Source organism: Mya arenaria, chromosome 6 (assembly GCF_026914265.1).
Source record: "Mya arenaria isolate MELC-2E11 chromosome 6, ASM2691426v1".
NCBI lineage: Eukaryota > Metazoa > Mollusca > Bivalvia > Myida > Myidae > Mya > Mya arenaria.
This window is the reverse complement of record NC_069127.1, coordinates 63618712-63762890: the sequence shown is the minus strand read 5'-3', so window position 1 is coordinate 63762890 and position 144179 is coordinate 63618712. Positions and strand designations below refer to the sequence as shown.

The window sequence follows — 144179 nt, the reverse complement described above, 5'->3', positions numbered from 1 at the left end:
TTTCGCTCTATTGAAGATATCGAGGTTGTTCATATTACTTATTTTAAACTGTCGATATTTGGTACCAACACAAATAATCAACCAGTTAAATACAATGTGTATGTTACAACCAAAGATACCTAGAACAATTTTTTTTATTTTATTACATACTCTTTGAATTTCTTTTCAATGTGAAACAGTGAAAAATCAGCACACCGTGGTGAAATATCCATATCAGGCTACCGTCGCTGATCTTTTATTCCGTTTATATGATATTTAACATACGTTATTATTTTTAACGGTCTAGTTGTGTTCGTTTATATGTGTATATATATATTTATAACAATTATGAATACCATTGATATATGACGTTATTTCTAAAATGTTACGAAACGATGCTTTTCTTACGACCTATATCGCGTCTCGTTCGATGTATAATCGCCTACCGATTTAGAAAATACGTCCTGTCATTATACCTCTATGTATTACCGAATGCATCTTTAACATTCAAGGAAACGGAGTTATTCATAGCTTAAAAGAAAAAACCGTATTTTCCTTGGTCGATCATCCGAAAGTAGTAAGTAATTTCCTGATAGGCACTCGATTAATTGAACAGGATTTGCCTGTAACATAGCTAATGAACTTTTATGACGACACAAAATAACGATTTGACTCTGTGTAAATATGTAGCCGAAAATGTATCCGCAAAATCATCGGAGTCATTAACTTCCAAAGCAGTTGAAACATTTAAATTGAGTATGAGTTAATTGTTTCAGAAATACTGCTTTAGCCGTTCCTTTGGGGTTGTGTTAGCATTATTGCTTAAACCGTTGTTGCGGGTTTCGGCAGTGTTTCACTTTTGACCAGAGCTCATTTGCATTCGGCTTAAGCTGTTCCTGAGGGTTGCTAGCATTGTTGGACTTACTATGTTTGAATGTTAAATTACAGCTTTAAACGCTCATATGGTTTGTTAGTAGCGTTACTTCTGCACACGGGATCTTTGTGCATGACTTAATTGTTCATGAAAATGCTGTTCAATCAATTCCTAGCTGATGCTGATAATTATCAATTGAAATCTACCAAAAACTGACTTTTTATATCTTTTTCTAGAATGTGTTTGTTTAAAGTGAGAAAAAAAATTGTTGCTCTAGTTTTACACTTCCTGTGGAACATCGTGGACGACAAACATAAACCTCATATGAATCAAACATCACGCATAATTAAAGTGTTAAAATGTGTTTTTTAAAAAGGTTATACATTGGTAGCTAGTAATATGGTCTGGGAGTATATTCTAGAGCGTATTGTAAAAAATCCTGACACTGTTGTTGTCACACACTTCTCAAATTAGATAAGAGATACAAAAACGCATATGTATATTTATCGTAGTGTCTGGGAAAATGAACGCTTGAAAAAAATCCCCAGTGTTGTTATCGGCCAGCAGACAATACCGTCATAAGTCATAACTGTGTCTTTGTTTTCGGATGAACGACTAGTTTTGTTGTTCTACCATCTTATATATTCACATACACACTGCTTGTGTAAATACATGCATCTTCTACAAGACTAAGACCGTTCAAATGATATTGTTACCCGATGTGCATAGAAAGGTATATTTTGAGGAAACTGCATTTTAACAGTCCTTCTATATACCGTTTTACTAATGATTAAATAGAATCAGAAGCATTACACTATTAACAACAATGCACCGGAAACTATGTGTTTACGGTTAAAACAATGTAATCATGCACGTGGTTACACACGGTTTAAAGTAGCCTATTAGACACAAAACGAGACACACATCATCAATTCGATCGGCACCAAGTTTGATTGATCAGACAAATAATTACCTATAATCGAACGGAAGCCACTTATTGTCAGAAATTGCCCCGACAGATAACAGTTTAAATGGCATTAAAACACGTAAGAAATTTTATCTACAGACAGCTGCATTGCAAAAAAAACTCTTCTAGTAATATTTGTTTCAAAGAAAGATATGCCGGAGGCAATAATTGTTTGCAAATTATTGATTTTATTTTTATTTCTCTCAGAATCTTTGATACAAGATACAAGAATCTTAACTTAAATTCGGGAATATGTTAACAGGAAACATTAGCTCAATAATTTCATTTCCGACATAAATGACAAACAAACATAACATATCAAAATCATAACGATGAGCTTGTGACCTGGCAATAAAAGCATATAGGTTAAAATGAACAAATATTGGAACAAGTATTTACAAAAAGCCGTTCGTAATCATATTCATGCATACAATTACAAAAAGTAAGTTGGATTAGATCATTGAAAACAGTGATACCATCAACTATTTCCCCCGGCTGTACCACATGCACAAGGTTCCGCCAGATGACATACCAGTGTAAAATGATTATATATTTCAAGAGTATAGCTTAATGATGCTTTTTATTATTAAACTCTATGATAAATTTTTAAACCTTTTATTTGTTAAGGCACACTGTGTGTGATGCTCATAGTTTCTAACAATAACTGCATCGTATCTTTGTAAAGTTTGCATGACGTACTCTGAATTGTAATCCTTCGTCTACAGATAGAGATGGGATCCCAAATCATTAAAGTACTTTGGGTTTACCTATTACTTAATTATTATTTGTTTTATTATTAAGTTTCCTCAAGTTTATGTATACTTTGATAATATTTACCCTTTGCGGTTTTTCTTTATTCAGGAGTGTTGGGATAAGAGTGAGGTTGTGCAAGCAAACTGGTTTAAACCCCCAGTAAATTAATTTTACTGCCCGTTCCAAGGCGGTACCTAGCAATCCTTGATAAACACACCTAGTTTTTATATAATATATATGTACTGTGTTGTATGAGGAGTTTTGTGCTGTTGTTCCGCGTTTCTTGTTTGTGATTTTTTGTTTTTGTGTTCTATGTCTTTTGCGTTTACCCTGTGTCATTAAATGGGTTTTATGTTTAAACTTTTGGCTACTGAGCTTGTTTCTGTAGTTAATACAATAATTCAGTCTAGACATCTCCCTTGTTTTCAAGAGTTTATCAAAGTCATTGGTTTTGCATATTACTTATTATGTATTTGCGTTCTTTTGATAAACACATAGGATGTCCAACTAGTTTCTATATTTCGCCTAATGAACCATTCTGTCATTTGTTGTTTGTGTATCACCACTTGGTCGTATCCCTAAGATCGTTATTGTGCTAACAATGTTTTAACTTGTTTTCCAGAATACATTGTGATGAATTTCAGAAAAGAGCAAAATCCCTTGATCAACACATGCTTAGTATTTGTGGTGTGTCTTTATCATTTAGTGTTTGTTGGATTTTGATGTAAATGCTTTTCAACACGATTAAAGTTTTAAAGCTGCATTCTCACAAATTGAATGTTTTGACAACTTCTTATTTTTTGTTTGGAACGAGGTAATTTATGCGAAAATGCATGTAAACCAGTCATATAAGACTGCTGACAAAAAATTAGATCGCAGATTTTTATATTAAAGTTCAAAAAGTATGTTGTATGCATATTCCTTAATTTGTTGGTAACGATTTTAGCCAAAAACATTAATTTCCGAACGGAAATATGAAATCTGCAATCTGATCTTTAGTCAGAAGTCTTTAGTCACTGGTTTGCAGATATTTACACACAAATTTGCTCATTCCCAGACAAAAAATTAAAAAAAAGTTGTAAAAATGGTTATTCTGTGAGAGTGCAGCTTTCACTACCTGTTTCGTCATTGTAGCGTCAATTATAGTGTGACGGTGACGAGGTCATGTCATACCTCCCATGAAAGAACTGTCGGTTTCAGGTTTGAAGTATTTTTTGATGCCACTGCGTCGCAATGGCAACCGCAATTTTTCCATTTAGGGCTTTCAATCATATTAATGGCACACCCAAACGCCTTCAATTTTTGTTCAGAGCAGTCTGGCAGATCAAAATATGCTGTGTTGTCTTGAAAGAGTATACGCACTGAACTGGTGGTATTTTGTTATTGCCTCAAACGTAGATCGTGCAGAATGCGAGAGTGGTTTGGGCAGACGTACCACCGCCATCAGGCATGTTTTAAAACCTCGAGACACTAAATATTTTCAAACTTTCCAGACAGTGATAAATTGGCAACCCTATGAAGTCGAGTACATACATATTTTGATATAGAAAGGAAATAATACAGACAATCGAAATGTTTTGCACCGTTTGGCACCAGCCTTTTACTGTTTTTATATATGTCAGACAGTGTCAGACATCAGACGGATGTATATTATGGCCTGAATTTCGCTCCGGGAGACGACAATTTAAATGTCATTTCAATGGTTTCATTGGCAAATACTCTTTCAGTAATTTTGATTAAAAATGAAGACATCGGAAGGAATAATTCGTTGTTGATTATAGAGTATGATATTCTCGGCAAAGTGTGTTTTGACACGATGTATATAAGCTGAATAAATGTACCTAATGATAGTCTAGCACTGTGAGTCTACTGCGGTAATCATGTTTCGATAACGACTGAAAGCAAATTATATTTGCTGTATATTTGATCAAATTTATCTTTACGATTACATTCTAAAAATATATATAGTTTGGAAAAGTCTTTACGTTATTACATAATGGCACTTTTTAAAGAAAGACCCTATTTTCTCATTTCATAATCATTCCATTGCAGGTCAAGCCTACACTTCATACACGCAAATGCAAAATGATCTAGCCATAAACGCTTGAAAAACATCCTGACCGGAACGTACTAGTTATTGGCTTAACAATTGGAACGCTTTACAAAACTGTTATAGTTCAATCCTACAGACTAAAAACATAGATTTACAAAATGTGTGGGTTAACAAAAAAACAAAAAATAAAAGTAAGTAAGATGTCAATCATTTAACAATCTCAAATCTGCGGCGGTGTTCCAGTACACTAACAACGTCTTCTAAGGTACCGGATCCGTCCACAGGAAAGTAATTTGATTTTCCGCAATAATGTCATTGCAGACTATGCGTGGACTAGAAAGCACTTGGAGACAATATAATTGATCCAAAAACAAATGATTGGCATTCTGAATGGTTATGATAAGATGAACTTAAGGAAAAGCAAGAGTTATTTCAATTGAATAATGGTTTGCTTCCTGTATAGTAGGTTCTAGCTCTAATTTAGACTGAAGTTTCTCAGGAACCAAAACTTTTAGAATTTGAAGTAATCTCGGTTTGACTGAGACTATTCAATGACAGATAAGTGTGTTCATCACAACTACCTACCCAAGCACCGGCGAAGATGCTATAATCAAATATAAAGGAAATATAAAATGATACCGAAGGAACAGGAAAATTAATATCTAGATAAAATAGGCAAGAATGACGCAATACATGTATTTAAATGTATCAAATGTATATGAATCAAATGTTAATTGTTTAATTTACACTTCACCGATTGTTCAGATCTTCGTTAAAAGTTACAATGTCGTAAACATCATCGTCGTTAACATTCGAAAGCTTATTGTCCTGGAAGTTTTACGGATACACATTTGCTTTGAAGTATTAATCATACGATTCGAGATATCTGTTTTAGCTGTACTTGTTTTATTAAAAATATGAGCAAAATATATACCTTTTTACCTGTAAAAGTTTACAACGATGTCGTTAATCATGTTTGTAAAGTTCTGAACAATCGGCCTACTGTGTTCCAACAGCATGCAAAAGAATTAACCGACAACTGAACGACCTTTGAAAGAAAAGTGTTGATACATGCCAGAACACACTCAGTATTATTACAGACAATTTTATTTTCAACAGTTCTCAGATCGTTTAATATGAATACAATCTGACGGTGCCTTTCATGCAATAATCTTTATTCTAATATGTACTGCATACTATGTAAAACATTTTCACCCATAATAAACTTTTACCAGAAATGTTTACAAAGTATATCGTAAAAGACAAATTAAAAATGCTTTTGTAATTGACTTCTGAATATGTAGACAGGAATAGCTAATTACCAAATTGATAATTGTTTCAGAAATGTGCTTCAGGTATTGACAAGATACTTAATGTGCAGGTAAAAAATGAACATTGAAATAATGTTTATACATTCATTGAATACACTCTTGTCGCCTTTCTTATTATCATCTTACTTTCCATAAATACTCTCACTATACAACACACCTGACACCTGAAACATTTTCCTAAAGAGATTAAATAGCGTAGCTGTGTTTTCATAACTAGCAGTGCTAAATCACCTTAGATGTAAGCCGAAAACTCCCGTGTCACCGACCGTTTTCTGTACTGTGTTGTGACGTAACTTTGTCACGAATGGTGTCATTTAACCTAAATATCATGAATTGTTGTTGGTTTGTTCCTGTAGTTCCCATTATATGGTTGATACTTCAACAGTTTTGAGTTGCTGATAACTAAACATACCTGTCTGATTTAAATTAAGTGCGTGGTTGCATTTTATCTTTACCATATCTGTATTCGTTTTATCATCAATTTGTTTAAGATAATGATTCGTTAAAACTTTTCATTTCAGTCGTTTATATGCTTATTGCATCTTTTTAACGTTAGCTAAATATTGAACTGATCTTTGAAATAACTTCATCTTGCCAATTTCATGAAAACTACTCAACTGTGAATTGTGCACTAATATAATCGGTTGACAGCTACTAAGTAGCAATGATTATTCTCATTAATACATAAACTTAATTTGCCTCTTAACCAACATACTAAGTTAAGGCCCCATTTCAAACTACTTAATGAAAAAAAGATTTCTAGAAACTGTTGTGATCTAAAAGTGATCGAATTTAAATAAGATTTGAGACATCAGTTTGGTTAATTATTTTAACACCAAAATAAAAATATTTCATGTGAATATTTCCGAATGGAAATAGTTTGCAATCAGTCCGACATCTTCATCTAGCATAAAAAGTTGAATCAAAGGGTTATTTGATAAACGAGTTATTTGATAAACCAGCTATTTGATAAACGACAAGTATTTTTTTATATATAGTATGTATGCACTGTGCTGTTTGTGGAGTTTTGTGCTGTTCTTCCATGTTTCTTGTTTGTGACTGTATGTTCTATGTCTTTGGCGTTTACCCAGTGCCATTAAACCGGGTTTATGTTTAAACGTTTTGCTACTGAGCTTGTTTCTGTAGCTTTTCGAATAAATATTCAAATTAAACGTTGTTCATTCCCACCAGCCTTCAGTCCGAGTTATTAAACTACTACTGTACATATAATGCAAAAAGTATATAATATGCTTAATTGTAATAATGTTTACATTTCATGAACGTTTTGATTAGCGTGGTATAATCCAAACATGTGTAAATATTTATACATTTAGTCATCAATGTTTTGTATAACTCGATTTATAAACTCACCTTTTTAAATTCTTATGTATCGGGAGGAAATACAGATATATATATATATCTGCCATTATTTTCCGGTGAAGCTTTAGTCTTTTGATTAAAACAAAATGCGTGCATTTCATTTCTTTACACTAAGTTTGAAACTTTGTTTTCAGATTTGGAAGTTTTTACTTATTATTGACGTTTATTCTTGTGTTACCTGTTCCATCTTTTGACAGTCGACGTTTTGTTATCATTAATCCAGCTCTCGTAATATAGATAACAGACAGCATTACGAGTAATATGTATAGCAAGATGAACAAAAGAGTCTTTATTCACTTACAAGAGAACTTTGGGATGATTTTCAGATAAGCGCAAGTCTCCCATTGTGTTCTTGATATAACATGACTTGATTCGCGTGTAAGATATATAATAAAACTAATGAAATAAACAAAAACAGAATTCCATAAAATAGTTTATTGGCGCGTTACGAATATATCTTATCCCTGGAAATATTATATTAACAACACCGCCGAAATGTTTACAGTTTCGAGCTTCATCAAGAAGGTAAAAGTATTTAGTCCATAAAAATTAAAGAAATTTGCCAAAAATGTTCGCTTTAGTCATTCAGTTATATCACATATTGCTTTTTTTATAATACTGACATAAATCTTCCAGCGCAAAAATTCATGATAAAAATAAAAAAGACACACAAAATATACGTAAATGTGTTCGAAGCAAATTCGCAAAATATTTAAATATCCTCACATGTCCATTGATTTTTAACTTTTACGGGAGTTTCGGGTAAACATCACGGCCTATGTAACATAAATCGGACTGCCCTCCCCCCCAAAAAAAACACTTCTCAAATTATTTTTAAACTTAACAGGCCTAAGTGACTGATTTCTATTAGTCGAAATACATAATTAAATTTGATTTTGATAAATTAATAATGGCTTATTGTAAATATCATGAAAATAGTTCCTTACCAAAGTTAAGAAAACTCTTAAAGAAGTAAACATTACATAAATTACACCAACACATAGATTGTGAGCTTAGCTTGGTCTGTTATAAGGGACTTAGGAAGTTACAAGAAACTGGGTCCAGACGATTAAAGTTGCAAACAGATTTGAACAAACGAAACAAACTGAACTGCAAATATTGCATCCTGAACATATGTTTATTCTATCGAGAGGGATATTCAAGCGAATTTATAATGTGATAGTAAAATGATATAACTAATGAATAAAGAGATATTAATCATCTTGAATAATTTTTGTTAAATTTGATTCAATAGATTGATTTGATTGTTTGGAGCATTTTGACATAATAACATAATCATATTCTCTAAAGTCTTCCGTAATATTGCGAACGGGATTTCAGCAATCCTCTCATACACTATTATGATATATTGCCGATATTTTTATTTCACCAAAACAGAATGAAATGGATGTTTTTACGCTTAAAAAAATGCCACTGAAAAAAACAACAAAATATCAACTTTTTAAACGTTTCCATGTTTGGCCTTTCACACCCAAAATTTTGTTTTGGAAGACCCTTGAAGACCTTGAAGACAAATAATCTTATTTTGTCATATCACCATATTATACTACACTAAATATCGATATTTCGACCGTTGTTAGGATACATACAAAGTATTTCCATGATAGTTGTGTACCTTGTGACTTGTTAATTCAAGTCCACCCATTTTATAAATATTCAAATATGGCCCAGACAATTTCAGCATAATGTGTTTGTTCATGGAATGAGTACTTGCCGATACACAATACGATTTTAACACATTCAATGTTCACTCTGGTTTTGTACTCAAAGGGAAGAACAATAATTTGAAACACTATTTATCAGTACAGTAAAACTGCGATCGCTCGAGGTCGCCAGGGATCGAGACAAAACCTCGAGGGAACCGATGTTTCGAGCGACCCGATTTTCAATTTTCCAGTTTGATATGAAATATCTTTCAGTGTATTTTAAGTTTGAAGTCGTCAAACAGACTGTTTACTAAGACACCGATTCTTTCCTTTAATGGACGTGAGTGGGCGTGTTGGTGTCTTGGTATAAGTAATGGGTCCTTCATTAGATTTCTCAGGTGTTTGACAATTATTTTCTTTCATTTGGGTGTGACATTTTGAAAGTAAGGAACCCGATCTAGCTATCCCCCCAGTCATGGGTCATTCACTAGATTGCTCAGGTGTTCGACAATTTGTAAGTTCTTTCTCATTTGCCAAATTGCAAAGCAAAGTGACAAGAAGGAATTATTTTCAGAGATTCCGATGTTGGATCGATATGGTAGTGTTTTAATCATATTTTTATTACTCATTTAAATTTCTCACAATTAACTTCTCGTCATTAACTTGTCATAATTATCATCTCAAATGCCCATATCAACTAATATCGGTCATGCGTTAACAGTGATAAACGGTTTTTCACACCTTTTCAAACTGCCTTTTAACTGTCATTGCAATTTTTACAACTTGCGAAAATTTTAACACCTGGCAATTGTTTGTTTATTTTGGAACACGCGTTCGGGAAAAAGGGTGAAATTATGACCTCGAGGGAGCCATAAGGTTTTGTGCACGATTTGTGTGCTTGGGACCGAGGATATTGCTCGACTGCTCGACATTATTAGGTTTCGAGGCAGCGTGGGTATATTTTATATAAAAATAGAAGGAAAAAAGTTAGGGACCAAGCTCCGACCTCGAGGGAACGCCGGTTCTCGAGCGACCGATTGTTCGAGGGAACGCAGTTTCACTGTAGTTTGAAACATTATGATAGTTTTGCAATCATCTAAGTAAAGAAAAAAAATGGTAAATGTTAATTGTATATTTTTTCCCATCGCCTTATAATCATATTTCCTCTGGTAAACTATCGTTTGTTAATACATCCGAAATCATGTCTCTTATCTTTGCCTAACCTAAGCTTAACCCCGTAAACAATGGCTTTATCCAAATCTTTGGCCTGCATTCACAGTTTTTGTTATATTTTTCCTATCGATGTCTTGTATTATTATTCAACAGATTCTTAAATATAACAGAAGACAAGATAACGAGATTTTAACAAAATGAACTCATGGGCTTTAATCGCGTACAGTAAACGATTGTGATGAATTCAGATACGAGTAAGATTCCCATTTCGTGTTATATGCAATATCGCAACATATGAGAGATAGATGAGTAATAAGATGTAGTGAAAAGCATAGGTTGTTTCATCAAGTATTATTTATTGACGCGTTAATGAGGATATACTTATAGTTATCACTAGCAATGTTCGGCTTCGCGTCTAGGTCGATTTCTCAAAATTGTGTGATACTTTACCTAATAAATTGAAATACATAAACGAAGGTAAAACATTACAAAATTGCATTTTCCTCTATTAAAATCATAATGTTTGAATCATATGTGTTTTGTTACGAGTTTGCCATTTTGATAATTGCTTTTGGGCGGTAGTCATGTCGGACCCGGGAATTGACGTTAGAGTGGGCGTAACTGAGGGGAGCAATAATTCGACGTGCTCATTGCATAAAATATTTGCATGGGATTTTGGTTTACTGCCTTAGAGATTGAACAATGTGCAGTACGAATTGTGTATTTTATTACTTTTTTCTGTGATATTGACATGAAAAGAAAACCTGGAAGAGTTAAGAAGTGGGATGGGGGATCTTTGTGCTCCCCCATAAATCCGCTAGTGATAGTCCCTTTTACAAATATCGTGTGGCAGTTGAAAGGTTCAATGGAATACTACAACTATGATAGCTTAGTGGGTATTGTCAATTTTCTTGCAAAGAATGTACAATGACAAACACTGTTTACATCTCTGACATCTGACAACCGCTTGATTCCTCCGCAGATTAAGACGTTTTATCCAACGGACAAAAGAAAATACACGTGGGAATGTTTACTTTAAAATAAATTTATGAAAATGAAAAATAAATGGACAAACTAATATTCTGGCAATTCATACAATTTGATTCTCAGCTCAAAATACGTTTACAAAAACACCTGAACAAACCCAATGCATTTATTGTTTCAGGTTTGAAAGCCGATGTTGGCGGATGTGTGTGTACTTCTCCAAATATTCAAAACGACAAAATACCACTTCTCTTCTGAACTCTGAGCTGGATTGGTAAGATACATTTACTTCTACTGGAATTATTTTACTTTAAAATGTAATATTTTAAACACGTTTTTGATCAGTTGTAATTAAAGAAAAGGTAAACTTAAAGAAAACGGTGTAGACATAATATAATTTTTAATAAATTTTACCGTTCAACTCTTATCAAAGATCTTCATTATTATTTTTATTATGAGCTGAATGTTGTTAGCCAATTTCTTACATCAAACATTGCTTTCATCTCGACATTGAAAGTTATTTCAGCCATAAATAGACCGCATTTAAAAAACTATTATTTTGTTAGATTTTATTGGACCCACAATCGTTGTGGCAAAATAAATGCTGTAATTATGTATTGATACTCAATACATTAAAGCTGATTGCAAAGAATTCTAGATTTAATAGAGTTTTATGAAACACTACATAACAATTTATAGGATTTGATGTTATCAAATAATAGAATACGAAAGATCTCTTTGGTGTTATATAAACCTTGTTTTAGAATCTGTACTAAACATGAGCATTCGAATTATATTTTATTCATTCTCAAGTTTAATATCTAAAGAAATATTGCAAATTAATGTTCATGATAATAAATGTTCAAAGCACAGGTTACCGTTTTTAGATTGTCATGCTTAATCTTGCATCTGGTATATCATTCGCGAAATTGGAATTTCATACATGTCTTTTCTGAAACTGATTTAGTTAACCATATTTCCCACCATTTTTCTCTTTATTTATGTTTTGTAAGAATCAGTTATGATTCGCTTATCGTTGTTCATGTTCATTATGTCTTCTCTGTATTATGTATAATATAATATTACTAGAGAAAATTAGAGCAACACTAAAACAAAGCGTTTTTATTCATTTGTACCCTAATCCTAACCACATGTACACGGTAGTCACTAGAATAAGTTTTAGAATCTGTACTAAGGCGGTACCTAAAAATCCTTGATAAACATACCTAGTGTTTTTATATATAGTATGTATGCACTGTGCTGTTTGTGGAGTTTTGTGCTGTTCTTGCATGTTTGTGATTTTTTGTTTTTATGTTCTATGTCTTTGGCGTTTGCCCAGTGCCATTAAACCGGGTTTATGTTTAAAATGTTTAAACTTTTTGCTACTGAGCTTGTTTCTTTAGTTTTTCGCATAAATATTTACAATCCCATTTTGCTAACGTACAAGTACTCATCGTCAAAAACTAATATGCGTCATTCAATGCGATGTACCTAATCAGCTGTATGCATTTGTGAGCATTAGTAAAAGCACACGCTGAAATAATTTCAGCACAATCAGGTTTTGGTCAGATATGAATTCAATAAGAGTGGACAGTATAGAACTTTTGTTTAAATCAATATATTACAACCATCTAATGTATAGTTTCAATATCTAATAATAACAGGTTACGGTTTTAACATTTGATTGCATTTCTGGCCCTGGTAAAAGTTGAACAATGTGCCACAATATCTTCAGAACTGGACTTACTCATCTGTTTCAGTACCGCCAGTCCACCATATTTTAAAACTTAAATGACTATCGCAGGACATGTTGTGAGTTGCAGCCTTTGGTGTGATCCTATGCCATTTTGAATAGTACAACAATGAGCTATAGCAATTAAGAATCCCTTTGTGGTCTAGTGTGTACGCATTGTTGATATTGAAAAATGCCTAGCATAAATCCAATAACACTGGAAATAAGATTTTTCAAATGTAGAAGATACCTAAATATTGCTTCAAACTGGTTGTTTCTGTCAAGTTCAATGAGTTTCTTGGAACTAAAAAGGAAGTAAAAACCACAATGAAAGGCTGCATTTTTCGCCATAAGTAAAATTAATGATGTGACTGTTGTGTACAAGTGAAAATATGTATTCTTGATCATTATCATAGTCTAAAATAATTCTGAAATTAATCAAACTGTCTGTTGTCAAAAGCATGTTAAAGAGTCAAAAGTAAAAAAAAGCTAGTTTGAGCGTTTTTACGACGTATTACCAAATGCCAGGCGAATGCGTGTGTATTAATTTCATCAATCTTAATTTATTGCCTTGGAAACAAACTTGCATAACAAACACATTGTTATTGATATGAGCAGATTGGTCTCAAGAATTCAGCATTCTACACTAATCTCACATTAGACACTGGGGATATAAATCGAAACTATGTTTTACAAACCGTAATCAAATATCAATTGAGAAAACTACAATTTTTGTTCTACATTATTGGCTGACAAATTATATACAATTCAAATATCGTAGTGATGTAATACCAATGGTGATATTGTGATAGTTTACTAAGGTATTTTGTCTTTCTTGTTTTTGTTTGTTTTGGCACTAATCTGTGTGCATTCAAACAGGATATTGATTACCTTTAAGCCTAATTTTATGGCCTTTATCACTGAGCGTTTTAAAAAAGGATTTCTATAGCGTTTCAGGCTACATGCTTGGCCTTGACCCTTTAATAAAAGGATATTGATAACGTTTAAGGCTACGTTAAGAGGCCTTTATCCTTGTGCCTTTAATAGGGTACGGACTTCATTTAAAGATACGTTGCTTGTCCCTGTAAGTTCCATTGTTCTTTTATAACGCTCATGCAGGTCTTGATGCCTTTTGTTTTTCCAACAAACGATTAATATTTATGGTCAAATGGAATTGTTTCGAAACGCTATGCTCGTATTCATTTAATTGCCATGTTCCTGTATTGGAAACACACATTGTTGTTACGCAAAGTAACGTAATCTATTGGACCTTTGCATTTATTTTCATTTTGAGCGAGTATTATATTAAAAAACGAATAGCATCTTAAGTAAAATTACCATTTAAAGGAGAGCATGCCAGTGGAATTTGCGCTAACTTCGAAGATGCTTTTTCAGTCACTAAATAATTTAGTGTGCGGTCAAACGTTTGAGTAACGTGATTTTGAATATGTCGGTGTTGATAATGGCACTCTCCTTTTGTGTTAACAGTTGGTTTAGCTCGAATTTACAGGGAGTTATGAGTCAAAAGATGTTTTGTTTGTCATCATACAAGGTTTAAATTACATCAAAACTATGAGAAAAATTATTGTGTCATGTATGTTAGACAGTTGATGTACAATGAGTTCAGATTGAGATTGAATTTTGACTTGCGTATGCTTGTGCTATTGGAGAGGCAAGGACAGTGGACAGCTATAACGCTTAATAACACTTTCTGTTTTTCATTAATTCTGTTTGTTCGGTAAACTTATGAGATATATTAACCACACATCTCTGTTATGTTTCTAAGGTCAATGTTTAACGTGCGCGAGAGATCCGTTTTGTACGTTGTAAGTGGATGCTTTAGATAATTGTTATGTGCTGGAAACTTTCACTTACTTTAAACAGAAACAAACATATATCAAATAAAAGATAAATGATATTTCTGCACCGATATCATATCGCAGAATTATACAATAATGCGACTTTCGTTCAAGTGACATGACATAATTCGGAATTGAACGCTTTTTCTGACTGAATATGTTCCATTTTGTAATGTTATTGTTAACGACCTTAATTCTTCAATTGTAAAATGTATGTACTGTGTATTTTATTAGCGTTTTTTTCTTTTAAACAACATACACACAATTTAACAAAGTTCTTTATTTATTTGATATAACAAATTGAATTGCAAAAATATTCTGACTAATGTCTTCGCTGTAAATTTTTGAACTTTCGTCTATTCATGTTTAAATGATAGAGTTTGAAAATAAACATATTTCAATTGAGATTTTTATTATGAAGACACAAAACTTGTACAGTCTCGTGTAAGACTGAGTAAGGATTGCTCAAGTAAGAATTATGAATGCTACAGCAAGTACGCGTATGTGATGCATCTTAGCTTAAATATACTACTTCTTTCCTGTCATTTTGGAGAGCAACGATCTATCATGTAAAATTTTGTGTATCTTTCCGTCCCTTTGTTGTATTGTCTGTCTCGTATTTTCTGCCGGAGTCTGGATTACCATGGATGCTGTATATGTGGTGCATCTATCATTGTCTCATTTGTCGGGAGACATGTTTCCTTGTATCCTGTAACTTGATTCTTATTATAATTGAAATGTATCTGCAAGTATAGTATATGTATTTAGAAAATCGAAAAGGCATAGTAAAGGGGTGATAATTACCTTGTTTAATCTGCAAATTCAAGATGTGCTTATATGATTTTAAAATGTATCTTGTCCATATGGCGACGTTTCTTCACGGTTTTGTTATCAGATGTCAATAATTGCGTGCATTTTGCCCAGTGAATGGATACACTGGATTCTCATCCATGTACTGCTTAAAGGGACTCGTTTCACGTTTTAAAGGAACAGACATTAAAACAATGTCTTTTGAAATGTGAACAGAATGCTTGTTTAAATTATCATAATAGAGAGATGCAAATAAGAGCCTAACTGTTAATAAAATATCGAAATGTCATAAGAATTGCTCTGTTTTGCTCACTTATATTGAACTGCTATTTAGTGATAAAAGTAAGAAAAACGACTAAATTTTAACACAGTATAAACTATTTGCTGCAGAAATAAAATATATCATTATGTCGTATTAATGAAAATATAATTTCAGAAATAATCGTTTAACACAAAGATACGCAGAATTGAATTGATATTGTTACATTTCGGATGGCAAAGTACGGTAAAATTTGAGGAAATTCCATTTAAACAGAAATTCGATATACCGTTTTTACTAGCGATTAAAGACTATCAGAAGAAAAAAACTATTAACAGTTATGCAGTGGAAACGATAGGGATGTGTTTCACAGTAAAACAATACAACCTGGAGCGTTTTCAATGACATATCCCATCAGACAGAGTACGAGACACACATCACCGCTTTGTTTGGGACCAATTTTGATTGATAAGACAAATCAATACGCATAATCGAACGGAACCTACTTATTGTCATAATTTGCCCTGACAGATAACAGTTTAAATGGCATTAAAACACATATGAATTTTCATCTACAGACAGTTGCAATGTAAAATACCCTTCAAAGCAAAATACGCCGAAGGCAATAATTGTTTCCCAATGATTGAAAAAAAAAGATTACTCTCGGTAATTTAGCAAAGAGTGTATTGATTCGAAGTATATTAACGTAGCCCACGACCGTCTGACGCAGTACTCTTTATTAACTAACTCAACTTTAGTAAGGCAAACGTTTTCCAAACAATGCATTACAAAGTGTTTAATTCTTTCAAGATTTTTAAAATCCAGAATACTGATAAAATTGTGTTTTATTATATATACCACATACAAACATACTACATTTGCAGCGATATGTTTCTGGACAGTCACGCATTGTTTTAGTTTAAACAGTTATTCTTTATTTACACCATTCTTCACAATAAGTGTTTTTTTCTCGGTCAATAATAACTTCTTGCAAGTTAGGCATAAGCTTTTTGTTCTTAAAATTGATACTTATAAAATACGAATAATCATTTTTACAGCTTTGTACAAACAAAAACACCCACAATTTATTTTTAACATCCGAAATACGATCGCATATTGTTTAGGACATCTTGGCAATCACATGTCGAATTTGAAATACTGATTACTCTCATAGGTTAACGCAGATTTTGGTTTGTATCGACAATTTAGAACTAAATTAGCTCTGTTATGTTTTTCTAGACAGAAATAATCTAATTCAACGTATTCCTTTGCGTGAGGTTTAATTATGTTTTCAATCTTTGTACGTTAAATGTCAGCCGGCCTTGTTGTCAGTTTTAGTATCTCTGGATAAGTAAGGTTCGTTAGAAACAAATAAGAAAACATTAAATTATACAATAGTTCAGTCTAGACATTTTCCTTGTTTTCTAGAGTTGATCATAAGCATTGGTTTTGCGTATTACGTATTTGCGTTTTTAAAATAAATACAAAGAATAAACAACTAGTTTCTATACTTCGCCTAATGAACCATTCTGTCATTTGTTGTTTGCCTCTTACCACTTAGTTGTATCCTGCTTAGCGTTATTGTGCTAACAATGTATCAACTCGCTTACTAGAAAACATTGTGATGAATTTGATATATAGTCTGGGTTCCAATTAAGAAAAATGTGAAAAATAAGGAAATTTACTGCACCCCTCTGCTATAAGAGCAAAATCCTTTGTTTAACACAAGTTTAGTATTTCTGGTGTTGTGTATATCATTTAGTGTATGTTGGGCTCCGATCCCAAGGCTTTTCAACACGATCAAAGTTTGAACTATATATTGTTGTAAATAAGGTACTGCTGCTCTTAGTTTTACCCTCGTGTCCTTGTGTCCCCAACGACTGTTCAAATGTAGCTTGTGTATATTGTAGATTACTGTGAACATCAAATACGTAACGTTTTCGTACATAACTGTTTGCAAATATACTAAACGTCACCTGCCTGTCATTCAATCAAACAAAGTACGTTCACATTGAATTTTAACGGTAAACGAGGTCATGTCATACCTCCCAACATAGACCTGTTAGATTCAGATCTCAAGTATTGTTAGATGCAACTGCGCCGCAATGGCAACCGCAGTCGTTCAGTTTTGGGGCTTTCAATCATAATAATGGCATATCCAAACGTCTTCAACTTTTTCGTCAGAGCTGTCTGGAAGATAAAAAATTGCTGTTTTGTCTCGAAATATTATACGCACTTTACTCGCGGTATTTTGACATTTTCTCAAACGTAGATCGTGCAGAATGCGAGAGTGCATTTGGGCAGACGTACCACCGCCATCATGTATGTTTTAAAATCTCGAAACATTAAATCGCAGACACAAGTAAATTGGTAACCATACAAAGTAGAGTACAGAAATATATTTTAATTTGGAAAGGAAATAATAAAAACAATCAAAATGTTTCTGCACTGTTTGGCACCAGCCTTTAAGTGTTATTTTTATATCTCAGACAGTGTCGGACCGATATAAATTGCCTGAATTTCGCTCCGGCAGACGACAATTTAAATGTCCTTTCAACTGTTTAAATGTCAAATACTCTTCCAGTTATACTGAGTTAAAAAAGACACATCGGAAGGAATAATTTTTTGTTGATTATTAAACAAAAATATTTCTCTCGGCATAGAGTGATTTAACATGATGTATATCAGCTGAATAAATGAAGCCCTTGAAAGTCGGACACTGTGAGACTACTGCAGTAATCTCATCTCGATAGGTACTGAAAGCATGCCGATGTACATTTTATAGGTATATATGTGATAAAAAGATTTTTACGAGTGCACAATAAAATACATAGAGTTTGGAAAAATCTTTACCTTATTACATAAAAGTTCATCATTTTTAGGACAAACCCTATGTTCTCATTTCATGATAACACCATTGCAGGTCACTCAAATCCACAATTATCTAGCCATTCACAAATGAAAAACATCCTGAACTGAACGTACTAGTCATAGAAATGACACATGCTACGCTTTGCAAAAGTATTAAATTGCACTTAAATTTTACAGACTGAAAACATAGTTTAACAAATATTGTGGGTTAACAAGAAAACACAAAAAACTATTCATACGAAGAACATATAGAAAGTAAGATGTCAATCACTTAACAAATTCAGTTCTGCCATGTTCCAGTTCAATAACAATGCCTTATTATGTACTTTATCCTTATATTCTTCTTATAACTTTTTTATAATGAAAACAAAGGTCTTGATATGCTGTCATAGAAGTAATGATTTTAAGTGATGTTTACATGTTACGTTTTTACCATAATTAATGGTTAAACGCGACGAGGTCGCATATTAGTTTATGTTTTTGTAAAAGCATACTATAACCCTTTCAACCAGCTGATCTGATTATATTGTGTCCAAAATCTGCTATAAATTATGGTTAACTGTGGATTTGCGAAATTGAATGTACGGCAGATTCAAAACATATTGCGATCCATTTAGACACGATATAGTTTCCGTATCATAATAGCCGTTACTCTTCAATGTATTCTTAACATTTAGTTGTGGATATAATTGGCCTCCTTTTTAACATTAACAAACATCGTGCCAGCGCAGACTCAACAGGAGAGAGTTGCAGACAGATTAAGACCAGAGAAACAAACACAGATTTCAATTGAATAGATGATTTAATGATGTCAATTAAAATTGAAACTGTTCAGAAAGAATTTAAAATTTAGAACATTATAAGCACAATGATTGCATTCAGATACAGAGTTTTCAAAACAGGCGTTTCTTATGTTAATATAAGGAATATTTGAAATAAATGATCAAATATGTCCGATGTGATAAACCTGACGAAATGTAAAATCTTAGCTTTAACGATAGCAAGCAAGCATACGAGCATAAATGAATCTAATTTATTAGCATTTCCGCATTGTGAAAAGTATTTAACGGTTTCTGCTTGTATGTATCATTATTGTGAAATCGTCAGACTCTATCATTGACGATCGTACGAAATTGTATCGTATGATCAATACATCCAGTAACAGCTTTTGTGATCATTCGGAAGGCCAAAACGCATCCAATGATTGACAGGGACTGTACACGAACAGTAACGATACATTAATTGTAATTGGAGCTGTCACAGGAGTGACGCATATACACCCACACGCCTTGTGGACAAAGTAATTGCAAACTATTTTCATTCGGAAATAATCACATGAACATATTTATTTTTTGGTGTTAAACCAATTAACCAAACTCATGTCTCAAATCTTCTTTATTCACCACTTTTTTGGAATTTATTTGATACAGTAATTTGGAATGTAGCCATAACTTGCTCAACTGAAGTGTAACTTAAGTAAGTCCAGTGGTTCTGACACGAGTTATCGTCTGGACACTGTACAAAACTAACAGACAGACACAATTATAAGTTTTAAATGGGCCATAACTCCGCCAAAAATGAAGACCAGAGGCCATAACTCCGTCAAAAATGGTAGTTTGTATCAAAAGCCGACCCTATATGTTGCATCGTCGGATACCCTCGATACACACTACGCTATGTTTCGTTGTGTACCGTGGGCAATTTGGCTACGAAAATCTCGTAGTTATGAATAATTAATGAGGAAGTTTCATTGGTTCCGCAAAGTACCAGATGCTTTACAGTTGAAAAATATTATGGCGATTGCCGGAGTTAAACCGGGTCCACCTTGTAAGTACAATAATATCTGGCTGAAGTCAAGATCACACGGCCACGGAGACTACTGGGACAGAAATGTTATTAAACAATATTTGAGTGTTACATGTGAATTTATTGGAAGAAGAGTTGTCTCTCCTGCCTCATGCATATTCATTAAAACGAGATTTTGTCAGTCAATTGTCCCACGGTATGTATGAAGTATAACTGAAGAAAGGTTACGGACGATGAAATCATATGGTGGTAAATAAGTGTATTTAATTTTTCAAAACAGTCGACACCTTTATGAGTAATCATACGGTCAAAAGATCCGAACGGTCTCTGTTCAAGATTTATTTGAATTACATTTAGTACGTATGCTACTTTGAAGAAATAGTTATAATAACCACATAATAAATTCAAAAGGAAATAAATTACCAAATTTCATTTCGGTTCGTCTTATGACACTTAATATCATAGTGTTTTAACTGCATTCATAGCAAGTATGACTGTGTTGAGAGACTATGTTAGTGTAATATGCATATACAATTTAAGAAAATATATAGTTTTATGGCTGTAAACAGTGTCCAACAAGAAGTTAACTTGAACCTTAAAAAGCGTAAAAACATCGTAATCTCAACTAGTTCCACACGCATTGATAAGTCAGTCCGACATCTTCAACTAGCATAAAAAGGGAATTCAACGAGTTATTTAATTAAAGACAAGTATTCAAGTTAAACGTCCTATTCATTCCTACCAGTCTTCCAGTCCCATCCAAGTTATAAAACTACTACTGTACATATAATAGTCTACCCAATAAAGTTGCTGTGGATTCAATGCAGAATTATATAACGTGCTTAATTCTAATATTGTAAACATTTCATGACTTTTAGATTAACGTCGCATAATCCAATTATACGAATATATTTATAAATTTAACCATCAATGTTTCATATGTATCTATTGATAGACTCATCTTTTTTAAAATCTGTTATATTGGGTGAAAGATACAGATGTATGTCTGCCATTATTTTCCGGTTAAACGTTGGTCTTTTAATTAAAACCAAATGCGTGCATTTTATTCCTTACACTAAGTTTAATACTTTGTTATCAAATTTGAAATTCTTTACTTATTATGCTTGTGTTTCCTTTTTCGTCTTTTGACAGTCGATGTTTTCTTATCATTGATCATGCTCTCGTAATACTGATAACAGACAGCATTACGAGATGTATAGCAAGATGAACACACGGGTCTTTATTCGCTTTCAAGAGAACTTTGGGATGATTTTCAGATAAGCGCAAGTCTCCCATTGTGTTCTTGATACAACATAACATGATATAAGTGTAGGATATGTAATAAAACCATGCTATAAATAATACAGTATTTTATCAAATATTTTATTGACACGTTACGAAACACATTAATATCTTATCACACTGGAATTATTAGTTTTACAACTCCGCCGAATTCTTTGCTGTTTCGAGCTACATTAAGAAGGTAAATGTTTAGTCTATATAAATTAAAGAATGTTGCCAACTCCTGTTTGCTTAAGAGTGATACAGTTTTATCTAAGTGATATTTTCTTATCAGCACACATCGCATATTGTTATTTTTTAAAACAAAACAAATGGGCTTAATCTTAAAGGTAAACACAAAATCATAACCGAAACTTTCAATAAAATATCACAGAACTGGTGTAAAATGTTCCAAGCAAGTTTGAAAAAATGTTAATATATCCTCACCTTTCTGTTAATTGTTAACATTTACGGGAGTTTTTGGTACAAATAATGGCTTATGTAACATAAATCGTGCTGCCGAAGAAACAGTCGATAAAAGTTTCAAACAGATTTGAACAGACGAAACAAACACATTGTTCAATTATCTTGTTGATAATTGGACGGAAACTGTAAATATTCTAAAGGCATTGAACATCTTGAATATATATATAATCTATCGAGTAAGGATAATCAAGCGAATTAATGATGTGATACTTATATGATATAATTCATGAAAGTTGAATAATGACGTGTTAAATTACTTTCGATTCGATAGATTGATGAATAGATCGGAACATTGTACCAAATAGCATTATCATATTGACGTAAAACATTTCCGTAATATTTCAAACGAAATTTCAGCAAACAACATTATGATAAAAATCACAGATATTTTTATTTTATCAAAACATAATGCAACGGATGTATGGTTTACTCCTACGAATGATGCACCTTAGAAATAACGATATTTTAACTTTTGAAACGTTTACATGTTTGGCCTTTTACATCCAATGTTTTGGAAGGCCCTTTTAGAGGAATAATCAAATTTAATATCTTATATAGTCATATCACCTTTTTATACTACACAAGTATTGAAGTCCCGATCATTGTAAGGAAGAGTATATGATTTTTCTTGGTTTTGTACCTTGTGACTTGTTAATTCAAGTCCATCTATATTATAAAGTATTTTATTATATATGACCTAGCCAAATTCACTAAAATGTGCCTATTCACAAGGTGATTTAAATATACTCATTAATATTATAATTTTGTATTAAAAACAGGAAGAAAAATAATTTGAAAGTATATCTACGTAAATGTTAATTGTATATTATGTTTTCTCTCGCTTTATAATCTTTTTTTCTTTGTTATACTCTGGTGTTTAGATTCATCCAAATTCGTGCCTATTATCTTTGCGCTGAGCTGAACCGCGTAAACAATGGCTATATCCAAATCATTGGCCTGCATTCACTTCATTTGTTTTTGTCATATTTTGCCTATCGATGTTTTGTATCATTATTCAACATATTCTTAAGTATACAGAAGACAAGATAACCTCATGGGCTTTAATCGCGTGCAATAAACGATTGTGATGAATTCAGATACGAGTAAGATTCCCATTTCGTGATATATGCAATATTGCATCATATGAGAGATAGATGTGTAATAAAAAGTAGTGAAAAGGTAACGTGTTTCATCACTTATTATTTATTGACGCGTTACCAAGGATATACTAACAGTAATCAATAGCAAAGTTCGGCTTTTCGTCTTGGTCGATTTCTCGGAAATGTGGGTTACTTTACCTGATGTATTGATATATATTTACGAAAGTAGTACATAACAAAATTTCATTTTCCTCTATGAAAATCAGAATGTTAAATCATTGTGTTTTGTTACGAGTGTGCCATTTTGATTAATGTTTTGATCGGTAGTCAGGGGCGTATCCAGTAGATGTCGTAAGAGTGGGGGGGGGCAACTTACAGTAGCAACATTTTGACGTGCGCCCCTCCCTCAGAATCGAAATGTACATGACATAATCATTTGCATGGATTTTTGGGGTTACTCCCTAAGACAGTTGAACAATTTGCAGTTGAGAATGTTGCATTGTATTCCTTTTATTTTCCTATAAAGACATACAAAGAAAACTTGGACGATATTAGGGGTATGTGTGGGGGGGGGGGGGGCTAAAAAAACCCAAAACATATGGACCTTAAATACAAAGGAATGCTTTTATTGTTTTAGGTTTGAAAGCCGAGCTTGGCAGATGTGTAATTGTGCTTCATCAAATATTCACAAAAAATACCATTTTGTGGTAAGGTAAGAAATATTAATTTCTACTTAAATAAGTTCAATTTAAAATATAATATTATTGAACTCGTTTTTGATTAGTTTTAATTGAAGAAAAGGCATACGTAAAGAAAACAGTGTAGACATAACAGGATTTTTTAATCAACTTTACCGTTCAATTCTTATCAAAGATCTTCAGTTAGTCTACCGTTTTAACATGGACTGATGTTGTTAGCCAATTTTTTACATCAAACGTTGCTTTCATCTCTACATTGCAAATTTATCAGCCATAAATAGCTCGCATCTAAAAATTATTATGTTTGCTAGATTTTAATGGACTCACTAACGTTGTGGCAAGATAAATGCTGTAATTATGTAATGATACTCAACAATTAAAAGCTGATTGCAAATAATTATAGACTTAATGAAGCTTAATAAGGTATTATATTACAATTTATAGGATTTTATATTATCAACTAATAGAACACGAAAGAGCTCTTTGGTGTTATTAAATACTTGTTTTAGAATCTGTACTAAACATAAGCATTCGAACTTTTTTTTTCATTTCCAAGTTAAATATCTAAGATAATATTGCATATTAATTTTCATGATTATTAATGTTCAAAACACTGGTTACATGTTATTCAGCCATCTTTTATAATTCACATACACCTTGCTTGAGTAAGCACATGCATCTTCTACAAGACTAAGCCCGTTTACCAGTTCAAATGATATTGTTACATACCCGATGTGCATAGTACAGTCAATTTTGAGGAAACTACATTTAAACAGTCATTCGATAAACCGTTCTACTAGATGTTAAATAATACCAGAAACATTAAACTACTCAGTAATATAGTAGAACTTATAGGGATGTGTTTAACAATATAACAGTGAAACCGTTAGCGTGTTTTATGACACACGGATCAAAGCTCATCAGACACAAAACGAGACACACATCACCACTTCGTTTGGCACCAACTTTGATTGATAAGACGAATAATTACCTATAATCGAACGGAAGCCACTTATTGTCAGAAATTGCCCAGACAAATAACAGTTTAAATGGCATTAAAATACACATGGTTTTATATATACAGACAGCTGCAATGTAAAATACTCTTCTATTTATATTTGTCTCAAAGAAAGATACGCCGGAGGCAATTATTGTTTGCAAATTATTGAAAAATGATTACTCTCGAGAACTTTGCCAAGTGTGTATTGATGCAAAGTATATAAACGTCGCACACGACCGTCTGAAGCAGTGCTTATTATTTGATAACTCGCAACCTTAGTAAAGCAAACGTTTCTGTTTCCAAATGTGTTCAAATCTTTCACGATTATTAAAATCCAAAGTACTCAAGAAGTGATAATTGTATTTGATTATATATACCATATGAAACCCATATTACATTCGCATCGATAAGCTTCCGAACAGTCACGCATTGTTTTAGGTTAAAATGTTATGCTCTTATTTACACCATTCTTCAAAATGAGTTCTTTTCTCTTACAATAATTACTTCGTTGCAAGTCACGCGTGAAATTAATGGACATCTTGATACAAGAAAATCTATCAAATAGCAAATGTTTGACTTTCTAAGCGATGCTAGTAATAAAAAAAAACTAAGCAGTGCTTTATACCGTTCAACTATGAAAGACAGGTAAATACTTTGCTTTCCTAAATGATAATTGCTTAAGTCCCATTCTTGTAGCCATATTATTAATACGTTTACTACGTAATCTTCGTTCGATATCTGAAAATAGTTGCCGTGATTTTTCTTACGGTCTCATCGCTGAAGCTTAGTTTGAAAAAGTAAGTGTGTTATACTTAAAAGCATCGCGTAAAACTTAAATTAGAAATATGAAAACTAAAGAAGAACAATGTTATTTCAACATAACTTTTCGTCCTGTGTTTATGAACTATGCATGAATAATCATGTCTGAGCCCATGATTACAAGTAATCTCAAATCCGAGTAAAGACTTATATTAAAGTACAAATACTCATCTTTCTTCCGTTTGTTTTATAAAATTAGTGTTAATACTAGTACAATTTTAAAACGTAGAAAAGCAATCTCAACAACAATACTACAGTAGAAGGAAAACTATAATAAAAGGAAGATTTGCAGTGTATTCACTTGAGTCTGAACTCAGGCTTGAGACGTTTCGTAATAATGAATCATTGTTTCGCATAGCATGCGCTTTAAAAGTATCTTGTTTTAACCAACACATGGTATTTCCTAATGAATCAAACGCATAATTTAAAATCTGTTTATATCTTAAATTAATATGAACATCGAATGCGTTACGTTATCGTATACCACTGTTTGCAAATATACTTACTACAACTGCCTGTCAATCTGTTACACAAAGTACGTTCACATTGTAGTTTAACGGTTTACGAGGTCATGTCATAGCTCCCAACATAGACCAGTCAGGTTCAGGTTTGAAGCTACTGCGCCGCAATGGCAACCGCAGTTGTTCATTTTTGGGGCTTTCAATCATCTTAATGGCCCTCCAAAACGTCTTCAATTTTTGTTTTAGAGCAGTCTGGCAGATCAAAATATGCTGTTTTGTATCAAAATATTATACCCACTTTGCTGGCGGTCGTTTGACGTTTCCTCAAACATAAATCGTGCAGAATGCGAGAGTGGATTTGGTCAGACATACCACCGCCATCATGCATGTTTTAAAAACTCGAAACACTAAATCGTTTAAACATTTGCAGACAGTAGAAAATTGGCAACCTTACTAAGTACAAAAACATATTTTAATTTAGAAAGGAAATGATACAAACTATCAATAAGTTTCTGCACCGTTTGGCACCAGCAATTAACTGTTTTTGATGTCTCAGACAGAGTCGGATATCAGACGGATGTAAATTATGGCCTGAATTTTGCTCCGGCAGACGACAATTTAAATGTTGTTTTTTTCAACTGTTTCATTGTCAAATACTCTTCCAGTAATATTGATTAAAAATAAAGACATCGGAAGGATTTATACTTTGTTGATTATAGAGTATAATTTTTCTCGGCAAAGTGTGTTTTGACACGATGTATATAAGCTGAATAAATGTATCTCATGATAGTCTAACACTGTGAGTCTACTGCGGTAATCATGTTTTGATAACGACTGAAAGCAAATTATATTTGATGTATATGTAATAAAACATATCTTTACGATTGCACACTAAAATAACATAACGTTTGGATAATGCTTTACCTTATTACATAATAGCACCTTTTTAAGGACAAACCATATTTGCTCAAATCATTATTATTCCATTGCATGTCACGCGTAAGGTTGATACACCAATATACAAAATGTTGATACACCAATATACAAAATATCTAGCCATTAACAAATGACAAGCAGTTTGAACGGAACGTACTAGTCATGGAAATGACACTTGCAACGCTTTACACATTAATATAGTGCACTTATTTTTACAGATTGAAAACACAGTTTTACAAGAATTGTGGGCTGACAACAAAACACCAAAAAAACCCTATACAAATGCAGTAAATATAGACATTAAGATGTCAACCACTTATAAATCTAAGCGAGGCGGTGTTACTGTACACTAACAATGAATCAATGTCTTATAAGTGACTGTATCCGTCCACATGAAAGTAATTTGATTTTCCGCAATACTGTCATTGCAGATCATGCATGATCTAGAAAGCACTCCGATACAATATAATTTAACAAAAAGCAAATGATTGGCATTCTGAACGGTTCTGGATATAGAAACTCCGAGCAGTGTTAATTGGATAATGGTTAACATCCAGTATATAAGTTTGACATATATTTAAGATTCAAGTTTCTCAGGAAACGCAACCTGGATTTAAAGTTTGAAGGAGGTTTGACTGAGAATGTTCAATGACAGATATGTATGTTCACTACCACTATCTCCCCAAACACCGGCGAAAATGCTAGAATCAAAAAAAATTCAAGGTCATATGAAATGATACCGAAGGAACAGGAAAAAAAATAATATCCATTTAAAATAGGCGAGAATGACGCAATACAAGTACTTTAATGTATCAAATCTTTATTATCAAAATGTGTATTGTTCAATATACACTAGGTCGATTGTGCAGATCTTTGTTAAAAGTCGTAAACGTCATCGTTAACTTTTAAATGTTAATTGCTCTGGTAGTTGCACGGATAGACTGATACAGTATCCGCATACGATTTGACCTGTTTTAGCTGTATCTGTTTAATTAAAATATGAGCATATCATATATTTTTTCACCTTTTAAAGTCAGCCACGATGTTGTTAATCACGTTTGCTAACATTACCAAAGTTCTGAACAATCGGCACACTGTGTTTCAATATAAAAACAAATTTACGGGCAACTCTCTTTGAACAAAAACAACGTTGGTACAATCAAGAACACATTCAGTATAATTACAGACATATTTCAACAGTTCCTAGATAGTTTAATATGAATAAAATATGGCGGTGTTGTTATGCTTAGAATTTACATGCATTCATGTTTACTCTGAAATGTATTGCATAAAAGGTATGACATTTTCACCCACAGTAAGCTAAATAAAGTGCGTGTTTACATTTTATCTTTACCGTAGCTATTTTTGTTGCATCATTTATCCCATCGGAGAATGATTCGTTATAACATTTTTCATTCGGTCATATGCTTCGTGCATCTTTTTAACGATAACTAAATATTGCCATGTTCTTTGCAATAAATACATTTTCTTGCCAATTTCCTGAAAACTACTCAATTTGTGGATTTACATAGTCGTTTGACAGCTACTAAGTAGCTAATAATGCTTATTAATACATAAACCTAATGTACAGCGACAGCAACAGCTATTCAAAGCTGTTTATAATCCTTTTTTCTTAGAATGATTTTGTTTAGAAATGTTTTTTCACCATCATGAAGTATTTAGAAAAACAGTTGCAGGTGTGGAAAAGTGGTGAATTTATGCTTACACTTGAGGAACAATTAATATGTCTATTGATGCTTCCTGAAAAGTATTTGAAGAAAAGAGTTAGCATTCCATTTTGTGCAAGCCGTAATATTGTTATCAAATTATATAAAATTCATCCCTAATTTGTTTCTACAATTGGTCATCATTTGCAGCTCGACATTTTCATGAACTCATTCCAAAAGTTAAATGCGTGATTAAGAAGTACTAAAATGATCGCACTTAAGGAAAACAATTCTTATGTGAAATACTACAGAAACAAGCACAAAACTTCACAAACAGCACAGTGCAGACATACTATATATAATAAAACTAGGTATGCTTATCAAGGATTGTTAGGTACCGCCTTGGACGGTCAGTAAAATGTAAATTTACTGCGGGTTTAAACCAGTTTGTGTGCACAACCTCACTCTTATCCCCACAATCCCGAATAAAGTAAAAACGTAAATGGTAAATCTTATCAACGTATGCATTAACTTGAGGAAAGATAAACCCCGTTTAAGGGCACAGGGTAAACGTCAAATACATAGAACACATAAACAAACAATCACTAACCAGACACATGGAAAAACAGCACAAAACTTCACAAACAAATCGGTACATATATACTATTTTCAATACGACATTTCATCTTTTGAATGTATATGTAAAATAATGTGCGGGGTGTTTGATCGAATATCTTTGAATTACACTTTACTATGTTCATACATGCGTCTATGCCATTGTTGATGCTACTGAGTTCTTTAGACTATTGAATTCATATATCATTATATATTGTTATCGATATGTTATAGCTATTATTTTCTAATAACTTTATGATAATGAAAACAGGGTTAGGGTTACAACAGAATGAAAACAGACGTCTTAATATGCTATCATTGAAGTAATGCTTTCAAGTGATGTTTAAATGTTACATAATTAATTGTTTAATTCGCGTATTTATACTGAGCCTCATTTTTAACATTTACAAACATCGTGCCACCGCAGTCACAACCGGAGAGAAGTGAAGACAGATGACGACCAGAGAAACAAACACATCGTTGAATTGAATAGATGATTTAATAATGTCAGTAAAATTGAAACTGTTCTGAAATAATTTAAAATTAAGAACACGAAAACTGCACGATGATGGCATTCGGATATAGAGTTTTTTAAAAAGGCCTTTGTTATGTAATTAAAAGTAATATTTGAAATACATTTTCGAATATGTCCGATGGGATAAACCTGAATTTTTGCTAAATCTTAGCTTTAATGATAGCATGCAAGCATACGGGCATGAATGAATCAATTTTTTTTTATAAATTTGTATTTACGCATTGTGAAAGATATTTAAAGGATTCTGCTTGTGTGCATCATTATTGTGGGATCGTCGGACTCTCTCATTGACGATTTAAACATTCGTATCGTATAATCAATACATCCAGTAACAGCTTTTTTGATTATTCGGAAGGCCAAAACGCATCAAATGATTGACAGGGATTGTACACGAACAGTAACGATATATTAAATTGTAATTGGAGCTGTAACAGGAGTGACGAATACACCCACACGCCGTGTGGACAAAGGAATTGCAAACTATTTTCATTCGGAAATAATCACATGAACATATTTATATTTTTTTGGTGTTAAATCAATTAATTAAACTTATGTCTCAAAGTTTCTTTAAATCTGATCACTTTTTTAATCACCACTTTTTCTTGATTTTTTTTGATACAGTAACTTGCTCAAGCATACGTGAAGTGTAACTTAAGTAAATACAGTGGTTCTAACATGCGTTTTCGTCTGGACACTGTACGAAACTAACAGACAGACACAATTATAAGTTTGAAATGGGCCATAACTCCGTCAAAAATGGTTTGTAACAAAAGCAGACCCTATATGATACATCGTCGGATACCCCCGATACACACTACGCTTTGTTTCGTTGTGTACCGTGGGCAATTTGGCTACGCAAATCTCGTTATTATGAATAATTAATGAGGAAGTTTCATTGGTTCCGCAAAGTACCGAAATAGTTCTAATAACCACATAATAAATTCAAAAGGAAAGAAATTAAAAAAATTCATTTCGGTTCTTCTTATGACACTAAATATCATAGTGTTTTCACTGCATGCATAGCAAATATGACTGTGTTGAGAGACTATGTCAGTGTGATATGCATAGACATTTTAAGAAGATGTACAGTTTTATGGCTGTAAACAGTGTGGAAAAAGAAGTTGAACCTTTAAAAGCGTTGCACACGCATTGATAAGTCAGTCAGACATCTTCAACTACCATAATTAGGGAAATCAACGAGTTATTTAATAAAGGACAAGTATTCAAATTAAACGTCCTATTCATTCCTACCAGTCTTCCAGTCCCATCCAAGTTATAAAACTACTACTGTACATATAATAGTCCACCCACTAAAGTTGCGGTGGATTCAGTGCAAAATACTATAACGTGCTTAATTCTAATATTGTATACATTTGATGACTTTTAGATTAACGTCGCATAATCCAATTATACGAATATATTTATAAATTTAGCCATCAATGTTTCATATGTATCTATTGATAGACACATCTTTTTAAAATCTGCTATATTGGGTGAAAGATACAGATGTATATCTGCCATTATTTTCCGGTTAAACGTTGGTCTTTTAATTAAAACCAAATGCGTGCATTTTATTCCTTACACTAAGTTTAATACTTTGTTATCAAATTTGAAATTCTTTACTTATTATGCTTGTGTTTCCTTTTTCGTCTTTTGACAGTCGATGTTTTCTTATCATTGATCATGCTCTCGTAATACTGATAACAGACAGCATTATGAGATGTATAGCAAGATGAACACAAGGGTCTTTATTCGCTTTCAAGAGAACTTTGGGATGATTTTCAGATAAGCGCAAGTCTCCCACTGTGTTCTTCATACATCATAACATAATATAAGTGTTAGATATGTAACAAAACCATGCTATAAAAATTACAGTATTTTATCAAATATTTTATTGACACGTTACGAAACACATTAATATCTTATCACACTGGAATTATTAGTTTTACAACTCCGCCGAATTCTTTGCTGTTTCGAGCTACATTAAGAAGGTAAAACTATTTAGTCTATATAATTTAAAAAAGTTGCCTCCTGTTTGCTTAAGAGTGATACAGTTTTATCTAGGTGATATTTTCTGATCACCACACATCGCATATTGTTTTTAACCCCCCCCCCCAAAAAAAAAACACAAAAAAACAAGCAAGTTAGCAAATATCAATACATCCTCACCTTTCCGTTAATTGTTACTATTTAAAGGAGTTTTGGGTACAAATAACGGCCTGCGTAACATAAATTGTGTTGCCAAAGAAACAGACGATGAAAGTTTCAAACAGATTTGAACATACGGAACAAACTTATTCTTTGTTGATATTTGGACGGAAATTGCAAATACTCTGAAGGCATTTAACATCTTAAATATATATTATCTATCGAGTATGGATATTCAAGCGAATTAATAATGTGATACTAATATGATATTATTCATGAAAGTTGAATAGGTTAACGTGTTTAATTACATTTAATTAGATATATTGATGGAAAGATTGGAACATTGTACCAAATAACATTATCATATTGACTTAAGACTTTTCTGTAATATTGCAAACGAAATTTCGGCAAACAACATTATGAAAAAGCGCAGATACTTTTATTTTATTAAAAAAATGCAACGGATGTATGGTCTACTTCTACAAATGATGCACCTTTGAAATAACATATTAACTTTTAAAACTTTTGCATGTTTGGCCTTTCACAACCAAATTTTATTTTGGAAGGCCCTTCGAGAGAAATAATCAAATAAATTATCTTATTTAGTCATATCACCCTTTTATACTACACTATTATTGATATGATGGAGTATATTTTTCTTGGTTGTGTACCTTGTGACTTGTTAATTTAAGTCAATCTATATCATCAAATTTATTATTTTATAAAATACTCATCATAAATCCACACTCAATACATGTCGCAAAATACGGCCGTATTTCACTCTAGTGACGTCCCGTCATATCAAATATCGTTGCGCGATGTTAAAATGACATTTATTATGAAAACATGTGGCTTTAAAGTGATCTAACCAGTTATGTATATAATAAAAGGGTTTCTAGTACTGCGTTTTGATCCGGAATGTCGCATTCGACTCTCGTGGATTTTTGCAGATTTTGATTTCACTCGGCTCCGAATCCGCAAAAATCCACTCGAGTCAAATAAAACCTCCTGGATCAAAACGCAGTACTAATAATCCTATTATATATGTCCCAGAACAATTAACTAAAATGTGTCTGTTAACGGAATGTCTACTTGCCTATTCACAGGGTGTTTTTACAGGGTGTTTTTTATATACTCAATGTTGGTCTGCCTTTTTTATTATGAACTGAATGTTGTTACCCCATTTCTTACATCAAATGTTGCTTTCATCTCTATTTTGCAAATTATTTCAGCCATAAATAGATCGCATCTAAAAACTATTATGTTTTCTAGATTTTAATAGACCCACAAACGTTGTGGTGAAATAAATGCTGTAATTATGTATTGATACTCAAGAATTTAAAGCTAATTGCAAAGAATTCTAGACTTAATAGAGTTTTATGATGCATTACTAAACAATTTGTAGGATTTGATATTATCAATTAATAGAATACGAAAGAGCTCTTTGGTGTTATTTAAACTTTGGTTTAGAATCTGTACTTAACATGAGCATTTGAAATATCTTTTATTCATTTCCAAGTTTAATATCTAAGAAAATATTGCATGCTAATGTTCATGATTATTAATCTTCAAAGCACAGGTTACCGTTTTTAGATTGTCATTAAGCAAATGATGGTGATGTTTTTTAAAACTTATTTACATATATAATCATTCTTATTCTTGCATCTGGTTTATCATTCGCGAAATTTGGCATTTCATATAATGTATTTTCTGAAACTAATTTAGTTATATATTTCCTACCATTTGTCTCTTTATTTATGTTTTGCCGGATTCAGTTATTATTCGGTCATTGTTGTTTATATACATTATGTCTTCTCTGAATTATGTAGAATATATTACTAGAGTAGATTAGAGCACACTAAAACAAAGCGTGTTCGTACATGGGAGTCATTAGAATTAGTTTTACATTGCCATTTTGCTAACGTACAAGTACTCATTGACAAAAACCATAATGAGTTATTCAATGCGATGTACCTATTCACCCGTAGACATTTGTGAGCATTAATAAAAGCACACGCTTAAATAAGTTCAGCACAATCAGGTTGTGGTCAGAAACGAATTCATTTACAGTGAACAGTATATATCTTTTGTCTTAACCAATATATTACAACATTCTAATGTATAGTTTCAATATCTGATAATAACAGTTTACTGTTTCAACATTTGATAGCATATCTGGCACTGGTCAAGTCCAATAAGTATGTCAGAATATCTTCAGAACTGGACTAACTGGTCTGTTTCAACCCTAACCCCTAACATCACCAATTTTTAAAACTTAACGCACTATCGCAGGACTTATTGTTAGTAGTAGTTCTTGGTGATTTTACAACAAAGAGCTATATCAATAAAGAATCCCTTTGTGGTCTAGTGTTTATCTATTGTTGATATTGAAAAAGCCTTGCATAAAACCAAATATACTGGAAATAAGATTTTTCAAATGTATAAGATATCAAAATATTGATTCGAACCGATTGTTTCTGTCAAGTTCAATAAGTTTCAAGGTAATAAAAATGAAGTAAAAACACAAAAATAACACTGAAATAATCACCTCAACAAAGAGAAGTGTATGTTTCAACTTAAGTAAAAATACTGATGTGCATTCGTGAATATTATCATAGTCTAAAATAGTTTTAAAATTTATCAAACTGTCTGTTTATATAAGCAAGTTAATGAAGCCAAATTAAAAAAAGCTAGTTTGAACGTAATCCGACATATAACAAATTGCGAGGCTAATGCGTGTATATTTATTGCATATATCTTAATAAATTGCTTTAGAAACGAACTTAGAAACACATGGTTATTGGTCTAAAGAAATCAAGTATTCTGCACTACTCTAACATTTGACACTAGGGAAATAAATGAAAACTATGTTTTACAAACCGTAATTAAATGTTAATTGAGAAAACTACAATATTTCGTTCTACAATATTGACTGACACATTCTATACAATTTAGGTGTTCCTTCAAATATCGCAGTGTTGTAATACCAATGGTGATATTCTGATAGTTGAGTTCTTTTTTGGTCTTTGTTGTTGTTGTTTATCTGGCCTTTATCCTTGTGCATTTAAACAGGATATTGATGACGTTTTAGGCTACGTTTTGACCTTTATCCAAGTGCCTTTTCAATAAGGATATTGATAACGTTTAAGGCTACGTTATTTGGCCTTTATCCGTTCACCTTCAAACATGATATTGATAACGTTGAAGGCTAATTGTTTGGCCTATAATCATGAGCTTTTTAAAAAAGGATGTATTTATGGCAACGTTGTTTTTTTCTTTCTTGTTCCTAGTACCTTTAACCAGGATATTGATAACATTTAATAATACGTTGTTTGTACTTTATCCTTGTATATTTAAACAGGACATTGATAACGTTTATTGGTACGTTGCTTGTCCCTGAAGTTTCCATAGTTCTTTTGCAACCCGACAATTCAGGTCCTGCTAACTGTTGCCAATGCAACAAACGGAACAAAATACTGTCAAATAAAATGGTTTTAAAACGGTATGCTCGTATTAAAATAATTGTCACGTTCCTATATTGTAAACACACATTGTTGTTACGCAAGGCAGCACGTACTTTATTAGATCTTTGCTTTTAAATTAATTTTAAACGAGTATTAAATAACAATAACATCGTTGGTAAAATAACCTTGATGCTATTGTCTGTCTCGTATTTTCTTCCGGAATCCTTATTACCATAGATGTTTTCTTTGTTATGCATCTATCATTGTCTCATTTGTCTGAAGACATGTTTTCCTTGTATCCTGTAACTTGATGCTAATCACAATTAAAATGTATCTGAGTATGAAAATTCATAATACGAGGGTGATACTGGCCTTGTTCAATCTGCACTGTAAATACAAGATGTACATACATGCGTTTAAAATGTATATTGCCTTTATGGCGACGGTTTTTCATGGTTTTGTTATCAATTGTAAATTATTGCGTACATTTCGCTCAGGCAAATGGATACAAATCATCGCCCATGGACTGTTTAAAGGGTCTTGTTACATGTTTTATAGCGACATACATCGAAACAATTTCTTGTGGATGTGGACAGAATGCTTGTTTAAATGAACATAATCGAAATATGCAAATAATAGCTTAATTGTTTGTATAATTTAAAAATGCCATAAAAAACGCTCTGATTTGCCAAATATTGAACTACTATTTGGTAATAAAAGTAAGCTAAACGACTTAATTTCAACATAGTTTAGTAAAATATATCATTATGTTGTTTTAATGAAAATATTATTTCAGAAGTTTTCGTTTAACACAAAGATACGCAGAGAGCATTTGAACGCCAAAACTTGCTTGCTGCTGTGATGTTATTTCGATAAGGTGCTATGTAATTGAACAGTTATATCTAAATGAATGTGATCAAGTATTGACGACTTAAAGGCAGCCAAACGAAATGGTTTTATATTCGTACATTTTGTACTGTACAAATCATAATCAGCGCTCAAGATAAAAGAGATTTGCAAAATAAAGCGACATAAGTTAAACAAATTTTGAAAACTTCACCTCCATACGGAATGACCAGTTATATTCTTAGAATGGGAATATATATATATATAAAGGCAATTATATATATATCGTATATATACACCCAGTATATTTTAACAATTGATCATTTCAAACTTAGCCATAAATTGAGAACTGCGATTCGTTTTGATGTTGCATTTTGTGATAGTTGATGTTCTGCGATACTTCTGACATTTTCTTTCGTATAGGTACTTTTTTAATTGGGTTTCTTTTATCTCAATCGAAAACATTTACAGTAATAATAATTAAAAGTAAAACATACGTTATACACGTTTTATTCACTGTCACATGGTAAATGCTGCATTTGATATATGTGGTCAGCACATTTATTCACCATGCACATGTTACTCCCTACGTGGTAATAAAGTTTCCAGTCAGGCATGAGGTGGATGGTTAATATACTGCAAGAAAACCCTGTTAAGAGTATATGATTGGCAATAAAAGACATGTATAAGTTAATCTCCACGTAGAGACATTTAAATTTGCCTTTTAGCCTAACACATAATGTCTAAAAAGTAGATAACTTGAACCTCAATAAACACTTTTACGAAGTGAACATCGTAATTCGGACTAATTTCACCCAAAAGAACAAGAGTTTGCCATAATGATTAATGGATTCCTGTACTTATAAATGTTTGCCTGCTGTAGTCGCTGTGCCTTATGATATTCTAAATGCCATGTAGGCTGTCATGTTCAAATGCGTACAAATATATTAATATAATCATCTAAAGAATTTTTTTTTTAAAAATATCTGTCATTTTTTTTCTAGTTTATTCGTTACTTTTAAATATAAACCAAAGTCGCACGTCGAATTCTTCACACGCAGATTAACACCGCATCAAATAAGACTCGTCGGAATTTTTGTTTTACTTTTTATTTAAATCGTGTGTTGCCCGTTTTATCATTTTACAATCGACGTTTTTTAATCTCATTTAAAAATATCTAGGATAGATAACAGAAAGGATAACGATGCATTTAACAGAATGTACCCTAGGGGCATTTAATTGCTTATACGAGAATACTGTAAACATTTCCATCGCGTGGTCAGTATAAACTTATATCATATGAGAGTTATATTTGTAATAATACTAATGAAAACAAATATCTCGCTTAATGACGCTTCGCAGAAGACAGTATTACCTTTATCACGGAAAATATTCTAATTAGTGCTTTCATCGAATTGTTTGAAGTAAAGAGATACTTTTTCCTGTTTTACTTAAATATAAATGACGTAGCCTAACATATGTTGTTTATAATCATTATATAATTTTCAAATTGCATTTGTTGTTGTATGCTTCAGAGTAAGCGAAACGATAAAAATCTAAGCTCAATGGTATTCACTTAAAAGTCATAATTGGTTCACAATAAAAACAAAAATGCACGCAAAAATATCCAACGTCATTTTTTTCCTCACTTTCCAATTATTTTTAACCTTTTGCGTACAAATAACCTCCTTTTTAACAATTATCGTGCTGCCACACAAAGTTAAAAACATATTTTAACCAAAGAAAAAAACACATTATTCTATTGTCTGGATTGATTTATTGATGAAAACTAAACAAAATATGCTACCGACATTTAACATCTGGAACATCCATTCTTAACAATACTTTCAAACAGGTATCGAGTGTGATATTCAAGAGAAGCAATATGTGATGCATTTATTTGAATAGATTGTGTGAAATTATTATCTATGCGATATAACAGACGGAATATTAAATTGTACACGTTACAAATGATTTTTCTTCTTTGATTCAATTTGTTACATGAACTGCAAAGGATTGGACATGCTAAAAAACAGTCATGCAAATTGCATCATAACCTTAAAATTATACCTCATTTATTCTTATATACATGCCTATTTGGACGGACGTTGCAAATTGTGTGTGTGCTGGAGCTTCATCCAAAGGTAAATTGGATTGTTTTAAGCGTGGAACAAGTGATCAAAATAAAGTGTATGTGCACATACCATACATTCTAAACAAACAAACAAACAACTATAAATTAGCTGGTATGATGCGAAATAGAATTTTAGTTTGCATTACCTACTTTTTTACATGATACTGAATTATAAGTTGTTATATTTTAGAACAAAACAATCCATTGAAAGCCACGTATTGTCTTCTATGTTTTACAATTTATAATATGTATCAGGATTGTTATTTCTCTTTATACAAAGAGAAAGATAATGCACGCGCGTTTGAATTCATTTCCATTTCCTGCATGGTAAATTGCGTATGATTAACTAAACATTAAGAAAAGTTTGAACCATCTCAAATGTAGAAGGAGCGGCTTGAACGAGCGTTCTTGCATTTATTAGTTAGCTGTGTGATGCCCTTAATTTCCATTGAGATGCATCATAACAATACCATGCTTAAAAAGATATTTATTATGGGAAAACCGTTTCATACATAATAACAATATCATGCTTAGAACATTAAACACTAACAAAGAAGAGATGTACATGTATTCTGGTGTAATTGAATAAGAATCGACGAAAAGTCAAGAAGCAATTAGCAGATTAGAAGAATACGCAATAAATTCATGGTCAACCTGACGTTATTCTGTTCGGCATCAGTCTAATAATTTTGGAAAGGAAAGCTTTTCCATCACGCCAAAGTCGGCAATATATTTAATGTTTCTTTACGTTATGGTTTTGTTTTATCTTAATTATGTTTGTAGTATTTTGTGACCAGTACCAGAAAATAACACATTGACACGAACATTTATATGAACTATTTGAGTATCGACACATTACTTTCAGAACTAATTTAGAAATTTTCAAATTGGGTGTAGACAGCTTAAGCTAAACACAACTGGTAAATTACGTTTTTTTGGAGAAAAGCGTCATTAATGCCATCATAAAAGACATCAAGTAGTTAAAAAATGTACATGCGTAGCAAAGTGGTGTAAATGTGATTTAACTGGAGCAACAAATATGTCTCAATATTCTAAAATTGTGCCGAAAAGTGGTTAAATCACAGACATTAACAAATGATCTCAATACATATTCATACACTTTTCACACTAAACATAGTTTGCATTGACATAAATCAAAGACAGTTATTAAGGAACAATCACAGTGCAACGGTGTGTTTTCAACGATAAATTCACTTCCATGAGGGTATGGTTGGGCGCGCTGGAGTCAAATATTGTTTTCCGCCTAATAACTTAAGTAAGCATTGGTGGATAGTGATGAAGCTTTGTGTGTAGGTAGCTTATGTGCAAAGCTAGGTTGGAGTTGCTCTTGAGGAGTAGGGGTCATGGTCACCGTTACTAAAATAAAAGAAAGGTTTTCGCCCAATAACTTAAGTTAGCATTGTTGGATAATGATGGAACTTTGTGTGTAGGTAGCTATTGTTGAAAGCTTGGTTGGATTTGCTTTTGAGGAGGTGGGGTCATGGTCACCATTACTTAAATAAACGAAAGGTTTCCGCCAAATAACAAAAGTTAAGATTGATGGATAGTGATACAACTTTGTATGTAGGTAGCTTATGTGGTGAACTAGCTTGGATTTGCTTTTGAGCGGGGTTTGGGTCATGGTTGTTGTTACTAAAAACATAGAAAATTGGTTTCTTGACAATAACTTCGTTAGAGTAATGGAACATGATCAATCTTAGTGTAAATATAGATTGACTTGCTCTTGACAGTTGGGAAGAAGGTAAAGGTAAATTTGATTTGTTCAGTTTAAGATAAAGCTCAAGGTATGTTCAAAAGCGACAATTGATTGTTTGAGTACAATTTACAAGGTAATTTAATTTTCATGTTGATTTGTAGAAAACGAGATGTGACTTCCTTCATTTGGGTAACAAATTTATGCTTTAATCCTGCTTTAGCAAAAGCGGCACTCTTGCAACATTGGTCGCAAAGTATTGATTAGAAACTTGATTGACATCTTGTAAAATTCACTTAATTCCTTAGGTTTATTCTAAAATTCAAGAAAATATTTTACTCAATAATATATGCAGGATCTGTTTATCAAAGCTAAAACTAAAACTCTGCTATAACCATTATACTATTATATTTGAAACTTCACTATAATGAAAATGAATGCCTTTGAAGTAAACCAGGGGCTGGGTTCGTGAATATGGGTCAAGATATCTGCTGATAATGTGCAATGTTTAATTGGTATTCAATGCTGTCGGCTTCAACAAAAGTTTAACCAACATCAGCAGCAAAAATAGTTAGAATATATTCACATGTATCCTAGTATAGATATTACAGCGAAAAACAAAACACATCATATACTTATCTAGAGTATTTTTCAGTTGAGTCTCTTATTCATAAAAAAATAATTGGCTCTAATTTATAATTGCCCTTATGAAAACCTGGTTACGTCGCATAACGGCGCCTAAAGTAACAAATTTCTTAATGTATTTCTTTTTCAAAGAGACTTTATCAATATGACACCAGATAAAGTTTATTGGATAATCTTGAACACTTTTTCGCACAAACATATTTTTAATGTCGAAAATTGCGAACGGGCTTTCAACAAATAATAATTATTTATTCGTAAAATTTGCTCAAATTCTTATGCATCAACGCAAGTTTTAACGGATGTATATTTTAGATATACAAAAATACATAAAAAAGCACACACAACATAAAGGCATTTAAAAAGCATAATTGCTCCTTCCCCATCAATATTGTATTTTGTGAAGCCCTTAAAACAACTTATAGAATTATATATTTTCTTTAGTCACATGATTCTTTTATTAATAGCTTACTACAGGCTAATAATTTAGTCGATACAAACTTAAGGTTATTTATTAAAAAAGAAAAAGGAGATATATATACATATATAAAGCATTTATAATTAAAACGTTAACAAATGAATAGCGTTTCAATCATATATTTAATCCCAAATAAGTGTATCTTATATAAACCTATAATAAACAATTAAACCAGATGTACTTTCCCCACCCCTTTATCATCTTCATTTTCCTTTACAACTGTCACATTTTAATTAAAACCAAACTCGTGCTTCAATGCTTTACACTTATCGTAACACTGTCAAAATTGGCCAAATCCGTATCCTTTGCTATTTATTGACTCCAATTTTAGTTTGCCTTTCGATGTTTTGTTATCATAATAAGAAAGATAAAAGACAGGTTTAGGAGATAGTACCCTTGGGCTATACTCGCTCACGATATACGATTGTGATGAATTTCCGATACGAGCAAGATGCCCGTTGCGCGTTATTTTCAACACCACATCCTATGAGAGCTAGATAAGTCATATGAAGATACGAAGAACAAATAGCGTGTTCAAGTGTTTTGTATTGCCGCGTTAATAAGGACATATCTATATTTATAACAAGCAATATTCAACTTGTTGTCGAGGCCGAATTCTTTGAAATACGGGATACTTCACCTGGTGAATCAAAAATATATATAAGGTAAAGGTTTACATTGGTCTATATAAACAACAGAATGTTCCAACTATATATGTTTTGTTACAAATGCACATTATTGGTACATTGTAATTTGTTTTGGACGGTAGTCCGAGGTTTGATTTATAAAAGTGTAGTGAATGTCAAAGATCGAATGCTATTCACATGTTTGACAACCGCCTGACGCTGCCGCAGATATAGGAGTGTCATCCACTGGATAAAACAACTACACATAGGAATGTTAACATTCTAAATATTTTTACAAATGAAATGAAAAATTACATAGTAACATACTGGCAATATGTAGAGTTTGATTTTCAGCTTGAACAATGTTCCCAAGCGATAATCCTCGTTGCAAATAAATTCAGTATACCGTTATGATAGATGGGCGAAGACGCCCACAATTTAAACAGATTCCCTTAATTACTTATCTGCTTTATTCATCAAACAAAACATCATATTCTGAATATATTTTATATCCAATACAAGCAAACTTAACATTGCTTTCAAACAGATATCAACATAAAAATAATAAATGGCTATTAAAAATGAAATTGCACACTTAATGTGTTTGATATACGTTGTGTTAAATTCTGTTCGCTGTGATATGTTTGACGGAGTATTAATCCGTACGCATAAACTAATCTGATTTTGTTAAAATTTACTGGTACACTGCAGACAATTTTACAGGATTTGTGTATTCCGTTATATACTGTAGATTCCTCATCACAAGTGATTATGTTTTGCTGAACAACATATCCTATGCAAATTATTAAAACATAGTATAGTGTTTGAGTAATGCACAACGTGTCGAAAGTTTATGTAATCATTGGCAATATTAAACATTGTAAATATACAACAACTTAAATGATCATAAGTCGAGGAGTGAGGTTTGTGTACATAAACTGGTTTAAACCCCCAGTAAATTTACATTTTACTGATCGTTCCAAGGCGGTACTTAACAATTCCTGATAAACATACCAATTATTATATATATATATATATAGTATTTATGCACTGTGCTGTTTGTAGAGTTGTGTGCTGTTCTATGTTTCTTGTTTGTGAATTTGTGTTCTATGTCTTTGGCGTTGCCCAATGCCACTAAACCGGGTTTATGTTTAAACGTTTTGCTACTGAGCATGTTTCTGTAGCTTTTTGCATATATATTAAAGAGCGTCCATGTTTTTACTTAGATTATTACAAAACCATTTTATTACCTTTCCTTCCGTTGGGATGGATGTTGATTTATAGATCAATATTAAATTTAGATTAAAGGTTTAAAATGAATAATAACAACAGCATGCAAGTTTGCTATTTTTGAGGTACTTATTTTGGACCTGAATATTATCATCTAAAATTACAAAAACATTTTATAACTTTATATCATACTGTTTGATGCATCACTGATGAATATTCTATATTAAATTTTGAAACGATCGGTGATGAAGTAAAACAAAGTAGTCCTTCTAAACAATGAAATCAAAAGCCATGCACTACAATAAACAGTACATAAACACTTATTTTAAGCAATGCACACACACAATAGAAACCTGCTGTATTCGTTTTTTTTGGATGTCCAAGTTTTAAACCTTGAATTTGCTAAGTCGAGGCATGTCAGATGGATGTCTTCTTATGAATGCATTTTACCTTTTAAGAGATTGCACTTTTGCTCCATTTTGATTCATTGGTTTGCAGTTAATGTCTGAAATTGGCAAATGAGTTCCTAAAATGACTGTATCAATTAAGATGTAAGTGTTACTTTATTCTTCATGTTTTTCGAGTTCGAAAATAATAATAATAATATTTGCGTGAAATGATTTGAATTCGGAATAGACCTACTTTTTTCTTATGACATATGAACCATCTTGTAATGTTATCAAAGGCCTTCATTTCTTGAATTGTAAATTGAATGTACTGTCAATCGTACTAGCTTTTCCCAAATATCTGTGACATGCTTATTATATGAACAGGAGATTAAATTAACAGCATCCGGATTAAGTTTGCAAATCCGGAATTTTTGCAAACTTATTTTTTTTATTTTTCACCCAATGTTTTTAATTTTTGTATTTTTAAAATGTGTTAGGTAATACTAATAAGAGATATTTTTTGTTTCCTGAAATTTAATTTAGAAATATGTTTTTTTGGCATTTAAAGTCAACTTTTCCAATGGGAGTCCCATTGGAAAATGGCCTTCCCATTGGAAAATGGCTTTTTCAAGCTTTTCCAATTGGAAAACTGGCTCTATTAAAATTGTGGGAGAATTTGGAACATAATTTTTAAAATTGAAATTGACTGTTTAATTAAGAATATTTTACACTCACTACATGAAAAATAATATATTCATTAAAAATGAAGAACCGATAGATTCATTTAAGGCATTTGTTTGCGAATCCTTCCCATGAGTGAATCTTTCCAATTGGAGGATTCCCACATTCAAAGTGGGAAAGTATGAACATTGGAAAATTCCAATTGGAATATTTGGTTAATGGGAAAATTCCAATTGGAGAATAAAGTTCAGTTTTAAAATGGGAAATTTCCAATTGGAAGGACAGGTAAGATTTTGTAATGGGAACATGTAGGAAATGGGAATAAAGAAAAATATTGCCATATTTAAAGCAAAAATTAGCAAAATTACACTTCTTACAATGTCCTTACCTGTCAACTGTCGACTTATCCATATTCCTCATCGCTGTTATACTATACAATGGTTAGCATGACGTCTAACCATCGTATTGCTTCATTAACCCTGTATCAGATACTAGTACAATTTTTTATCCGATTGAAAAAAAAAGACAAACAAAACAAATCCATCTTTCATCAATGTCACAAAAACGCTGTCGTTAAGCTTGATTACAAACATCTTGCCATTTAACCGATTATTTTCAAGGTTAAAGGCAACTAAAATTTGGTCAAGAATTAGCATTAATGAAGTTCTTTGAAGTCGAAGATATAAACTTTTTTACACTGCTATCTTTGTTAAAGACCACATGATTATGTTCATATATTTACACAAATTATAAAGGAGTCGGAGAGGTGATGGAGATCTATTGTATGAAAAAGCTTAATTTATGGTATTTATGGGTAAAAATAGTGAAGGAACGACTCGCCATACTGTCATTATTTCATGTACATTGTGCTATATGAAATTATTCTCGTTCACCAGAGTGATGGTGCCATGCGTTACACATTTGATTTATCACTATCAAACCTCTTGTAAATGAGAATGTGTGAATATGGTGTTGATAAATCAATGAATGGTTTAGAAAATAAACATTTTGAATTTTGAAAAAAAGAAGCCTGAACTTGAAGAATACTGCCATGACTAATGAGATGCAATGTGCCAGGCCGCAAAAGTTTTATCAGTGAACATATTAACAGACAATTAAGATATTACATTCAAACAGGGAAAAAGTAATATGAAAACCAATCGCTGTCGCTAAAGTAATGCACCAGTCAATGGTAAGCATCCCCCACCCCAGGTCCGGGGGGACAGTCGGTGGTTTTGTGTTCGCGCCAAAATAGCGGGGAATTGGCCTTGGACCGACTGTGTAGCTCTAGGAATTTGGTCGAAGCGCTAGCGGTTTAAGCGCCCGGCGTGCGGCACCTCTAAAATAATCAAAGTTTACTGTTTTCATCAATATCGGAGAAACAAAGGTAATCAAATAAGCTCATAATGCACCATTTCCGACTACATACATGAGGGAGTAACCCCAAATTCCCGTAACAGTTTATGCCATATACTTTCGGTTCTGAGGGAGGAGCACATGTCAAAAGTTGCGCCCCTAAGTTACTACCCCTCTAACATCTAACCTCTGCGATGTGCCATGTTTCCGCAACCTGGGAGATTTAATAAAAACGCTTCTGTTTCTGGGGCTGTAATTACGAAGTTCGTTATCACTGCTTCTGCTGTAATAAACCAAGATGATACTTGACTTCTACTACTACAAGTTACCTAGATTCACGTGCATTATTTAGCACGTTATTGCTATGTGTTTCACGAGATTTATACCCAGTGTACTGCTAATATTTAGCATTCTCAAACATTTATTGTTGAATAAGATTTTAGCTGATAGCTATTTCCTATTTGTCTGAAGATGATGAAAAACATAATCTTATTTATGTATTGCTCAACGTCAAGGTACTAAGTCACAGGCCGGGTCGAACTCGTATGGATGAAGGGAAAATCTTATATATTCAACCTCAAGTCAGTTTCCTAGTCTGAATTTTGAGAGGATACAAAAAGTATTCCTGGTGGGTACAACCTTTAAGGTAAAAGACAGACACAAATACATGCATGCCATACTTTTGAGAGGCTTTGCAGTGGATTTTAGTCTGAATTCCGGGGAATATTGATCTAAAGTCCAGCGGATTTTGGTCTTAACAATATCAACATTTATTATTTAAGACTAAATACAGAAATTTGAATGCATATTTACTTATATTTATTTAATGATCTAGAATACATACAGTAAAAGAATAAATAATATATTATAAAATTATAATCAATTGTCAATGCATATGATAAATAAATAATACATAAAACAAGAGGGCCATGATGGCCCTAAAACGCTCACCTGAGTAAAAGAGTTTAACCTTTGTTATTAATATAGCTTGTTTCTCAACGAATATTGAACAAGAGCTGTCAAAGTATGTGACAAATGCCCCCCAATGTGACATTGATCTATGAACAAGTACATAACAAGAGCACCGCGAAACAGAGCATTATACGCCCGAAGAAGATTCGGCTTGAGGTCCTTTTAATGTAGTGATGATTTGTATAAAGTTATTTGAAAATCGCTTTATTAGTTACCAAGTTATGGCCCGGACACGGAATTGCTAACGGACGAGTAACAAAGATGTGGCCTGGACACAAAATTGCTAATGCCCCCCCTCCCCATGGTGATTCTAGTCTTTGAGGTATGGACCTGGAAATTGCGCGCAACACATCCTTTTAATGTAGTGATGATTTGTATAAAGTTATTTGAAAATCGCTTTATTAGTTACCAAGTTATGGCCCGGACACGGAATTGCTAACGGACGAGTTACAAAGATGTGGCCCGGACACAGAATTGCTAACGCCCCCCATGGTGATTCTAGTCTTTGAGTTATGGCCTGGACATGGAATTGCTAACGTCCCCCCCATAGTGATTCTAGACTTTGAGGTATGGACCTGGCAATTGCATGTGACACATCCTTTTAATGTAGTGATGATTTGTATAAAGTTATTTGAAAATCACTTTATTAGTAACAAAGATGTGGCCCAGACACAGAATTGCTAACGCCCCCCCCCCGTGGTGATTCTAGTCTTTGAGGTATGGACCTGGAAATTGCGCTCGACACATCCTTTTAATGTAGTGATGATTTGTATAAAGTTATTTGAAAATCGCTTTATTAGTTACCAAGTTATGGCCCGGACGCGGAATTGCTAACGGACGAGTAACAAAGATGTGGCCCGGAAACAGAATTGCTAACGCCCCCCCATGGTGATTCTAGTCTTTGAGGTATGGACCTGGAAATTGCGCGTGACACATCCTTTTGGACACGGAATTGCTAACAGACGAGTAACAAAGATGTGGCCAGGACACAGAATTGCTAACGCCCCACATTGGTGATTCTAGTCTTTGATTTATGATCTGGACATGGAATTGCTAACGTCCCCCCCATTGCTAATGGATGAGTAACAAAGATGTGGCCAGGACACAGAATTGCAAACGCCCCCCCATTGGTGATTCTAGTCTTTGAGTTATGGCCTGGACATGGAATTGCTAATGTCCCCCCCCCATGGTGATTCTAGACTTTGAGGTATGGACCTGGAAATTGCATGTGACACATCCTTTTAATGTAGTGATGATTTGTATAAAGTTATTTGAAAATCACTTTATTAGTAACAAAGATGTGGCCCAGACACAGAATTGCTAACGCCCCCCATGGTGATTCTAGTTTTTGAGGTATGGACCTGGAAATTGCGCGCGACACATCCTTTTAATGTAGTGATGATTTGTATAAAGTTATTTGAAAATCGCTTTATTAGTTACCAAGTTATGGCCCGGAAACAGAATTGCTAATGCCCCCCATGGTGATTCTAGTCTTTGAGGTATGGACCTGGAAATTGCGTGCGACACATCCTTTTAATGTAATGATGCTTTGTATAAAGTTATTTAAAAATGACTTTATTAGTGACAAAGTTGTAACGCCCCCCCCCCCCCCCATGGTGATTCTAGTCTTTGAGGTATGGACCTGGAAATTGCGCGCGACACATCCTTTTAATGTAATGATGCTTTGTAAAAAGTTATTTGAAAATGACTATTAGTGACAAAGTTGTGGCCCGGACACGGAATTGCTAACGCACCCCCATGGTGATTCTAGTCTTTAAGGTTTGGACCTGGAAATTGCGCGTGACACATCCTTTTAATGTAGTGATGATTTGTATAGAGTTATTTGAAAATCGCTTTATTAGTTACCAAGTTATGGCCCGGACACGGAATTGCTAACGGAAGGACAGACGGACAGACAGACGGACAGACGATGGAGGCCATAACATAATACGACCCTTCGGGCGTATAAAAAGTTTATCTTGCCTTTATGTGTCAAATACATATTGCAAGTTATATTAAATTGCCTCTGAGCAAAAAAAAAACAATCATACTAAATGACAGCCAACACTCTTTATGTCCTCATATTCAACATTCCATTGTGAATAAACACTTAGTGTATCTTTCACCTTAGAGGTAGGGACATGGGTCTTGCACACGACACGTTGTCTTGGTATGTTGAAAACATATGGCATTTTCATTTTAAAATCTGTCCATATAAGAGAAAGTCACAGCGCGGACACGACAGCCTATAATTTCCTTCAGGTTGCCATGGCAACCAGAGTTCTGCAAGGAATTAATTTTTTTTAACAATTTTGAAAAAGCACCAACCAAGGATCATTCCTATAAAGTTTCATCAAAATTGTCCAAGCGGTTTAGGAGAAGATGATTGTAACCAATTGTTGACACTTTTCCTTTAGGTTGCCATGTCAACCAGAGTTCTAAATGGAATTAATTTCTTTGAACAATTTTGAAAAAGCACCAACCAAGGATCATTCCTATGAAGTTTCATCAAAATTGTCAAAGCGGTTTAGGAGAAGAAGATGATTATAACCAATTGTTGACATTTTCCTTTAGGTTGCCATGGCAACCGGGCCAAACAAAATTATGTGAACAAATTTAAGAGAGGTCCATGCAAGGACACTTCAAACCAAATTTGCTGAAGATCTATCAAGGGGTTCATGCGAAGAAAATGTAAAGTTTTTTTACTAATTTTAGCTCTGGTGGCCCTTAAAAGGGGCCAAACAAAATTATTTGAAAAGACCTGACAGAGGCCCATGCTAGGATGCTTCAGACTTGAAGATCCATCAAGCAGTTAATAAGATCAAGTTGTTTAAAGGTTTTTCTATTTTTTGCTCTGGTGACGCCTAAAAGGGGCCAAACAAAACCATTTGAACAAAGTTGAGAGAGGACCATGTAAGGATGCTACATATCAAGTATGGAGTCATTCTGACCTTTACTTTCAGAGGAAAAGATGTTCAGTGACAAGACAATGTAAAAACAAATGACCCCTGAGCAAGGCCAATTTGACCCCGGGACAATAATTTGAATATCCTTTGGTGTAGGTCCACTAGGTAACACTATATACCAAATATGAAAGCTCTAGGTCTTATATTTTGGAGAAAAGGATTTTAAAGTTTTATTATATAAGACTATATAAAAACAAATAACTTTCAGGGCGGGGCCAATTTTGACCCTGTGGCAATAATTTGAACAACTTTGATAGAGGTCCACAAGATGATGTTGTATACCAAATATCTAATCTCCTGGCCTTACGGTTCTGGAGAAGAATATTTTTAAAGATTTACTATATAACACTACGTAAAAACAAGGACCCCCTAGGCGGGGTCAATTTTGACCCTGTGGCAATAATTTGAACAAATCTGGTAGAGGTCCACTAGATGATGCTGTATACCAAATATCTAAGCCCTGGGCCTTACAGTTTCGGAGAAGATTTTTAAAGATTTACTATATAACACTATGTAATGAAACTAGTGACCCCTGGGGCGGGGCCATTTTTGACCCCAGGAGAATAATTTGAACAAATTTTGTAGAGGACCACTACATCATGACACATACCAATTTTCAAGGTTCTAGGCCTTGTGGTTTTTGAGAAGATTTTTAAAGTTTTCCCTATATAAGTCTATGTAAAACAAGTGACCCCCGGGGCAGGGCCATTTTTGACCCCAGGGGGATAGTTTTAACAATTTTGGTAGAGGACCACTAGATGATGCTATATACCAAATATTAAGGCTCTAGGCCTTGTGGTTTTGAAAAATAAGATTTTTTAAAGTTTTTCCTTTCCGTTGCCATGGCAACCAGAGTTCTGCATGGAATTCAATTCTTTGAACAATTTTCAAAGGGGACCACCCAAGGAACATTCCTGTAAAGTTTGGAAGAAATTGGCTAAGCGGTTTATGAGGAGATGTCAGTTTAAAGTAAAAGTTTACGGACGGACGACAGACGGACGCCGGACAGATTGTGATCACAAAAGCTCACCTTGTCACTATGTGACAGGTGAGCTAAAAACATTTACTTATTAATTATTATAGCACTGCGCATAGTAATATACTTTTCATTTTTTCATTCCCCCCCCCCCCCCCCCCCCCCGGGAATATATGGCATACACAAACCAAACTTATACTCTCAATTGTTTCAAATGAACATTATTATTTATTAACTATTTTGATTCAATTAGCATTCACATTTAGTCAAGTCACCATGATTTGCATTTGAATTTTTGCTATTTGTAACATTAGACATACCTTATATACTTCATTTGTACCAAATTTAAACAAATAACGATCTGTATTATAAGATAGCACAATTTGAAAAAAAAATAAAAATACTTTTATTACTTAATGAATTGCTTAAACAATAAACATACATTTTTCCATCCTTTTTTATGAAATTCAAAAGCCATTGCATTACTCTTCATATTGACAAACAAGAAATAAAAATAGTTCATGTATGTAATCATCTATTTTATTTAATTTAAACAATCATTTGATATCATTATAATTTAGTTCTTACAAATCATGTAAGTAATTTCACTTTCAATAAATTGAGAGTTAATAAACAGTCACATGACAAATTCCTTTTATTGGATCTTCAATGTCAGATGGAAAGCTATTATTAAGGACCCAAGTGATGTTTGTTCCTGCATCTGAACTGCCTAAATGCAGCCAATTAGAAATTTTGCATTGAATGTTACATATTTGGGTTAATTAAGGGCTATAATACCTGTCCCGACAATTTTGAAGATAGAACTTAGGAAAAGTTATTGACTGGCTAAAAGAAAAATATAAATTGAGGAATATAGGCAATGTAATCTTTACAGATATACAAAAATGATTCGCAGATACATATTTAGACTTATCGACATTTTACTTAATATCAAAAAGTTCTTACAAATTATTTATAATATTATTCTTCATATACATACACAATTATTTAGTAAACAGTACTGTTTCAACAATTCAAACAAATACATAGTTACAAATCAATTATTGCTGTATTATGGCAAACACTTGGTGTTCCATCAGTACTTTAACTGAACTGGAACCTCAGATCAACCCATAAAGAAATGGAGTCTAGTAACTTCCCACTCGCCTGCCTCTTGGAACAACTGGGCCATGATTTTACCAGTTACCAGTAAGTGTTCTTTTAGACCATCATGTTGGTCAAAAATGTAATAAGACAAATCAAGACTGTCCGTAACTGGAAATCGGACCTGTTTCAATACATAGGCCACACTTTTTTTATCCAACTCCTTCCAAATGATGGGTAGTGACATGGACATTCCTCAATCTAACTTCTGCAGTGACTTCATTCATTCCTTTAGTCAAATACGGACAGTGTGAGCTGTTGAGATAGACAGCTCCTGTGACATCACATTTTATTGTGAAGAATGTCCAGCATAGATGGCTTGTCATCTAATGTAGCTAATATGTCCGCCCGGTCAGCTCAATCGGTAGAGCGTTGGACTCTGAATTGGACAACCCGGGTTTGATTCCCGGGCGGACCAGGTCACCTCTGTTGTGATTGGTTATGAAATCCTTTCTACGACCATTCGCACTGTACCACTGCACCTGGCATGTACAGAAGTTGTCAGTTCCTTGCAGAGGTGAAGGCACCTAGTACTGGTTCTGCCCAGGATAGGTGTGCGGTGGTTGAACTGTCACTCTCAGGGACCCTTCAATGTGCTCACGCCGGGACCCGGAGTATAAACTACTAACACCACCACCTGGCAGCCTGCTATGAAGCTTGTCCATAGCCCCATATGTGTGGCCAGTCATCCATTATCCCCATTTTAATGATAATCTGAAAATAATCCCAAGCACATTTATATGCATATTTATTATATCATATCCGCTTCCATACACTTATCTTCTCTAGGATGTTCAAACAGGCTTGATGTGACAATACAAAATGTGAAGACAAATAAACAGTGAGATACAACAAGTACATTGAATTTTCTGTCTGATTTAAAATGATTTGTAATATAAACAGGACAGGTGAAACTTCCTATTCGACAAATATCTTTTTTTATTGTCATTTCCAAGCATTTTTTATGATTAGATTATTTAATATTTCATAACTTAAATACTATCAGGAAGTCATAAGATTAACCATCTATATATATATAATAAATCGTATATATATATTTAATATATAAAAACAAGTCATTATACAATTGATATACACAAATTAAAAAGGTATTTATACTTCTGAAACACTGTTGCACAAGCCACTGGGCACAAAGAGGTTGATGAAGGTTTTCCTGATGCCCTTTGAGGTTTCCCCACAATAATGAGAAAGATGACCTCTGAGAGAGATGGTGGTTATTTCCTGAAACATTAAATTTATACATGTTGTATATAATTTAAAAAAAGGACACTTGACAATATACAGAATGCTGTACATAAAATTCATAAGTCCTATAAATAAATGCTTTTGAAAAATTCCAGAACGTATAAACAGCAAAACCCAAAACCTCTTGATTTTGTTCTCAATTGGCCAACAGAGGAAGTATTTTTTTTCAAGAATCCATGAAAACCAGTGATATAAAACTGCTGACAAAAAATTAGATCATGCATTTTTCTTTAACTGTTAGTAATAGTTTAACCCACAAAACATTGGCTTTCAAACGAAAATACGCAAATCTGCGATATGATCTATGTCAGCAGTCTTTTATCATTGGTTTGCAGATACTATTAAACCCCAAAATTTGCTCTTTCCAAGACAAAAAAAATAAAAAAGTTGTAAAAACGGTAAATTTGGGAGAGTGCATGCAGCTTTAATAATAATTAATATATTCTTGTAATGAAGCTGTTATGTGCTAAAAATAGAACCCAATGAAAAATAAGCATATCCTAATAAGCCTAGCTTTATATGAAGTATTTACTGAATCAAATAGACATATATAGGCAAATGACTGAAAAGCTACCATAATTAAAGCTGCACTATCACAGATTAAACATTTCGACAACTTTTTAATTTTTGTCTTGGAACAAGCCAATTTTTGCTACAATCCATGGAAACCAGTTAATAAGACTGCTGACAAAAAATTAGATCGCGGATCTTTATATTTAAGTTCATAAATTGATGTTTTATGCATTTTTCTTAAACCGTTAGTAAGGGTTTAAGCTCTAAAACATTTTCGAAAATATGAAAATCTAAGATCTGTTTTTTTATCAACAATCTTACATCAATGGGTTGCAGATATTTACGCAAAAATTTGCTCTTTCCAAGACAAAAATAAAAAAGTTGTAAAAATGGTAAATCTGTGAGAATGCAGCGTTAAGAGTATTTTTTAAACTTATAATGAAAGTCATTTGCATTTATTTTATATAAGCACGAAAACTAATGTGTTATTTATTCTGAACTCCTTTATAAAAATGTAGGACAAAACACCCCATGTCATTTTTGACTAAGGGGACAAAACACGTCCAACCCATTTAGACAGGGTTGACAAAACAACCCAGATCATTTTGACATGGTGGACAAAATAACCAGGAAAATATTGGCAGTTCAAAAAGTTAAGACCCCCCTCCCATTCTACCAACACTTGAAAGATTAAAACTAATTGGCCATTATCAAGATGTGTTTTATTACCCCCAATAAACACCCTTTTTCACTTAATTTATTAGGTTTAGAAATGTTACTATGGAGATCTTTATCACAGCATAAGGAAGACACAGTGACTTTAATCATAAGGATTTGCTACAAAGCTACAGTACAAATATTAAGTTCAGCATTATGATAATCCTTACTTCAAAACACTCTTCTTAAAAAGGTGTTCAAGGCCAAAATCTAATATTCATATTCATTACAGGCTGCTTTGCATGACAATTATTAATTTCAGATATTTGTTTTAAGCAATTTATTTTTAATTATAAAAACACTTTCTCATAGTTTTCAGTTTTCATCTTCTTTTTGATATTGAAATGTTAATATTAAAGGGGCCTCATGTGTTTTTAATATTTACGTTAGTCTTATATTAAAGCTGCAACCTCACAGATTGAACGTTTTGACAACTTTTTTTTAAAATTTTGTCTTCGAACAAGCGAATTTTTGCGTAAATATCTGCAAACCAGCGATAAAAGACTGCTGACAAAATATCAGATTGCAGCTTTTCATACTTCCATCCAAAATTGATGTTTTATGCATTTTTCTTAAACTGTTAGTAGCAGTTTAAGCTGTAAAACATTAAATTTGGAATGGAAATATCAAAATCTGAAATCTAATCTTTAGTCAGCAGTCTTTTATCACATAAGCAGGTATTTACGCAAAGAAATTCTAATACATAACGTTTAAATAAAAAAGTTGGAAATCAATACATACACAAGTTGACTAACATATATTTTGAATAATAAACCTTAAATTACTTTCCAAAGAATGCATTTAAGGAAAAGTTACTTACTGAAAACAAGACTGTAACAATGCATGTATTTTAAAGTGAAAACGCATATATATTATGTATTTTAAAAATGTAATCCTTTATACTTTTTACTCTTTCTGTTTTTAAAAAGGATGTAACCCTAACCAAATCATTTTATTTTTGGCCCTACTATAACACAATCAAGAATTTAGCCCCACATTCCAGAATGCAGGGCTTAAATTGTGTTATCATTTTGATCACTGACATGACATCATTGACAAAATAAGGATTCAAAAATCTTTGTTTCCGCCCAACTGACCCTATTTTTATCCTTCTGATCCTTTTTTGTTTTTGGTGTTTTGATCAATATGTGCTTTTTTAGTAAAGACCTTAATAATTCCCTGATATAGGTCAGTTTGCCAAAGAAACATGGTCCTAAAAAAAACAACAGTTACCGTATGCCTACCTTTTTTGATATTTAAATGGAAACTATGAATACTTTTTTTTGGCCTAAGCAACAATTTTTGTTTGAAGCCAGATGTGCATACCGTGTATTTTTTTACTTAATTACATTGTATTGTCTGCGAATTACCAATATCAAATCCATTGTCCTATTTAACAGGAGAATGGTTTTGATATTGGTCCCATGTATTATCATTATAAAAAGTGTAGGAATTTTATTCAAGACCATTTGCAAGATGTGTCATGTTTGGTGTCAATATTATGCTTGAATTATCATAGTTTATATTTGTCATTGTTAGATATTTAATTTGTATAAAAAAATGAGCAATAATAAAACCTCTAAAGTTTTTTCCTCAGTTGGTAAGAATTACACCTGTTGTTGTTGTTGGGTTAATAAAAGTCTGCTTGCCTATGGCTCCATTATGGCTTGACCCTGTCACACCCCCTAGTGTGACTGAAACATATTTGTGAGGCCAAAGGGGGATCTATCTTCATTGAATGTCAGTATTTATTTTAGCTCCACCCCTTTTACTTGACCTGGCATCGCCCCTTTCACTGAACCTGACATCTGATTGGCTGAATGAATATGCCTTTTAAAGGTTTCCTTATGACTGACAGCCCCAACCCCCCACAGAGAAAGACTGGTCATTTGAGACAATCACTATCATATTTTGAAAAGGGGGCTATATGCATGACTATGAATTGGCTTGTAATTGATTTAAGATAATGATCATTATCTGCAGTTATGCACTTAAATTAATAAAAAATTCATGTTCCTTATACTATGAAAATTATGGAAGAAATACATGACTGTCAATTTAGAATTGAACTTAATTTCCATGTAAATATCCTTAAATTGTATAACATGTCGAAGGCAAAATGTAGATTTTCACAGATTGAAACAATTGCTAAAAGGCATGTTCATTTTTTTCAAGATAATGACATTAATAGAAGGTTTCTACTTTTGTGTAAGGTTTTCTGAATTTAAACATTTTTTTTTCTCTTCAAGTCTCTTAACATTACCAAATAAAAAGAACTGTCCTCCAGTTTGTATTATGTAGAATAAGATGTAATTTGGAAGTAACTGTAATTTGTTACAAAGATGGTTTAACCAAAACTTAATGAAAATCCCACATTGATTTCGTGCATTTATATATATATATATATATATATATATATATATATATATATATATATATATATATATAGCCCGGAATAGTTGTAGCCCGGAATTATAGCTATTCTGGTTTTTCCGACCTAATCCTCCGGTACAAACAAAATTAAACCGTTGTAATATACACACATTACTTCGGAAACAATAGAGTCATTGGACTGTTACATGAATTTCAATAGCTCGAAATTCACCTTTTATTTGTTACTTCCGGGCTATATGTATTAACATAACAGGGTTTTCCCATGCTGGTACAAATAAAAGGCGAATTTCGAGCTATTGAAATTCGTGTAACAGTCCAATGACTCTATTGTTTCCTACGTATAATTCCGGGCTACAACTATTAAGAGCATATACTATCACACTCATCTGATATATTGGGGATTAAATTTATGTACCAGTACATTATCTTACAGAATGATAGTGATAGTCATTATCAAATTATTATCCTGATTAATAAGTAAGTTGTTGAGTGAAAACTATTTTTAAATTGAGACAATAAGGTGGATGACATGTTAAGTTATCGAAAGCTTTGAAGATTTTATACAAAAGTTATAAGTTGTCTCAATTTATGATTTCGAAAACCATTAAATTGGCAGGCCTAAGCATCATGAGCCACTCACAGACTTTGATGGAATTGGTAAAAGACAAAAAATAAATATTTACTTTCTTAGTGTTGCAATGCAAAAGATACTGGGCCTACTTTCTATCAGTAAAACATTCTTAAAGCTTTTTTCCATTTGCCAAATAATGGAAAATTATTTGAACTTGATTTTGAAAAATAATTATTTTTTATCCTGACTATATAATTATTTAGTCTTTAAAACAGACTCTCTTCCTTTTAAACTCTAAAATATCTTTAAAAATAAAATAAAATACATTTAAACCCATTAAGATTTAATTAATTATTTAAACAGGCCGGTCTGCACTGCTTTTTCAGTAAGGATTTTAGTCAAAATCATATCTTCGTAAGAACAAGACAGTACACCATAGGTAATTATGACCCCCCCCCCCCATAATTATGCATATTATGCATATTTGTATACATGTATTAGCTAGACAATATACAACGATAAGTGTAATTGTATATATTAGTGAGCAAATAAATGCATTAATAAATAAATAAATACAGATTTATACTGGTAAATAAATTTATAAATATAAATATTTTAGGAAAGATAAACATTAGATAAAAAATATTATCAAAGCCTTTTTAGCCATATTGTATTGGCTGGTGGGGTTACTCAAAATTACCGTGCATGGTCAGCTTACAACCAATTAAATATTTTCAATAGCTCTGAGAATGATTCATACAATCTTTGATATGATGTCAGTTTTTTTTACATGGCATGGCTTGACTTGATCAATATAAATTTTATATTATATGACTTGCACAATTCACATGACTTTTCATATATATCCTTTAAGTTTTGTGTGATAATAGATCTTTGATCTAAATTTGTGATTCAAAACTTAAAGATACATATATATATATATTTACTGCTTCGGAATCACACTTTACACACAAGACATGTTAAAATAGATTATTGTACTCACTGTTTTTTAATTTAAGTTTATTCATCAAACTCTGTCACTCTAGCTGTCTCTGTATTATCAGCATCACACATCAACTAAATAAATAAAAATAATAAGAATTATAACAAGAAAGGTTCAAGTAGTTAAAAAATATATGGGCTGTCATTGGACATATAATATAACAATTTACCATGATTCCATGAAATATTTTTACAAACTAGCAAACCTGAACTCTTTAGTATTTTTTTTACATCTTTGTGAGATTTTGCATAAAGCATCTATCTAATTCTTTGTTAATTTACCACATTAAAATTAAAATATATTGATTAACTGTACTTTTATTTATTTTATAAATATCTTATATGTTGTGCACCAGTCAATTGTAACCCTGGCGCCCCCAGGTCCAGGGAATAGCGGGGACTTTAACTTTCGGTCCAGCCAACCCTGGGTCTAATCCTCTCCCCTGCGGGAACGAACTGATGGTAAAACCCCGGCCAAATGCCCCTGCACACCAGAGACTCTATATAAGGCCCAATCTCGGCTAAATTTGGCTCAAAGACAAAACCACTGCGGTCACCCCGCCCTGCGTGGCCACATAGAAAGTAAAAACACGGCCCATTTCCCGACTATTCCCAGTATACCCCCGGACCGGGGGGGGGGGGGGCGTGGTTAGTAACCGTTACAATTGACTGGTGCATTGGTTATAATAACTGAGAGGCCTCAAAGATGCTCACATGACTGTGACATTTTGACCTTTTAGCAGATTAGAACAAAGAAAGGATTTTTAAGAAATATACTCAATGAAACAGAGTGAAACTTTATTCAGGGGCTATACACCGTATGATGAAATAGCGAAAGAAGAGAAAATTGTCGAAAACTGACATGAATTTGGTATCAATGTGTACAATGCATTGAAACTAACTAACTGAAGTACCACATAGTTTACAATTAATTGATTTTTCACATTTTTTTTCCATTAAAAAAGATTACTAGGTGGGTATACCTAGTATAATTAATTTTTATGTGTGATTGGCTAGTCGATGTTATCACTTAATGTTACCAAGCTAGGTATATATTAAATCAAATAAACAAATGTAAACTTTCATAGCAGTGGATACAACACTGGACTGCAATTTTGGCGACCACAGTTTGAACCCGGTCTCTCTTATTTTTTCTTTACATTTTGATATTTTTTTACCAATTATGATATCAAAAGGATAAACATTTTATTGAATAATTGTCCTGTATACTGGGACTGACCCTACTGTTTGTATAGTCCATTGGTTAAAGAAAATAGATTAAAAAAGAGAAAAAAATAATTGTATTTAGTGTGTGTTTAAGGTAGCACTACCCTAATGAAAACCTCCACTTGAAATGCTTCATTTTTATGTTTTATCCTTTATTGTTAAGCACATACCTACACATCTTTTGTGGGTTCATGTGAGCAGTTCAACTTCAAAGCAACCCAGAAGCTGACATACATGCCATATCCCCCGGAGGGGGAAAAATCCCCCGGAATTTCGACCCATCCCCCGGTCTCCCGGAGGGGGATGAAAATCCCCCGGAATTAAAAAAAGTGTGTTTAAAATTACGCAAAATTATCACAGGGTTTAATTATATATGCCTGTTTACAGTTATAATGCCCTTCTTGTTTTAACAACACCAATAGGGTGACACTTAATAAGTCAGCAGGGCACATTTCATGCATTGTTTTGATTGAAACTGTCAGAATTTGCATAAGAAATGTCAATTAGACTGGTCAGATAAAAGGACGATTTTCATTGGTTAAAACTATAGGTTTTATCCAATCAGAGAGGATGTAACAAATTAAAGTGTTTAAACATGTGTCATTGTCATCAAAATGATTTATGATTTAAAGGTGACAATACATTATTTGGTAAAGAAAAGGATTAAAATAACTAATAGACAATGCTGTTCTTTGTTATGACCCACTAATATGTTTACATACATGACATGACCTTCATCTCAAATATCGGAAAATAACAGAACTTCCAGAAGAGAAACTAAAAGTAGACAATTCGGATGAAATGACTTTTATTTATTTTAATATTATGGTGGTGATGTTTTTATTTTTTGATGAATGCCAAAAGATGATATGTTAATGAACTTAAACAATAAATTATGCATTTGCTTTTTATCAGAAGCAAACAAATCTGACTATTTGGGAATTGAAATGAAAAATATTGATAAATCATTCCATTCTCTCTATTAGTCTGAAAGTCATCATTTATGATCATAATGAGCAGATTTTGTATCCAATTTTAGAGGAAGGTAAGCCCATTAAATTGTCTCTGAAACATATTTTTCTGTGAAGTATTCTATTTTGCAAGTGAGTGCTTTTATTATGCAATATGGCTGTGTCTCATTAAAATATAGATGAAGTGCTGGAAAAAGGGGAAGACAAGGTAAATTGGCACGTGTGTCATGCCCGTAATGCTACATGGCGATGATGAAAATTCTCTGGTATGTGACCCAAATCCCCTTAAATTCTGGACATAATCCCCGCGGGAGTCTTGTTTTTTTGTACTTGCGTCTTAAAATACTTTGAAATTTTGTCGAATTAGACCTGCTACAAAAAACGCCTGAATACTACCAAAATCCCCCTGAATTTTCAGACTTTTGAACATTAATCCCCCTGAATGGTCTCAAGAAAATATGGCATGTTTGGAAGCATCTTTTTATTTTCCATTTCATTAGCTTACATTTTTCAACAGTAGTTTTATTAGAAAATAGTTATTTTCTTATACCGAAGGTAAAACATATACTGTTTTTTTTTTGCATAATGTTCCTAAAAGTTTAAAGATATTTCATATTGATAAGGAACAGGTCATGAGTATTTTTTTAACTTGTTGATTTCGCTGTAAAATGACATTCACAAGCTAAATCTTAGTAGACCAAAGAATTGTACGTTTACGGATTTTTGTATCTTTTTTGATATGGCAAATCCTTCACATACAAATTGTTTAGTATCAAAAGTGGGTAGTTATTCCGATCGGGATTCTGGGTTAAAGCATTTAACATCTCAAAAATATCATAAAACAAGAAATATTACCAGATTATATAATTTTATATCAGTTCCATACATAAAAATGTCATATCCTATGAATAATTATGAGTTTGACGTTTATTTTTCATTTCTTGCTGTCAAAACATAGCGATATATACATGAAGGGCACCTGCAAGGCTTCAGGGCACAATTTTTAAACAACTGGAACATTTCGGCCATGGCTGAGTTGTTACGATTGTATTTACGAGGTCTATCTAGAAGCTTGTCAGTGGTGGCCGAGTTATTATGATTGGGTCGAGTTGTTCCGCTTGGCATAATTGATGTCTGTGTCAGTCAACTTTTGTTTTATTGGAAAGGTAAATAATGTGTTTTAATGCAAAATAACTTTTCACTTACATGGTAAAGTATGAATATAAACCTTTATGATCAATTTAAACCATAAAATACTTCACTTAATACAATTTCAATATTTTTCAAAACACCCCCGGTTTTTGCACAAACCCGTTTAGACGTTACTGGCTAAGGTCACAAATCCGAACACTTTCTGATGTTTTTTACAATTATCTTGGAGAGTTTATGTTGTAGTAAGTTAAACTTTCGTATGAAACATCTTTGGTTCATGTGAAAACAGCTGTCAAAGTACAGATTCACGATCTCGTCAATATTATGTCGAAAATCGTTCAATTTTATGGATAGTAAATCACCCTTCAAAATACGCTATGGAGGGCACAAATACCGAACACTTGAAAAGCGAAAATACATAGTCATACAATTATAATTAAAAAGTATGCTATATTAAATAAATGGCATTTTTTAGAAAAATGCTTAACAAAACAAGATGAAACTTCGCAAGTGTGACCAAGGCAAGCCTCTGTATTGATCTAGATCATCAAATAATCGATCACGGTAAACAAACGCGTGTTTTAGCCGGTGTTCAGGATTTGTGCCCTGTTAGGAAATGTACCGTCAACCAGTAAGGATTGGAAGAATGTATTACACGTCTATAATTTTAGACTGGGGGGGGTGGGGGGGGGGGGTAGCTACAATAATGAGCGATTAGGGATACTTTTTTATGATTTTGACATTTCATGTGTATCCCTGTAACTGCCATAGTCTTAAAATCGTCAAAAGACCCATTGACGGTCATTTAGGTGGACTATGGGGGGGGGGGGCATGGTTACAATTGACTGGTGCAACCACTGGGACACCATTTTTTATTATTTTGATATTTCTTAAAATACTCGTTGACGGCTATTTAGGCAGAGTAGCCCCACTCCCTGTCGAAGTGTGGATAAGAAGAGGACTGTTTCAAGTGAACGTTCTTTACGAGATGTCCTACTTATTGACTGTTTATATATTCAAAAATCAAGACAAAAAATTAAATGGAAAAAATAAATGACTTACCAATGGGTGTTTGAGATATCCATTTGGCACCACTTTAGTGCCATTCATCGCTCTTCAAAGCTCCATAAAACAAAATCATTCGTCTAACACATTCCCGACATCTTAACACAGATGGTATTGATTACTGTGACATGTTTGTGTTAAACCGGTTTAAAGGTGCATTCACTCGAGTAAATAAAGTCAAAGATGCACTCTTAAGTACTGCCAGATAAGGTTTACCACAATTAATAATGTTGTTTCAATATTCCTAAAAGAATGAATAAATGTCGAAAACAATGGTTCTTATGAAGGATATCGAGTTAAATTTGAAAGAAATGAGCATTACACACGGTATTTCTACCTTATGAGACTATAGTAGACCACAATAAATCTTTTAGCATTTACCAATCATTTAATATTTTTTGCGCTTTCTGCTATTAAAAACACGGTTACAATCTTGTTATCAGTAATAAATATTTTCAATGAATGCATTATTTAGTATGTAGTTAAAGGTTTATCAGTCACAATTGATGTTTGTTATATATGTGTATGTATTGATTTTGAATAACAGTGTCACTAAACAAAAAATAAACAAATTTACGCAATTTCACAACCTTTTTTCCAGTACTTCTGGATTACCCTGTATCCCCTGCCTCGAAACGAAAAGTTAACTTGGACGACATCGGTACGTTGTGGTTGGGGGGGGGGGGGTCACCCCCCCTCCTTCTGGCCACTAGTGCAATTGCAAAATTAATTTTGATGCGTGAGGGATATACTTAAGCGACGATGTTAACCATTGCTTCAATATTTATGCATGCATATGTGCTTGTTGGCATTTTGGGTGCCTCATTTCTACATCAAAAATGCTCAACCAGGTATGAGTTTATTGTATAAGTTATAGCTCGTAGTTTGTAAAATGTGGTTCTTTAGCAAATTTGTTTTAAATACGAATTAAAGGTGTTGCTTCCAAGGTATGCATGATCAAAATATCCATAAATTATGTATGAGTCCCTTTTGCTGAGTGGTTATGCTATTTATTTGTCCATGACGTAAAAAGCGTAGGTTTACCCCTGATTAAAACAAGACTTTATTTTCATACTTTTATTGTATTTTGTTCTGTAATTTCAGTATCAATGAGTTAACTAATTATTTCAGACACATTACCTGAAAAATGATTATTTGGTGCCAATGAGGTACGAGTCCCTTTAAGAATGACAAAGTGTTTTTACAATCAGCTAGATAACAAGTTCATTTTTTCCACATATACAATATGATTTACAAGTAATCATCATATGTGTATTTTTGCTTCACTGCTATCTTGTAGGATGACTGGCTTATATACTACTAACGGGTATGTAGTAAAGTGACAACATGGCATTAATTACCAATAGCGTTTATTTTGTAATGCAAAATTCACCAGCCTTACATTTTTGTACAGTTCGATATTTTTTCTAAAACATATACTAGTATTACTGTTTGAGGAAGGCATTGGCACATGATGCATGTTAACATTCTAAAATGCCTTGCAGCATTTTTAATGGTGTTTAGCTTGGACCAGCTCAAAACCAAACAATAGGGGTTGGAAAGTCTTTGGTTTAGGAGTTAAAAAGTCTTTAATATGGTTATTAAAATAATTCAACTAGGGGTTGAAAAGTCTTTGTTATAGGAGTTAAAGAGTCCAAACAGGTAGGGGTTGAAAAGTCTTTGAAATAGGGGTTTAAAAGTCTAAGGGTTGAAAACTGAAAAGTGTTCTTTTTTAGAAGGGTTAAAAAGCCTCTTAGGGTTGAAAGGTCCTGCTCCCCTGCAGAACAGTGTGTATGAAATAAACTATTATCTTAGGTAAAACATTTCATATGGATTTCCATCAATTAATTACATCTTCATTAAAAATCAAGAAAATGGTACATTTTCTGTGTAAAGGTACTGACAACCGAAATAACATTTTCAAGCGTAAAAGTGAGTATAGCTTTGAAAAAATGAATAAGTTCTTAGTCGTTTGTAACCACAACTTAATCGATTAAAAATGGCGTCTGAGGAGATGAAACTAGTGTAAAGATATTTAAAAAAATGGAATTTGTGTCACTGGTTGAGTAAGAATACTTCAGGTAATTTTTGATATGATTTATTGCATTCAAATTCATTAAAAGATGCTTAAATCTTATCGCTAAGATATCAGCACAGAAGTATTAGCTTGGAATTGGATGGATACAATGTCAGGACACAGGTAAACAATTAAACAAAACTTCAAATATATTCCTAAATAAATAAATAGGTGTTCTTTTAAGAGATTTAGGAAAGTTGAAATATTTTCCCATTAAAATTTATTGCCAGAACCTCCAATTGGATTAAGCCCATTGCCAATGTTACCAATTGGAAGATTCCAATGGGACAATGTTCCAATTGGAGTTTTCCAATTTCCTGACTTTTCCCATATTGAATTGTGGGAAATATCCAATTGGAAAAAATGGTCCACGGGATTTTTTTTTACAAAAAATGATAAAAAGTACTATAAACGCACTTTTTCTAGATAACATTATAACCATTAATGATAATGATTGTTATTAATCACTAATTCCTTTTTTGAAAATGTGGGAGAATTTTCCAACAAAAAATGTTGGGCTGATTTTCCAATTGGAAAAACCATTTTTCCAATGGGAAGGCCATTTTCCAATGGGACTCCCATTGGAAAATTTGACTTTAAATGCCAAAAAAACATATTTCTAAATTAAATTTCAGGAAACAAAAAATATCTCTTATTAGTATTACCTAACACATTTTAAAAATACAAAAATAAAAAACATTGGGTGAAAAATAAAAAAAATAAGTTTGCAAAAATTCCGGATTTGCAAACTTAATCCGGATGCTGTTTTAATGAAATAATGAGATTTCAATAATATATAAGTACCTTGTCAGAAAAAAATCAGACAGGTAAAGTTTCAAATAACCATTTGGTATCACAAACATCACATCTATATGCGGCACAAGGTCGACGTAATTTCTGACATCAAAATGTTCACGACAGGCCAAGCTTGAAAAGCATTAACACAGCAGTCAACGGGTTAATTCCTATTAAATGCTAATGAGGCAGATATCAATTCGTCACTAGATTACGACCTATTAACTGTTCTATTTTAGCTGTTAGAAGTAAGTTAAGTCCAGTGGGGTAAGGTTAGGCGAATACGGGGGATGCTGTAATCGCTTGAAACCCAGATACCCAGAATATCGATCTTCAACTGAGTGAGGCTCGCCGTGTGATGACTCCGCTTCTGTTGAGAAAGATTATGAACATCGTCTTTCTAAGCGATTTGATCCTACGAGGGATTTTTAGGTGGAGTTCCGGGCGTTTTCCTGCTTCCTTTTTGGCTGAAAGTAATGTAGCCCAGTTTTGGTTGTAGATATAGTACAGACTAAGAGGGAGTTGGCATCCACCCGTGCGAAATACTGGACCAACGCTGCCACCCGTCGCTCCTGTTCATCCTGTTTCAATTATCGGGAGACCCATCTGACGCATACACATACCATATTCATGTCGTCGAAAAGGATTCGATATAGCGAGGTTTTACTTAAATCGGTTACTTCTACAATTTCCCGAACAGTTTGCCTGAAATCACAAATTGTAAACGTTCTAACTTTTCAAAACCGATACACATATTTCTGGAATTATTTTAAAATGTCAAAAATCAATTATAATTTACAATGAATTTGCATCGTATTAATTATGTAATAACAGCATGGGTCATCTTAAAAAACGATTATTTAAAAGTTGCTTGAAATTCCTAACACTAAGCTTATTTCTGTGATTAGATTGACCACGCCTGAATTCTTGATCTTTTAACAAACGACGTTATATCATCATTATACAACATATCTAAGATAGATAAAAATGTATTATGATGTACTTAACAGAATATACCGCGGGGACTATAGTTGCTTATAAGAGAACACTGTGGGGATGTTCAGAAAAGAGCATGTCTTTCTTTGCGTGCTCGATACAATCTTATATCATTTAAGTGAAGTGTTATATATGTAATAATACTTAGTGTAATGAAAATTAACTATCATGATTACGAGTTCATTGACGTATTACAGAGGACATACTGACCTTTAAAACTGGGAGTATTCTACTTTGCGCCTTCGCCAAACATTTTGAAGTAACAAGCTACTTTACCAGTTGAATTCAAATATAAATAGGGATTTAGTCACGTAGACATATTAATCGTATAATCTAGACAATTTTTCATAATATGTTTATTATTGTTTACTTCAAAATATATTATATTTTCCATTAGAGATTTTCGTATCAGCACACACCCACAAAAAGTCTTTTATTGCTTTCCAAATGGAAAACAAAGAAAGTACGAAGAACAGTTTGAAGGTATTTATTAAACATCAATATATTCTCACCTTACTGTTAATTTATAACATTTCCGTGCATTTTGGGTACGATTAATTTCTTTTGTAATATGGAACGTGCTTCCGTATAAACAGACGATGAAAGTTGCAAACAGATTGAAACCAAAGAAACAAACGCATGCATTGATTAGTTGAGTAATGGATGGAGCTTAAACTGCAAATAGTCTAAAGGTATTTTCCATAGAACATGTAATGATAATAATGCTTCCAAACAGGTATCGTGTAATTCAATGGAATAAATAACTTGATGTGTTTGATGCTCAAACATTTTGTGTAAAATTATGGTTATACGATATATTTGATGAACCATTTAATATTTTACCGATCAAACCTTGCAAACTGCTTTTTTTCGAAACAATTTGGTGCATGAACTGTAAGGAATTTGACAAGCGTCAATTTTGTAGACATGAAGATGAATAACAAATTGTAGATTATACCTCATTTGTTTTTGCCACCACAGTTTCAAAAGGATATCTTTGAAGGGTCAGTATTCATTTGTTCCACCGGTTGGGCGGACCTCGTGCTTTAGCTATTTCAAAACGTAATGGTAGATTATTTGAACCCTGCATGAATTGACCATATTTTAAGGATATAAGTACTTTAAACAAAAACACATATTACTGGTTGGTTGGATGCAAAATAAGTTTATTAGTTGCATTATCCAGCCATTTAAAGGAACGGAACTATAATTCGTAATATTCTATAAAAAGCACAGAAACCTACGTGTTCAATCCTAAAGTGCTTAATATAATGTTTAACAATTCATTATATATAAAACGATTGTTATTTCGTCGAGGAAGAAATATGCATGTTTTCAACTTCGTGCATGGTAAATGCCGTATGATTAAATACACATTAAGAATAATTTGAGCAATTGCGTTACTCAAATTTATAAAAAAGAGATCGCAGGAGTGGGTTTTAAGAGCATTCTTGTAGTTCCTTAGTTATTACTTAGCTGTTTTATGGGATTATTTCCGTCTGGATAAAGATATATGAATATTTTGGTAAAACCGAATCAACCCATGATAACAACATCGTGCATAGGAAAACACTCCCCCTCCCAAATAACAATTCCATGCCTTAAAGTGCACACTTATTTACGCATAGAACAAACACTTTACTTTCTGTGCCAAAACATGGTAGCTTTAGCCAAAATAAATATGTTTTATACCTCAAATCTTATTTATTACGAGCCGAATAAATTTGTTTTGCATATCTGGACGTGTAGCAAATCTTTTATTTTAGAAATGACATTTGTAAAATATTAACTTCATGGTTACTTTCACGTTACTCTCTGGTCAGCATATATCGTTGAATTCATTTGAGTTTCTTTCTATTGAAAAGTTAAAGCTTTTTGTCAAAGTTTAAGACGGCTATAAAGGTTTCTTTATGTGTTGGGTGATGTTTCTTAATTAAGTTGTATTGTTTTAATTGAAAGTAGCATTCCTTGACATGCATCAGAAAACTACACCTTGACACATATACGACCTGAATAATCGATTATCGCTTTACTGATGTAAGAACTGATTTATACATATACAAAATGAGTATAGACAGCTTCAGCCGATTAAAACTGTTTAATAACCCGTCTTTCTCAGATATTTTTCTTTATTACATCATAAAGCATCTCAAATACGTACAGGTGTAGACAAGTGGTGTAATTATGATTTTACTGGCGCAATGATTCTACCTAAAGCTGCTTTAATACTTAGATTAAGTGCAGAGAAGTGGCAAAAACAGGTATAAACAAATTAGCTTAGTACGTAACATCGTAATTCCACACTCACTCAAACACACTCACCTTCAGAGTTTTCATTGAGAAAAATCATAGAAAGCGATTAAGGAACTTCCATAGTGCAGTTGAAAGTGAGTTGAAATTATTAATACACAAACTCTTTGAAAAGTTTTTTTTTTCATTGTCTATAACATTCAAGCATTCAACATGTGCCCTTTCATACAAATGTAGGTGCTTTAAAAGCTTAGTTATGTTTTCGAAAACAGTTTGGATCAGATTTTAGATATCAAAGCATTTGCCTTATAACTTAAAAGTGTAAAAGGAAATGGAATGATTCCAGTTGCAAAACTATTTCACAATATGCAATCGACATTGGCCTGTTGGTTCGTGGTGTTTGTTTCTATTTTAAGACAGATATTTGCAATTTCATAACTCGGAAGTGGAATAAAGTCACTACACCTTACTAATGCATTATTGTGTATTTGTAAATATATACTCATAAAGCACATACCATTGTTGATTTGATAGTTTGAAACTTTTTGACACAAAAAATGCTCATGTTGTCTAAAGACTTCTCCGTAATATTGCAAACGAAATTTCAACAAACATCTTATAAAATATTCCATCGTTAAACGTGCTCATATACTTCGTGTATATATCTATTGTATGGTGAATTTACTTTCCTCATTGATTTGTTATCAACAGTTATCTGTTATGCAGTCGTGTTTTTTAATTAAAGCCAACCTCTTGCCTCTAATTCTTTACCCTAGCTTAGCTCTGTCAAAAAAGGCCAATTATAAATTCTTGTCCATTCAATGTCTTCATTTCAGTGTTGCCTTTTTTTGTCATTCTTTGCCTATTGATGTTTTAATGTCATTATTCACGAATGTCTAAGATAGATCAAAGAATGAACGCATGGGCTTTACTCGTGAACAAAATAAATCTGTGGATTTTGCAGATACGGACAAGATTGACATTGCTTGTTGTTAACACTATTTCGTTATATAAGAGATAGATATCAATTAATCAAGGACATAATTGTATTCATCTCAAGCATTTTTCAACCTGACGTCATTGGAGCTATGAGCTTTTCTACCAGATTAATTAAGATATGATAACGATATCAAAATGTGTTCATATTTCAGTAATTTTCCTACGTAAGAAATCGACTCTTGGCAATTTTAGATAAACTTTAATTCTGCAGGCGCTGAAATGAAGATCCAGACAATACATTATAAACAAATTCGCACATCTTTGTGTTTCCAGGATACATTAAGCCTCCGTTGCAATAGTAATTATTACGCTATTGTAATTATAGATGGTAGAAATGTTAAGAAAAAGATATATTTAAATCAAAGAAACAAACACATTCTTTTATACTATCGACATTGTGAAAATCTTTGAGAATTTGTTAACTGTTTTCTTCAGACTGCTTTGAACTTTTGTATGATTGGCTAATAGTAATTTCTGGATAAATATTAACCATTCAATGCTTATTTTGGCAAACAATAACCAAACAAAAGATCTAACAAGTTTTATACCAATCGCTTCTGATATATTACTTTGAAATTAAACAACAAATAATCTGTAATTACTTTAACATCCGTAAACTTAACGATGGTTTGAAACAACCTGTTTCAAGTGTTGCTTTTGATGTAAGAACAGTTTATGTTAAATGTTGTTCGATGTTATGTTTGACGAGGTATAAATCAGGACGCAAAAGCTCGTCAATGTTTTGTTAAAAAATCGGAACATCAATAAATTGTCGAAAAATTGACACGAAACTGCATTTTTTTATTTGTGCCCGCGGAACGTTTTAGGTTTTCCCAAACACCAGTCGATTTCACTTTGCTGATGCATGTTCACAGTGATTTGATATAAGATACAATTTCAAGATCTGTTCGTGTCGTTTAAAAGTTATTATCTTCTTGATTTAGTATTCACTCTTTTATACTAATTTGAGGGTGTCTAAGGTAAAATATTCCACATTTTTTATTTGTTTTCTATGAAACTTGGCACGCTTTGACTCCTACAACAACATTACTCACTTAAGAAGTACAGCATTTAACACATTGGACAATATCGATATTAAACGTCAAATATTTTGAATAGTACTGCCATCCCGATGAGTTTTTGCAGCAGTAATTTATTGCATTCAAAATACATTTCCACTGAAAACCTTTATCAACAAGTGTATAGTTATAAAGTGCTTATTTCGTTTTACAAGTACCAATCGGGCTTATTATTTCCATTTAAAATACATAAAGTAATCAAAGTGTTTGCGGATATAATGTAAACATACTGTAATAGGATTCAAAATGTGCAATCGGATAATCTTTATTCGTTGAGACTAATGAATGTCTTAAAGTATTCCATAATTAATTTCATAAATATTACAAATTACCTGGCTATTACTTGTGTAAGATTGCATCTATCCAAGTCCGTTGTTTTAGAAACTATCTTTGTACATTGAACAATAGTCTTTGCTTGTCCCTGCAGTGTTGATTGTTTTATTACAATGTAGTTTTGAAGACATGTTGCCTGTCATGTCTGCAAAATTATTATTAATTATGCGATTTATTAACACAGAGAACAATTGAAATATGATTAAACTGCTGAAACAACCTTTTTGCCTTCCATCAGGACAGTAGACACGCAATTTGGCAATCAGTAATACAAGTTTCAGTGAACCCTTAATCCCATTACTTAATATCACAGACAATTGATTACTTTCGTGTGTACATAACTGAATCAGTTCAGTTTATTATACACGCCAAGTAAAGCGGACACAAATCACACCAGACCAATCTCACACCTTGAATGAATTCATTTCCATTATATATTATATTTGGTTTGTTATGTGAATTGTCATGTGCATCATCCTAAATAAAGAGTCCCGTTTTGTACGTTCTGATCTGCTCTGGACATTAATTAAGAACACTCACATTCTTTAAAAGGAAACACACATTAATCATAGCAAAGATAAATTTGATTTCCGCGTCAACATCACGTCGTATTAATTCAATAATGCGGCTGCCTTTCAAGTGAATTGGACAGTTCGAGGTTTGAATTAACCGACGCATTTTATTTAAGATCAAACATTTTGCAATAAATCCAAGGTGTCTATTTCCAAAATTGTAAATTGTATTACACGACGTTTTATATGTACTTACTTTTTTCGGAAGCAAAACAATATTTTCCTTGAAGAAGTTTTAAATGACACATATTAAACTGTGTTCTATAAAAGTGTCCTAGAACAAAAGGATTTTGTTGATAAAAAGGGTAATCTCCACAAACCAACAAGCATTGTAAAGTATATCCGACAGCATTTATATTGTTATTTCGTCATTCTCTTCGTTGAGGTTTTCCTCGTAGTTTGTACATAGATATTTTGATCATTAGACTGTATAAAGACATAGTTTTTAACCTAGCTAAGTCTAGGTTTGACAGCTGTCTTTGAATCAATTTATAGTACCTTTTAAAAGCAAACGTTGTTGCTTCGCTTGATCCATTCTTTTGCAGGTGATGTGTTTTTGTGAAAATATTATTGATTTTCCTTTTAAATTAGTCGTCATTCTTATTAAGTTGGTGTTGGGTTTGATGATGCCTATATGTTTTTTGTTGTTGTTTTTTTGTAATTAATGATGCATGTTTGAACAAGTAAGAGGTTATGGCGATATAAATTAGTTTAAGCCCCCAGTAGACTTGTGTTTCAGTGAACTACAGTTCCACTGACTGTTCAAAGACCGTAAACCGGTAAATATATTTTCATTTATTTTATCGGTAAAATTATTTTCATTGCGTCTGAATTTGTTTGTTGCGTGGGTACAAGAGTATGCAGTGTTTGTACGCTTGTGTTCCAAGTTCAGTGTTATTTTGGCCCTGTCGGAGTACCTCTCAACGGGGAATATACTTTAATAGTTTACTACTGGGCTTGCTTTATATTACTGTCCATCATCTAAAGCATTTGTTTAAAGTCAGTAATAAAACGTTTCAAAATCACTTTTCCTATGTTTGCCGTTAACCGAAATAGAAACAACAGTCTATGAGTTTTTAAAAATCAACAATATAAGCTTTGTTATTTAAACATGGAACGTGAAACGAGACCAATGAATTTTAATATCGAGGGAAAAAAACAACAACATATAAAGTATCCTGTCTTATTCGACACAGTATATCAATACGGGATGTCAGAACCCTGGTAAACAACATCTGGTCAGGTTCGTGTCTGATAAAATGGACATGATTTTAACACATGCGTTTGTAGGCAACTAGACTACAAAATCATTTTGGTGTATGCATGTTTTGTTTTCAACAAGAGGATTTTTAAAGACAACTTTCCTCTAGAAGATTGTATACAAACAAAAGAACTTTAATGTTAGGGCTTTTCGTAAGACATTTTGTAGATAAACGACTCGTGTTTTTGTTCAGGCAAAGTTGTGCAGAAGAGTCCAGGTGAATGTCAAAAAGTTGGTAGATTGCTTCAGCGAAATTAATACGAAATAACTAAGGCCAATAATTTGTAAAGAGTAGAAACCTTGTTCGCTTGAATCCCAGATACAAAGAATATCGATATTCAGCTGAGTGAGGCTCGCCGTGTGCGTTGTGTCGGTACATACGATGGACCTTGGATTATCATAAAGAGCGGGACTGATCTTACGCAGAACATTTACATTGAGACAAATGACCTTTAACGTATATGAATAGGCTAAAGCTATCAATTGATATGAAAATAATCTATTAATCTCAAATATTAACAAAAGATGATAATACAGAGTTCCTTTGCATAATTTGCGGCGTTCACGGTCTGGTCCTATGGTACGGCATGCTCCAAGATTACTCTTCGTCTGTTGAGAAGGATTATGAACATCGTCTTTCTAAGGATTTTCACCATACTAGCCTTTTTTAAAGTGGAGTACCGGGAATCTTTCAAACGCTTCAGCGTCGTTTATTTCGGCTAAAAGCAATGCAGCCCAGTTTCGTCTGTAGTTATAGAAGAGTCACAGAGGGAATCGTCGGCATCCACCCGTGCGAGATACTGGACCTACGCTGCTTCCCGTCCACCCCCCCCCCTGTTTCAATAATCGAGAAACCCATCTGGAACTTACACATACCATATCAATGTCGTCGATAAGGATCCGATCCGATGCACCGAGGTTTTACTTAAATCGGTTCTTCTGCAATTTCCCAAGCAGTTTGCCTACAATCAGAACATATTCACGTTCCAACTTTCAAGACCGATACACATATTTTTGGAATTAGTTTAAAATGGCATACACCAATAAAATTTACAATTACAGTGTGAATTAATGTATAAAAACTAATTATTTAAAAGATGCTTTGAATCCTTTTGAAACATTAAATCGCGTGCATCAAAATAAATTCCTAACACTAGGTTTTACTCTGTTATCAAATTGGACACTCCGGAATTCTAAATTGTGTAAATTTATTCATATCGTTTGTTGCCTTTTCCATCTTTTAACAATCGACGTTATGTTATCATTATACAAAATATCCAAGATAGATAAAGAAAGGATTACGATGTATTTCACAGAATATGCCACAGGGGCTATACTTAAGAGAGCACAGTGGGGATTTTCAGATAACAGCATGTCTTCGTTTGCATGCTCGATACAATCTTATATCATATAAGTGTTATATATGTGATAATACTAAGTGTAATGATAATTATCATGATTAAGAGTTTTATTGACGAATTTCAAAGGACATAATAATCTTTAAAACTGGGAGTATTCTACTTGGCGCCTCCGCCGAATTCTTAGAAGTAACGAGCTACTTTACCTGATGAATTTTAATATAAAATGCATTTTCTCAAGTATACATATTGCCGGTTTAAACTAGAGAATGTTCCATTATACGTTTATTGTTGTTTACTACAGAATATATCATATTTTATATTAGAGATTTTCGTATCAGCACACATACTTTTTTTCATAATAGAAATGCAAAAACAAACCTAAAGCTGAACGGTCACCACAAACAGTCATGTTTTTCATTTGCAATGAAAAAACACAGAAAAAAAACGCAAAATTGAAGCCATTTAATAAACATCAATACATTCTCACCTTACCATTGATTTATAACAATTTCGGGCGTTTTGGGTACGTAACACAAATCGCTACCGTAGGAACAGATGATGAAAGTTGCAAATATATTTAAACCAAAGAAACGAACACATGCATTGATTAGTTGAGTTATGGATGGATGGATGTTTAACTGAAAATTTCTGAAGGTGTTTGCCATCTGGAACATGTAACGATAACAATGCTTCCAAACAGGTATCGTGATAATCAATGGAGTAAATAATGTTTTTGATGCTTCAACAGTTTATATTAAATTATGGTTTATGGAATATATTTCATGAACTATACAATATTACACCTAACAAACCTAGCAAATTGTTGTGTATACAATTTGGTGCACGAACTGCTAAGAATTCGACAAGCTTCAATTTTGTAGACATGCAGATTAAAAATAATAAACCAAGAGTATACCTCATTTATAATTGATCACCAGCCAATACAGTTTTAAGAGGATATATTTCAAGAGTCATTATTCATTTGCTCACCGGTTAGGCGGACCTTGTGCTTTAGCTAATTTCAAAGATAAGGGCGGATTATTTGGACCCTGCTGCAAATAATCATAATGAAGGGTATTGCTACTTTGCAGATAATACAAACACACATTTTGATATAAATCAAACACACATTTTGATAGTTGGTTGGATGCAAATTGAATTCATAAGTTGCATTATTAAGCCTTTTTATTGGAAGAAACAATAATTCGCAATATTTCACAAAAATACACTGAAAGCTAAGTATTCAAGTGCTTATAACGTTTCATCATTTATAATATGTAGCAGGATTGGTATTTTCTCCGTATAAAAAAGGATGAAATATGCACGTTTTCAGGTTCATGCATGGGAAATAACGTCTGATTAAATACTAATAAAGGATAATTTGAACAAATGCGTCACTCAAATTTATTAAGAATAAATCGCAAGAGTGGATTTTCAGAGCATTCCTGTAGTTCTTAAATTATTACTATTAATACTGATTATTATTGCTGTTTTATTGGTTTATTTTCGTCTGGATGAAGATATATGTTTATTTTGGTAACAACATCATGCATAGGAAAACGCTCCCACTCCCAAATAACAATTCCATGCCTTGAAATGCATTCTTATTTACGCATAGCACTAACACTTAACTGGCTGTGTGAAAAGATGGTAGCGTTAGAAAAAATAAATAGGTTTTATTTCTTAAATCGTATTTATGGAGAGCCGAATGGATTTGCTTTACAAAACTGGTTGTTTTAGAAACGACATGTGCATATTGAACATATGACTTTAAAGAAAATAAATAAAAAAAATATCATTTTATGTCACAGTAAATCCACACTCGAAAAATTGCAGTAGATAAGTAGTTTACATTATTGATAAATGTGCGGAAAAAGTTGAAAGATCGTAGGCCGTTTTAACCCCAAACCGCCTTTAAGTGCATTCCATTTTCACTTACCAGTCTATGGTGGAACCCGAAATTAATTTGTACTGGTATTTAAATAGTAATGAAATCTGCGTTGGTTTTAATTAGAAAAAGAAAACAAATCCGCAAGGAGTGCCTTACTGAATGAAACGTGTAGCTGTTATCATACACAGTAGGTGATTTCTTTGGTTATCTTGATATATCGTTTTTGACACTGACTACAGAAAAACTTTTAAACATTTAAGGTTCGGCAGCGATTCAAAAGTTGATTGAATGACCAAAATATGATATGTTTAAAAAAAAATCAATTTCTGTTTAGTTTTGAGATTCAATATTTAAAAAGCATGAATCATATATCCGTTGCAACATGAAAAGCTGTAATTAGGAGTTGAGCATTTGTTACGAAAGAACATTTTATCAGATTTCCAATCAAAAAGCATTTACGTTTTCCCGGAAAGTTCTTAATACAAAAAGAATATGTTTATAAGTCAAATTTATCAAAACTGCCCAATTAACAATGTCTTGGGGCTTTGCGTTGATTGCAGCTATTTTAAAAAAGATATATGCATTTTTGTGACCCGGAAATATATTTCATCAACTAATTTTCAATATTTTTCTAAATAACTTTCTTATTTGACAAGATATCATCAATAACTCTCAAGATATTGTTGATGAGGTAGTCTTGGGCATTTTGACATCAAAAGCAAAGTAATAATGTTGACAGACTTTTCAAAAATAATGTGAATGCTTTTTGATCCAAAATCTGATAAAACTTTTTTTGTAATTCTTTTTTAAACTCCTTATTACCCCAAAACATGTCACCAAGATTATGTTTCACTCCCCAAAAAGATCGTTCCTCAAAACTAAATTAAACATGAAGTTTTTAAACGTTTTAGTTTTTGACCTTCCCCACCCACTATTGCGTTGTGACCGGCCCTTAAAAGGAAACACCTATCATAATGACAATTGATCCCTTGTTGCACTGATCGTATTTCGTCTTTAAAGATTAGAGCAATTATAAAGTTGTGTAGATGCACTGGTATTCTGAATAAAGCGAGAATCAACGATTCATTTTTGAAACAATTCATGTATTGGCAATTAAAAATGTTCACGTTGCTTTGGTCAGCACCTATCTTTGGATACATTTAAATTACTTTGCAATGAAACGCAAAAGCTAAATCCAAGTTAGAGCCGGCGATTAAGTTCTGATGATGTTCTGCTTTTGTTCTATCTTAATCATGTTGTGTGTTTTTTTAACTTGAAATACTATTACTTGAGCAGTTTCAAAAACTACACCTTGACACTTTCAAATATTGATTTGATTAATCGGGTATCGCTTTACGGCAGTTGGAACTCATTTAGATATATACATAATGAGTAAAGACAGCTTCAGCCTATTAAAACTGTTTAATAACTCTTTTTTTCTCGACAATATTTCTTTATTACATCATTAAACATTCGGAAATACATACAGGTGTGGCAAATGGGTGAAATTATAATTTTACTGGAGCAACAATTAAATCTTAAGCTGCTCTAATATATAGATTAAGTGCAGAGAAGTGGAAAAACACAGGTATAAACAAATTAGCTTAGTACGTTAAACATCGTAATTCCACATTCACTGAAAACATTTCACCTTCAATAGAGTTTTCATTGAGGGAAATCATATACACCTTTTCAGAAGCTTCCACGTTGAAATTATTAATACACAAAAACTTCGAAAATAAAATTGTTTGGGTGTTTTAAAAGTCTAAAACTTGCTAGCATAAAATATGTGCCATTCTATGCAAATGTTTGAGCTTTGAAACCTTGTGATTTGATCAGCTTATAGACTAAAGAGCATTTTATTATAACGCAAAAGTGTAAAGTGATATGGAATGATATCAGGTGACAAACTATTTCACAATATTCAATCAACATTTGCTTGTTTTGTGGTGATTGTTAATATTTTAAGACAGATATTTGCAGTTGTGTAACCCGTAAGTGAATTTAAGCCACCATGCTTTACTAATATATTGTTTAGTATTGGAAGATATATACTCATAAGACACATGACTTTATTGATTTGACAGTTTTAAACATTTTGATACAAAAACATATTCATATTGCCTAAAGGCTTCTCAAAAATATTGCAAACGGAATGTCAATAAACATCTAATAAAATATTCCATCGTAAAATGCGCTCATACTCTTAATGGCCTTCCCCACCAACATTTCATTTTTAAAGGCCCTTGCCAACTAAGCAAATGAAGTATCAGTTTAAGTCATACCATTATATTATTATGCTACAACCTTAAATTATTTCAATGATACACAAAAGTTATACGATTGCCTATGCATTTGTACGTTCAAGTCCTTCCATATTATGAAAGATACATTATAAAATATGTCCCATACAAATTAACGATAATGTGTCTGATGACAGAAAGAGTGTTTGCCTGTTCACAATGTGATTTTAAAACAATCTATGAAAACTATATATAACAAAGGAAAAGGAATTATAACACTGAGAAACAAGCTTTATTTATATGTGTAAAAATATTAAAATAGTTGTGCAATCATATTAAATGTCCATATGTATTATCCAAGATAAACTAATAGTAAACATTTGTGGTAAATTGGCATTTTTCATTGCTTTATTATGAACACTACTCGTTTTAGCCGTCGTTTTTCATTTAAAGCCAAACTGTGCCTTTAATTCATTACCCATAGCTTAACTCTGTCAAAAATGGCCAATTCCAAATCCTTGTCCATTCAATGTCTTCATTGCCTTTTTGTCATCCTTTGACTATCGATGTTTTAATATCATTATTCAAAGCTAATGATAGAACAACGAATGAACAGATGTGCTTAACTCGTGAAAAAAAAATAAAACTGTGATAATTTTCGGATAAATATGGGATTCCCATTGCGTGTTCTAAACACTGTTTTGTCATATAAGATATAGTTATCAAGTAATCAAGGACATAATAATATTCATCTCAAGCAATATTCAATCTGACGTCTTTGGAGCTATGAGCTTCTCTACCAGATTAATTAAGATATAATAACGATAACAAATTGTTTAAATTCGTATTTCAGCAATTTTCCTGCCTAAGAAATTGACTCTTGGCTAATTTAGATTAAATTCATTTCTACAGGCACTGAAATGAAAAGCTAGATAATGCATGAAAAACAAACGCGCGCATCTTTGTGTTTTCACATTGGCTGACTATGATAAATTTAGCCTCCGTTGCAACAGTAATTATGTCATCGTAATAACTAATGGAAGAAATGGTGGAAATAGAGTATCTCAAATGTGTTTTTATTTTGTATCGAATGTATTAAACGAGTTCATTTGAAAACGATAAAAACGAGGCCCTGCCGAGTTTTTATCGTTTTTAAATGACGAGTTTAAAGGGACTGTACACCAGATTGGCACCAAAAAAGTTTTTTTCTGTAACGAATCTCAGGACAATTATTTAATAAAATGTTTTATTCTTTGATATCATAATTGTAAAAAAAAAATGTGGAAAAAAAATCGAGTCGGAAACCGGGTTCGAGCCGGTGTCGCCAAAATTGAAGTTCTGTGTTGTATCCTCTGTGCTACGAAGGCTAACCCTAAACAGCTGGAATATTTAAGGTATATACCTAACTTGGTAATATCACGTGATAACATCGACGCCAATCACGCATAAGGAATGAATTCTACTCGGTAGACATACCTAGTAATCTTTTCTAATGGAAAAATATGAAAAAACTGCGGAAAAAAAATAATTGTAAACTATGTGGTACTTCAGTTAAAAAGTTTCAATGCATTGTACACATCGATACCAAGTTTTTGTCATTTTCCGACAATTTTCGTTCTTTTTTTCGCTATTTCATCATACTGAGTACAGCCCCTTTAATAAATTTGATACAAAATAAACTTTTTTACGGTCGAAATCTAGGTCAAAATTTCTTTAATACACTTCTCTTGTCATAGTGCGAAGAATTTACATTGTGTGTTATTAGAATGTTCCTCCGCAGGAAAGTAAATAGCCCGACATAAAAACATTTTATTAACAATTAAACAAAAGAAATCGTCTCAATTATCAACCGATTTTCAAAGGTTTCACTTTAAAACAACAAAAATACATATTTCAATCCATTTATATCGAGCAAATCAATAAAAAGAGCAATTTCATAACTTCGTGACGTCATAAGTAATCACGCAGGTGTGTTCGTGTCATTTGGCGGTTGAAGTTTAAAAAGAACATAAGTCAGCGTCACAGTCGCTTTCGACAGTGCGAATTCGCTTTGTAGCTGGTCGATTACAGCATGGATTTTTGTCATTTTGATGGAAGTGCACAAGGACATTACCTCCGTGAATTGGAGCACCATAAATGTTGTAAAATCCACAAGAAAAAGTGGGATTTGATGTGGAATCAGTGACTGTGACAGTGCGTGAACTTGAGCATTGCTGGTGAACTTCCTAGAATGAGCATTTTGCAAGGAAGTAGACGGGGTATATTCACTGGAGTCAAGGATGCTGGACAATTCCTTGTATTAATTTGGATTTATGTGGCTATAGTTGTTTATAGATGCAATGTTATTGTGTACCAATGTTTGCATTATTTGGTTCGCAGGAACATTGTTGTCATTCAATTTCTGGACGAGGTATTTTCTGGCGTTGTGATCAGGGAGGTGTTTGTTTGGTTTATTAGCCCAGGCTTCTTCACCATTAATTTCATCGTGGAGCTGAGTTTGTTGACACCGATATTATTTCTTTTGAAACATCGTTTTTAATGTTTGTTACATTTTTTGACAGCGCGTATGAAAACATCTTTCTGTGATGCGGTTACCTAATTTGCATTGTTATTACACTAGTTATATATGAAAATTACTGCATGGGGTTATATCTCTCCTGAGCCGTAGGTTATGATATAAAAAGATATATTTCAATAAAAAAAAATGTTCTTTAACACTATCTTCAGCATATTGTATCAATATAAAAGTGGTTGTTTACTGTTTTCTGCAGACTTCTTTGAATTTTTAAATACTTTGATTTCTTAATAGTAATAACTGGGTAAATATTAACCATTGAATGCTCATTTTGGCAAACATTACCCAAACCAAAGAGTTTACCAGTTTTATACGCATTGCTTCTCATATATTGTTTCGAATCTGAACAGCAACTATTCTGACGACAATTTAACATCCGAAACACGGAAACTAAACGATATTTTGAAACAGTCTATTTCAAGTGCTGCTTTCAAAGGAAAATGCTCAGGTTATGCTTTTGATGGTGGAAAAATTTATGTTTTAATTTGTTCGATGTAGTATGTTTGACGAAGTACTAATTCGGACGCATAAACTCATCAATGTTTTGTATAGAAAAATCAGAACATCAATAAATTATCGAAAACGTGACAGGAAATGTATATTTCGGTAAAACTGCATTTATTTATTTGCGCCAGCTGAACGTTTTAGGTTTTCCCGAACACCAGTTGATTTTTCAACGGTCATGCATGTTGATTAGTTTTCTCTTAAACCTGGTACACGTCGTCTTTTTCAACAATACTACTCAACCAATAAGTACGACACATAACACGTTCGTCATTATGGATATTCAACGTCAAATATTTAGAATAATACGGCAATACCAATGGTCTTTATTAAATGCAACCATCGTAAAGTTTGTGTTTCCTCATCTGCTCGTCAGCGTTGCAACTGTAACGTAGTCATTACAACTAAAAGCCTATATCAATATATCAACGAGTGTATAGTTTTGTTTTAAAATTAAAAATCATTGTTTCTCTTTTAAAATACATACACATATTCATACAATATTCAATCTATTTTTGAACGTGTATCATCCATAAATAATAAAATCATCATGGTCATGTTTGCTAATTTTGAGGTACTTATATGAATATTTTCGTTATCAAATTGCAATTCTATTCGTTCAATCTTCATTGTTAAGAGGATTTAAATAAATCGATTACTTCTGCAATTTCCCGATCCTCCAATCCTTCAATCAGAAAATGTACACGTTCTAACTTTCAAAACCGATGCTCATATTTCTGGAATTAGTTTAAAATGTCATATATCAATTACAATTTACATTTTACAAAGTATTTCCATCGTAGTATTTATGTCAACGGCATGGGTCATCATGACAAAGATATGTACAAAAATACACGATTATTTAAAGATGCTTGGAATACATCTGAAACATAAAATCTCGTGCATCTAAATAAACACCAAACACTAAGCTTAACTCCGTTATCAAATTGGACACGCCTAAATAATTGATTTAGTATATTTACTTACATCTTGTGCTCCCTTTCCCATATTCTAACAATCGACGTTATGTTATCAATATACAACATTTCTAAGATAGATAAAAATGTATTACTATGTACTTAACAGAATATACACCGGGGACTATAATTGCTTTTAAGAGAACAATGATGGGATGTTCAGAAAAGAGCATGTATTCCTTTGCGTGCTCGATACAATATAATATCATATAAATGTTATATATGTAATGATACTAATGTAAATATCGTGCTTAAGTGTTAATTGACGCATTACAAACGACATGATAACCTTTAAAACTAGAAGCATTCTACGTTGCGCCTCCGCGGAATTCTTTGAAGTTTCGAGCTACTTTACCTGATGAATTTAAATATAAATAGGCGTTTAGTCACGGAGACATATTGACCATATAAATTAAAGAATGTTTCATGGTCCATTTATTACTGTTTACTACAATATATACTATATTTTATACAAGCGGTTTTCGTATATATATTTTGTATAATAGAAATGCAAAAACATAGCTAAAGCTAAATGATTACCACAAACAGTCATTTTTATCTTTCGCAATGAAAAACACAGACAGCACACAAAATAGTTTGAAGCCATTTAACAAACATCAATATACGCCCTTTACCATTAATGTATAACATTTCCGGGTGTTTTGGGTACGATTAACCGCTATTGTAACATAAAGCGTGCTACAGCAGAAACAGACGATGAAAGTTGCAAACAAATATAAACCAAAGAAACAAACACATGCTTTGATTAGTTAAGGATGGAATTTAAACTGCAAACATTCTAAAGGTATTTACCGTCTAATAACAATGCTCCAAAACAGCTATTTTGATATTCAAGAAAATAAATAATGTCATGTTTTTGATGCTTCAACAGTTTGTGTTAACTTATAGCTTATATATTTATGATATATTTGATGAACTATTCAAAATTACACCTAACAAATCTTGCGAACTGTTTTTATTTGATACAAGTTGTTAATTGAACTGCAAAGAATTTGACAAGCTTTTTGTTTCAAGAGGATATCTTTTAAGAGTCATTATTCATTTGTTCCACCGGTTGGGCGGACTTTGTGCTTTAGCTACTTCCAAAGTTAATGTTGCGTTATTTGGACCCTGCTAAAAATAATCATAATGAAGGGTAATAATACTTTACATATAAAACAAACACACATATTTTAGTTGGTTAAATGTAAACAAAAAAAATTAGTTGCATTATCCAGCCTTTTCAGAACGAAACTATAATTCGTAATTTTCTATAAATGATTACGGAAAAGTTCGTGTTCTATCCTTAAGTGCTCATAATGTTTAACAATTAATAATATGTAACAGGATTATTATTTCTTCGCATAAAAGAAGATGAAATATGCACGTTTTCAATTTCGTGAAATGACGTATGGTTAACTACACATTAAGAATGATTTGAACAATTGCGTCACTCAAATTTACAAATTATAAATCGCAGGAGTGGGTTTTAAGAGCATTCCTCTAGTTCTTTAATTATTACTTAGCTATTTTATGGGTTTATTTCCGTCTGGATAAAGATAATGAATATTTTGGTAAAACCGTATCAACACATGATAACAACATCATGCATGGGAATACACACCCTCTCCCAAATAACAATTTCATGCCTTGAAATCTACACTTATTTACGCATAGCACTGACACTTCACTTGCTGTGCCCACAAGATGGTAGCGTTAGCCAACAGAAATATGTTTTATAACTAAAAACTTATTTATTACGAGCCGAATGGATTTGTTTTACTTAACTAGTTGTGTAGCCAATCTGTTGATAAGAAACGTTATATGCACATGGAACACATGGTTATTGAAATAAGAAAATGAGCCGTTTTATTTCAAAGTGTCAGAATGCTACAGTAAATTTACACTGGAGAATGTCCATAAGATACATCTTAAATCGATTAATGTGCGGAAAAAGTGAAGTTGAACGATCGTAGACCGTTTTTACCCCACACTCCCTTTCAGTGTAATCATTTTCATTGACCAGTCAACGGTTGAACCCGACATTAATTGGTAACGGTATTTTAATAATATTGTAATCGTTGGTTTTAATTAGAAGAAAAGACTAATCCGCAAGGTTTGTCTTACTTACAATGGAACCCGTGCTACTTTAACACAAAATACACAAGAAGTATCTACACACATCTGAATGAATACGTGTTTATGTTATCATAGACAGTGCCATACTGGAAGTCAATTCTTGCACTATTAGGTGGTTCTTTAAGGCATCGTGATACAGTTGTTTTGACAAAGAATATAGCAAAATGTTTGAGCTTTTCAAAGGAAACACCTTTCATAAAAAAAGAAAAGTTAAGTTAAGATAAGATAAGATTAGATAAGTTAAGATAAGAAAATATAATCTTTATTTCAAGTCGGTTATAATACCTATAATGACACTAGCTAATAGCTATTTTCCAACATAACATAGATTTTCCAGTAATAAGCAAACAAATAAATAGAAATCAATGTACAGATTTGTAAGTAAAATATTAACTTCATGGTCACTCTCTTGTTGCTCTGGTCGGCACATGTCTTTGGATACATTCGATTTCCTTGTATTGAAAAGTAAAAGTTTTCTTGTCCAGCGATTAAGTTAGGTTTGTGTTTGTATGTGATCATTTTGCTTAATCCTAATTATATTGTATTGTTTTAATTAAACAACATTGACCGGAATCAACAGACTACATCTTGACACTTTCGAATATTGATTTAAATTATCGAGTATCGCTTTACTGCTGTAAGCACTAATTATACATATACAAATGATCATAGACAGTTTCAGCCAATTTAAATATTTTAATAACCCATTTTTACTCAGAAATAATATTTTATTACATCTTAAAACATTTCAAATACGTACAGGTGTAGACAAGTGGTGTAATTATGATTTTACTGGCGCAATAATTCTACCTAAAGCTGCTTTAATACTTAGATTTAGTGCAGAGAAGTGGCAAAAACAGGTATAAACAAATAAGCTTAGTACTTAAAACATCGTAATTCCACATTCACTCAAAACCATTCACCTTCAATAGATATTTCATTGAGGAAAATCATAGAAGGCTATAATGGAACTCTCACAGTGCAAAGTGAGTTGAAATTATTAATGCACAAAATCTTTGAAGAGTAAACTTTTCAGTTTTTTTAAGTGTCTAATACTTGTAAGCGAAAAACATGTTTAGTGGTGCTTTAAAAGCTTAGTTATTTTTTTTTCAAATAAATTGATTGCACATTGGATCAAAGAGCATTTGCATTTTAAGACAAACGTGTAAAAGGATATGGAATGATTATAGGTGCCAGACTATTACACAATATGCAATCAACATTGGCTTGTTGCTTCGTGGTGATTGTTTCTAATTTTACATTTTCGTAATCCGGAAGTGAATTTAAGTCACTACGCTTTACTAAAGTCTTGTTTCGTATTGGAAGATATATACATGACATTGTTGATTTGACACTTTAAAAATTATTGACACAAAAGTATGTTCATATTGTCGAAAGACTCTCCGTAATGTTGCAAACGGAATTTCAACAAACATCTAAGAAATATTCCATCGTAAAGTGTGCTCATATTCTTATTGAACCAACTCATGTTTAAACGGTTGTTTGTTTACTCGTTTAAAGGAATGCACCTAAAAAATAACAAAACATACTTTTGAAATGTTTACATATTTGGTCTTCCCCACACACATTTCATTTTGGAAGGCCCTTTTAGTCCTACCATTATATTATTATACTACAGCCTTATTGTTATTTCAATGCTTGTTAGGACAAACCAAAACTATATGATTGCCTGTGAATGTGTACGTTAAAGTCCTTCCATATAATGAAATATATATTATATCATATGTCCGATACAAATTAACCATAATGTGTCCGTTCGCAGACATAGTGTTTGCCTATTCTCAAGGTGATTTTAAAACACTCTAGGAAAACTGTGTTTAGATAAAAAGAACATTAGTTATAACACTATCAAACAAAAGTATTACAAATTACCAGACCAATGTTCGTGGATGCTTGCAGATATCCTGTCCGTTGTTTTAGAAACTGTCTTAGTACATTAAACACATTTTATAAACTGGAAAATTTAGCAATCGTCTTTGCTTGTCACTGTAGCGTTCATTGGTTTATTACAATGTAATGATTAAAATCATTTTGCCTGACTTGTCTGCAAAAATATTTGAATATTCCATCGTTAACAATACTTATGTGAAAAACTACAGAAACAAGCTCAGTAGCAAAACGTTTAAACATAAACCCGGTTTAATGGCACTGGGTAAACGCCAAAGACATAGAACACAAAAACAAAACAATCACAAACAAGAAACATGGAAGAACAGCACAAAACTCCACAAACAGCACAGTGCTGTGTGTAGTATACATACTATATATACAAAACTAGGTATGTTTATCAAGGATTGTTAGGTACCGCCTTGGAACGATCAGTAAAACAGAACAATTGAAATATGATTAGACTGTTGTAACAATCTTTTTCCGTCCGTCAGGACAGGGGACAAGCGATTTCGCACTCGTTTGTTACATGTTTCAGTGTACTCGCAATCCCATAACTTTGAACTTTAGTGTTTAGGCAATGAGGAATTCAGTTTGTTTGGCTCAACAGATGGTTATGAGTAACATTAAATTTATCATCAAGTTTGCAGACAATGACACTCTTTTTTGTGTAAAATTAATATGAAGACAGTTAGTTTGTTAGGCTTGACATCACAGCGAATTTTCAGTCAATTCAACACTTTTTTAAATGCTTTTGTGTGTACATATTTGAATCAGTTCAGTACAGGCCAAGTAAAGCGGACACGAATAACACCAGACTAATCTCACATCTTGGATGAATACAGTTCGTTTATTTATTAGATAGGGTTTGTTATGTCAATTGTCATGTGCATCATCATAAATAAAGAGTCCCGTTATGTACGCTGTAATCTGTCCAAGAAACTTGTTATGTTTCAAGAACACTCACATTCCTTAAAAGGAAACACACATTTATCATAGCAAAGATAATTTCTATTTCGCATTAATATCACGTCTTATTAATTTAATCATGCGGCTGCCTTTCAAGTGAATTAGACAGAGTTCCGAATTAACCGACGCATTCTATTTGAGATTAAACATTTTGCAATAATCCAAGCCGTATATTTCCTTTAGTGTAAATTGTATAACTCGACGTTTTATATGTGCGCGTTTCTTTCGGAAGCCAAACAACCTTTTCCTTCAAGTAATTTTAAATGACACATATTAAACTTAGTGTTCTATTTTCAAAAGTATTATGTTAATAACAAGGGTAATATCCATACACAATAAGCATTGTAAAGGATATCCGACAGCATTTATTTTATTATTTCATAATTATCTTCGTTATAGTTTTCCTCGTAGTTTGTACAAGATATTTTGTTTTTAGACTATATAAAGGCCTAGTTTTCAACCGTGCTAACACTAGCTGTGTCAGCTGTCTTTGAATGAGTTTATCGTACCTTTTAAAAGCTAGCACTAATGCCTATCTTGAATCATTTGTTTGCAGGTGATGTCTGTATCCGTTCGTTAGTTATTTAAAATTAATTATCAACTAATAAATGTTTTTATTTTTTATTTTTTTCTTAATTATTTTCACGTTGATGTTGGCTGTGATTTTTTATTATTTTTGAAATTATTGATAAATGTTTGGACAAGTGAGAGGCTATGGCGATATGAATTAGTTTATTTCCCAAGTAGACTTGTGTTTCTGTGACCCACAGTTTCACTGCTTGTTTCACACAATCGTAACACGGTAAAGCTATTTTCACGCACTTGTAAAGGTAACGTTATTTTGATGCGTGTTAAGTTTGTTTGTGGCTTAGGTACGTGTTCATGTGGTGTGTGTACGTTTGTGTTCCAAGTTTAGGCCCTGGCCTTGTACCTCTAAGCAGTGTTTACATTTGAATATTTGACTATTTGAATACTGGGCTAGTTTTGATTGTTGTATTACAATGCAAATTATGCTTGCTTTCTTACTGTCCATTTGCTGAAGCTTTTGTTGAAAGTTAGTTATAAAAGGTTTCAAATATTGTTTGACTTTTCATATGAATACAGAACAATCTAAATAAAACAGCAGTCTTGGTTTATTTTAAAAATCAACACTATTACCTTTATTATATAACCAGTGAACGTTTTACGAAGCCAAGGATATTGATAAATACCTTAAAAACACAACATATAAAGTGCCATGTCTTATTCGACACAATATATCATTTCGTAATGTCAGAACCTTGGTACACAATATCTGGTCAGGTTCGTGACTAATAAAATAGACATGATTTGAACAACATGTATGGAGAAAACTAGACTAGATGTCACTGTTTAAGCGTATGCATGCTTTGTTTTCAACAACGAAAAATAACTTTCCTCTAGAGGTCTGTATGCAAACAAATGAGCTTTTATTTGTGCAGACAGACCAAACCCGTAATAGTTCAGGCAAGTATGTGCAGAAGAGTCCAGGTGCATGTCAACAAACTTAGTAGATGGCTTAAGCTTAATACAAAGAAATAACTAAGGCTTATAATTTTCTAATCGGTCGATCACTCATTGACAATACTCACATTCGATTTTGGTATGAGTATGTGAATAGATACGGTTATTACTTTGTCTCATTCAAATGAAAAGAAAAGTATAGACATGGCTTTAGAAGTGACCAGTTTATGGAAGTTGGTTGCGCAAAGTACTTCCTCAGTTGAAATAGTTGTCACTCATTTATATCTCCATATGTATACAAGTACTTCTCTAAAAGTGTACCTTATACTAAGTGCAATTGAAAGGTGGATGTGTCGTACGATCTGTGTTATGTTAAGTGAATCCTACACACTCATCATACGAATATGCTTTTATCACATTGTTTAATTGAACAGTTTAGCATTTTTCGTCGGTATAAAAAGATCATGAACATCATTGAAAGTGTTATAATTTATTTGAGTTAAATTGTGAAAATCCTACTGATTTACTTTTACTTTTATATATCCATACGTCCGGAAGCAATACATATTTCTGAAGACGTCCAAGATATGCTGATTATTATAACATAAACTTTAAGACCCGGATAGTCAATAAATGTTATTATTGCAAGGCAAGCATCTCAATCGTAAGTGTTTAATGACGAACTAAAATGAACATAATATTTATATGAAAAACTACAGAAACAAGTTCAGTAGCCAAATGTTTACTCATAAATTTTTCAATAAGTCTGGAAAACGTTAGGAGTATTCTAATTAAGGTAGTCCAGCAAAAATTATATTCATAACTTTTACGAAACTGTAGATATAAAGGTGAATCATGTTGTTTTTTTGCAATTGCTATACTCGTGGAATAATATTAAATTCGAATATTATAACCAGAATCTATAATTCACTCGTGTCTGAAGGTTGTGGGTTATTACATATCATGTGGTTTTACGAAGCTCCACTCTGTTATCAAATTGAAGAAGTCAAAATATTTTACTAATTATTTACCTATCGTGCACTTTCTTTTACATCTTACGTAATCGAATTACGATCGATGCTTTTTTCATTATTCCAAAATTGTCATGATATATCAAATACAGGATGACGAAATGATTAGAAGAGTATACCCCAGGGGCTTTTCTCGCTTATAAGAGAACATTGTGATGATGCTAAGATAAGCGTATGTATCCCATTGTGTGTTCGATACAGATTACATCATGTGAGTGGTAGATGTATAATTAAAGTATAAAACGTGTTTCATAAAATGTTTTATTTACCCGTTACCAAGGACACAATTGTTTTTATCCCAGGAATTATTTTACTTGGTTTCTCCGTCAAATTCCTCGTAGTTACGGGCTACCTAACACGTTGTATTTAATTATAAAAGACGTAGATAAAATAGTTTTGCTGATATTCATTAAAGAAAGTTTCCAGAAAATATTACTTTTGTTTGTTTCAGACATTTTCTTCTTATCTTCTTATCAACACATTTTATAAAAGACATACAAATGTATACACTTGTACTGTTAGCACAACAAGTCATGTATTTAAATTAAAAGTTATCAAATATAAATTTGTCATTTACTTTCAATAATTGTTAACATTTCCGGGCTCTGAAGTTTCAAAAAGTTTATTGTCACATTTCCCATCACAATATATCTTGTTATTACAAATGACATCCCTTGTGACATAAATCGTGCGAGAACAGTAAAAGATGAGTAACGATTTCAACCAAAGACATGATCACATTCTTTAGTTTACAGGTTTGATTCTTTTATGGAAACAAAACTGCAAAATCTAACGGTATTTCATATCTGGAACATGCAGTACTTAAGGAGGAACTATTTTCGTGATGAATAGTTTGTGTTAAATCATGTCCGAAGCGATATACTTGACAAACGATTAAATCTAAAACCTAAGGAATGTAAAATAACTAGTTTTCTTAAAAACAATTTGATTCATGGACACCAATGTATTTGACATGTTCTTAAGTTATAGTTATGTAGATTGCATGGTAAACTGTAGATTATAACTCATTTATGCCTATAAGCACCAGCCAATACAGTTTCATGGGGATATATTTGGTGTTACCAATCATTTGGTCGAACGTTGGGCAGACGTTGTAAAACAAATGTGCGAGAGAGCTACTTCTAAAGGTAAGGGTGGATTCTGTTCCACTGTGGTACAAACGATGAAAGTAAATTGTTTTAATACTACATAGTTGGTGTATCGCAAAATAAATGAATAATTTGTCATTTTCAGTTCTTGTTTTATACATGAAACAAAAATTAACTGTTTATTCTCGAAAAAAATCATTAATACAGTTTGAGTTTATATTATTTACTACAATTGTTAATTATCAGAATAATTATAACGTGTCAATTTTAAAAAAAGAAAATAATATTCAAGTTTGTATTTAATGTTTAAATTGCGTGCATTGGAAATTGCGTATGATTTGATAAACATTAAGAGTAATTTAAACCATTGCGTCATTCAAGTGTAATAATCTGAAATTGCAGGATTTGATTAAAAGAGTGTTCCTCCTGAGTAATACTTAGCTGGTATATGGACTGACTTTCCTTTTAAATTGGTTTTCATTAATATGGATACATAAATATACATCTCTTATAAAACTTTATCAATACCTGGAGACAACATCATACCTTAAACATATAAAACAAACAAAAAACAAAACAATAACAACTCAATGCAGGAGTATGTATTCCTTTTAAAAACATTATAGAACTCACACAAAACTGGCTTTTCCCCAAGAAGGTATATGTAGCCAACGGAACGAATCTATGATACCATAATAGAAAGGATTTGATAGACAAAACTAATTGTGCAGCAAATTCGTTGTTTTAAAAACGTGCAGTGCACATTGATCACATGCCAATTCAAATGAGGCAAATTGAAATTGTCAGGAAGAAATAAGCAATAGGTGGAACTTAACATTTATTGACCAAGGTATTTTAATGGTTAACTGGTTTTAATTGGTAAAGGAAGAAATGTTTGCCAGGGTTGTCTGACGTATATAACCCGTGTTCTCAAAATAACAAGATACACAATAAGTATATGTACAATATATAATGAGCCTAATTGCTTTTATGGAGGACTGTGCAAGACTGCATGTCAATTCATGCCTAAGATAAAGGCCTAACAATTCATATAAACCGCCTTTATATTGTTTGATTGTATCAAGACCGATACACCGAATGCAATTGATGACTTGTACAATATATAATGAGCCTAATTGCTTTTATGGAGGACTGTGCAAGACTGCATGTCAATTCATGCCTAAGATAAAGGCCTTACAATTCATATAAATCGCCTTTATATTGTTTGATTGTATCAAGACCGCTACACCGAATGCAATTGATGACTCAATTCGATTTCTTCAGGCATCTGTAAACTGTTTGTTTTGAAACGTGGTATATCAACATGTTTTGCGATCTTCAAAGACAACTCGTATCATATCTTAAAGTATTTGTGATAAAGTGTGATTGAACAGACATCCACATGCAACTTTATAAACTTTATGACCAGTTTCTCATAGCTCTGGTCGGCATTGTGCCATGTGCTTGCCTCTGAATGCATATAAGTGCCTTTGTATTTAAAAGCAAAAGCGGGTTTTATTTAAGACAGTACCTGCGATTAAATCAAGACTTTTCTTTATTTTGTTGTTGCTTTAAATGACGTTTCTTTGCTTTGATAGTTTTATTAAAAATTAAATTAATGCTCCCTTCCAGAACACAACATCTTCATACACACGAAGTTTGATTATACTTTTAAGTATCGCTTTATTTTATAAATGTGTATACATTGGATATAGATTGAATTGTTACAGCGATAAAAGGGAGCGTTTCCAAAGACATTTATCAAAGTACATGTCTTTGTTAGTCATTCCATACCATTATGATAATCAAAGCGAACTGTACTATATATTTATAGGTATGTCAATCATTGTTAAGATATACAAAATATAATAGGTTAACAATGGTTATGTACTTTGTCAATTTAAGTCAATAATTCAATATTATTGAATACATTATTACATTTTTTACAATTCAAAATTTGTCAGACTTTGCCTTTTATCATCATCATTTTTCTTGTTCGACTGGTGTTTGTTTTAAGAAAACGAAACTCGCGTTTCAATATACTCGTCCTTAACTGTATCAAAATTGGTCAAATCCAAATCCTTGGTCAGTCATTTTGTTCGTTTGTGTGTTGCCTTTTTGTCATCTTTTTATCGATGGTTTGTTATCATCATTCAAGAGTTCCTCCGATAAATGAAAAATACATTGTGGATATATGTAACATAATGCATGGGTTTTACCCCCGTCCAGGATATGACTGAGATGAATTTCCGATAGTCTCACCTTGCGCGTTACATATTTAGTTGCACATCATACCGGAGCTAGATATGTAATAAAAATCGGGAAAATAAATATCGTGTTTTATCAAGTATTGGTTACTGAAGCGTTACCAAGAAAATACCTATATTTATCAAAAGTATTCATCTTGGCGACAAAGACAAAGAAGTTTCATCCAACGGACGAAAACCCACTTCGCATAGGAACGTTTATATTGTATTTTATACAAATCTGATGAAAATAGACAAATGGTACACTGGCAATACATAAGGTTTGATTTTCAGCTTGAAAGATATTCAGTAATAGAATGTATTTGCACGCGATACTGAGCGATTGAAGTAGAATTCGTATTGACAGCAGAGCAGCAATCGAAGTCATTCTACCGCGATCATAGATGGAAGAAATTACAGACAGGAACAAACATATTTCTTTTAATACTAAATTCCTGATCTAAGCATCAAGCTAAACTGCAAGTATATTCCGAATACATTTTATATCAAGAACATGCACACCAAACACTGGTATCAAACAGGTTTCAAGTGCTGCTACATTGAAGTTGGAATACCTTGTGTTGAATTCCGTTCGATGGGATATGATTGACGAAGTATTATTCCGTACACATAAACCAATAGTTTTGTTTTTAAATAAATCGGTACATCAAATGCATAAAGTTTTACAAGATGTGTATGTTTTACAATAAACTGTACATACATTATAACTAGTACCTGTATTTTGATGAACGTCAGTCGCATGTGCAAAGTTATATGACATATTATGTCATGTTTGTGTTAATCACAAGCTGTTGAAATTTTATTCAGTTTTTGTCATAGTAGTTTGTATACCTAGGATATTCGGGAATAACTACATCAACTATTTTAGAGATATATTTCTGTAACTTGGTACGCATCATACCCTTAAAAGGCATGCTTCAACCTAAATATTAGTTACCTGTTGACTTGACCGAAACTCAGCCAATAAGTGCGAAGATGTATCACGTTGAGTATTATTTGAATATTTTATAGACAGTGCCATCCAATTGGTTCGAAACAACTACAACCATAACATTGTAACGAGCAAACCGCACCGTATAACGTTTATATAGTAGACTAAACCATTTTCGCAATGATCATACTTAGTAATGGTTGAATGTGATCTACAGTATCCTTTCTTATTCATGGACGCTTATTTCCTTCAACGAGTTCTGGTTGATTTAGTGTGTGAATATTTTTAATCTATAGCTTTAATCTCATCTCTTATCTTAATAAAAAAATAGTTATCTTATACTTAACTGAAATTAATACATAAAGGACCATCCTTCAGTTTCCAGGTAAATTCGATGTTACAAGAGTATGCAATAAATTCATTTTAAACCGTTTGACCTTATTATTAACCATGGACTTATGAATAAAAAAATACAAAGAGTTCCAAAACAGACACTTGTATAGCGGTTTACGGGGATGTTTTAACCTTGAATTTGTTATTTCAGTTGGCTTTCTTGTATAACTGCATCGTTTTATAAAGATCATTTTTTATCTTCTTATGTATTGTGCATTTGATGATATCAGTCAAAATCCTACGTCAACGATGGGTTTCATCTCAGCATTGCAAAGTATATTAGTAATAAAAATATCATCTGATGTTGTTTTTTTTTGATATACCCACATATATTGTAGGCCATAAAATAAATGATGTAACTCTTTATTAATATGCATCAGAGGTAAAGTTGATTGCAGAATATTCCAGGTTTAGCAGAGGTTTAGGAAGCATTATATATCAATTAATTGTGTTTTCAAGTTTCAGCGAGCTCGTGGGTGTAATTAAACCTCGATTTGAGTCTGCCCCAAAATGAGCAATCGGTTTATCTTTATTTCACTTCTAAGCTACTATCAAAGAAACATTCTAATTCGAAGAGGTAAACCACGTGCAAAAGGTTGCCATTCTGTGTTTGTCATTGAGGTTATGGAGAATCAATTGTTTGAATCATGGGTTGTATTGCCTTCAATCAAACATGTATGTTCAATATATTGACACTAAATAGAAGTCCTTCTTCTTCTTAAATTAGAATTCATTGGAGAAACGTGCTATTCCGTATCGGTCATTTATTAAATAAAAGGTCTCTAGTACACTAATTATGTTGGCAATATTGTTCACAATTATTATGCTTACTGACATAGACGCATTAACAGTACCTATACACATTACATCATTCACTTTTATTCAACGTTTTAATAATATCTTAATCGTTCTCTTTAGCACTCCTGTTTATAACTTGAAAAGACAAAAATATCATTTTATATTTAAGCTTCAAATATGGTTTGTTGATTCATTATTCCTTCAACATTTCCTTCTTTCAGTAACAAATACAAATTAAATATAACTAAATCGGCCATCGCAAATTACACTGGCGTTATGTTCTGGAATAAACATGTAATTTGTTTGTGATTCAATCCTCGCTGAAATTGAAAAAAAATACATCAGTCCAGTATAATTTATGTTGCTCATCGTAACAAGAGTTTGTTTGAACTTCAGAAATATGACAAACAATTAAATGCGAGCATACCAGTAGAGAGGTAGATCTCAGACAGCAGTAGATGATCACGGGCAGGCGTTGTTTTTGCTATGTTGTAAATGATATCAAGTGCCTGTTGAAAATTAATCATACATTTGTGATGTATTATTTGTAAAGAAAGAGCTGCATTTTCGTCTACTTAGCTGTCAGTGTTGTGTATAAGCAAACAACAATGGACGCTAGACGTCACGGAATGTCAAGTAAGCAAATGGTTATGCGCGAGCCATATGTTCTACTGTGCAATATAACTTGAATTGCAATGGAAAGTGTCAAAAGTACTAATGATTGTTTGAAATATTGAAATATATAACTGAAACCCCCCCACAAAGACTATAATTTTGATGACAATTTCAGAAGACATCAGATAATAATTACTTTTGAACAAGAAAAACAACAAAGATATGCAATTTAATTGCAGCGAATGGTGTATGTTTCCAAATCAGAAACCGCTGAAGTTCACTGCTCAGAAAATAATCCCCGCTATCTCAACAGATCAGAAAAGTATACACATACAAAACTATTACGCATATATTCATGGTTCAATTATTTTGCCTTCACTTCCGCAAGTTTTACTGCGACAAAAATTGGTATCTTGAGGGATAAACAATGCATTCGACGTTAGTGAGCGTTGCAATAATGGCATTGACCACGACTATAATTCTATCATTACAATAAAACCATTGAAACTTCAGGGACAAAAAACGGTGCCCTACCTACTACAGATATCATTCTCAATGGCCTAGAACCAAGACCAAACAAACTCCAAAGAAGGGACAGAATGCTACAAGACAAAATACATTATTCAACTAGCAAAATATCACCAATTGTATTACTGCACTGTAAATATTGTAGGAACAACTAAAATGTGTACAAATCGTCAGTAAATATCCAATTGTAGAACAAACAAGTCCACAAACACACACAACCACACACACACACATACGCACGCACGCACGCACACACGCACGCACGCACGCACGCACGCACACACACACACACGCAAGCACGCACGCAGACACACGCATACACACGCACACACACATACACATGGACGAGGATTTGACTATTAAAAGTAAACGTATACACTTAAAGGGACTTACAATTGCCGAAATTTACACTATTAGTGATAACTACATTATCAATACTTTTATGAGTATGATACATGGCCATTATAACAGTCAATATCTGAACCCATGTCCATGCAGATATTTTCAACTTTGGCAACTAAATACAATATGATAAAATGTAATAAATATTCCCATTGTCAAATATGAGTGCATCACACAATGCTAAATGTCAAGTCGGAACTTCATCAACAAGACGATTGATAATTTTCTCATTGCAATACAGTGTTTAATGCATGCAGATCGCTTATAAACCAATGTGAATGAATAGATGCAATTATACAAACGCATACGCCTGGTTATTTTTAAGCGGTTATATATTGCTAAAAACACATTATAAGCGCTGATACTATTAATACAATGAATCTGTTTTCATTCTACATGTAAAGTGCTCTCAATTTTCAACATTATTTATTGGATTTATGGCGGAATATACAGCTTTTCATAGGTAACATAATTAGTCCCATGTTTTTGCTCCAGACTGCACGTTTTTACTTTCTTGAAAAGTATTAAACTTGACAGAAACGATCAGTTTCAAAAAATATATCGGTATCTTAAACATTTGACTAATCTTATTTCAGCTCTTATTGATTGCATGCCAGGTCTTGTTCATATATCAATGTAAATCAAATGCTTTATGTCAATCGCTGAAACGTATAAATTGCTTTTGTTTGTATATTAAAACTGAGAGCTGTAATTTTAATACCTTTCAAATATACATTTGACCAGTGTAAAACATCGTTTAGACCAAATGTCAATACCTTTGAACTGTAACTGAACACAGTTCTGACCAGCATAATATATTTGTTTATATTTTAATTTGAACAAAGACTGAAATACAAAACAAATTACAGTTTGATCCCAGAACATCACTCCAATGCATTTTGCGGTGACTGATTTAGTTATATTAAGTGTTCGTGTGTTTCTTAAAGAAAAACGGATGAGTAAATCCGTATTGTATGTATAATGAGTCTTAACGAAACCACATTTAAAGCTAAAAATAAATTTTGTTCATGCAATATATAAACATGAATGCCAAAGAGAACGACATAAGTATGATTACAATGTTGTAACTTTCTTTTCATGTCTGTCTTAGGACAGCAGACAAGTTATTATTGGTGGGAACAATTTGTTTGGTTTTGTGTGACATGGTTTTGAAACTGTCTTTATTTTGTTTGGCTACACGTAAAGATACTCAGAAACAAAATTGTAATTATATTTGTTTTTTAGTTTTCATTTTGTAAATATTCAAATATTTGAAACAATGGATTTTGTTTGGTTATGCATTAACATGCTCTGTGAGAGTCACATACATTTGATCATTTCATATAGACAATGCCACTCATTGGTGTAAATTGTTGAAGCAAATGAAATTAGTTTCAACATACTTTGTTGTTTTTCCTTCCATTGTGAAGACAGTTTAAATATTGTAAGAGCCATTCTCGAGAGGTCCCAGTACTTATGAATTCGTTGGAGCCGTACAGACAAGTGGCCACCTATAAATCTATATTACTCTTACACCTTTTGGTCAATGCAGATAGGTCGGGTAAACTTATTTATTAGATATGTTTTCCAGGTTTAAAAGCTTAGTAGTCAATGTGCATCGACGTCAATAAGAGTCCCGTTTCGTACGTTTTGACTGAATTCTTCAGACACTTGCTATATATTTCGGATGTTCGCTTTCTTTCAAAGGAAAGACACATATAGCAAAGCCAAGATAAATTTATTTTCTTCAATTTCTTAAATGGACTGAGTTCGAAATGCACTTTCTGATTGCATATGAAATACTTTGTAAAGTCATCCAAGGTCTTATTTTTCGATAATTATACATGACGTTAATTTACTGACTTATATGCGCTTTGCTTTTTAAAAACAAAACAGAGCACTTCTGGAAGTTGTTTTAAATATAACAATGAGGAATCCCAGTCCAGTAGTCTAAAACTCAAAAAGCAATCTTTTAAGGCACAATGCTATGTATTAAATACAATGTATTTGGTTGATTAACATTTTTTTTAATTACAATGGCTGATCTCAACAATCAACTAATGTGAACGAACCGTTTTATTATTATCTTTGATCGAACTATTTTGTTAAAGATCTTTAGAAGACATTTGAAACATTGTATCGTATTTTATGTAAAAGTGGGATGAAGACAAATGAGAGAAACAGTCAAGGCTTGAATTCTTTGTGAATGAAACAAACCAACGATTACACTAGACTGGAAACATATATAATGAATGGGTGGTAGACCGAAGATCTTGATCAATAACGTCTTCGTAAACATAAATCACGTTTTCTGTTTATTGCGAGAAAGAGTATGAATAAATACCGTCTGAACGGGGATGTCTATGTATGAGTTATTTTTTTTTAATAAAATATAATGAAATTGTGGTTCATATCTAGTTTCAGGCAAGAATATATTTTTGCTAACGCGGGTTTTAGTTATATAAAAACACAATATTGGCTGAAACTATCTTCACATTTGAACACACTAAAATAGGACAAGCGTCTTATAAGCCATGAATGTCTATACAAAAGCAAAGCAAATAGATAAATAGTGGAATGCTTTAGCTAATGATGTATATGGACAAGCTTAGGGTTATTCAATGCATTATATATCTCATTTATTACAAAGAAAGATTGGATACCTACTGCCAAATACTCAATAACAATATTATACGTTTGATACATGAACTAGATTGTGTACGTTCGGCTAATATGCAGTTTGCGACCGTGTAACAAATGACGATAAATGAAATGTTGGCGCTTTCTTTGGCATTGATTAGATATGAGGAATTGCTGCTTAAAATATTCTCAACGATTTGAAAGAAATCCCATGGTTTAATTCGTTTAAGATATATTGTCTTACATGAGTGACGCCAAACAACATATTTAATGAACATGATTGCTATGTTTTTCATGACGATATGATCGCATTGGTAAACCAAAAAAATATTTGGAAAAAGAAAATGGGCCTTTATGATCAATTTGAAACATTCCACATGCAACGCAATCTATATCAGATCTTCGTTGTAGGAGTAGAAATTATTCCTCAAGCGTTTAGTTGAAAGAGTACTTATTGCACAATTTCAATCAATGCAACGGTTAAATATTTGTCCGTGAACATAAACTTTAATGTTCAGTGAAATGACTCATTATTTGAAAATAATTGTGTAGGACTGCCTCTAAAATTGTTATTTAGTCTGGATGCAGTAAGAATTTTAGATGTTTTGTTGTGTAAAATGTGTTTTTATACTCTTAAATTTAGTCTAGACACGCGTGTTTCTCAATGGTTACATAATACAAAACGAAAGTGTTGTTTATTTTTTTCCGGATTTATAACATTCCATAAATGCACAATTGGGAAAACTGCACCTTGTTTAAGTTTAGCTGGCATGACAATGTGCCCCTGGTAAGACGCAATCACAAGTCCTATTGAGTGAGTCGTGTGTCGATACCAGCACATCGGAACAGAGGAAAACAATTTCATATCCATTGATTTACATCATTAACGTTTGAAGAAAACATTTACATTTGACAGGGTCAATGGGCATTGTCCCACAAATTGCGATGAGGTGTTTAAGAAGCAAAAAAATCCATTTGACAGTCAGAACCTTTTTTCATCAATTTATGTGACCTAAGCAAGTTGGCGACGACATCAAGTTGTATCACCTATATAAAGAAAGTCACGGAAAACTGTAGAATAAAATTGTTGTATTCATTGCTTAAACAATTTTGGACACTGATTTGGACACGTCTCCATATTGGCCAATCATGTTTTTTGCTGAAGTTCATTGAATAAAGTATGAGGTTACACACTACCATAATTACTTTCGTTAACAACCAACGTTCTCTCGTAAGCTTTTGACTGTCTTTGGCGAATGGTTGATTATAATGCTCACTATATGCCAATTTATACACAAGACCACAATCATTTGATATAAAACCCTTTATGCGTTGTATAGTTATAGTGTTCGTAAACATTTACAAACATGTCTAACAAATAAAGATATAATCTCATAGAAGTGTTTCATCGAACCAAGGCAATGTCATTATAACACTACAGATACCATCTAGATAGAAATTATAAGCCTAAGATTTAATTGCATCTAGAATTAGATAAAATACCTTCACATTCATAACATCTTCCTGGCAATCACATTTTCTTCACGTTAACGGCTGGCATCTTGCATTAGATAGGGTTACAGATTTCACATCAGTCTATAAAACTGTGGTTTTGATATGATGAAATAATTACCAACTTTCTAATTATTATTGAAATATATATTGGTGTCATGTTTATGATTTACTGTGTACAAAAACATTTTTCATTTGATGGTACGTTGTTTAGCCTTGTCCTTGTAGTTTCCATGCAGTTTTTGTACTTTTCATTGACGATATATTCACTTATTTTTAAAACACTTCTTTATATTCGATAAAAAGGTGTGACATTAGTTAAAACGGGTTATTAGTTTACCTATTTATTTGTATGCACTATACACATTTTATTCAACTACTATACGTACTTAGTGAAAACAGTCAACTTTAAGTACGTGAAAGTTTCCAGATGTTAAACATCAAGTATGTGAAAGTTTTCTTTTTTTCACTTCAAGTCAGTAAACGTTTCCAAATGTGAAGACTTACTTCAAGTTCGTGAAAGTTTTCAAATGTTTGACGAATTAGATTTCAAATTCCCTTTTACTTTTTATTGAACTTATTTTAACGTCTTATCGCCTTAGACCAGTTTTTACTAAATTTTCGTTTAATTTCGAGCTAACAAACATCCTTACTTAAAGAAAGTACCATTTTACACTAAATTAAAGATCCTACCCATTGCAAGTTGATAGTCATTACCATATTTATAATAAATTTATTTTCAAGTCTTGTATAATGTTGGTCCTATACGTGTTAAGAACTTGATTACCAATAAAGTTGTTTAGTTGTTTGATTGATTTTCGAGCATCCACTGATTAGCACACCGTTTCTCTCATAACGCCTCAGACACTTCTGTTACAATGGAATATATTGATTAGTTACAATGCATATATATAATGCGTACGTCAAAGAGTGAAAATGATAGAATTAATGTTCCTCAAAGGAAAATGTCTTTTTTATCAAATCCATAGAGAACAAGTCAATGTATATCCACTGGCATACGAATTTATAGTTTTGATCTCCATCCAATCAAAATAACGTGTTACTCATACGCTTAGTTGTATCAAAAGAAACATCAAACCATTTGTCTGTCTGAATCTGGTATCATCAATTTATGTGACCTAAGGGAAATTGGCAACGACATAAAATCTATATATATATATATATATAAGGAATGACATGGGAAAATGTAGAATTTTTTGTTGCATTTATTGCTTAAACAATTTTGGACACTGATTTTAAACATCTCTATATTGGTAAATCATACTTGTGTATGTTGAAGATCCCTGCCTCAAGTCTTGGGTTACACACTACCATAATTACTGTCACATGACCACCAAATAAGCATTAGTCTGTCTTTCGCGAAAGGTTGATGATAATGTAAGCTCTATGCCAACTTATCCACAAGACAAAAATTAATTGATCTAAAAGCTCGTATGCGTTTAATAATTATAATGGTTTTTAATAGTTGCTAAAATAAACAAATACAGATATTACCGTTTCATAGTACATAGCTAATGACAACGTAACATTACAAAAACTATCTACATAAAAGCTATAGCTCTAGTTTAACTGCATCCAGAGTAAGATAACCTACTTTAACACTTTATTTTTTTTGGAATGTCATTTTACATAAGATAAGGTTACAGTTTATAACATCAACCTATACATATGTGGTATTCAAGTGTACAAGAACATTTAAGTTTATAAATATTTATCTTGTCCCTGAAGTTTCCATTTGTGGACCTTTCCAAACACGTTTTATCACTGAAAATAGTTACATTTTGTCAACACAATTCATTGAAAGCATTGCATGTTCGCGATCAGGTAATGTAGGACTAGGTGTAACTAGTCCTATTTAGCTTCACATGCTAATTTAAAATAACATTTCATTAGAAGTTGATAACGGGATAACTTAACAAAACATAGTTTTCTCTTACCTCACTACATGATTCATTTTGTGCTACCGTGGTTTGCGCTTAGTTACCTTTGTAAACAATCTGCTAGCGTTTAATCAAAAGAGATGATTACCTTTCGCGATTGTCTGTTTAGAAAACGTTGAAAATGTGTAGTTTGTTTATGAATTTATTCTTATAAGGCAAACAGGTTATCACAAAATGTATTAAGTATGACCATCTGTTCGATAAACACAATTGGCAGAAAATAATTATGACTCATTTGACAGAAACGCAAAAGGCGAGCGTTGGCGTTTGCTCAAAGGAGCTCTTATTTACAACGGTTCAATACCAGACATGCAGAACAAATGATAAGGAACATCTAAAATAGAAAACAAATCGAATTCCTAAATATTATTTGTTTAATTCAAAATTAAAATCTGTTTTAAAACGAAGCATTATAATTTATAGTCTGGTGGTTTGAAAACTAGCAACATATTAATATTTAATTTTAGTCTGCATGCAAGACCGATATCTGTCAAATCATGTACAGAAGTTTGGAAATACTGGGCTTTGTCACGTGAAATAGCAACCGTTGCAATTTATTCCTGGGTTTCTTTGGAACCTTGATCGAATGAATACTAATCAAACCGCTCATAATGTCATCATTTTCAGAAAACATTCAAACACAATGGAAATCGTGTCGTATGTAGCATGTAACTGACCTTGTTTGGTTTCACAAACTGAATGGGTATACCTTTGACTACAAGTTACATTTCATTAGCCCTTGATTGTGAGATATCTTAACAAATAGTTGTTTTTCTCCAACCACGCTACATGATTTATTTTGTGCTACCGTAGCTTGAAAGGACAGCTCCACAATGTCACACCGTTGCGAGGAAACAAACTGTTTCGCCTATAAATAAAAACATTTGTGGTCTTCAAAATGTCATTGAAAACACATATATCAACAATTAGTTTGTGTCAAGGCAATATATACAACAATACACAGGATCATGATCAGAAACATCGCCTGTAAATTAATCCACTTCATTGATACAGCGGATGTGACGTATATCCTTCCAATGGATACTCCTAAACAGCATATATTTCAATGTCGGCTGTTCGTCAACTTGAACGTATTTGTGGTATTACGATTGATAACAGATAGCATACTATATAAGAAGGACTGGTATTCCATGTGTCCGAAAAATGAATAAAGACAATATAGTCGGAACTGTTTTTTTCACATTTACAGATATGTTTGAAACGAAAGCAAAGAACAACAAAACACGATTGTTTTTCTGCATATAGCATTACATCTGTACACCGAAAAAATGGTTGTTATATCCCATGCTCATTTAAGTAAGTTAACAGTTGCTTGGCGATTGTCATTGAAATTCTATCCATTGGCCATCATATAAAATACTTTTAAAATGTTATTTTTTATGTAGAAAAATTATTATACTGAACAACGATAGAGCACTAGACTAAATTGTATGTTACTGTTGTGGCTTCAATTTACGCGGTCATCGAATGTGGATGCAGTCAGCTTGCACATTTGATATCGGCCTCAAATTGTGGCAAGAGGGCGTTCTGAAAAGCTTTTACTTTCAAAAACCTTAGTGGTAAATGAAAACCAATATTGTACAAACGGCCTAACGTGTGATTGATAAAACAGTTTCACTTACTGCCTTCCGCTGCAGGCAGGTGTTCATCTATTCGTTTCGGAAACAGATAAATCCTAATGACGTACGTTAGATACATAAAGATACCAATGGTTCTGGGGTAGCATTTCCACCAAATAAATGATTGATCAGATGTTATTGTAATATCGAAATTAATGTCATATGGCCTAACAGACGTTATCTTGGCACTGCATTGCGGGTAATTATTGAAAACGTGTCTACCTATTTCATTTTGAATACATCTTAATGATTAATCGTTGGCAAGTGATATGCATGACATATGCTTTGATTTAATGATGTGCACCTATTTTCCTAAAGATTCCATAGAGTTGTTTAATTTACAGTTTGAATTGTCGAACCCTTTTCGAGGACTAATATTCAATTACCAATGTCATGATACATATGTACGTGTTGTTCTTTAAAATCGATCAGCTAAATGCAACTAATATTTGTCCGAAAGACATAAACAAAATTAATATTTCTATCATAAAAAAGTATATTACTAGATTTATGGAAGTTTGGATTGAACGCACACACATGTATTAGCTTAACTAATATCCAACATTCGTACAGGTGACAAACATAATTTAACAACATTAACCTCCCTATATTTTCTCTGGAAGTTTATTCAAATCATTAGTGTGTAAATAAAACTGCCGAATTTTTGAGTGTCTCCTTCAACTATAAGCCTTACCATTAAGTAGACCTGGCATGATAACTGAAGAAGAATTACATTTCTAAGGATAGAGTCATAAAACGTTGTAATTCTGTCAGACAAGAATTGCACGTGACGGTATTCTATCATGACCAGAGTGTCGTTCATACAAAGCCCCTATTATTTACATTTTTCATAAGTCGTAAAATTTAAATGGAGCCACGAAACCCTTGAGTTCCGTAGGTTTGACGTTTATCTGTAAAATAGGTGATGAACTTTTTTCGATGTCAAAAAGGTCAAGATTGTCAAAGTCAAATCGTAAGTAATGTCTATAAGCATATAATTGACCCACGTCAACAACTTTTAGAGCGTTCATAGGTAGAACATTCGTAATACTTTCAAACCGTAGGACAATCGTGAGACATTCCAACGATTCGAAGGTCCTCAGCAGAAAAACATAATCCATAATCGGTTTGACTTCAAACACTTCCTTAAAAGCTGGGGCTGAATGCCTATTACGACAGACTATTCCGTCTTAAAACACTTGAATTCCGTACGATGACCCACGACTGCAAAAGACATGTTCCCTATAAGTCTGGCGTAGACCTGTTGATTACCCGTTGCACGACTTATGTGACGGAGGCATAAAGTCGAAAAGCCAAAACAAAAACATATTGAACTACTAACTAAAATATTTCCCTCGCGTACCTTCTGTCTGTTCGGTCAGATTTGTACCTTTTTGTTGTCAAACGCAGTGTCTTTTAAAGTTATGTGTCAATCACGTGTAATGGCATAGTTAAAATTCCAAACCATTTAACTACATTATTTCAAACTCCAATGTTTTCAGGTTAAATACGAAATATATCGCCAAGACTTTGAACCATGGCGTGTTTTTATTTTCATAATCCATCCCAACTATTTGTTGAATGCGGAATGACGATGGCAGTCAATCTATATGTGTAAGGAAATGTTGGCAAAATAACTTTCCCATCTTGGAAGAAGTAAAACATTTAATTATTTCGTTCGCCCAATGACCTCAAACTTTGTATATCGATTGTGAGGCTTGTGGGTGTCAATGGTTATTGTCATATATTGTGATTAATGTTGAGCAAAAACGTAGTATCAAAGTCATGATGTTTTACATGATAGCGGGAATTTAATCAATCTTTATTAAATTGTTGATAAAATGTTAACAACAATTTAGTTAAGCATAGTTGAAACTATTGTTTTGCCTTCCACTGTAACGACAGTTGAACGCTGAAAGTTTTATATCTTAGATATGCTATACAGAGCTGTTGAGATATTTCAAGGTTTTTGGTCAACGTCAATCGGCGTAAACAAAAGTCCTGTTTCGTACGTGTTGAATACTTCAGACAGTCGCTATTTAAAAGGGACGTTCACTTTCCATATAAAGAATCACACATATATCACAAAATCAATTCCATTTTTGCACCAATATTATATCCCTGATAAGATAACTATGCGATTTTCATTCTAGGAAAATGGACTTAGTTCGGCAATTGACTGACATTTTTTGGATTTCATATGCACAGTAGTAATGTTTTCAGTGGCGTTTGTTTCTTAAACTGTTATATATTTGCTCTTTGCATTCTAATATAACACAAACAATATTCTGGAAGTTTGAAAAACACGTTATTGGCGGTAAAAAAACACTCTTGGTGCACGATTTTAATTCAATAAAAAGAGGACAACACGCTTCGGTTTCATGAAATTCTATACAAAAGCAAAGCATAGAGGTGAATATACTTTGTAGATTTCTAAACATATGGGTTCAATTGAACAAAATGCAACCCTATTAAATGCATTATTCATCTATTTTTTCCTGTAACTTGCATACTAATCGATCCAAGAACAAGGTGACGCGTAATTTTAGTTCATTAGAATAGTTGACCACGTTATTAACAGTCAGCAATAAACATCTCATTTACAACAGAAACAAATATACTCTCTCTATATATAATATAAGTATATTTGATCTGCCACGATTCGTCTTGTAATACACTTATTTATTTAACGAGTTTATGGAATTTGAAAGCGAGCCTTTTGAAATCTCATATATACTTTTACTGAACGAGTTCAATATAATTATGATTATGATGACGTCTGTCACATACGTTTTAGCTGGTAAAGGAAATAAAACCTGGCTGTTGAACCTGCGCTGAAGATGAGCAGAATATCTCGACTTCCAAACCAATGTCATTGCAGAAATGTAATGCCCGAATATAAAAAATAAATATTTATCCGATGAATTTGCGATAGACGCAAGTTCGTTGCAATTAAACTCAATTCGTCGCATTCATAGATAGGATAAGGTTCAGACAGAAACAAAGAGATTGCTTTTGTGAACTTTATGATCTATTCATATAATTAAGCTTAATATATTCTTAATTCACTATTCATTCTGATGTACAAACGTTGTGTTAAATTCGGTTCAATGTGATATGTTTGACGAATAATGAAATCGTTATCATCAACTTATATGTTTGTGATAAAAAGTAATCGGTACATCAATTGTAGAAAGTTGAACAGGATACATCATTACTCATTACTAGTGCCTTTTTGTGCCTACCACCATTTGCATGTGCAAAGTAATATAACATGTATCGTGTTTGAGTAACGGACAATGTTTTTTAAGGTTATTTTCCCTTTGAAGTTGTCTTTTTTGTATATAATGAGGATTTTTGGTAATAAATACTTCAGTTCGTAACATTTTCTAAATAGACAGTTATTTTACAACTTCGATATGATTCAAAGAACTAAGCCATTATTTACGACCATCAATATAAAAAATTGTTTTGTCATATATATGGAGAACTACTGTCATCACATTGGTAAACAAAACTACAGCCATTTGAAGGTTATATATCTCATTGTTTTCCGTTTAAATTCCATGTAAAACCATTTTCGCAATATATCATACTTTCTGTTCATAGAGGCCTAATTCTTCAAACGAGTGTTTGGGGAGGGACTATATATTTGAGTAGATATTCGTATATAAAGAGCTCGTTTATAACAGATGGTATTGATTCGGTTTACTTATCTGCAATGCAACTATAACTTATTATATTCTGGAATAAATGTCTAGCCAAAAGCCTATCCCAACAGGTGTTAAGTGCTTAAGTGATTATTTTGTTTAACAATTAGGCAACATGCTTATTGTTTTCTTGAGAGATGTAAGTAGAAATATTACGGCAAAATTTTGATTATTTCCACAACAGCAAGGTAAAGGATGATGTTTGATTAAATACAGTTTAACACTAATTTGAACCAATGCGTCACACAAATTCATGAAAGAAGTAGTGAGTTTAAAGTGCGCACCTGCAGCGGTTCTAGGAGTTTTAATATGTCATTTAATGGATTTAACTTCCGTTGGGATGGGTTTTGATTTATATATGAACGTTTTAATTCAGTAAGAAAGCTATCAATAAATAGTAACAACATCATAAATATCATCATCTCAATTTTCTTTATATTGTTTTACTTGTTTTGTACTGTATAGTGCATCATTATTGATGTTTTGTTTCGATGAAAAAATCGAACTTATGATGTATATCTTCTGTCTTAAACATATAATATAACCACAACAATGCATTTTGATCTACTATACAGAACACATTTATTTTGGGCACATGCACTGCGGTTTTTTGCGATGTCCCTAGTTTCAAACATTGTATATGCGAATGCGAGCTAGTTCAAATGGCTGTCTTTGAATGAATGTATCGTACATTTCAAGAGTGTTATTCATCATTGTTTTCAAGTCGATTCTGGCTCTGATGAGATTTATATTTATTTTTTTATTTTTTGTAGTGTTAATGTTTGGACTAATACGAGAATACGCGCATATAAACTAGTTTATTTTTATCACCCAGTTACCTAATGTTGCAGCAAACTCGTGTTCCACTGTCCATTCTTATTCGATGAGTCCATCATGATTATGTTCATCTGCGTTTTTTGGGGAGTTCATAAGTTTGTGTCCCTCGTTCCGTGTCATTTCGCCCTGGCCTTGTGCTTCTAAACAGTGTTATCGGATGTGATTGTGGTTTGCTGAACAACCGAATATCACATTTTTGGGAAACGTTGCGCTGCATTTCTTATAGATTTTGATTTCTACTGGAAGTAATTTAGCTGAAAATATATTGGAACAAATGAATAGTTTTATTGAAGGAAAGGTAAACTTAAGTAAAATAAGTGTTGATATCATCGATTTTCAAAGAGTAGCACTTTACCATTCAGCATGTATAAAGAGCTTCTGATGGTCTTCTTTTTCATTATGCACTGGATGTTTTAGGCCAAAATATTACATCAAAGATAGTTTCCATTTCGGCATTTAAAAGTAGTTCATTAATAGACATATTTCATCTAAAAAGACTGGTTTTTGTCAAGATTTTTATAGACCCAAGTACAAAGTGGGTCATACAATAAATGATGTAGCTATTTTTTGATATTCGTCAGAAATGGAACTGATTGCAGAATATTCTAGATCCAAAAGAGGTTCAAGAACATTACATAACAAATGAATGGATTTTAAATTATTATATATCTTTTGTGTGTTATTTAAACTTAGTTTTAACATCTGCCCCAAAATTAGCAATCGGATTATCTTTTATTATTTTCTAACCTGATATCAAAGAAAATATTGCATGTTTGATTTCATTAACATTCACGTACAAAAAAATAAGAAAGTTCAGGAGATTACCGTTCTGTATTTGAAAATGAGTGAATGGTTTTAAAAAGTTTTGAAAAGTTTTTAACAATGATTGATTTAATCAATATGCATAAACAAAATATTTGTTGGACAGAACTGTGTTCAGTAACAATCTTATTATGTGTTCTGTAACGATAGTTTACACTATTCATATATATTGTGACTAAAACAGTTATGTTCCTTCCTATATAAATGACAACGGGCCTTTAATCAGTCTCATTTTCCAAATGTTGTTTGGCGTACCTTTTAAGAATTATAACACACCACTGAGGGCCATGTCACATTGTAAGGACCGGCCAGTCAGCAAACGAAGGTGTATATGGACCGAGGCGTTAGCCTAGGTCCATTTACCTTTGGGGACTGACTGGCCGGTCCGTATAATGTCATATGGCCCGAAGTCGTGTGTTATATTCCTTAAATTATACCGAACATTTCATATTACTATTCAATATTTTGAAAGCGCTATTAATGTATTTCCTTGGAAAAAAGCAATTCATGTTTACTTGCCACAATTGTTCACCGTTGTGAAAATCGCAAGTCGTACTCACCATTTTTATGACGTCAGCGGTCCATTTTATATGACGTCAGCGGTCCATATTATTTTCTGGCGAGGTCTGGACCGGGCAAAAATATGATATGGACCGCTGACGTCATAAATCTGGGTTTTTGATTAAAATACTCTGATACATGGAGCGGTCGACTTTATATGTAAATATAAAGGACACATTTATGTTAGTTATAATGCCCGCTGAAGACAAGTTGTGTGTAAGCGCTTTACAGGGCAGATATTTTAAGAGTATCAGTCTTCACAAGACTGTCGCCTGCATTCAAAACTGCTTGTTTTGCAGAAGAAAATGTCTTCCATGTAGGAAAAACATCCTATTCTAATTTCAAATGAAGTACTGTATAAATTAAGTAATATTACATACCACTTCGAACCTCTTGACATAAAAGTTGCCTCCAAGTCAGCCTTCGCCTTTGGTCAGTTCAATGTTTTGGGCTGACTGGTCGGTATCTATGCAAGGAAACTTTTTCTTAAGTATGGTTATTTGAATGTTCAGTTTTAAAAGATAACAACGAATAAAAGCAATTCATATGTTTAAGTATTCACATAACAGTTTGTTGACATTGATACATTAAAGAAGCCTGGCGTAAAATATAACACTGAAATAAGATTTGTCAAATTCATAAGATTTTGATATTTTGATTTAAACTGATTGTGCTGTCAAGCTCAATGAGTTTTCAAGAACAAAAACGAATACAGAACAAACACTCGAGGCTTTTTCCGTTTATAATGAAAAGCTTTATATTCCGTCATAAATAAAATCAATGATGTGGAAAATTGGGAAAACTTGAAACATAACAAGGCTAAAGTGAGGTAAAAACTTTGTGGAAATTAAATCACTGTACCGGTTTTGAACAATATTTAACAGCTTACAAATTAATAGGCCAATGCCTTTGTATAAATTGCATCTTTCAAAATCGTTGTGTGAATTGCCGTTTGTTTTGCTATGACGTAATAGCAGGCTCTGTAGGAGTCACATACATTTGATCATGCCTTTGTATACAATGTCACATATAAGTGCACATTTTTGAAGCACTTGAGTTTAAAATAATTGATACTATGTTATCCTTTCACTGTGAAGGCATTTGATCGACAGTATAAATCATCCGCGAGAAGTCCCAGTACTTACGTATATTTTGGAGCGGCAAAGACAAAAATAAACAAATAACATTACGTTACACTCTCCCCGTTGATAAATTCAGTGTGTTCAATGAACGTTTTAATAAGACTTTTTATCCAAAACTACTGTGACGTTATCAAGGGTTTTGGTCAACCTGCATCGCCGTAAATAAGAGTCTTGTTGTTTTACGATCTGATTGAATACTTTAGACATTTGCTATTTATTACGGACTTTCGCTTTTTTTCAAAGAAACACACATATATCAAGGACCAAATAAATTATATTTCCGCTCCCATAATTTTACAATTATGCTACGGCAATTGATTGAGTTCGGAATTACTTACGTTTGTTTGATTGCCTTGATTTCTGAGATTATTAAATGTTTGAATATGACTATCCAATATGCGTCTTGCTTTAGAAAAAAATCGTAATCATGTATTGTCCCTGTAGTTGTCATATTATTTTTGGAAGTTGTTTTGAATGCCATAAATAAAATAAAATTTATATGTCTTATCATAATTATGTTATGTATGTAGGTATGAGGCATCTCGACAAACAAAAGATGTGAACGAATTAATGTGTTTATACTTTCCTATACTTATTTTTTGAAGTTTATTTAAAATAGAAGACTTATGACACAAAGAAGGAGTGTTTAAGTCAATGGTACGTCTTTGTCACTCTTTCAGTGTCGATTGGGTCATTTTTTTCTGCCTCTGACAGGGTTTATATTCAAATGTTGGTCTACTACTTTCACTATTTCGATATATAGCAAACCCACAATAATAGTCTTCTGCGACAAAGTTGATCGATATAAACCGTTTAAACGTGGCATTTGAATACCTGTATGGGACTAAGCAAATAAAATCAACATTTATGATGCATACATTGTTGTTTCAGGCAATAATATTAAAAAATAGACTACGGAAATCCAATTAAAACACATTATTGTCGGTAAATAGCTTCAAATCTGTTCAGCACATTGTTTCATGCATGTCTATACAAAAGCTGAGCACACAGATGAATACATTTTGTGGATTGCTTTAGATAATAATGACTATAAATTATCCTAGACTTGTTAACAATATTCTGTATTCTACTTTGTTGTTTAAACACAATTATTCCTACAACAGTTCATTGTTTCAGTGATTGTTCAGTAAATATTTATTCTGATGTGCAGTGAATTGTATCACTATTTGTTTATACGTGTGTAGGATTGTTTCTGAAATTGTTATTTATTCTGGTTAAATTAAGATTTGTTGATGTTTTATTGTGCATTGTGTGATTCTATACTGTTAAATATGTCTAGACACGCGAGTTTGTCAAAGGTCATATTACTCTAAACATCAGTGTTGTTTATTAGTTCCTCAATTTATATTTATATATTACATAAGTGCTTCATTGTGAAAACTGCACGGTGTTTTGCCTCTTGCGGTCATGCCAATAAGTCATAGGAAGGACGCCATTCCAAGAATTCTCTAATGAGGCGCTTGTCTATACCACTATTACAACCCACACGTTTTAATTTCATTGACTTTATAAACATTATTAACATTTACTCTTACAAATCAAACAAAACACCTGAAATGACATGATCATGATCATGACTGTTGCCTCACTAATCAGTCTAAGGTATTTTAACAATATACCATTTGCCAGGCAAATAATTTCGATGTTCATTCATCAAATGTTAGGTTTCACACTTACATAAATATTTCTATCCAACAACTTCGCTAGGTTTGGAAAATATTTTGCCAAGGGCTGACGATAGCTCTTTACCAAATATCCACACAACTATAATTAAATACATAGTAATTATTAATAGTTAAACAGTGAAATTTATTCTCAAACAGTGAAAATAAACGCATACATGTTTCTTAACAGGACATGTAGTTTATAGATCAAATTAACGCATATACACTAACACCAACATGTTAAACGCGCAAGCTTTATAAAGTCCGATTTGTATGTTAAATTACGAAATATCTTTCTCCGTCATAATTGTCTGTTACGAAAAGGTGTCTGTTCAGGAAACGGCTTTCACAAACAATGTGACAATTCTTACGCTTTTACTCTTTTATCAACGAACGAACCATACGATCACTTTTTTTTCGAAATGGTGAATCCAAGCAGTAGTACTGTTTTATTTACGAAATAAATTGTATTATAGGACACGAAAAAAACAGCTAGTTTCAATTAGCAAATATTACTTTCAATTCATGAAGTGATATTGAGATATTCAGGATATTTTACATAACAACGACAGGATAGCGTTAACATTTTTGCATAACTTAAATTAACAAATGGAGTAAAAGGAACTTCTAATAACGAAACATCTAATTTCAAGATCATATTATTTAATTTCAAAATTTAAATATAAAGCAAACCAAAACATTGTCAATAATGGACTCATGTTGGGAAAACTCGAAACAAATTAATGTTTTAATCAAGTCTGCATGCAAGATTGCTGCCGTTCAAATCATGTCCATAACATTCTCTGATTTTTTTTTAAATATTGGGCCTTGTAACGGAAAAGAGCAACCATTGCAATTTATTCCCGGATAACGTGATACTTTGATCGACTCAATAATTATCAAACCGCCCAAGAGTAACACTAAAAAAAAAAAAAAATTGTGTCATGTTTAGTCTGATACTAGTCTTGTATGGCTTCACAATCTGAATTATTATACCTTTGATCAAAATCTTCATTTCATTTGCACTTTATAGTGAGATATCTAAAACTTTACATTATAAATTTTTGCTAGGGAAAACATCATAGGATTTACATTTGAAACAATCCAAGACAGAAAGCAATAGTTATGTGAAAAACTACAGAAACAAGCTTAGTAGCCAAAGATACAACATAAAAAACAATCGACGGCAATCAATCTTTGAATTTTGAAAATTGTTGGCAAGAAGAAGACGTACATTTGTAATTTTCGTGCCAAAAGTCCGTTACATAATCAGTAATACAACCTTATCATTTTAAGATAATATCATGTTCAATAAGAAGTTCAGAAGGACATCCATCGAATCAATAAGACCAAACGAAGGAAATGTAATAAAAATGATCACGACCGTAAAACCTTAAAAACAGTAAAATTACAGACCAAAAGAAGAAGAAGAAGAAGAAGAAGAAGAAGAAGAAGAAGAAGAAGAAGAAGAAGAAGAAGAAGAAGAAGAAGAAGAAGAAGAAGAAGTAAAAGAAGAAGAAGAAGAAGAAGAAGAAGAAGAAGAAGAAGAAGAAGAAGAAGAAGAAGAATGAGAAAGAGTAGCTCTATCGCTTGAAATATAGTGTTTGTAATCATGATATAACTTACATTCTACATACTTATAAAGACGGCATTCGTCCTCGTTTTTGTTACAAAGTTGGCATGTTTCTTCATGTCTTGGTGTAATTTTTGGTTTATGCCATCTGGAATATGTCAAAATATGGAGGGTACCTGCATATTGGATGGTGAGTTTGGCGATATGGCGCACAACGGAAACTACACCCATTCCGTGATAAAAGTCATGCGTGTCACCCGCTGCGCATTCGTCGTGTATCATTTCAAATATTCGTTTAGTGACTTGATTTACTATAACATATCAAATAAAAAACAGAAATAAGTTCGTTTGGACATTGATGTACACGATTTATACTTAGTTTGCAAAAAGCCTGCGTCCACAACTAGGATAGGACATTTTAGTACCCGCCATGTACTACTAAGGTTCTCGAAAGTATTTTCATAAGGTTGTGAAAACATCTCATTTATTTTCAATGTTCTGTTTTCTGTTCAGATTCAAAAACGTTGAATCAAAATCATTTTGTTTAAATAATTACGTTTTTGGTGGTTGATAGCGTACTTTTGATTCACTTAATTGCTTACTGGGATGTGAAGGCTCATGGAATCTTAGCCTTTGACGCATGTTGTTTTGAGGACCTCGCAATTTCAAGGGCATTTTCATGTGGAAATTATTTTATTCGTGTTATCCCCGTAATTCATTTGATGTTGTCTCTCAGAATTCCTGACTGAGCAGGAAGTTATTTATAAATGATAAAAAAACACTAATTATGTTACAGACCTCCGGCATGAAACACAGAAATGTGTGCCTTGTAGAATGTAACAAACTTATTTCCAAATTGATTGATTGTTTGTCATTGGTTTTGTTTTTTCAAAAGTTAAGATTTATTAAAAAAACAGACTAGATAAGTTAGAGTAAGCGAGATAGGAGAAACAAAAATGTCTCAAGAATTTAAGCATGGCGTTCGTGAAAGTACAAATGCTCCAATAAACTTAACATTTCAGGTACTTTTATCACAGAGTGTGTATACAGTTATGCTCATACTAAGGCCACTACTTTTATATAAATTGGTTTACAAAACCGGCGGGTCTAATTTTCAGAAAAGTACAAAAAAAAAAAATGAATTTCACTTTTTTTTTCAAAATTATTTTCCCGACCGTATTGTTTTGGTGCGAAACGAACGAAAAACGAACAGATAAGAGTACGAATGCAGTAAATCTCGACTGGTTTGTTGTTCCGTAGCCGTATTCGCCAAATTATAGTGATAGCATGTGAGCCAGTCAACTGTTATGGCAGCGCCGTTGGCAATGGTGGAATTGACGATAGCAGTCATTCTTTGTATGATATAATTAATTAAAACATGCAGAAATTGTTAAAATAACAATAGCAAAAAATGGCAAATTTAACAGCCGACACAAACAATAACTGTCACGTGATTGTTGTTATTTTCCGCCAATTTAGGTCATGAAAATATTGTTGTTTATAGATAAAAAATAAGTGTCAGCGGCTGCCATCGAATTAGTAGACACAAATATCTGTAAATTATGTGTGAGAAAAACATTTTATAACATGTTATGGTTAAATATCAAATAACAGTGCACTAAGTGTGAGTGGTTAAATCGAAAGTAAAATTTCTAAGTCGACACCGGTGACCTAGTTTCACAAGTTCGGTCGGTGGTGTTTATGGATTTTAAATCACAGAATGGTTTGGAAATACTTGTCATATAGTCAATGTAAAGCTTGTGTTTATTCTAGATTACATGTTTATTTATGTTTGGGTTAATAGTAGAGTTAAAACAATGAAAGAGTTGAACACATGTGTCAATGACATTTACTAATGCCGGGAGTTGTATGCAAAACATTTAGATAAAACAACACTGAAAACTATTTTGAATAAGTCCATTTCAATTTGTAATGAACTTGATAATTCACTATGAATGAGATTTGTTGTTTTAACCAAGGAATACTCTTTAAAATGCAAAATAAACAAGCATGAAACATAGATGCTCTGTGAACGCATGTAAACACAAAATGGCGGAGTTGGGAGAAGATGAAAATATCCGATACATAATTATGGATTTCTCTGTCAGTTTACTATAATTGGTACATAAAGTTAAGTCACATGCTAGATTTATTATTTTGCTATGTAATTTTTATGTACTGATGTGCTAATTTGCTGCAATGATTTGAATTTGAAATGGATTTGGTGAACATCCCATGGTAGATATCCCGGTCCGAAAATATTCGGACTTAGCATGGATCGGGTTACACACAACTAGGACTCCGCATGGTAAGGGTTATTAAAACTCAAATCTAGGTGTAGTTTGGTTTTTAGTTGTTCAGGAATTGTTTTCACAATATTAAAGGTCAAATGTCTTCATAAAATGTTATTTCCTTATTTACAAAATTGGTAATTATTTCACTTTATTGACATTTTCCAATATTGAAATAACTGAAACAATGTTTAGAAAATGTAATGTATTTTAATACAGTGCAATTTATGTGTATTTTAATGTGTAAAATGCGCTTTCTCTTTGTTTTGTTTTTATCTAATATTGGTCAGTTTTTAAGTGTTCTGCATTCACTTTTGCTTTAGCATACCCTTAAAGCTAAACAAATGTCTTGCTGAGTGATATTCAATGTATCTTTGATAAAAAGTGTAGTTAATTACATGTAAACATGTTTTATAGTCAATTTCATTGATGTTTTATATGCACAGTATGTAAGATTTAAACTGTGTCTTTAATTAGAACTTTGAAACTTTGAGTGTATTAAAACATGCATTAATAGCAGTTTAAAATTTAAAATGTCAAGTAAATGATATAAATGTTCAATGTTTTTATGTTGTTCTCTGATTTTCACCCTTTAAGAGTATGTTTTGTGACTTTTTTCCTTTTTTTTCTTTTTTTTCGACCACCCGGTGGACATTTTTTCCAAAAATTCTTGTAAACCAAAAAATAAAAAAGGAGTGGCCTAATAGTGGTTTGAAATTGAGAAAATAACGTTTTCAATCTCTTTACTTAACTGATCAGTTTAATAAAATATATTACTTGAGTATTACCATAAATGGGACAAGAACATTCGTTTGAGATTTTGTCTGACATCGATCGACAAGTCTTAAGAAAATAATGTTCATAAACAAGTGACGACTTGAGCATAACTTGTACATGGCTCTAATATTATATTTCCATGTAAAACAAAAGCCTCAGAGAGCGTTAAATGTTACTTACACTATTACAGTTGATTGAAAAAATATTGTCATGCATAAATGACCTATTACTGCAAAGCAGACTTATGTTGCTGTGTATTACTTAACATACATTGGTATTTAATTCTACGCAATTGTCCTGCGCAAACTTCGAACATACAATACTAACTTTCGGTAAAAAGGGGCGTGTTTTGGCAATAACCAATACAATTATTGGCCGCAACACTGTTATTTTCATAATTTGAATCTATTGCGTGCTTCGTTTAGAAATTATCTTAAAACCAAACTTGATATAATATTATATTAGATTTGCACGGAAAATGTCCATTGTAACAAGCTGTCTGTAAACAATCACAAAAACCGTTAATAACATGACAACAATCTTTTTGTATTGTCAATTTTTCTTGGGTTACTCAATCTCAACTAGATAATCCAAAAGAAACCCTTGTCGCAAAAAAATCTAATTAAGATTCACATCACTGTCACCACTTAGTTGTAATTAAATGCTGAGATAAGATATGCAATGTATGCACTTGAGAACGTTATGCAAGCGACACACAGTCACATTGGTTATTTCAGGGATCCCTCAGAATGTAAAGAACTATAATAAATGAACAGAACTCAACAGGAGAAAATTGCCAGATGTTAATTCGAAAAGACAATTATAATTCACGTTCAAACTACAAGTTCTCATACAAAGTTCTAATAAATATTGATAATAACTTTAACAGTGTTCACAGTGTTCATCGGTCATGGTAACGCTGCGTGTAAACAAACATATAATCGTTTGAATGTTTGAATCGCATAGACTTATATTTAAATTACCACAGATATTTAGATTGAATTTATATTGATGTTTTCCATGTCAATGTTCAGTTTGTAAGGCTTAGCATTTATTTAACACCTGGGTTGCATTGTTACTCGTGTAATAACTAGCAAAGTTAAGTTTGCTAACTATAATTTATTCCGTAAATAAGCCTCAAATTGAGTAAATTCGTATCTTGTTCTCAGTTTCGATAGTCACCCATCTTTGTTTCCGGTTGTGATAATTGTGTGTAGGTAAAATATCACTACCGATGGGTTTGTCGTGTCCTAACGACCGTCCACGGGTCCTACGTAGGATGTTGTATATCATATGCTTACTGTCAATTGTTTTTGGGGGGTATCTAAAGCTCAATATTACAGTGTACATCAAATTGACATAGTTTCAAGTGATTAACCTGAGCCAGATTTGTTAAACATCAATTAATCCTTTAGAATTCTACTGAATGATTTAATTTGATTTCGACTAAGGTTTCAACACTTAATTTAATTTAGAAAATAACTTTTATTTTTGGTCACTACAATACGTTCAATTTTGGCCCAGATAAACGAGATTAAATATTGATATACAATGCTATGCCATATTTAATCAGTGATACATGATATTATTATGTACAGCACTACATGGGTCATTTATGATACCAAAGAGTTAACATTTTCCCTACATTGACATCCTCATCAGGTGCTGCAGCTATTTCTGCAGAACGTTCCGATGAGTTCGATTCAAACATATATCAGACAATGATTAGGTCTATGAGCATTGTTATTGTAGGAGTAAAATTTGTTATACATTATTTTAAGATTCAATATGCTACGAAATTTGCATAATATATATTGGTACGCCAATGATGTTTAGTGGGATTGCTTTTCAAAGAGCTTTTTTTCTTTCAGAAATAATTGGTATTTCGCCATTGACATACGCGATAAATTTATTATATTTCGTTTCTTCGTTTATAGAACAGTACTTCAATCATAACCTCTGTCATTTAAATACACTTAATCTATATAAAAGGCTTGCCCGTGATACTGATATTGGACATTTTAATTTATGTCAGCTGTTTAAGATGCAACCCAAGATGAAAAAAAAAACATTACGAGCTATTTCAAACCTTTCTTTCATGATTTCAAATGATCCCGTCATATTATTTGATTGTTTTATTTTTTTCTTCTGAATTGAAATAACATTATATCAAAAGCATTTTACACTAAATTTTACTGTCAAATGGCCAGGGCTATATTATTACCACACCATAATGGACAGCAATTTTCTTTTGTTTGAAATTCCATGCATTTAATCAAACAAAACAAAAAAATGTTTCTATTAGAAGATCGTGTTGCCCTTATAAACATATACATTCTTTTCATTCCGTCTCGCTAATTCAATTGTTGTTTCTTAATTGGTGTCGCTATTGAGCAGGATGAAACATCAATAATGAGGATATTTTCACCACTGACTTCTGGCACGAAATACATGCATTTATGCCGTCTAAACTGTTAAGAAAATATGTGGTGAACACTAATCCAAGATTAATACATTGACTGCCATAGGTTTGTATACACACCAATACAACCATCGTGATTTATATTGCCAGGCGATTGACAAATCAACTTGATTACCGATCTTTGTAAGTCGGACTTTGATTAAAATGTTATGTTATTGTTCTGTTGTTTTTTTTCCGAAAGGCAAAATGAAGCTTTCTCCTCACTAAGTGATGTTGACAATAATTTCTTTCAATTCTCGGGCATATTATTACTGCGTTATCTGAGCATTTCAACTTGACACCGACATTTCATAACGTTTTGAAAACCAAGTTATTCCATTGAACGCTTTATGATAAACACAACTCGTTTAAATTTTAAAGATACACAGATATTATAAGCACACATTTTGTCAATTTCTGTCTTTTCGTCATGTGATGTATACGTTATTTACGTTACATGTACAATGCAAAACATACGTAAGTAATGCATTGTGCGTATTAACGGCACATCTCCGTGTACATTATACATAATGCCATCTTTCTGTGTATAACATGGTTCGCAAATCGCACTTCCTCTAACAGGATTGTCTATAGCCTACGTCCATAATTACGATGGAACAGTTTAATATGTATCAGCTATTAGGGATGCAACCCGAGATGTATTCTCATTACCATTTGTTGAAAACGTGATATGCAATAACAAATACATTTGTTTCTGCGTGAAAATAGTCTATAGGTGTATATATGCTCTTTCTCTTCTGTTACGTAATTACGTTCATTCAGATTTTTATTTCAATAAAGAACTGCATTTTGGGGGGTACAATATATTGCACGAGAGCCGTCGACGAAACTTAACTTTTGCTTTCACACTCTCACCCTAGGAAAATTGCCTTTTAAAACAAGGCCCTGAAATGTTAAACGTTGATGATCACTTTGCTCTTTCTCATTTTGTTTCGTCTCAGTAATTCTGTTACATCAATATCTTATTTAAACGGGTTATAATTCAGTAACAATAAACGTTAATATTTTAAGCGGACTAGGTAATGGAGACCTTGCCCGAAATATATCAATGTATGCCTACTATAATAGTGGTTTGGCATATTCCAAAATAGTTCCCAAATTAATATACATGTGTTCGAGTGTTATGTCTATGTACGCTTGGAATCCGGTCGCCACTCTTGAGAAAAGTACAGCAGCCAATTGACGTATAAATCAGTAAAGTTTTGGTTTTGTTAAAGTAATCCAAGATGTTCAAAGTTATTTGACTTCCTGACATCTGCTAACCTATGAATTTACTATGCAAACAACATAGACAATTTCATGTATTATAAAATTAATCTGATTCGCCGTAAATGAATCCGAACAGAAAAAATGTAACGCAGAATATGGGGCATATTCACGCGATATATCAGGAATTATTTTATCAATCATCACGTTCATTACAATTCTTAATGGAAATACATCTCGGATTTTACAAATATTAGCTGACGTGTATTAAAATGTCCATTCGTAATTATTGACGCAGGCTATCAGAAATCCTGTAAATTACAAAACATAAACATGAAGCGCAAATCGCGTAATCTAATACACAGACTTACGCTTATACAATGTAAATTAATTCTAGAGTTCAAAATCGGATTGAAATTCAAAAAATGTCAAAATCTCGAATGAAATGAGCATCGATGCAGCACCGATATTCTTAATTTCAGAACCCCGACGTGTTATGAACCCTCAGTAAAATATATCGGTGGATGAAATTGCAGGAACTATTTACATACCTGCCATAACTTACGATACTTCTGTTGATGGGAGGTCTGATATGCACAACGAAGCTTATGGATGGTTTCCAGTAAACCATTACATCCATTACATCCTTTGTACGTCATTCCCCCCAATGCACACTTGCCCTGAGACGATATATTTTAGGGAAACAATATTAATGAAAAGACAATGTTTGGAACGGTTACAGCAATCGTAAAGTAAAGTACTTTCATCTCCATCATAATCAATTCATCAACTTGATTATGAGTTTATAGATATCTCAGTTTCCACTAAGCGTATATAAATTATAAAATGTAAACTATAGGGACAAGCCCAGTAGCAAAAAATCAAAAATGGCATGTTTAGTGTGTGTTGCATTGTAGCTTACCCTCTCTTGTAACCTCTCTTGTTTCGTGTTTCTTTAGACTTCATCATTGTGTGTGATGTATACCTGTATTTTCCAGTGCTTTACTAGAATACGTCAATAAAAAGTAGTATATGACTTACGATACATGTATAATATAAGTTACTCTTATTTCCCCTTTATCCAATAAACTGTATTCAGTACCTAAATTGCGGGTCATGCTTTCGTGTTAACATAAAAAGCATTTGTATATGAATAATGATTAACTTGTAAAGTGACAAATATGCACGTCGTAGCACATTTTATATTAAATAACAGTTAAATTCTGAAAGTGGTGTTAACTAAGATTATATTTTTAACGACTCGGATTCCTTTGGGGCTTCTGTCAACAATTAACCTACGAAAGGGTGCAAAACTAAACGAAGGAAGAGATAACGTGTTGGCATGTGAATAAAACCTTGTTTACACGAAACATAAGTCGCCGAGTTCAATTATTATAATTGATTAATCGCGTAACTCGGGATGTTTTTGAACAAGAATCTTTCAGACTTGCTATAAAAACTCGATTAATACTATTCAACGGTGTTAATACGACATGGTTTTAAGTCATATGTAACAGAATGATGATCGATATTTCTGTGTGGTTTTTTTTTGCCGGACATGAGGGTTTTTCACTTATAATGATTTCAATTAAATGGCCACCGATACACAACCCTGCATTTGTTTAGTTGATACTTCAGGTGAAGGCTTTGATTAATTACAATGCATATTATAATTTTTTCCTTGACAGTACACATCTTAAAATGTCGATGTATTCATTTAATAGTTTAAAGCGACATAAATCATGAAAGCAGTCCTCATTTAATCTAAACAAAAGTTACCCTGCGAATTGTAAATGATTAAAAAAAATAAATATAAGTGCGTCCTGCTTTGGTTTAATTGGTAAAAATACAATAAATTATTCATCGAACATCAGCCCTGAATCAGGAAAATAACAAAGACATCGTTTTCGCAAATAAAAATATCAAGTTTTACACTAACATGATAGTCATTATAAGCAATTGTGCTAATATATGCTGAATCAAGGCAATCACATTTTAGGCTCTTAAAAATATATTCAATCAACACTTTTCATACTGCCCAGTAAATGTTTTCATTCTACCGTTAAAAGTAACTGCGAAAACGTTTCAAGCATTGCATTGGCATAAGGATATCGGCTGTAAGCCGAGATGGATGGAAAAAATCCAATACATAATACATTTCTGACGCGCTTGCTTGTCTACAATACTGCCATTTCCTCACCGCACATTTCATTCGCAGGCGGGAAAGTCGTCATTTTGTCAGAACATTAGTTGAGTTCGTTCTCAGCGACCAAAACATCACTTGGACCTGATAGGTAAACATCTCGTAATTACTTCAGCAGATTTAACAATAGATTGTAGCGTTCTGTGTTAAACGTGTATATTGGGAACCAAATATATATTTTTGTACCTGCAAAATGTGTTCAAAAAGTTGGAGAGCAATATGAACTGACAGATGGTGAAAACTCGCACATCAATTCGGAGAGTTTCTTGGTCGGATGTGGTTTACCCTTTGTATAATTTGGAATAATATATTTGCATATGATATGGAGAACGAGGAACTATTACCTTACCAGTGTTGATAAACGGTAATAAATATTTATATACTTTTATTAAAGAACAAGTAACTAAACATGAATTCTTTAAAAAAAAAGATATACACTGTATGTGCGAGTTCGAATTGTTATATTAAAAGTTTAATGCAGCAATTTCGTTCAAATGTTGCGGTTATTTTTAATAGAAAATTAATTTGCAGTAACTAGACGTGAGTTCTTTGCATACACACATGCGAGATAATTCAAATTTTGCGTTATTTTTTACCGTTTTAAATCTTTCAGGTTCAAAGCACTTTAATATTCAAAAAATAAATATATAATTTAAACCATCAATGTGTTTTGTTATTACTGTTTTCAACATGAAATTAGTAATGCAATTCTGACATTTCGGACCATTATTAATTTAATTCATCTTTCTTAAAACAGCTTGTTTAGTAGTAATGTGTCAAATTTTAAATTTAAACAAACACGATCACATCGTCTTTGGTTCAGAAAAATGGTTCTGCTAGTGTTTTCAACTGGTTTTTTTAAATAGTTAAATGCAACAGTTGTGACAGATCTTTAAAAATGACGCATTTAATGACCACTGATTGTTATAACTTGACGAGCGTGTTTTTAAGAACATCGCCACTGGAGTATCTTATATATACGTTTTAGAACTTAATATATTCGTGATGATTTTCCATACTGTATTTGTTTAATAAATAATACTTTTATTATTTTACTTCTGTGCTTATCTTATCATGCATAGACGGCAAAAATATTTTATGTTCAAAGAAAGCAATTTCGTTATTTTACTTTTCACTACTATTTAGATTATCATTAAATGTTTGCATCAATGTATGCAACTGGAGCAACGATAAGGATATATGGAACGCATGTATCAAGAGTTATTTTTAGTGTGTTATAAACATTTATTTTTTATGCATTTCGATGAAATATAGATTTTTATCAGTGAGATAACAAGAATATCATTTCTTTTTATAATTTTAGAGCAAACTAAGGAGTAAAAATATCAACTACATTTTGATATCAAGTGAAGATATTTCCCTTTGATCTAAATAAAACACATCACCTTTAAACAAGTAGTTGTTGTCAAAATAATAATGATATTAAAAAATGCATATGTTTAAATTAAAATATTTTTGAAAATAGAAATCCCGATTTACGAACGTTTTTTGTAACTTTAAGTTGAATCTTTGAACATTTCCTTTTGTAAAAAAATAATTTCAGGCGAAAAGAACTGCTCGTAATCTAATATTTTGTTAGAGTCACAGTTTACAGATGTAAGGATCCAAAAGCAAGACCATTTTCCTTGTGTTCATGATATAAATGTAAGACAGTGAAAAATGTTTTACTACTAATGAATTCTTAATTTATTGCAATATATTTTGAAAATATTGAAACAAACATTTGATCTGGTACAAGAAACACTTGAACAAAAGTCAGAGTACATACTTAAAGAAATTGTCATGTAACAAAAACAATGATCAAGCCATGTTCATTTATATTATTTTATATTAAAATGAAACATGCTAACAATATATTGTGTCCATTTTTAACTAAGTTTATTTATCTATTATTCAGGGACCTGGCCCCCTACCCCGACCGTGGTTTTCACTCTTTATATTTTAAAACAATCCGTATTCAAGCGAATGAGACTGATCTCTGATAGTGAGGGATGATTGAATTCCCATGTAAAATTAAACAAACTCTAAATCCTGTACCTATCCTGTACCTATTTTGTTAACTCATTCTTATAAAGCCTGTATTTATTGATTATCGGAATAACAAAAAACGAAATAAATAATTCGGAAATACATTTTGACCATATTCTAGATAAACGTCTAAAAAGTTATAAAAAAAAAACAAAATAAAGTTATCGACATGTTAAATTAAATGGTGCTTTAATAAAAAAAAATATTCTTTGTTTGTTAATCAGATGCTGATGAGAAATATATTTCTTTGGTTTTAAAAAGTTTATTTATATATTGGAAATAACTGGGACAATCACAGCAGTTATATTTTATTTTTAAAATGAACACATTGGCAATGAATCAACATGCAACTGTAAACCTGGAGCTAATATTTTAGACAATTTACATGTATATGCCAATTGTAATATCCATTTTTGATTTCGAGCATTTGGAACAAACAACAACCTCAACGATAAACAAAACAAAATAAAGGAAACAATTTTACGCATGAAACTTTTCCTAAGCAGTATGAATAGAGCATACTTTTTCATCACTCATTTAGATGCTCACAAAAAAGGCGAAATAACACAGAATAAGTCAAAGTTATGATATATCAAATATGTCATTAAACGTATGTGTGCAAAGTTTATATGAGTATGCAAATGTCTGTTCTTATATACATTCAAACGTTGTCCTAGTAGAACGTTGGTGAAACGATTAAATGCATTCCATAAACAATTTTAGAATAAGATAGACATCAACATAACGAAATCACAACAATGTGTCATACTTAAATGAAAGTCCATCGTATAAACGTAAACCAGTTCAATTGGCACGTGTTATAGATGTAAACATTGCAAAAATATAACTAATATATTGGGAAAGTTAAAGAAAACAGCAACATTAACAAGAACAATAACATACAAAAACAACAACAACAGCTTCACTTTCATGTCTATGGAACAGAGATTGTATTGCATTGGTAAGTAGTGACTGTGGCTACTGATACAAATCGTCAACAAATTTGAGATCAACATGCAAACATACCTCGCTCGAACGGCTTCGTTTTTGAGCAAAATAAAGATATTTCGTCAAAACTTTACCAACGGCAAATACACATCCAATAGAACACATTGCATTTTGAAATAACTTCATATATTTATTCAAATATATACTAATATAAGGCAACTCTTCAAACATCATCAAACATCGTCAATTAAAATCATAACACTGACATGACAGAAAAATCCACCAAAAGCAAAAACCTATCATGACCATTCATGTAATTAAAAAAGGGAGTTAAAGTGGATTAACTTGAACCATTTAAATGTTCAGAAACTCAAATGAGATCCCCTAAGATAATTATTCAACGGTAATCAATAACATTACATCCACAAATGGCTTATTGATATTGTGTTCATAGGTTTTTTAGTTTTTCAACTGTGTAACGTTAAAAACTGAATTAGTCAGCCATAGTTTGTAATTGTTATATTCACAACAAAATAAATGCCACGGATGTAGTTCGTGCTTCCTAAGTTAATCCATTTGAGATTGGTCGTGTTGATACCTGATGTAGTTCATGCTTCCTGACTTTATCCAGTACAGATCGGTATTGTTGATATTGGATGTAGTTTGTGATTCACTTTGATTGTTTAAAGGGTTATGTTAGTTTTTTTTAAGTCAAGTTTATGTCTGACAAACGCTTATAATTATTCTGTTTGTCAATATGTCGTTATAAATATGTTCATAATAACCTTGACATCATGTTTTGATGTCAATTTTATTGATGCATATCTTTTGAATAAATAATCGTCGATTATAACAATACTTGTCTATTTACTTTCGGCAAAGTATAAATAACATTTTATGTTCCCTTTACCAGTAAATTATTTTCATACCAAAGTGAGTAAATCTGGAATATTCAGCAAAACATGTGTCCCATGCTATACTTTCGGAATTTGCCTTCTTTAGACAAACTCGCTCCGTAAATTGGCTAACATCAAGACAACTATTCGATGTAATTGTTAAGTATCGCATACATAATTGACTACTTTGTATGTTTCAGAATATATCCAGTGCAATATTATTATTTGGGTGTTATGCATGATCTTGTTAAACCATGAGGTTTTATATTAACCTGTCGTTTGCAATGCAGTTCTGTTTATGGCAATTTACACCCTGACTCATTGATAACTGATTTACATATACAATTTGTATATATATTAGTGATCAAGCCGGCCATAATGTTTTCCCAACTTTTCGTCTTTCAGATTGGTTTCCGTTATATGTCAGAGGCACGGGCTACGTAGTCAAAGTCAACTAACTTGGAACGGTCGGGCATTCAAAAACGATGTCTTCAGCAACATTATCTAAAGTCAACGGGACTGTTTTGTCTGGACCAATCAATGCGACAGGAGACGGTATGAATAGTACGCCAACTGTTGATGTTTACGAGGAACCACAAGAAAACGTTGAAGCCATTCTGGTGCCTATTCTCTTCGCTATAATATTCCTTATTGGTGTCGTTGGAAACGTCACCCTCATCTTTACTGTTTTGAAAAACAAATCTTTGCGGAATACTCCTAACATCTTTGTTGTCAGTTTATCAGTTGGTGATTTACTGTTATTATTATGTTCCGTGCCGTTTTCTTCCACGCTTTTCACGTGTTTCTCTTGGCCTTTTGGGCGATTTCTGTGTAAATTTAACGAATACATGCAAACGCTTTCTCTTGGTGTCTCGGTATTTACACTAACCGCCCTAAGTGGTGACCGGTATATTGCCATTGTTCACCCCATGAGTAAACACACGGGAAAACCTACGCTTATAACAGTAGTAACTGTGGTTGGAATTTGGATTCTTTCCGCCGCTCTCGCAATACCGGAGGCAGTTACATCAAACGTACTATATTTTGAAGGAGGAGCTCCCACTGATAATGGAAACATCACAATCGTACCAGTAACAATCGCGATATGTAAAATATATCCAGAAAACAGCTTACCGGTGTGGTACAGCAAGGCACACTCCATGTACAGATTTATAGTGTTCTTTGTTATACCTCTCCTTGTCATTGCAATGTTCTACATTATGATGGCTAGAATCCTGGTAATCAGCAGTAAGGCATTGCCCTGCGAGTCCGTGAAAGGATCAGCGATGAATCAACAGCAGAAAAGGCAGATTCAAGCGCGTTTGAAGGTGGCAAAAGTTGTTCTTTCATTCGTCGTCATCTTTGTTGTATGCTGGCTACCACGTCACATCTCGATCCTAGCAGGCCACTTCGCCGATCCGGAGTACAATATGTTTTGGCATGTTCTAAAAATAACATCGTTTTGCTTGACTTATATATACTCATGCGTGAATCCATACGCGCTCTACTTTCTTAGCAGCCAGTTTAGGAAGTATTACAACCGCTACTTGTTCTGTTGTTGCCCTAAGGGCTCTTACATAGGTTTAGCGGGCGGCGAACATTCGGCTATGTACAATTTTAACAGCACTATGCGCCGGGGAAGCACGACTTGTACGGGCGTGGTGCATTCGCAGTCTATTTGCTAAAACTATCAGTGGTAACCTATAAGTATAAATTTATAGCAATAATACAAACAAGTTGACTAGTAAGTTTGCACCCTTCCATATATTTTTCTGATTTAATCTAGGTGTAAAAACGATCTTAATTATTTTCTTGACGCATCATCTTATGATTGAAACATAGCTTTGTACAAATATCTTATGCTGAAAGCTTTCTGACTGACCTGTTCAAAATCGTTTTATTCAGTTTTAATCAGCAAATAACTCTTTAATCTTTAAGCCAAAATGAGTCTATGCTTATGTAAATCTCAAGTCTTTAAGCAAAGGGAAGGCATCTGAAGCCTTTGTATATCATTATGATAATACACCACTGTAATTGTATCTTATATCCGATACATTCTTATCAAAGATTTCAAGGTTTTTATTAATAAATGGAAATATTTACGTCTCGCTTAAACAATTTTTACTCAGTAATAAATTATATTTTTCATGTGAAAAATACTTTATTGTAAATATAACAATATGTGTATTATCAATATTACGTATGAATGTAATGTTGGTGGTATTTTATTTAAAAGTGTTCGAACTATTTTGTAAAATTATATTGAGAGGAAACAATATCAATGCATTCTTATAATAATGCTTTAACAAAAGGCACAGTGTATTGACATAATCATAAATCAGCACGCTCGTAGGTGCTAATGTTCGTTCGTTATCTGCTTCTGTTGCTTCGTAAACTAATTGAGAGAATTAACTTTTCTGGCAAAAACAATAGCGAAATGAGAGCACTGGTACACAGTTATTTGTCTAGTGTTTTTTTGCATTACGCAATGTGAATTGCAAGTAGGGCTAATGAATATCGTATAATAGCGTATACCTTTTAGTACAGTTACTTGCTAAAAGGTGTCTCAAATCTTTACCAGAAAGCAACATGTTCGTTCAAGTCGCACATTTCTGGTTTGCATAGTGCATTAATTAATGGTACATGAACGTCAAAATACGAAATACATAACCGAAATATATGTACTAAATATATACTGTTTGTCATGACTTAATTGTTGATTTTTTCCGAAGCTTCATGTTCAGACACACGCTAATGTGTAAATTTCTTTGTAAAGTGTTGTAACTATATAAAACATGATCTGGCGCAAAAAGGGTAATTCTATGATTTGTGTATATTTAGGAAAATAAGTAAGGACATCGTATTGAAAGGTCACGTAACAATCAGCTGTTCTTCCCAGTCACAGGTTCGTCGAATTCATGTGTATACACCGTGTGTAGGAAATGTTTGAGAAAGTGTTGCTTCATTCAATTTGTTTTTAAATGTTTTTTGAGATGAATCCTGTGTGATTGATACTAATTGTTGTATTGTGGTAAATGTGTTAGATATATTATTGACTGTAGAAATTAGTTAATACCATAAACATACATACGTAAAGTACAGACCTTTTTTCCAATAGTTTTATAGCGGTATTGCGAATTTTCCTAAAATTCCTTTTCATTTCCTAACACTATTAGTTCGAACTGCGATTGCATTGCTTTGAATTTGGAAGCAATGTAAAATGCTTCATCAGGCGGTATCCGCGTAAAGGATTATAACTTGCAAGATTGTTTGTTACCATAGACTTATCAAATTACAAAACTATGTTGTCATTATGAAGCTTTCGTGTCAATGTCAAACACATTCAGAAAATTGATTTATGCTGTTGTTCCTTGTTTCTTGTTTCTGTTTTTTGTTGCTTTTGTGTTCTATATCTTTGGCGTTTACCCTGTGCCATTAAACGGGGTTTATGTTTAAACTTTTGGCTACTGAGCTTGTTTCTGTAGTTGTTCACATAAGTATTATATTTGTATATCTACCTTATTTGTTCTACCGTCCAAATATCATGCTTATTATGAATATTATATACTGATCTATTATACAAATTAGCTTAGTTATATTAGCACTCGTATGGGCCACAGAGACACTTTTTTCATCAATTGTTATTTGTTGAAACGAAAGAATGTAGGCATGGTGATAGCTAATTTAACTGCTGTCAATTCATTGAAAATATTGTGAAAGCAAGATGTGAAAAATAGATATCTGAAATAAAGCACACAATTGAGCATGTTGTTTCTCAAATGCCGCTTGAACTTAGTTTGCTTTGATCGTATGATTGAAAAATTATTAATGTCCGTATACAAGTACAGGAAAACAACATATACGGTAACATAAACAAAATACCGATTTTTCCAAACCTTGTTAAGATTAGCAATGTTGTTAACGTCGGCATGGTAAATATATATTTTTTAAAGTTTAATAAGTGTCTAAACAAACGGTGCATTGTTTTAGTGTCTTGCCATTACGCTACGGTTAATATATATATATGTATGCATTTGAAATAATGTTGTATATGTAAAATACATTTAACGGTACATAGTTTTCTACAATTTCAAAACTTAACGATATGACGTCATTTTACACATCACGTCTTAAACTACATATTTAACATTAATGTTTTTTTTCAGATATATGATTTGGTTAATTTAAGTGAAGGTCTATTTTTAAAGGGATTTTCTTAAATTGCAAGTCCAAACTCCTTCTTTGTACAAAATGGAAAAAAAATCTTCTAAAAGGATGGATGAAATCTTAAACTTGGGCATTTTTTTTTTCTTTTTTATAATTTCGTAAATTTTGATTTGCTTGTCTGTCAGAAAATAAATAAATATTCAATAACATAGGAATATGTTGTAGCTATTTTCCCCAACCAACCTTCATGTAGACAATGGCATGCTTACTTTTCGTGTTACGTATGCTTTTAAATGCTTCGATTGGCTTTATTGGTCACAACATCCAAACAAGGCTTGTGTTGTTTACTTACACCTACTCACATAAGCTTCTTTTATACACTGACTAAACCATCTCAATATATCTTTATATTTGTCAGAATAAGAGACATAAGAATACAGTTTATGAGAATATGTTAACGGTATATAGTTTTGTTAGTTAATACATTTATGTAAATAAAATGTTAAAGAAAGTATTTCTTTTTATATATTGCAATTTATTAACCTGATTCCATCTTCAAGGTTTCCTGTAATTCCTGGTAGTAAATGTTTCGTCGTTTACAGTCCGAAACAATTCAAATATAGCAAAGTTTGAGTATAAACGAGTTAAGCGTTCATTTTTAAGCTCTACTGACCAAAGGCCAGAAGAGCTTATGCGATGGTAATGTGTACGTAGTATATGCGTCCGTGCGTACGTGCGTCCGTGCGTCTGTAAACAATTTCTTGTTAACACGATACAGTCTTCGATAAAACTTGTACAGTAGTTAGATATCCATTAGAGCCCGGTTCCTTTCGAAAACCAGCTAGAGCCGCCCATGCATGCCTAGATTATGGGCCTTGAAAGTATAAAACATCAGTGCGTCTGTAAACAATTGCTTGTGAACACGATACAGTTTCAGTTTTGATTGTATCTCGGTGAAAATTGTACAGTATCTAGATATCCATTAGAGCTCGGTTCCTTTCGAAAACCAGCCAGATCCGCCCATGCATGCCTAGATTATGGGCCTTGATAGTATAAAAAATGCTATTGTGTAAACAATTGTTTGTGAACACGATGCACTGTTCAGTTTTGATTGTATCTCAATGAAACTTGTACAGTATTTAGATATCCATTTGAGCTTGGTTCCTTTCGAAAAAGTATGTGCGTCTGTAAACAATTACTTGTGAACATGAAACAGTCTTCAGTTTTGAGTGTATCTCGATGAAACTTGTACAGTATTTAGATATCTATTAAAGCTCGGTTCCTTTAAAAACCAGCCAGATCCGCCCATGCATGCCAAGATTATGGGCTTTGAAAGTATAAAAAAATGCTATTTTTAGCAAAGTCTATTTTTAGTCAAGTCTACATGAGCGAAGTCTATTTTTAGCCAAGTTTACATGTTAAGTAACAATTGCTTGTAAATGTTTGTTCAAATTATGCCCCTGCAGTCATAACTGGCCACGCCCAGGGTTCACAGGTTTGGTATACTTAAATGGGGAAATGTTAAAAACCTTTTTGTCTGAAACAGCTATGCAGATCCTTGCTATTTTGAAAAAGGCTTGATTTAGTGGTTCACTACCATGGTTGTTCAAATTATGCCCCTTGGGTCAAAACTAGCACTGCCTCGGGGGTCACAAGTTTCCTAGAGACTTATTTAAGAAATATTTTCAAAATCTTCTTGTTCAAACCACAACGCCCATACCTTTGATATTTGTTGTGGAGCATCATATGATGACCGTCTAGCAAAACATTTGAAATTATGCCTCTTCCCCACCTTTTTTTACTTGCTTTTTAATTTTTAAAGCTACAGCAATGAAATTTTGACCATGTGTTGACAGTTTTGCAAACGAGCATCAATGTTGTCCAACTTTTTTATTTTTAAAGCTACAGAAATGAAATTTTGACCATGAACAGTTTTGAAAGCAAATATTTTTTACCCTCAGATTACCTTTACTTGGCACATATTAAAATAGTTCATGCAACTAATCTGCTTACAGCACTTTCTGTCCTCAGATGTTGAACATGCAGCGTTTTTTTAGCTAACCCATACACAAAAAGTGAACTATATATTTGTTGCCTATTACTCATACGTACATGCTCTGGATTGAAAATGACCACAAGAGCCATGCCAGTAGAGCATAGGCCCTCTTGGGCCTCTTGTTTCGAATACAAAAACACTTTACTTTAACATATTGTTGTAATTTTGCTCATATCTTGCCAACCGCCTAACGGTTTTCAATTTAAATTATTTCAAAAACGTTACAAATCCACCACCAGAGTTAAATTTGTATATTATTTGAGTTCTTTCCAATAGATAGTTAACTTAGTGCTCGTGCGCACAAATGACTTATACCCTGACAAGAAACACTGTTATGTGTTTATGCTGGTTAAAGATCAATAACCACTTACATTGACAGAAAGGTTGTGCGATTTAATTGACTGGAAATATTCTTTTAATGCGAAGTTTATCATAAACAACTTGAAACCAGCGTCTGATATGGTTCCATGATATGAGCCAGTCACAATATGAAACATAATGTCGTAATTTTTTCAAGGTTGTTTTCAAAGAAATACCCCAGGATATGACATCTGTTTAAATGCTTTTATAGCGGATTGTAGATTGTAAAAATATTGCTCATAGCTTTGCATTTGTATAATAAGTTAGTCTCAAAGAACACTGATAGTGAGCTATTGCTGCAAAGTATATGTGTTCGTTTACAATATCAATCAGTCTTTAAATGTATTGATAATTTGATGTAGCTTGTATTATTAAGTTAAGTTTAATGGCCAAATAACTTTTAATCAAACTTGCAATTTAACTTAACACCTCAGCTTGAAACATTTTCAATTTTTTAAGTTTCGAAGAAGTCTTGAATGAGGCCAACCTCCCACCGTGAATGCTGAAAAGGTTCCAGGTTTTACACTAAGTCGGGCTGCACATGCCCAGCATACCGTGATAAGGAGGGATTATGAGCAATGCATTGACTCATTATGTTCTTTATGACTTTTTTTTATATATTTTTGATAAGCGAATCACGCATGCACGTTCTTTATTGCCCTTATCTGCGTTACAGGGTAATCGAAATATGTGCATTCTTTTATCAGAGCAAAGAAAATTGTTAAAAAGATATAGGTACTGGTAAGAGTTTTGTGTAAGGTACATGAACTGGTAACTGTTTTAATGTAGAGTATATTCTGCAGGTAAGAGTCCATACTCCTCGTGTTGCATCCTTGATAACTGATATTTATTAAATTGTCGAGTCGTAATTATTAACGCAGGAAAAAGCAGAGCATGTGTTGTTTTAGTGCATTAGGATGAAATGCGATGAAATGCTCCTCTCGAACCCTAATGCAAATAATGGTGAAAGTATATGATGTTCACGATGAATAATGTTAACACGTCATACGCGTGCACAACGAATTTATTTCAATTTGCTTTGCAATATATCATATAAGTACGGACATACTTAATAATACTCGAGAGAGTGCCAAGACAGCTCAGTGGTATTGAGTCCGCGTCCGTTGCGGAAGGCCACGTCATATTAAAATACGTTAACAATTGTTCCCAGAAGCTCCATTTTCGTCCATGTCTCGGTTCCTGAGTCTCTTAGTAAACAGTTAGGGTATCGTATCCGGATCTCCTGGTATCTCACAATATGGGATATAAGACACTCAAGCCATAACGCAGTATATTGTTTACTTCTAAAGTCAAAATAAAAACAATATATCTTACTAAATAATTATGATGATCATTTAATAAACGAGCAATATATTATACAAATGTGACTTATTTAATTTAACAATGAAGTTTGATGCTATTCCATTTTACAGAATGAACATGATGTCATGCGATTTACTCGCGTACATGATACGATTGTGATAAATTTCGATTACGAGAAAGTTTTTCAGTTTGTTTCATATTCAACCTTACATTCTATGGAAGATAGATTGTATATTATATATATCATCTTTTGAATGAGTGAGTGTGTAAAAACAAGTTTATGATAAATAAATATCGTGTTTTTTAAAATATTCTTTATTGACGCGTGACCAATGGCATGTTTATATTTATCATTAGCAAAACACGAATTCGCTTCTTTGTAGAATTCTTTGAAATACGGTGAAACGTTGCAAATTTTATTATACACAACACCATATTTAACTAGATTTCTCTATCTTACGTATACGCCCTTTGACACATTTTGTTTAATATGGAGACGGTAGTTCGTTTTTTTCCATATGGCACTTCGAACGATCACTATAATGGCAAACAGATGATAGCTTAGTGTGTAAATACCCTCTCCAGGCAGTGACTGTAGTAGATCAAATAGTCTTAAGATGTTTGACAACAGCTTAACGCCGCCGCAGTTAATGTCTGCATTATAAAAGATACCCAGATATATATAACGTTTCGTATCAATAATATATTTTTGACGTAGTAATATTTACTTAGGGCATTCCCTAGCTTCTGCAATCTTGAATGTTTCCTATAATACAAAAATGATACATCAGTAGATATCATAGAGCATTTCCTGAGCGCTATTTTTTTTTTTCCAAAACTTGACACATTTTAGTATGCCTCTCCAGGACACAAGAAAAGCGCCATCTTGCCAACCATCCCAAGAAGCAATTTCAGTACTTTGGGTGACTCTACAATGGGTGCAATTAAGAGCATAAACAATGGTATTACATTCAAAGACAAAAACACGCGTGTTTATGTTTCCATCATCATAAAAAAACGTCCGTTGAAATAAAATGCATTCCAAGGAATTCATACATGAGAGTAGTTTTAGACAGAATCAAACATACTCCTTTTATTAATTATATGATATATTCATCAAACTGAACTGGGTTTTTTTTTCTAAATACATTCTATATCCTGAACATATACACTTTACAATGCTTTCAAACATGTATAAAGTATTGCTCCTTTGACGTATTTCGGAAAACTACTTTCATCCGATAGATTCATAAAAAATACAACCACTACAACCTCACGAACTAAATCACACTGTCTTCCGTTTACATTCTCTTCAAAACCATGTTCAATGTAATATGTCACTTCCTGTTCAAAGACGCTTTATTCTACAAGACGAGTTCCGGGGCCGGTTGCTAAAATCCTCTGTTAAATATAACGCTACGCTACCTTAACAGTCCGTTAAATCCCGAACGGTGATTTACTAAACGCTTTGTTAAATATGAGTTGCTCAAAGCAATTTAACGCTGACGTTAACTAACGTCCGCGTTAAATGCTTAACACTCATACTTTCTGTCCCATAATGCATCATTCAATTTAAAAACTTCAATTCCAAGATTCTCCAATTTCCAAATTTCTTCTGACTATATAAAAAAAGATCATTTTTTTTAAAGAAATGAAATAAGAAAACTTATCATAAATATAATAATTTGAGAAACATGTAAGATTGGTGGAAGAAGAAAAAAACCAATTGACCAAGTGATAAACACTGTGGAAACATTATTACGAAAGAATAAATATTGTATTTGTTATGTTTTATTTTACATGAAGGTGAACTAATCGTCTGTGTTTTGGGACTAACAGCTGCATACTGTATTACAGAATCAGTATTAATGACGTAAAACTTACAACATATTGTATCTTCAATAATAATTCCATTTTCAATAATAAAAAAAAATGAATTTTATCTAAACGGTTTGTTTAGCTACCTGATAAATCTGCAACTTCATAACCTTGTAAAATCTAAAAAGAAGTTTTGTCAATACGTCCACTTAATCAATCGGGCATCAAGATCGGGATTCGTGTCCATTAGGGGTGTACTTGGGGCCGCAACATAAAAGAACATTATAAGGCAAAGATGGCAAAGGGAGTTTCATACCCTACACATTCCGTAGTATAACGTTATAAGGTTTGTTCAATAGACCTATACCTGTACCTCCCCAAACCCTTGCACACGATATTTTTTTTTGATAGGGAAAATAACATATTATTGGTAATTAATATAATATTTGAGACCACTTTATAGTACCTCCCCTCAGCTCCAAATCCCTTAAAAAAAACCCTGATGTATCCACGTCACACACAATATAAAATAGACCCCAGCCTCCTCAACCCCTCGCACACTAAATTCTGTATATGTATGGACATTAAAGTTATTTCCGGAAATTAAAGCCCCTCACACATAAAATGCCCCCTTACACTCACTTAAGAATAAACCCTAGCCTACCTCACCCCTTTCGCACTCTTCTGTATATACCTTTGAACATTTAATTGTTTATCGTGAAATAAGTGGCACATAAAAACTTTTTATAGCCCCCCCCCCCTGTTTACAAATCCCCAAACACCGGCCCCCTTTTCACACACAATTCAGTATACGGAAATTAAAATATAAGTGTATTCCGGTATTTAAATTATAAAACATAAAATACACTTTTTCCAACCCCATCAAGCACGACATAGTCCCTCAAACACACAATATGGTATGATTCCAAGCCTCCCCATTTCACACTCATGCATCTGTCAACTATGAATCCGACCGTAGGGTATTTACAAAGGGAGAAAGATGTCGAATTTTTACTCGTTCATACCGGTAATTGCAAAAGTTGTATCCAGCATTCTGGACATTGTTAAAGAATGACAATCTTTAAAAACATTCGGGTTTTTCGGTTCTTCGGTAATTCCACTAACCAAGAAATTAATTAGTCCCGTTTTAATGGGGATTTCCACAAATATGATTTTGGATACGTTTAACAATTAATGATGTTATCTCAAAATTATGTTTATTTATTGAATTTCTGATGCAATGTTGAATTCTTATTTGTCCCCCGCCCCCAACACACAAAATAGACCTTTCAGTTGAAGGGTTGGTAATGAAGTATCAGTGAAGCGTCCAACCGAATCGTTTCTACTTTACCGACGTATCTGTGTTGTGTTTTCGAGCGTCCAAAGGAAGTAAACAGTTGAACAAAAAATATTTGATAAAAGCAATTTGATTTAAAACAGTATCTTATGTGGCTGCCTCCAGTAACGGTAAGCTACAGCTCCGGAAGTAGGAAAGTGAGTTGGTCTACCATACTTGTCACATTGAAAGTGCATATGTGGAAGCCCAACCTGTCATCAAATACTCCATGTCGAATGCAAAGCATAAACAGTAAAGTTAAGAAGCAAAATAAGTTGCAATATTGTACCACATTGTATGTTTTAATTTCCAAAAGGGAATATTATTCTCAAAAACGACTCTGTAATTATGTTTCTACTTTATCTAGCCAACATACCACTAAATAAATGTATTTTTAACTTTTTTTCTCATCTTTAATTGATTATTATTATTCAATTTTCTGCCAATCTCAAACCTCCCGTTAAGACTTAATTGTTTTTCGAGGTCGGTTAAGTTTAACGGCAAGTTCCACCGTTAAATCAAGCTATTATAGCTATCGGGACATTTGAGCAACTGAAACAGAATTGAACGTTAAAATTTAACGGACCTGTTTAACGATCTGTTAAGCCTAACGGAGGCTTTGAGCAACCGTCCCCTGGATGATTGCTTATTTGTGTTGATATTTGTTTTCAACGGGCTTATTTGCAAAATTGATATTGCTTGGGTTTTCTTATCAGCAACGCAACTGTGATTTCTTATATTGCTGTGATCTGGCAACCAGTCAATTTTATCAATTATTATAACCAGTCTAATAGAAGCTGATGTAGGGAACCAGCTAACAGGAAACAGACAGACTTTGACAGACCACGACTGAGACCTGACGGACTTATTACTTCTTGACGATCACCTTATATCCATCATCATCCGATACATAGATTCGACGCGAGTGCTCATCTTTATCAGGTATGTTTGTTTGGATATTAGTTATTATGTCGGGATCACAATAATATTCTGGAATAATTTCTAACCGAAAGCCTCTCCTAACGGGTGTTTAGATCATAAGTGATTATTTTGTTTTACAAATACACAACAAGCTTTTTTTCTTAAGAGATATAGGATGAAATAATACGAAATAATTAAACTTATCGTTATCACATCATGGTAAATGAGGAAGTTTGATTAAATACAGTTTGAAACTAATTTTAACCAAAGCGTCACACCAATTCATGAAAGAACTAGTGGGTTTTAATTGCGCACCTGCAGTTTAGCACTTATACGCCATTTTATGGATGTGATTCCGTTGTGATGGGTGTTGATGTATATATGAATAATCTAAATCTGTAAAAAGGTGTCAATAAATAGTAACAACATCATGAGTATTATCATCTCGAATTGTATGGTGTACGGTTTAGTGCATCATTGTTGATGTTTTATAATGTTAAAAAATGACTATATGATGTATTCTTTTAAATACATATACATATATGAATCTTAAACATATATGAATAAAACCATGTTAAAATAATAATAATAATAATAATAATAATAATAATAATAATAATAATAATAATAATAATATAGTATAGAACATAATATTAAAAATGTATTGTTTGTTTGGATGTCCTAAATTTTAAACTTTGATATTTCGAATGCGAGCTGTCTTTGAATGACTGTATCGGACATTTTACGAGTTTCACTATTGCTCCGGCTTTATTCATTCGCTTGATGACTAAGTCACTATCCTATTGTTAAATACTTGATTTCATTTATCAGTTAACATGTTTTGTGTTTTGTTATTCGTTAAAGTTTTCAAATCGATGCTAGCTCTGATGAGATTATATTTTCATTTTTTCATGTAGTGATAATGGTTGGACCAATTCGAGAATAAGCGCATATACAGAAGTTTAAATTCCCAGTTAACTCATGTCGCAAAAAAATCGTGTTTCATTGCCTGCTCTTATTCGATGAGTCCATTATTTAGCGACAAAGCCATGTTCATGTGGTTTTTTTTGTGGTGTTTGAAATGTTGTGTCTCTCGTTCCGTATCGTTTTGACTTTGTGCTACTTAACAGTGTTTATACCTAAAATTTTGACTACAGTTTTGAGTTTGGTGAAATTGATGACATATGGATTAATATATGATCGTTTTTGTCAATTTTAATAAATCAATAAGATGAATGGAAACTTGAATACAATAGTTGATTAAATGAATGGCTACATATATTAAATGCCAATAAGCCTTGAATTACTTAAATAGCGCACTATTATTGGATGTTTATGTTTCAAAAAATGTATCTTTTTAATCTAATTGTTGGGGCACTATCAGCAATCACATGCATTTGGCAAGAACACCTGGAAGTACTTCTTAACCAAAATCCAAAACAAACGTAAGATCGGTTACTCAAATGCAAGAAAAGAATTTCTTTAATATGGTGAGTTTTCAAGAAAACAAAAACGAATGCATATTTTCGAGGCAATTTCCGTTAATAATCAATAGCTGTATATTCCGTCATAAGTCAAATAAATGATCTGGTAAATTGGGAAAACTTGAAACAAAACAAGGATAATGTGAGTTTGTGGAAATAAAATAAGCGTTATATGTCAGTTTTGAACACTATTTAACCGCTTACAAATTGAAAGGCTAATGCATGTGTATAAATGACATCTTTTCGAATCCTTTGTGAGAATTAGCAAACGACTTGTTGTGGAATTTCCACATTCCACTTTCCAATTTCCATTTTAAAATTTGACATTTTGTAAAGCGCTAACAGTTGACAGAGGGAATATTTGTATACATATTATCGTATTTTGACAGACATTTGACACATTCCAATCTATGAATGAGCTAAAATATTGTGTAGATATTGACAATATTAACAGAGACTTGGGTTAAGATATTGACTGTGATAATGGCCAAGTTTCATACACATACAAGTATTGAGGGACATCTGCCGTTTCTTGTTTGTTTCATGTAAACGGTAAAGACAAACCATTAGATTAGAATGCAATTTTTTCTGAACAAATGGTGAATCGCAAAAACATTGTTAATTTTTAACAGGCTGTTGGTATTTTAATAATAAAACAAAAAAAATATTGAGAATGTTCGTTATCTACTCAACTCCTGGTAAGCTCGCAATAAATTAGTCACCTGTAGTGGGAACGATTTTTTCGTGCCGAATGCAACTTGGAATGCATTTGATTTAAGCATATTTTCGTTTTGAGCAACAATTGCATTACAGAACAAACTAGATCGTGATTTCGTTAAGACTTTGTAAGAATAATAAATCTAAACGGAACCATTTTTAAAGCTAAAATGAAATACAAAAGTGGGTATGTAATTTATAAACAGTGCCAAAAAAGAACAATTACACTATGATTACTCTTGTAATATTTTTACAGTCTTTCCAAACACTGCAGACAAGTACTTTCGATAGCATTTAGGACAATGTACACTGCAATCAAATTAGAAAACTTTTAACTTTAGATATAAGACATCAGGAGTTCAGTTTGTTTGGCTATGAAGAGGATTTCATAGACATTGATTTGAACATTGATTTGAACATGCATAGGTTCACTTTTGTTTTGTGTAAACATGATATGAACAAATTTATATTTTGCTCGACAGCAAGGAGGAGGTTTTGAGGTACCATGCATTTTAAAATTTAAGAAGTTTAAGGTGTATTTATCTGTAGCAATTCAGTTTGTTTGGCCAAACAATTAAAACTAGTTCAGAAACAAAATCAATATCTCGGATTTTAGATATTTGCATTCAAACAATGCAATTTGTTTTGCTAAGCATCAATAGAAGGCTCTGTCAATGTCACATACATTTGATCATCTCTTTGCGGACAATGTCACAAATCAGTTCAAATTATTGAAGCATTTTAGTATTACTGAAGCAGAACACTTCATACTATCTTTTTACTTTCACGGTGAAGGCAGTGGAACGAATATGCAAATCACTCTCTTGAAGTCCCAGTACTAGCGTGTTTATTTTTATGAGGGGCAACACAAGAAGACACCAATAACATTACGCTACACCCCTTCTTGATCAACTCAGTGTATCAAATTAACGTTTCAATTAGACTTTTTCTTAAACTATTGTGACTTTTGCAAGGGCAGTGATCAACCTGCATCGCCGTAAATAAGAGTCTAGCATTTGAACGCTCTGATTGAATGCTTCAGACACTTGCTATTTATTATGGACCTTCACTAACTTTCAAATTTAACAGACATATATATCAAAACCTAAATAAACTATATTCACGCCCTCGGATGTTTATTTTTTTCAATGCGACGGAATCGATTGAATTCAGAATTGACTAACTTTTGTCTGATTGTATATTCAATTTTGTAAAGTGAATCAAGACCTTTATTTTTTTTATTGTTTTTAAATATTTAAACATGACTATCCTTCATGTGCTTTGCTTAAGAAAAAGCAAGTCTTGTCCCTGTAGTTACATTTTATTATTCGAAGCAGTTTAAAATGCCATAATTAAAAAACAATTAATTTGCATAATTATCATTACGTGATTTGTATGAGTCATGTCGACAAACGAATATTGTGAATGATTTGGTTTTGGTTTTACTTGCCTATTAGCGAAATGATTTTTTGAACTTCATTTGATAGAATACTTATGACACAATGATTGTTTTTATTATTTGTTTTAATTGCTTTTCAATATGTAGTTTAAAACCTTAAACACCATTACGCTATGATGAAAGTGAAATGGAATGGAAAGTGAAACCCTAACCAAACAATTTATTTTAGGCCTGATATGAAACAAACCCACAATAACATTAAATTGGTCATAAAAACAGTGAATGGATGGAAAACTAAAGATACTGTTAAATACTGTATGTCTTCGTAAAAATAACATGTTTTCAGTCTTATGCGTTAATGTTGATCGATATAAACCGTTTAAACGTGGCAGTTGAATACCTGTATGTGATAAAGGAA

The 144179-nt window shown here is 32.6% G+C and overlaps 1 protein-coding gene and 1 long non-coding RNA gene across 6 annotated transcripts; one reads left to right on the top strand and one right to left on the bottom strand.

Moving 5' to 3' along the window:
- The first annotated feature begins 24009 nt into the window (after positions 1 to 24009).
- On the top strand, positions 24010 to 132848 carry LOC128239182 (neuropeptide CCHamide-1 receptor-like). 5 transcript variants are annotated; one of them, XM_052955693.1, is made up of 2 exons: positions 24010 to 24077; positions 128586 to 132848. In XM_052955693.1, exon 2 carries the CDS (start codon positions 128666 to 128668, stop codon positions 129863 to 129865), a length of 1200 nt encoding a protein of 399 aa, XP_052811653.1. In that variant the 5' UTR covers positions 24010 to 24077; positions 128586 to 128665; the 3' UTR covers positions 129866 to 132848. The 5 variants fall into 5 exon arrangements, with proteins under 5 accessions (XP_052811653.1, XP_052811651.1, XP_052811652.1 ...); XM_052955691.1 differs by lacking the exon at positions 24010 to 24077 and adding an exon at positions 38610 to 38698; XM_052955692.1 differs by lacking the exon at positions 24010 to 24077 and adding an exon at positions 42072 to 42187.
- LOC128239184 (uncharacterized) lies at positions 51746 to 62895 on the bottom strand. The gene is made up of 4 exons (XR_008261835.1): positions 62758 to 62895; positions 58347 to 58420; positions 53002 to 53124; positions 51746 to 52596 (listed from the first exon to the last, which is right to left on the bottom strand). It is a non-coding gene; the product is annotated as an uncharacterized LOC128239184 (long non-coding RNA).
- Positions 132849 to 144179: the final 11331 nt, after the last annotated feature.

What these genes read in the sequence shown, in the direction of transcription:
- LOC128239182 (XM_052955693.1), top strand. Translation starts at nt 128,666, where the DNA reads ATGTCTTCAGCAACATTATCTAAAGTCAACGGGACTGTTTTGTCTGGA.